Raw genomic sequence first — 144,179 nt, forward strand, 5'->3', positions numbered from 1 at the left:
GAGCATTCCAGGGCAAATGTCCCAGTGATTCAGAATGGCTGAGAACAAAGGATTGAAAAAAGGAAAGCGAACCCCGCTTTCCAGTGCATTTATGTATAGGGAAAATTTGCCCGGAAGGGTCGAATCAACCCTCTCATCAGGATTGGAAGCCCTAACGTGATAAGAAGAAGGAAAATCAAAACCCTAGATGGCCGAAAGAAGGTTTTCCTCCTTGTAATAGGAGGGAACAGAACTAGGTCCACCTTTAGACCTGGAGGTTTGTTTTGACTATCCAGAAGACTCGGCGGTTACCCTAGGAGTCTTGGAAGATCCAGACTTAGGAAAGGCATAAGGAGTTTCGGCCTTTCTTTCTAAACTTTTATAGGAAACTTCTGCGAATTCACGCCAGACGGCAGTTAGGGTTTTATTATCACTATTCGACTGCTCAGAAGGAAGGGAAGCAAAGGCTTCGTTACCACTACTATTACTAATGTTGGGTACCAGGGAAGAAGAAACCCTATTATCTTCCATTACTAGCTTCAGTAAGGTACAAAAAAAAATGGAGATAGGGAGTTTTTAACTTTGCAAAAGGATCAGTAAACTTACTGATTCAGTGAGGCAGAAGCTTGAGAACGAGAAGGCGCGAAGCAGACGACGAAGTTTCAAATCTAGACAAGAAGAACGAAACCTACGAAGACAACGAACCGCTTTTAAGCACCCGCACGAGTGTTTGAAGACGTGAACAATCGAGATTGATCCAGCGTCGATGATCGAGATTCAGAGTCGGTTTGAAAGTTTGAACTCACGAATCCAAAACAGGCGTTCGGAAACCGTCGCTTGGGTTACGTGAGCCACAATCATTCAACTGTAATGGGACACGTGGCATTGCCCTCACAACGCTTGAGGAAAAGTGACCACCGCATTAAATGTGATACGGCAATTAGTAGGATACGCAGAGACTATTGCCTAATGAAGAACCCAGTTCAAAACCAAGCCCTCGGGATCGACCGAACGCTTGGTCTGGGGGGCTCGTGATACGGAGGAAATATGATCGAACCTGGTTCGTACTCGGTTTGACTCTCGACCCCGATTGAGATGGAGGGAATCGACTCGCTTCCGAGCGAGCTGGGTCCAGGAGATAGCTTGCTGAGGAAGAAAACTAAATCAGCTACAGGCACGCCTTAATCCGACTTATGGATTAGGTTAATTACCCTAATGACGGCAAACACAACTTGGCGGCTGTCACTTATCATTATTGAAGGGATAATCATCGAATAACCGTGAGGTTATCTCAGGAGTCCTCTACTAGTTCAAACTAGTAGAAGTCTATCGCTCAACGGATCTAACTGTTAGAATCCAACGACTATCCGAAGAAGGCTCAAGTGCATCCAACGAAGAAGATTCGAAGGTACACTCTATATAAACCTTACTTAACTACAAGGTGAGGAGGACTCAGATCCATATACACACTGGTAGACATAAACTCTCATAAGCTTACGATCTAGATCACTTTCCCAGTTTTTCATTCCTTAGCTCTGTGCGTCTAGTAGAGCCGTTTGTGATTAAGTTCATCAACTGACTTAGTCTTCGGAGGTGGACTCCCGAGCCCAGTGGTCGGGCCACATCTGACGCTTTCGTTTTGCAGGTCATCACAAGGAGATCTAAGGGCTGAGCCGACTTTGGACGCATCAGTTTGTTTCTTTAAATTATTCTACAGGTTATGAGGACTCCATTCAAATGGAGGATCCGTCGCCAAGAGATTATCTTGAGGGAGCGATTGGAGAGGAAGTGGACGCGCATGAAGCTTCGTGCTTGTGCTAGGACTGCTCCTATGGAGTTGGGTTCCAGCAGAGACCTCGCCATGCTTAAGGATTCTATAGTGTCATTTATGGCACTATTTTATATTTATACTCTTATATCTTTTAAGAGAGGTGAAGGTATCTTCTATCACTACATTTAATTATTTCCGCTACAAACAACTATTCTCTTCTTCCAAACTTTGATATTCTTTTGATTAACAATAATTAACTTCTAACTATAACTAATGGATGGTTGTAAACTTAATATTTCAAAGTTTATGATTAGATATTTAAACTTTATTTATTATTGTCCTTGGATTATGCTATATCATATACTTGTATGGGTTTGTCACTGAATCTTGGTCATGTAGTGTATCACCCCACGGGTATTCGGGTATGACCGGATTTGATTGGGTGGGGTGTGACATATACTATTCTTAAAAATCATATAAGTGGGTAAAGGGTCCCTCCACTCTACTGGAAATCACCCATCATTGCCTCACCACCTCACTCCACCCCACCCCCAAAGTATTTAATAAAAATATATTTACTAAATTACCCACATAAACTATTCTTAAAAATCATATAGGTGGGTGAAGGGGTCCCATCACCTTGTCAAAAGTCACCCATCATTGCCCCGCCACACACACCCCCCCCCCCAAAAAAAAAAAGAAGGGAAAAATGAAGAAATAAAGAAAAAGACCCGCCATTCAACCCCAATTTTGTTTCTCAAATAAAAAATGCAATCTCACACGATTCCAACATTTAGGGTTTCAAATTGTAGTTGTGATGGGAGCATGGCTAAGGTTTTATTGTTAATATGGATACTACTATCTACTAGGGGGGAAAAATATGGATAGTGCTATCTGTTTCCAACCCCTCCTTTTTTCCTTCACTCGTTGCAAAATTGCCCGACTTTCCTCCATACTAGTTACCAACTCTTCTTTCATACCTCTTTCACAGCCTGCAACAGCAAAAAATTGCCCTCAATTTTCACAATAAAACACTTCTCCCACTCTCACGAGGGACTGATATTCAGCCAAAGAAATTGACCATCTATTTCCTTGTGCATAAATGGGATTTTTGTTGGCGGCTGCACGGATATCGTCCATGCAGCCCCAGATTTTCAACATTTGTTGAGGTATTCATCTAATGGCTTCAATTAATTACATTTTTTTTAACGTTTGAAACTTTTACAAATTTACACTCACGCACCCTTCATGCAAAGAAAATTTACAAAAAAACCAAGCAAGTTTTGGGATGGTAAAAAACGATTCAGATTCAACCAAACACTAACCCAACTATCCTCCTCTCTTCCGTCTTCAGTAATCTAATCCATCTTCTCCGTCAGGTGAAGCTCTAACCTACTCTGGTGACTAGTTATAACCCGAAGAACCTCTCTGCTTGAGCCTTTTTTGGGGCAGATTTATAGACAAATATTATTTCAAGTTACTTGTGTTATGCCAAAGTCAAATCGAAGGGCAACAACATAGTTCAAGTTCGAAACACAAGGAGCGAGCAGTTTCAATCCTAATGGTGAAATGGTACCCATAACCTGCAAGCTGCAACAGTTTCAGTATCGAAGACACGCGGATGCTTCTGTCTCCGCTCAATTATCTAATCCAACAAGGCAAGAATTCTCCTCGAATACTAGCAGGTGAAGTTTTGAAGATTTCAAAGCTTCGAAGCCGCTTTGGCTTTAGCTTCCTTATCGTTGTTCAACCTTAAAACCCCGCACAACTTCAGAAACAAAGCCTTCCTTATACAGGCATAAACCTGTCCATCCCAGTTCCTTCCACTCAATTGCTTTGCCGCACAACAGCCTCGACGGTCTCCTCCGGGCTATCGTGCGCTGAGTGAATCATCCCCATCTTCACCGCCTCATCCGCCTTCAACTTCGATGCTTTCAACACTAGATTTCGCCGAGCGATCGACAAAGGGATTTTCGACCTAATCAACACCATGAAGTACTCGGCGAAATCGAGTTGAGGGTTTTGTTTGTTTGGGAAAAAAAGGATTGATATTGTAAATTTTAAAACTTTCAGGGGTAGGTAATTGTAATATTTAAAACTTTTTAAATGTTAAATTCAATCAAGTAAATCGGAGTCGTTGGTTGTCTCCACAGCTATGTGTCCAAATCTAATGCCTGCGCGGGTGGATGCCCGCGCAGACGCCCACAAAAATCCGCATAAATGACTCGTCTCCTGACATCACATCAAAGGGTTGAAGGTCTATTTTAGCACTCACTAATAAAGGGTTTTACAATTAAAATGTTTTAATAATTAAGTTACTTTTTTTTTTTAAAGATAATTATTGTTGCTCCTTTGTACTATAGTTTAAATACTATTTTATTTTGTATACTTTTTGAAATATTAATCCAACCTTAAACTTTACCAGCAATTAATGTTGCCCCTAAATTTGCACTCCATTAGTTAAGTGACGACGTGACAACTTTTATTTATTTAAAAATCATTTAATAACCTTAAAGTTTTATTATACTTATTTACACTTTATATTAAATTATATTATTACCTTAATAATTGAAAAAAAAATTAACTCTAATTTGGTAGGTCCTTATTTTTTTATATTTATTTTTCAGTTTGATGTTATTTTTTAGTTATGTTATTTACTTTTTAATTTGATGTTATCAGTTTTAAAAAGTTCCTACTTCTATTAGGTTTTTATTTATTTACTATGTAATTTGACACTATCAGTTTTTGGAACTTCATTTTCTTAATGAAAAAATAAATTTTTTTTAGAATTCAGAATAAAACTCTATAATTGATATTTGATATGGTTTTTCCTAATGAGGATAATATTGTGTTTTGACTTGTTAATTATAGAAGGACAAAATAAATATTAAACCTGCAACTTTAGCATCTCTCTTTTTTTTCCGTCCAAATTTTAACATCTCTTAACTTTATTGGGGGTAACAATAATTTCATAAAAAGTAGAGTGTTTTTAGTAAATAAGTCACTATATAGGAGGCAATAATAATTAATTTTATTATAAATTTTATCAATTATTTTTTTTATAGAAAATTAAGTTATTTTTTTTGGAACCTAAATAATTAAGTTACGTGGACGTAAAAAATTAAACTAAAAAGGAATGCTAGCTTATTCCTACGAAGGAAAATGGAAAAATGGTTAACTACTTTACTGACGGCTATTTCCTGGAGAGGGGGCTCAGTTCTGACTTGTGGGATTTCCAAGTTACGGGAGAACGTTATGACTTATGACTAGCCGAACATTTCAGACTCAGACCAAGTGGCTAGCGTGGTAGGGGAAGCAGTTTTAAATCCAACGCGGCTTCTCCCTCAATTCCCTTTCGTTTTCTTGGCTCTCTCTTGGCTCTCCCTACCCCTTTATCCTTCTTTACCCCGACTTACGCAAGAAGCACCTGCGTTCCTTGTTGCCACACAGGGTTCCTTTACTTCGCTCTTACCTGGGTGTCAGTATAGACGAGAAGAGGAGGAATCCCTCATTTCCTGCGTCCTTATTCCCGCGACCATCGTTGCGTTGACCGGAGCACCAGCTTCCGATCTTCAGTGTCTCTCAAGATGGTGAAAGAAACGGAATTCTACGACGTCTTGGGCGTCAGCCCTACGGCTACGGAGGCGGAGATCAAGAAAGCTTACTACATCAAGGTATTAATTATGTTATGGTATACACAAATCCTTCTTCATATAGATTCAAATGTTCGTCTCTCTCAGTTGTTGGGTGTTTGGGACCCGTCGTCTCTCACTTGTATACTTTATCCTTTGATAGGGATCCGACCTAACGGGGGATTTTTGGTTCCGGGAATTAGAAATTGTTGAGGCTACTGCCCCAGAATTCATATGCTTCACCATCAATTCTTGTTCGGGGTGTGTGTGGATTGGAAAATAGTCCCAGATTTACATTAGCTACTGCGGGGGTTTTGTTTTGCAGGGGAATCTATTGGGCGTTAGGCCTTTGTGTAGGAAGCTCGTATTGCTTTAGAATTAGCCGGGTTATTATACTTCATGCTGGTATGTTCATCCGCCAAGCCACCCTCTCCAAAATTCTCTCCTATTCTTCCATCTGTTCGTGAGACGGTAATAGTGATGATCGCAAAAGTAGCTGGAGTTGCTAGAGCCTAGAAGAAAGCAGCCAATTGGTCCTGAAAATTTGTGGGTGGATAAATGAATTTATTAGCAGAGAAGGGAGAAGAAATTAGAGGAAGCTTCGAGAGCGGCAGTGTGTTAGGGGATGCCAATTTGTGTTAGGGGATGCCAATTCAACTTATAAGACCCTGCCTTACAAAAGGGGGCGCTTGGTGGGGGGCATGGGGTGGCTGAGAGGCTGAAAAATGCTAGAAACTAACAAAGAGGGGTGAGGGGGTAATACTCCAACCATCAATAACCAGCCTCTTTCTTGGGGTGTCTGAACATTAGCTAACTTAGCCTTAACATCAAAGATGATGGAGTGCAGATCTGATGAAAGAACAAAGACTTCTCAAACTGGATTGATGATTAACGGCTCCAAGAGCGAGCTTTTTAGGACCATGTTCTTGCAGGTTTTGGCTGCGAAAGTTATACACAACCAAGTCTGTTCTCTTACCAAGGGCAAGATTCATCTTTTGGACTAGAATGACCTTTGGAAGAGAACGGGCAATCAAAGAATGGGTGATCACCATATCTTTTGTGGCATTCTAGAAAAGGCAACACAAAGGGGACTGTATTCTGTCGCTGGGGCATTCTTTGGATCGTATTGGGACCTATAAAAGTTCATGCAGCTTTGTACAGTAGAAGAGCCACATCCCATGTCATAGCTTCACTGTCTGTGTGTGTTCTACGCTGCCTCCCTACTAATGCTTAGGGTGTTTGGGCATTTTCAGCCCTCTTTTATTGCTGGAATTAATTCCAGATTTAGTCCCAGAGCCCAATTTGGTTTTTACTTCTTATTTGAGTTGGTTAAGTGTGGATAAGATAAGACTCTTTTATAAGAAGGATTCCTATCTTTTTGGAGTTTGTTTTTAAAAAAATGGAAAAAAAATAGTGATACGAGATTTAGGGCTTTGGTTGGTAATTTAGGGTGGGGGTAGGGGTCGAAAGTTGGGTAGGTGAAGAGGATGGGGAATCCAAAAATTGGGGGGCAAGTCGAAGGGAGGGATTAGGAGATATGGAATTAGGGTTTGGGGAATGTACGTTGGAGAGTAGAAAAGAGAAAACCAAAACAACGAGAGGAAGAAGAAGAGAAGAAGTTTAGAGAATAGGCTAGGATGCCTTACTCATCATGTAAGCTTCCTATAGCTAATGTCTTTATTTATTATAGTCCCTCAATTACAACTAGTATAAGAAATCAAATGAAAAAGGAAACTACAAAAAAGGAACCTGGACTCTTGAATTTGAGTAGTGCTAGCTTGAGATCCTCCATCTTGCCCTATTCTAAAGATAATACCCTTTGAACACTCCACCTCAAGCTGGAGCATGGAGATTAAGCATGCCTAGCGTGTTAAAAATATAGTCAATCCTAGCAGCCCCTAAGGACCTTTCGAGTAAAACCCCCAACTGTTCTCTTGTATGAACATGTTTTGGAGAAATCAATCATTGTTGCAGCTTTTCATGAACAAAGTGATTGTCAACTTCAATATGTTTTGTATGTTCATGAAACACCATATTAGTAGCAATGTGAACAGTAGCCTGATTATCACACCATACTGTTATAGAAGAATCATCACCAAAGCTTAGCTCTTTCAACATGTGTTTGATCCACTTTAACTCATAAGTGACCTGTGCCATAGCTCTGTACTCAGACTCCGCGCTTAACCTAGCCACAACAGTCTACCTCTTACTGTTTCAAGATACAAGACTACCACCAATTAGAGTGTAGTAGCATGTGGTTGACCTCCTATCAATTGGTGGTCTTGCCCAATCTGCATCAGGAAACCCTTCAACTCTTTTATGACCATTATCTCTGCATAGTAGCCCACAACCCTGAGCCTTCTTAAGGTACCTCAATATTCGGAGAACTGCATCTTAGTTAGATATCCTAGGGGTAGGCAAAAATTGACTCACAACACTGACTGGAAAGCAATATCAGATCGAGTCATAGTAAGATAATTCAACTTTCCTACCAGCTTTTGATATCTTTTTGGATCATCAAGAACATCTCCATCTTTTGGAATAAGATTCACATTAGGATCCATAAGAGTATCTAGAGGCTTAGGGCTAAGCAACCAAGTCTTTGTCACCAAATCAAGTACATATTTTTGTTGTGACGACAAAATTCCATTTTGTGATTGAGCAACTTTTATAGCCAAAAATATTTCAATCTTCTCAAGTCCTTAGTCTGAAGTTGTTGTTGTAAATATAATTTTAATTTATCAATCCCAATCAAATCATCTCTAGTGATAATAATGTCATCAACATGAATGATGAGAAATAGACTTCTCGTGCTAGAGCAATGGTAAAGTATTGAATGGTCATTGTCACAAAGAGTTAGTCCAAAATCTAACACCATGGAAGTGAACTGACCAAACCGTTCCCGAGGTAATTGCTTCAACCCATACAATGACTTCTTAAGATGGCCACCTTACTACTCTTGCCCTGAGCAACAAACCCTAGAGGTTGCTACATATAAACTTCCTTGTGGAGAACACAGTTGAGGAAAACATTCATAACATCAAGCTAAAATAGAGGCCATTGACACCTGGCAGCCAAAGAGATCAAAATCCTAACCCATGTCATCTTGGCAACAACATAAAAGGTCTCCATGTATTCCACACCATACACTTGGGCATATCCTTTCGTGGTGATTGTAGCTCTCAAATGACCAAGGCTCTCATTAGGGTTAACTTCCATAGCAAACCCTATCGGCATTCAATGGCTTTCTTCTCAGGAGACAAAGGCACCAAACGTGAAGTATTATTGTCATGTAAGGCGGACAATTCTTCCATCATAGAAGCTGTCCATCCTAGACTAGACAACCCTCCATAACAGACTCAGGAAGAGGATAACTTTTAATGGTAGATAAACATGTGCAGAATTGGGGGATATGTTAGCATAAGAAACAAAATTAGAGCCTGCAAGTGCCTTTATGAAGGGCAATTGGAACATCAAGGTCAGGTAAAGGAGGGGGAGGACTTACCACCGAATCCAGAGGAGAAGACGGCTTGATGTAAACCCAGACCTAGGGCTAAGGGTATTTTAGTAATTTCCCTAGATACAAGGGTTGCCTAGAAAATCCGGCAAATAGGAAGGCATCAGGGGGTTTAGGATATCCTAAGGCTCTAAGACCCTGCTGTAATTGGTAATTCAGAGCTGAAAAACCAACTTAAAAGTCAAATTAGGGTTTTCTTGAAGTTCAAAATTCTGCAGAATTCCTTATAGGAAGAAGATGAAGTGCAGAATTTTTCTAGGTCAGGGAAAATAGGCTGAATTGGGAAAATAACTTAAGGAATACCTTCTACAGCCAAGGGCGATCCTAGGAAAGGAGGAAAGAGGTCTAAAAGGGCTGGGGAAAAGGACCTAGCAGGGGGGGTGCTGCTGCTATTTTGGTGAAGAAAGGGGATGGGCAGGGGCCTTCGAATGCAAGGTGGTGGGGTGGGGTTTGACTGTAACAGAGGGGGAAGGAAGAGAGAGAAGGTGCGATGGGGTTTCTAGGTGTAGGCAAGAGGGGAGAGGGCAGGAGAACCTACAGCGGAGGGCTGCGCAATAAAGTAGTAGGGTGGGGATGGGCTGCAGACAAGAGGGAAGGCAGGGGAGGGGTGAGGGATGCTGCTGAACTTACTTGGCTGTTGTGATTGAGTGCTTGAATGCTTGAAGAGTGCGTGTAAACTGCTGGATTGATTAAGAAGAAGCTGAAACTAGAATACTTTTACTCAACTAGGGCCCCCTCAACTAGGAACCCTGATCCTCAAATTCCATAACTTTATTAATCATTAAAACTGAAAAATTACATGGACTGTTTAACAATTTATAGCAAAATATTCTAACTTGGGGTGGGAATCCTTAATTGACAGGGTTTCCCACCTCTGACCAAAACACTTAAATGGGAGTCTAATTACTTAAAGACCTCAAGCCTAGATTTGGAATCTACTAATAGCACATGCTAATTAAACTTAGGTTAACTTAAAAAGCATATGCTAATTTAAGATAATTTAGGACTCATCCAAAACAATTTTGAATAAAAAAAAGACTTTCTGAAGCAACCAAACTCAACTTGACTGACTAATTTAAACTTAACTCTACTTCTGAAATATTCTGGAAATAATACTAGAATTAAAGAGGGGGCAAAATGCCCAAAATGCACCCCCAATAGGGGTTTGGCTTGGTTGGGATGGCTTCTTGGAGCCATCCTTGGGGCCCCACTTAGGGTTTCGGCTTCTTGTGTTCCCATCAGGCGTTGGTAGAGGAGGTGCGAGAGCAAGAGGGGCAGCATCCAGTTGGCGATGTCACTGGTACATTGTTGAGCCATCTATTTGATCAGTTGGAATTTTGCGGACACAATATCTAGTGACACAGTATTTTTAAGAATGGTGATCGGGACATCCTCATCAAGGGTGGAAATAGAAACATTAGGAGAATAAGGTGTTGACTCACAAAATGAAACATCAAATGAGACAAAATACCCTTTAAGTAAAACCAATAACACCGATACACTTTCTGAGTGCGAGAGTAACCAACAAACACACAATTCAGAGCTCGGGGATCCAATTTAGATTAACCTAGGACGAAGTTCATGAATGAAGCAGACACTCCCAAAGACCTAGGGCGGTAAGGCAAACAAAGTAATAGAAGGAAACAAAGTAGAAATTCGCCCTTTCAAAACAGAAGATGGCATACGATTAATAAGAAACAAGTTAATATTGCATCAGCCCAGAAAGGTATAGGAACCTTCATCTCAAACAATAAAGAACGTGCCACTTCTATGAGATGATGATTCTTGCTTTCTGCAACACCATTTTGTTGTAGGGTGTAGGCAACAAAGGAATGATGAAGGATGCCATTAGAATTCATAAAGGAGGTGAAAGGGTTTGAAAAGTACTCTTTTGCATTATCACTATGAAGAGTCTTAACCATAATGTCAAATTGAGTATGAATTTCCGTAATAAAATTACAAAATACATGAAATAAATTAGAAAGGTATTTCATTTAATAAAGCCAGACAACTCTTGAAAAGTCATCTACAAAAGTACCGAAATATCTAAAACCTATGGTAGAAACTGTAGGACATTGAACCTAGACATTAGAATGAACTAAACTAAAGGGTGGGAAGAGTGGTTCACAACTCGGGGTTGATAGCTTGCACGGTGAAGCTTAAACTGATACAACTTGCACTTTAACTTAGAAATATGCTGAAAACGACTATCTAGTAATTTTAAACTTTGCAGATGGCCCAACTGGCAATGAATTTGATGTTGTAAAGAGATGCTTGAACAGGCAATGACGTGTCAAATAGATACAACCTCTAGACTTATGACCGTTACTGTGCATCTTCTTGTAAGATCCTGAAAGAGATGAAAACCAGGAAAAACGAGGATAACAATTATATTTAGTGGTAAGGTTATAACAGATAATAAATTTAATGAAAATTCTAGTAAATAAAGGAAAGAGGTAAGGTTAGGGACGGGGTTAGATGAATAGTTCTAGTGCCTTTAGCTGTTGTGTGGGAACCATTCGCAAGGGTGACCATAGAAGTAGATGAACAGAAAGAAGAAAATATACTTGGGGTGCTACTCATGTGATCGGTGGCACCAGAATCAATGAACTAGGGCGTTGAAGTGGATGAGAGGCAGGCTGTTGCATTACCTATTTATACAAATGTAGCTGCACATGCTAGGGATTGGGCTTCCTGAAATTAGGTAAAGTTAATAAAGTCTTTTGCGGACATCCTTATGGTTTTGTCTTTAGACTTGGGTGGTGTAGATGGGGTCTTTGTAGCAATATCAGTGTTGGCAGCTTGAGGGGGTTTGCCATGGGATTTCCAACAAAATCTTTGAATGTGGCATGGCTGACCACAATGGTGACACGTCCTAATTGGTGTTTCTTTAGACTCCTGAGAGGTGGTGACACGTCCTAACTTGCTTGTATTCACTTGCCTGGTGTAATACTTTATATTGTAGATTTAAATTAGGCACTAGTCTTGCAACAACTTCATTGAAAGAAGTTTGGAGAGAACTAATCAACTCATAATCATCCACTACATTTAAATTGTAGAACTTCCCAGGATTAAAAATAAGGCTGCACCACATAGAGGTCTCTCCGTCTGACACTCGCATCGCCTATCAATTATTTGCTTGACTTTTTTCCAGATTTGTTCTTTGCCTCCAAAATTGTCCTTTATTCTTCTCTTAGCCTCTTACATGACTATAGATACTTCAGGTAATGCGGGTCTTTCATCAGCATCTACAATCCTCAATACAATCATAAGAGGTTGTCAGATGCTCTAATGCAATCCTCTACACCATGCCAAAATGCTGTAGCAAATGTTGTTTCAGCTACTCCCTTCCCTGCTTCTGTCTTGGACAAATTGGATTTTGTCCGCTCCTCAGAAATGAATAAGTGCCTTAAATCATCCTTGTGTTTCAATAAGCTTTGGAGTGTAAAAAATGAAGTGGCAAATCTAGTCATTGCAGCCCTCACCCTGCCATTTGTCTTCTATCTCAAGGCCTCCAACAATTTTGTGTGCCTATAAATGAAAGTGGTTATTCTCTTCGCTTGAAGTATCACCCTCTTATATTGTTTCAAATTCCCAATGTCTTCTAGCATTAGATCAAGACAATGGGCTGCATAGGGAGTCCAATATAATGTCCTCTTTTCCATTAATAATGCCCCTACTGCTTTGTAATTTGAGGCATTATCAATCATCACTTGAATTACATGTTCTTCCCCAATTTCTTCATCTTTACTATCCAATAATTCAAAAAGCATTTTTGCATCTTGCACATGGCTAGATGTATCCACAGAACCAAGGAAGAATGTTCCCTCTGGACAATTCACAAGGAAATTTATGAGGTGCCTACCCTTTTTATTAGTCCACCCATCAGACATAAGTGTGCATCCATACATCTTCCAATACCTTTCATAACTTTTCCTCATCTCCATCGTTCTTTCTTTAGCATTCTTCAATAAAGGCACCATGACTTCATAGTAAGTGTGGGGCTTATACCTTGAACCATATTGTGCAATAGACTCCACCATCACCTCAAAGCTTTTAGCTTTAACTGCATTGTGATAGGACCCTCTTTAAACCCTTGTTGATCCTTTACTTCTAATAAACTAATAGGAATTATCACTAGCAAGCTACTGAACTTAGAAGCATATAACAGCAAGCTACTAAACTCAGAAACATAAATCAGCAGGACAATATTGAATTAACAGTCATCTTCATTAAGCAACACCGATCGATTATAGCTCTAAATACAAACTGTAATTCTACTAATTGATAAGGACTGCTGAGATTAATAAAAACCAAATTGATAACTCAGATAAACAAGAACAACTTCACTTCCCTAATAATAAGAACAGCTCCACACCCAAAGCTTCCCCAAGAGGTCTTCCCTCTCCCACAAGCACAACTTGCTATTCTTTTTTTCTTCCCCCCCTTCCTCTCCTCCTCCTCCCTTACATACTCTCTGAATTCTAACAAACTCCTACGCATAACAAAGTCTTACACAATCAGCCACTTATCTGTTGCCACCTAGATTGTTCCTTCTACTCCTCTGTTTACAACAGGTTAGTGGCTGCTGTCCAATTGGATGCTGCCATTTGTCTTCTCCTCATTTGGATCCCCTGTAGCAGCTGTAGGTGATATTGCATACTCCCTCTAATTCCTTCCCTTGGTAATTAGGGGCTTATCACATTGAATGGAATGCCACACTGATACACCCACTTAACGATGTGGTTATTCACTCGCTTCTTTTCTTTCGCGGATCTCATTTTACTCAAGATTGTTGTTTGAGTAGTGCCCTTTGCCCTCTTGGCATCAACAACTTCTTCAGGGGTGCGTCTAACATGCATATCTGTAGGACCCCTTACTAGTGCCTTAATGAGGGCACTTTTCAATCTCTTTGATGCAATCCCAGAGCTTGGTTTCAGTAGAGGTAGGAGTAGGATGTTCTTCTCCAGTTACTTGTTGAACATCATCATACTCCTTATTATTCAAACTAGTAACAATTGCCCTCTTCTTATTTTTCAATAACGTTGCATTCATCTCTTGGGCAATTGCTGTAGCGGTCTTGGTGCACTTAACATCATCCTGTCCGCCCACTGGATGTAGCTTCAATCTTCTAATTCCTCCTTTTAGGTCTTTGTTGCAGAAAGTGCACCTGATTGTATTCCTATCAGCCACATCTGGCCAATACCCATACTTTCACCCTGGGTAATTTGACTTGGCCTTTCTCTTTGGGTCTTTTAAGGGATCATAACTAGCTTCACCCCCACTAGCAATAGCCGCCGGATTATCACTTGAGACCATCGTTAATAACAAGGAAATATCTACAAATAAAAAACGTGAAACGCATACATATAATCAGCTAAAATTAAAAACAATAATAATAATAATAATATAATTTTGCAACAAACATAGGCACCACAATAAAAATTATGGATTGTAAATGAACATGTATTATGGACAAGAAAAGATCATATTCTAGTCATCCTATATGGCGTATATTATGCAATTTCAGAATCACAGAGATGTGATAAATTGCACATAAAGGGAGGAAAAAAACCCTGACATTGTCACCTTACTGCCTGAGAAGACTATTGTTCAGTAGAAGTTGGTGGAGATAAAGAAGATAGAGAAGAATGAGAAGATAGAGGTGCTCCAGTTGCATTGCTGCTGGTGCTACAAAGAAAGAAAGAAAAAATAGGTGTTCTGTCGATTGGAACTCAGTCAACTCACTTACCGTCAGTGAAGAAGAAAAAAGAAACGGAAAAAAAGAGAGAAAAATACAAGAAAGAAAACCACTTGCTTCCAGCGATTGGAACTCTGTCAACTCTTTTTTTCAGAAATTTGAGGGGAGGGTCGTGATTAGGGTAAGGAATCTGAGATTTTGTTGTATGTCAGTGGATTGCATTGGAAGTTATCATGGCAGATTCGGTGAACTTGCTAACCCTCTACAATGGCCACAATTCTTTTGTGAATGGTTTGTACAAGTTTGGCAATGAAAAAAAGGAAATTTATTAGTGACAGTAAGGAAGAAGAATGGAAAAAGAAAGAAAGAAACACTTACCGCCGGCAATTGCAAAAGATTTTGAGAGGGAGCAAGAGCCAAGAGGATGACAATGGCCACAATGCTTTCGTGAATGGTTTGTACAAGTTCGGCGACGAAAAAAATGAGTTCCATTAGCATCAGTGAGGAAGAAAAAAGGGGGAAAAAAATAAAGAAACACTTATCGCCGGTGATTGCAGAAAGGGATGGTCACCGACGATTGCAGAAGATTTTGAGAGAGGGCGAGGTCCGAGAGGATGAGGAGCTCCGTTCGTTAGAGCGCTGGTTTTTTTTCAATTTTGAGGATTTTGGTTCTTTTAAGTTTGCATTTTGTTTTTCTCACCCATATTGCAATGGGTTTGATTCCATGTACAATGTACAAATCTGTTAATTGATGTGTAATCTAACCAATGAAGACCTTTATATTAGAATTATATGCATTTGTATTATATGCCACTAATTTGGTATCTTTTTTTATTTTTATAAAAAGATTTAAAAGACTAAAAGGCAGTAAGTCGGTTGCCATTGGGTCTGAGGCTCCTAAGGCGAAGCCTTAGACACCAAGGCGACCGCCTTATGGGATAACAATGAGGCGATTGTCACCGTACAGCCTCTGAGGGTGCCTAGACGCCTAGGTGATGCCTTAACAACTATGGATGTATCTTGGTGAAACTCTGCTTAAAGTAGATCCTTCACCAATAAACATTTGTTTTTAGAGATATGAAATACACCAGCTTAAAATAACTTGGAGAATAGGGATTAGTATTGATTCTTGTTGAAGTCAACCTGGTTCATGGTCTAGAGGCTAGGGTTGGGCCTGACTTGTGTTGGGCATATGAGACTTTGAGAAACCCAATCTGCCCATCTTGCGCCTCTTAGATGCCATTTTTTTCAATCCCCTTCCCCACTACATTTCCTCTTTCCTCTCTGTCTCTGAATGATTTTCTCTGTCAAAGTCATCATTTGTGCTTTCTTCTGGCTTTTTGAGCATGCAAGTGGGCCCATCAGTGAATGAAACCGTGCATCCTCTCTGTCAGTATGGGAGGCACCCATACTAGTGTGTATTTGTCAGTGGGTGTGTGATTCTGTCTCTTTCTAGCTTGCATGTCTCTCTGTTGTCTCTCTTTGCCTGTATATTTCCCAGCTTTATAATTTTGTGTGTGTGTGCATGTTCGTGATTGAAATAATTCGTCTCTTGTTCATTTCACAGTTTTTTTAAGGTCTCATATGCATATGTATATAAATGTTGTTGCTATCTTAATGAGTTTTCATTGAAACTTGGTAGTTAATGACTTTCTTATGTGGTTTGCAGGCACGGCAGGTCCATCCGGATAAAAATCCCAATGATCCTCTTGCAGCACATAATTTTCAGGCAAGTGCGACATCCTTATTTCTGTAGAAATATCCTCTCCTTCTATTAATTGAAATTATTAACTTTTCTTGATTTTGTAAGAATCTAAATGCCCCTCCACATTTTTTGAGTATGACTACAAATATTGTATTCTTTGCTTGTGCTCTTTCCCATTATGGATCTTGCGTTGGGACTTGGGATGAAGAGGTGGAAACAGATGCTTTAAGCTGGAAATCAGTGTCTAAAAATCCTCTATCCGTCCCTGTTAAACATGGATTGTTGTGATTTGCCGTTTGGAATTCATTGGGCTCAAAATCAGTGGAGTGGTAAAGCAGGTTTTGTATGGCCTCCATAAATTAGTAGGATTAAGGCTTAGTTAGATGGGTTGTGAAGTAAATTTTTTAATGAGTGCATTTTTTTTTATATCATAAAATCTTTGATGTGTTTCCATTGCATAAGGTGCACCTTTCTGTTTCTATATTTATTCGAGAAATGATGCTGTTTACCTAGAAAATGCTGCTGAGGTTCGTTAAATACTTGTTGAACATTTCATAGAAACAGCAACCTTGGCAACATATTTATGCTTTGAGAGGAGAACATCTTGTAACGGGAAACTCATATATCTAACTCAAGTGAACCCTCTTTGGAGAAACTTTCAGTTAAACCGAAAATAAGAAAAACCCTTCTGTTTTAATTGGAGTTTCTCACAGTTACTTCCTTTACAATTTTATGTTGCTTCTAGATATGAGTTCTATGTATATGGTATAATTTGGCTTTTAATCTAATTGCTGTGGATCATTGCTTCATGTACTATCATTCTATCTTGTCATTGAAGTGTTATTATTTGTGGATGGTTTAGGTTTTGGGGGAGGCTTATCAAGTACTAAGTGATCCAGCACAACGGCAAGCCTATGATGCTTATGGGAAATCTGGAATCTCAACGCAAGTTTTCTTTTCCTGTACCCATCTATTTGATAAAATAATTCCCCCTCTTTCTGATCTGATTTGCTAGAGAGAAGAGAAGAATTTATTATTTCTTTTCTTTCTGCGTTGGCAGGGGTGTGTGAGTGGGGTGGTGGGTTTGGGGTGGAAGAGCTGGAGCTTGCAAGAAAGCTTGAATCTAAGAACACTAAACCAGTTGCCTCAAACTAAAGTGTCCAACATAAAATGTCAACCAGTTATGAATATCTATCTCCATGAGGGCAGTGGGGACTTAATCTTTCTGTCAAACCCTTGCACAGTCTCATGACAAAGGAGCATTTTGATGGAGCAGAGATGTAATGGCCTGGGCTGAAGGGGAATTGTAACTCCTTTTGCATGGGTAGGGTTACTTGGCTGCAAATCTTTATCGGATCTTATAGAAGAAATCTAAATCTATATGGAAGTAGGAAGGAAATAAAATAGAAACAACTCAGCCTTGCGGACCCAGGTTACTGAATACCCTATTCAGTTTGCTTATGGGCCGACTCAATAACTGAAATTCCCAATATGTGAATATAATGTCTGATGTAGGACAGCCCTAGGTTAGGGTATTCTATGAGACAGAGGATCCTAAATCAAGAAGGGAGGGGTTTTGCACAGCACACAATGAATTTTCATACTCAGAGAACCATATTAAATTAAGATTCCAGCAAAGAAAATTATACCAGCATGCAAGAATCAAACTTAAGGGCTGTGGAAGTGTGCAAAGTCAGATTTAAGATTTAATCATCCAATCCATAAGACTAGGCTAGAGGGGTTGGGGCATTGCATTCAAGGAAATAAAGAAATTCAGACAAGACAACATAACAAACTTTTATTCAATATAGGAGTAAGTTACAACCAACGTAACATATTGACAACTCACATTCCCAACCCAAATCAACTAACATGTAACCAGCAGATATTCTAATGTTGAACAATAAGGCAGCACAGTAGAATTGCAATATGGATGTAGCAGAAATATAAATAGGTATAACTCAGCGAGGAAATGGGAACAGCGGCTTAAAACAGGGCTGCAGTACGAATATAGCCAGCAGGAAATAGCAAGGGGCAGAAAAGATTAATGCCCAAAAGGACAAGAGGAAAATAATGGCAGCAAGTGGAACTGCTGTAGGAACAAGAAGATATAAAGAAAGAAAAGAAACAAAGATACGGGAAGGGAGACTAACGACAGAAAAACAGAGGCTGTCGTAGGGTAGGGAAACAAGAGGAAATAAGAGAAAGTGGGAAGAAAAAAAAAGAAAGCAGATTTTTCTGCAGGAAAACAGAACAACCGTGGGGTTTGGGGAAGAAGAAAAAGGTTTCCAGGAAAAAAAATATGGCTTCTTTGGAGAAAATAAGAGTAGATCTTTATAGAGGAGAGAAAGGGGAATTTTTCTAGTGGGAATCAAGGGTGAAAGGAGGGAAGAACTTACCTGGAGAAGAGTAGGAAGAAGGCTCCATGTGAGAGAGAACCAGAATTACCGTCAAGAGAGAGAAAAGGCTGCAGTCGTGCTTTTCTTTTTTTTTTTCCTTCTTTTTTTGGCCCTTCCTCTAGTGGCTGGTTACATACTCAAAAGAAAGGAATAATTAAAACTACCACAAATACCCTCATTAATTCAAAGAAATAAAATAAAGCCTAATAACTCTAAACTGTGAGGAAAAGGTCTAAATTACCCTTACAAAACAAAATCCGAAAGAATACAAATACTAATATATATATATTAGTGCAACTGTTTATGGTGATAGAAACGAGTGGACCACGGTCTTAAGGGTCCACGGTCTTAAGAGTCCAGATGACGCTCTTAAGGGTCCAGATGACGCTCTCTAGTAGCTGAACCAAAGGGAAAGGTTCCGCCACCTCCGCCTTTGGTAGAAACGAGTGGTGGGTGGTCATGATGTGATGTCCCCAGCAATGTCAGTTCCATAATTAACTTGAACTTTTGAAATCGACAGTGAAATGGGGTGAGGACTTAGCTGATATCAGATTCTTTATTGAGAGGCAATATAGGAAAGTCACATAGAATGAGATGAAAGGATCAACCAGGTCTGGAGTGGTATCTTCATGATGTTGGAAAAAAGCTTTATTAACTATCAAAGAAGGGTTTATTTTCATCCTGTTGACTTGCATGGGCGGCGGCAGAACATTTGAGCTTCATCACAATCCATGTGGCCTTAATTTGCCAAGGAGATAAGAACTCCAATCCACGCCCACCTTAAAAACAGTCAATGCCAACAATCAGGTGATGAGTTTATATTTGGTGCACGTGCAACTGTTTATGGTGATAGACATGAAACCAGATACAAAGATGTGTTAGAACCTCACAATTTTTTGACCCCTGATCTCAAACTCAACGGAAAAGACTTCAAGGGTTCTTACTCTCACCCATTGAGATTGGCAGCCAGTTTTGCTTAGAGACTGAGACAACGAAATAATGAGAAAGTGCTTGCACAAAAAAGCCTCACATTCAGGGGAATCAGCCCTATGAATTGGTTTACAGGCATATTTATATAAACAAATTCAACTTTCCTAGTTGTAGTCTCATTCTGAAATAGAAATAAAAATCTTATCATCTGCTAATTATCTAACCCGATCTAAATAGAGTTAAATTCTAAAATAAAAAATGGAAACAAACTCTAGTCTAAGTAAAACAGTAGATGATCAGTCCAAATAAGCAAATGAAGTAGTATCCTACTAGACTGAAATTTTAATTTATCCCAGTTCTGGGGCTGTACAGGTTTAACCGAGCCCAAAGAACTGCTCCTGCATAATTGCATTCTGACTTAGCTGTTTGCAAAATTTAGAAATGAGATAACTTGTAGCAGCACCCATTTGTCCGTCACGTGGTCCCGTTAAATCTGCCACTGTTATCCTTTTCATAAGGCTGCTGATGGCTCCCCTTAATATTTGAATGGGTTTAAATTTAAATTTTAATCAACAAATTAACCACATACTTACCTGACTAGCCCCTTAAGATCTATTGTAGGGCTGGTTAAACACCTAAGTTGGTAAGCATAACTGTGGGTCTTGTTGTGAACGTTGTTCTTCCTTTTTATACTCCTGTAATTCCACATCATATTAAAATAATTTCATTTACATATGATCCCATCAGGTTGGAGCTTTCTAATTAACATAGGATGCCTATGAAACTTGTAAGGCCAGGTTTTATGCAGCAGAGAAAGCTGATCTAGATGTACCATTGAATCAGATTCATATGAGATGCCAAAATCAAGTCTCTCTGATGAGATGAGAGAGCCCCTGGGCCATAGACAAGTTAATTAGCCAGTATAGTGACGTCAGTCTCCACGGGGACAAACTGTTAGCAGATTTAACACCCTTAAATCACAGCAACCCATTTGTTTGATTTTCTGACTTAAAAGCACAAAATATCAGATTCTATTCTACCTCTATAATTAATTTTTGTAGATATAGCTCCACTAAAAATCAAAACTGAAATACGACCTTCCTCCATTGATCCTCTTTTGACAGCGTTCTTTTACTTCTTTACAGTGAAGCAATCATTGATCCAGCTGCGATCTTTGCCATGCTTTTTGGAAGTGAACTTTTTGAGGAATATGTGGGTCAGCTTGCAATGGCATCAATGGCTTCACTTGATATTTTCACGGAAGGGGAACAGTTTGATGCCAAAAAACTACAAGAGAAAATGAGGGTTAGTATTCTTAGCTATTTCAGGTTATTTCTTGTTTAATCTGCCTAATTGCAATGTTGATTGTGCCCTTTAACTGTTGTTGTTTTGTTTATCTTTACAAGTCTTGTGGTGTTGTTATGGTTGTAGTAAGTGGAAATGCCAGTTCTGCCAAGCCTAAAATGAATGGGGATCATTTGGCTCACCATGGGTAAATGGGAGGATTCGAAAATTTTTGTAATTGATCACTGCTAGAAATTATGGGTTGTGCTTTAGCCGCATGGAATAAATTTTGACCGAAACATGCAAAATTTCACTTGCGTATTTTCAAATGGAAAGACATTCTCAAATTTTGTTTTAGTACAATGTTTTGGCTGAAATTTCGTGGGTTTCAACTAGTTTCGATCCATTTCTTTTATGAAACTCACTGCTGACCATTTACGCCTCTATTTCCTCGTTAGGTTTTGGCACTCCAACTTGATTTTTACTTGGTTTTTGTTGATTTCTATCCCATTTTTACCTAATTTCCCCTACTCCTTTGCCTTCAAACACCTTTTTTGCTCCTCTGCCGTCAAACACCTCTTAAGCCACAAGAGCTATTCATGGGCCTAACCAAACTATAAAGGAAACTCCGAGGCCCAAGGTGATATAAGACCTCTACAGAATGTGAAGCTTGAGCCATACTCAACAGTTCCAAACTTCCATTTGTTTTTTTTTGGTTTTCTTCATGCTTTGAATGAGCCATCACTTAATCTAGTTGGTCATTGTATTTTGTTGACTTTTGTTGTATATGTAATCATCCTATCAAACAGTTCATATATGCTAATCTATGATGATTCTATGCCTGTACACAATACAGTTTGTACTTCTTGGAACCAACCATTTATCAATATACTTGAATGATAATTTTTCTGTGGTTTTTTGGCAAAATACCAGTTCCATGTTGTTTATTATGCTTTAAATGGGCTGGAGGCAAGAAATCAAATAAAATGGAGGTCATTTAAGGCCCAAGACCCAGGGGTTCAAAGTTTTTTTTTTAAAAAAAGTATCAGTCTTGGAGATTTCTGTTTTTGGCCATGTCAAAATCGGCCTCGAAACCAAAGCCTCAATCCATGTTTAGCAGTGCAAGAGTATGGGGCTGTCTTTTTGTAGAGTCCTGTTGTCCCAAGTGGAATGAAGAATCCTACAGCTCCTGAGTCTACAGGTTGCTTCTTTTTCTGTCAGTGTTGCAAATATTTTAGTGTTCCACTAAAAAGTTTGTTCTCTGTGGTTGCTTATTTTTCGTCTTACAATCACAAATTTTCTTTTGCATTCCATAAAAAAAATGAGTTTAATATTGGTGTTCTATGTCCACTGATAGTGTAACTTTATACTAAATTTGTTCAAATTTATAAATATGAAATTAAATGCAAACAATTTTGAATGATAAATGTAGAAAGTTTCAAAGTTCAAAATCCTGCCATTCTCTTTCATATAGAATACTTGAACTCAGTGTACGTTTGATTCCTTTTACAAGCCCAGGTGATTTGTTCCACAAAAAACATTAAATCCTCAAGGCTTTGTTTGAAGGACTCTCAAAGTGGCCTATGTTCTGGCAGTTAATTCCACTTAATAAATCTCATCTCTTCCTTTTCTTTATTGGGGAGATTATGAATGCCACCTCTGAGTTACCTCCCCCCTCTAATATTATGCCACCCCAAAACAAATCCAAATATCAGTTAGACCCCCCCACCAACGGTTTTTTTCCCTTCTTTTCAAAAGGACAAAAATACCCCTCTAAATGTGTGAAGCATCAATTATACCTTTTACTTTAGAGAACACATTCCTTGAACCAAGAAGAGAATACAAATGTCAATAGTATTAATCCTCTTAACCATGTGACATTATGGCAAAGATTCCTTGATCAATCACTCAGCAAGTTAATTTTGTAGTCGTTTGATATTAGATGGATATAATAGTCACTTCACATCATTAGAGGGGTATTTTGGTCTTTTCAAAAGAATAACTTATTGATAAGGAGTCTACCTGAGATTTTAATTTGTTTTAAGGATGGCTTAATATTAAGGAGTGGTGCTGATAATTCCCTTTTTATTATGTTGAATTAAACTAAAGGTATGGTTTGTTTCTTTAGATTTTTGTATTATTTTTTATTATTATTTTTTATGACTTACATTTGTTTCTTCTTCCTGGCTTGGTTAGCTTAGTGATGTCGGTTGGATAAGGAAGAAGAGAGGATGGTTCACCCAGCCAGCCAGCCCATGAAACCCAGCATTACAACTAACTGCCCAGGCTTTCAGGCCCATCATTTGGCCCACCATTATTGGTCGGCGTGAAGTACACCCATATTTTAACTTTTAGAACATCACCTTAGATGTTCTGGTTTCCCCCTTACTTAACCATAGGATTGGCTCTGGTCAATGAAGCTTGTCTTACTACTTCCCCTAATTCTTATTTGACCATATTCCTTGCCATCTTCTGATCTGACCCTACTCTCTTTGGCTCCTACACCCCTCAAATCTCTCAAACATTGGTCTTCTCATCGTCTGTTTCTCCCTTCTTCTCCTTGTTCTTGCAGAAGAACTTCATGGCTCTAAGGCTGCTCTCGAGGCTTGGCAGTCACCTCTGTAACGTCTCCTTTCGGATGCAAGTGACTTATTGTTGAAAGCATATATACTCAACTCCTTCATGATGGTGAAGGAGAAGGGCTAGCCTCTGGGCTTTCTTTCCTCTCCTCCCAAGAATAGAGTTTTCTCCTACCTCAAATGGCTTGACCTTAGAGATTCCAACTCGGCTAACGTCCATCACTTCTTAAAAATGGTGTGAACCACCAGGCACACCCTTGGAAAGGTCACAAGAAGACCAAAAGCTGCATGACACGGCCCAATTTGTTATGGGCCCAATGGTATAATATTAATGGGCCATACATGATCTAGCCCAACTTAGCTAAAGTTAGTAATGGGCTACACTTAGCCCACATTCTAAAAAGGAGGGGGATTCTAGAGGAATCTTATAACTAGAAAATATCTTGTCTCTAGAAATGTCCCTAGAAATATCTAGATCCACTAGAATGTTCCTATCCATTAGATTATAGACACTTGTACAAAATTATAACCATTCATGTTATCCTACCTCACCTATAAATAGGGGAGGGATTCATTTGTACAAAGCATCAAAGAAGTAAGCAATACAAGTTCTCTCAAGGTTCTCTTTGAAGCTCCAAGCTTTCTTCTACTCTCTCTAGTTGGGTTTTAGGCTGACTTAGTGCAAGTAAGTGCTAAGTGCCAGCATGGTTGGCTTAGTCAAGAACTAAGGCTGTGACATTTGTGGTATGAGAGCTTCGGTTGGGTGTGTCAAGCGTGTGGGAAGACACGATGACGAGCGAGTCCGAGACGTTCAATGGTGCACAAGAGGAGCTAAACTGTGGGAGGGAGACCCACACCACCAAGGATAGGCGCAAGGGCAAGGAGAAGTCTGTTGAAGTTGGTGCTACTATGGAGCCACGTCTAACACGAGTAGAGTTGGCGATGGCCAAGGCAAGGGAACGGCTCGACGTTGGGGAGCAAAGGACCGAGGAGCTCGACAGCCAGATGGACAAGCTCAAGGAGTTCCTATTGGGTGCTCTCAACACCATGGAGCACAAACAACAACAACAGTTTGAGACCCTTCAAGCCCAAGTGGTGGAAAGAATCACCACGGTGGAAGCTCGTGTGCATGAATTGGTTAGAGAGGTAGTAACGTGCAGGAGAACCACGACTTGTGGGAGTGTGTGGCGTGAAGCACCAAGGGTGGAGGTGCCAAAGCCCAAAGCATTCGAGGGAACAAGAGATGCTCGGGAGATTGACAACTTCCTATGGCACATGGAGTGGTATTTTGGGGCTACGTCGATGGAGGACGAGTTTACCAAGATCAAGACCGTGCAACTTTACCTCATCGAAATCGCAGCTCTATGGTGGAGACGAAGGTACAACAACATGCAAAGAGGCATGTGCACCATAGACAAATGGGAAGACTTCAAGAAGGAGCTTAAGAAGCAATTTTACCCGGAGAATGCTGCATTCTTGGCCTGAAAGAGCATCAAACGACTAAAGCACACGAGGTCGATTCAGGACTACGTGAAGGAGTTCTCGACGCTCATGTTGGAGGTCCCAAGTATGACTGAAGAAGAACTTCTCTTTGACTTCATGGATGGGCTCCAAAATTGGGCCTCGCAAGAGCTACAACGTCGGGGCGTGCAAGATCTTGCGACGGCTATAGCGGCAGCGGAGTCCTTGATAGAGTTTAGAAGAGACGAGTTCAAGGCCAAGAAGAGCAATAATGGCAAAGGTGGGAGAGAGAAGGGGTCGAAGACCAACCACACAAAGGAAGGCACAAATAAGTCCGCTCCGAACAAGGAAGGTGGCAAGCAAGAAAAGAAGAAGAAATTCCAACCCAAAGACTAGTGCTTCCTTTGTGATGGACCACATTGGGCTAGGGATTGTCCAAAACGGAAGGCCCTAAGTGCACTACTCGAAGACCAGGATGAAGAGGAGGCGCACGTGGGATCGTTGCGGCAGCTTGGTGCCATCAAGGCCAATGAGGACAAAGCTCCTACATCGCCAAAGGGGTTGATGTACGTGGAGGCGCGTATCAACGGCAAGGTGGCAAGGGCTATGGTTGATACGGGGGCAACACACAACTTTGTCTCAACGGAGGAGGCAAAGTGTTTGGGGCTCAAAACGAGCAAGGAAACAGGGAGCCTTAAAGCAGTCAACTCGAAGGCACACCCTATTGAGGGAGTTGCGAAGGGAGTCGAGATGACGATTGGGGCATGGAAAGGCTCCGTGGATTTGTCAGTCGTGACAATGGATGACTTCGAATTGGTGCTTGGCATGGAATTCATGAGACGGGTCAAGGCCGTACCCATGCCATTCATAAACAAGGTGTGCATCATGGAGGAAGGAGCACCATGTATGGTCCCGACGGTATAAGGGACTAAGGAGGGGCCGAAACTTCTTTCGGCCATGCAGCTGGAGAAGGGAGTCAAAAAGGGCAAGTCACCTATTTGGCAACACTCTTCGAAGGCAAGGAGGATGTCCCCAAGGCGGCCATACCAAGGGAGATCGAGAGAACTCTAGAAGAGTTCAAGGACGTGATGCTCCCGGAGCTACCTAAAAGACTATCACCAATGAGGGAGGTGGATCATGCAATCGAGTTGGAGCCGGGTGCCAAACCACTAGCAATGGCACCTTATAGGATGTCCCTGCCGGAGTTGGAGGAACTAAGGAAGCAACTCAAGGAGCTATTGGATGCAGGCTACATTCGACCGTCGAAGGCACCATATGGCGCACCAGTGTTGTTCCAACAAAAGCATGACGGTTCATCGACTATAGGGCACTCAACAAGGTAACTATCAAAAACAAATATCCCATTCCTTTGATTGATGATCTCTTTGATAGGCTTGGCGGTGCAAGATACTTCACCAAGCTAGACTTGTGGTCCGGGTATTACCAAGTCCGCATCGCGGAGGGTGAAGAACCGAAGACTACTTGTGTGACTCGATATGGGGCATACGAGTTCTTAGTAATGCCCTTTGGCCTCACCAATACACCCGCCACATTTTGCACCCTCATGAACAAGATATTTCACCCTTACCTCGACAAGTTCGTGGTCGTGTACTTGGATGACATCGTCATCTATAGTAACACATTGGAGGAACATGCACAACATCTAAGGTTGGTTCTTCAAACCCTAAAGGAGAACCAACTATATGTGAAGAAGGAGAAGTGCGAATTCGCACAAGCAGAGGTGATGTTCCTAGGTCATAAGGTAGGGGGCGGAACGTTGAGAATGGACGGGACCAAGGTGAAAGCAATTCGGGAATGGGAGGCACCTACTAAGGTTGGCGAGTTGAGGTCTTTTCTAGGCCTTATAAACTACTTGAGGTTCATTGCGGGATACTCTAAGAGGGCAGCTCCACTCACAGATCTACTAAAGAAGAACAAGGCGTGGGAGTGGTCCGACGCTTGTCAAGACGCCTTTGATGATTTAAAGAAGGCGGTGATGGAAGAACCGGTGCTTGCCTTGCCGGACTATGGCAAACCGTTCGAGGTACATACGGATGCGTTCGACTTTGCAATTGGAGGGGTGTTAATGCAAGAAAGACACCCTATTGCATATGAGAGTCGCAAGCTCAACGAGATGGAGCGGCGCTATACGGTGCACGAGAAGGAGATGACCGCTGTGGTGCATTGCCTAAGGACATGGCGACACTACTTGTTGGGATCGAGGTTCGTGGTAAAGACGGATAATGTGGCTATGAGTTACTTCCAAACCCAAAAGAAGTTGAGTTCGAAGCAAGCTAGGTGGCAAGATTTTCTAGCGGAATTTGACTTCACCTTTGAGTATAAACCCGAGAAAGCATACAAGGTGGCCGATGCGCTAAGTCGAAAGGCAGAGTTGGCATCTCTTAGCCAATCGGAAGGAGAATTGTTGAGCCTTATCAAGGGAGGGTACGAGCATGACCCAATGGCTAAGCCGCTAAGGGCTTGCTCACCATAGCCAAGGAAGGCAAAACAAGGTGGTTTTGGGAAGAGGATGGTGTTCTCTATGCCAAGAAGAAGAGGATCTTTGTTCCTAAGTGGAACAACCTTAGGAAGAACCTTATCCGTGAATGCCACGACACCAAGTGGGCCGGTCATCCAGGGCAAAGACGCACTCGTGCATTGTTGGAAGCGGCTTACTATTGGTCTCAGATGAGGGATGATGTTGAGGCTTATGTAAGGACTTGTCTTGTGTGCCAACAAGAGAAGATGGAACAACATCCACCACGGGGTTTGTTGGAACCATTGCTTACACCAAGTCGTGCTTGGGAGAGTCTCTATGGACTTCATCAGCGCTCTTCCTAAGTCCGAAGGATGTGGGTCAATCATGGTGGTGGTAGATCGGCTATCCAAAAATGGGACGTTTGTGGCAGCACCAAGGGATTGCACAGCAGAAGCAGCAGCTAGGCTATTCCTAAAGAATGTGGTCAAGTATTGGGGGGTGCCACAATTCATCATCAACGATCGTGAACCTCGCTTCATGGGGAGGTTTTGGGCGGAATTGTTCAAGTTGTTGGGCACATCATTGCGGTACTCGACTAGCTTCCATCCCCAAACGGATGGACAGACTGAACGTGTTAACAACTTACTTGAGCTATACTTGAGGCACTTTGTGAGTGCCAACCAGCGAGATTGGGCCAAGTTGCTTGATGTGGTTCAGTTTTCATACAATCTCCAAAGAAGCGAGGCCACCAACCAAAGCCCATTTGAGATTGCCACGGGGCAACAATCGTTAACACCACACACTATAGTGACGGGTTATACGGGAAAGAGCCTCTCAGCTTACAAGTTCGCCAGGAGTGGCAAGAAAGGTTGGATGTGGCTAAGTCCTACTTAGACAAAGCCACAAAGAAGATGAAGAAGTGGGCCGACAAAGATAGACAACCTGCAAACTTTGAAATAGGGGACATAGTCATGGTGAAGTTACTACCCCAACAATTCATTCCTTGCGAAAGGTGCACAAAGGACTGGTCCATCGGTATGAAGGCCCGTTCAAAATCGTGAAGAAGGTGGGTAAGGTTTTCTACCAACTAGACTTCCCACCAAAGCTCAAGATTGATCCTGTCTTCCACGCAAGTATGTTGAAGCCTTACCAAGGAGATGCAGATGATCCTAGTCGTGGGACTTCTACAAGGGCACCTACGAACATAACGGCATCCTATGACAAGGAGGTAGAACATATAATGGCGGATCGAGTAATGCGCAAACGTGGAGTGCCTCCGAGTCGAGAGTATTTGGTGAAGTGGAAGGGATTGCCCAAGAGCGAAGCAAGTTGGGAACCAGAAAATGCATTATGGTAGTTTCAAGAACATATAAGGAGGTTCCACGATGAAAACACGATGAGGACGTCGATGGAATAGGTGGGGGAGAATGACACATCCCAATTTGTTATGGGCCCAATGGTATAATATTAATGGGCCATACATGGTCTAGCCCAACTTAGCTAAAGTTAGTAATGGGCTACACTTAGCCCACATTTTAGAAAGGAGGGAGGTTCTAGAGGAATCATATAACTAGAAAATATCTTGTCTCTAGAAATGTCCCTAGAAATATCTAGACCCACCAGAATGTTCCTAACTATTAGATTATAGACACTTGTACAAAATCATAACCATTTATGTATCCTACCTCACCTATAAATAGGGGAGGGACTCTGATAAGCCCCTGATATCAAGAGTCTATATTCGACAAGGAAAGCACTCCCAAGGAAACGATTGACAGTTTGAAGAGTGAAGAGAGTCTTGTCGTTTTCAGCAGAGTCCTAGTGCATTCAGGCGACTGGCAAATTTGAAGCATGAAGAGTCCTTCTGCGTTAAGGTTATTAGAATTAGATTTAGAGAGTCAAGAGTCATAATACATCTAGGTTAGAGTTACATTACAGTTAGGTTTCTTTTGAAGAGTCCTACTCGAAGTAGGCTGATTTTGTTAATTAATTCGATAGGAATGTAATTGCTATAAATAGGGGGGAGGATGAGTAGAAAGGATATAGAGAGAGAAGTTTATGTGAGAGCCATTGCTCTTGGGTAGCCGTAGGATTCACCTACTGCTAGTAGTGTGTTTTGTTTCTCGTTCAACTTTTATTCAAAGTCCGTTATTGCTATTATCTTCTTGAGTTATTCCACCTTGTTAAGTAGCCTCATTCAGGTACCTAACAGACTCATTTATACAAAGCATCAAAGAAGTAAGCAATACAAGTTTTCTCAAGGTTCTCTTTGAAGCTCCAAGCTTTCTTCTACTCTCTCTAGTTGGGTTTTAGGCTGACTTAGTGCAAGTAAGTGCTAAGTGCCGGCACGGTTGGCTTAGTCAAGAACTAAGGCCATGACATACAGCCCTTCTTCCCATGGCCCTACTGAAGAACCAAACCCAACAGGGATAATTTGGTCATTTTTAGGCTCCATACACCATCCAGTCCAGCCTTAAGAGAAGCAGAAGCTCATCAGGACTCCAGTCCAGCCTCTGCTTTTTGTTCTGATAAGTAGGTGACACCCTAGTTTTTGTACTGCCCTGGTTGATTACTTCTGGTTTGACAGTATTCTTTTGATTTCTGATTTGTATTTAGCATGGCCACTGAGAGCATTACTGTCTCTTCAGAGAACCCTAATCTTTCCTCTGAGCATCTGTATATTCATGTCACCTCCATTAAGCTTCAGGGCAGTTCTAATTACCTGTTGTGGGCAGAAGTTGTCTGTGTGTATATGTTGGCCCAAGGGAAGTTGTCTTTTATTATGAATCTAACACCTTCTACAAAAGATAAAAATTATGATTGATGGTCCAAGGATAATATGATCACTATGATTTGGTTATGGAGCAGTATGAAACCTAGTATAGCGGCCAGTGTCATGTTTCATTCTACCACTAAAGAAATATGTGATGACTTGAAGGAAACATATTTCAGGAGAAAAGTATGAGTCGTGTCTATAACATCTACAAAAAACTATTTTAGTTCTAGCAAACCAGGAAATCCTTACAAGATAACTATAGTTTGTTTAAAGGAATGATGGAAGAATTGAACATGTTTCAGCCACTTACTACAGATATTGAGATTTGAGACACTTAAGACCCAACCCAATGAGTTTTTTGTCTTGAAGTTTCTTGTTAGATTGGACTCTGAAGTCCTGAACTTAAGCAAACTAAAGGGCATTTATTCCACTTTGAGTAAAGTCTTCTCTCGTCACAAATGCATTGTTTATGTCGGTGATTACACTCCGTCAGCTCAATGTAGAGGCAGTAGTTTAGCTTTTATGTCTCCCCATAGTAGAGGTTTGGCCATGGTCCAGAGCAAGGCCGTACATCTGGGGGCCATGGTAGTCAGCATATGAAACGTGCTTTCTGGCAGTGTACTTTCTGTGGTAAAATGGGACATTTGGTGGATACTTTTTGGGCTAAACATGGTAAACTGGAATGGGCTCAACAATTAATCTATCATGTGTGTGTGGTGGTGGTTCCAATAGCTTGCCCTTCTGGTAGCCACTAACTCTTTAGGAGACCAATCCAAGAGTCTGCTTGATGATGTGAGCTAACTTATGTGCCACTTACAAAACCTTGAGGCATTTGCTTCCACTTCCCATGGGGCTCATGTCCGTTGCCACACTATATCATGCAAGTACTTTTGCCTTCACTTCTACATCCTCACCTTTGATTATTGATTTTTGGGCTTCCGCTCACATGATAGGTTAGTCATCATTGTTTTATTCATTTTTTCCATCCATCATTTGTCATTATTGCTAATGGTTTGTCCACCCTCTAATTTGGGAACCGTAAAGTATCACCTACTACTCTTACTTTTTCATCCATTTTACATGAGCAGTTTCCATTTAATCTTCTATTTGTTAGCCAACTCATCAAGTCTTTAAGCTATGCTGTAACCATTACCCCTACATGTTGTACTCTTGAAGACCTTCACACGAAGAGGACAATGATAGAGGGCATGAGAAAGATGGTTTGTACTACTTGGACTACACTGCCCTTGCTTGCTTTGCTGTTTCTATTGTAACTGAGGAGTCTCCATTTTTCAATGACACTATAGGCTACGACACTCATCCCTTATCCGTTTACCACTTATTTCCTTCTTTTAAACCTTTTGTTTAGGCTGAATTGAAAGGCATGCGAGTTAGGAAATTACCAACGTGTTTCCTACCCTGCTTGATCTAAAAACTATAGTAGTTCATTGTTTGCATTTGCACATTCTGATATTTGAGAACCTTGTTAAGTTTCTAATAGTTTTCCATATTTTTGTTAGTTTCAGAACGAATAAGGTGAATAATGAGAGAGAGGAGAAGATGGAAGTAGCGACTTTGTTGTGGAGGTTCTAACTTCACTATATATAGGATAATTTACAAGTCTATTCTATATAGGAAACAAAGTGGAACCAAAATAGGAAAGCATCAACCAATTTCGATTGGTATAAAACACTTAATTACCGCCTCTTTTTCCTATCGAGAGTTAGCGCAAGGCACTAACTCTCGATGGATCTGTCCTTTCCCAAATTGCCCTTTCCTAACAGTTACATTTGTGGATGTTTTTTCATGTTTGACATGGTTGAACTTATTTAAAGATAAGATTGAATTTTTATCTATTTTTTATTATTTTGTCAGTGAAATTAAGACTCAATTCTCTTTACCTATTAGATTTTCAGGTTTGACAATTCTTTGGAATATGTTCAATGTGATGTATTTGTTTTCTATGAGCATAATAGAATTATTTACTTAACTACTTGTTCTCAAAGTCCACAACATAATAGCGTTGTCGAAAGAAAAACCCGCCACCTCCTTGAGGTAACCGATGCCCTTATGTACCGCATGCATGTCCTTGAAAACATTGGTGTGAATGGGTATTGACTGATCGCATCTCATTAATAGTATGTCTACCATTATGCCCTTCAACAAATCCCCTTGTTTGTTGAATTTCTTGGCTTATCCCTATTTCTTGTTCAACCTAGGGTGTTTGGGTGTGTTTTCTTTGCAAATAATCATCTGGCCACTAACAAATTTTCACCCACAAACAATTTGTCAGTTTCAATGCGACTTAATTTGAGGACTCTCTTACTTCCTGTTGTCTAGTGGCCCTCAGGAAGATCCTTTTCCTAAACTCCTCTACTTATCCCATCATTCATCCTTATCACCTCCCCCCCCCCCTTCTACAAGTGTATCAGCAGTGCCTAGTGATTGGTACCACTAGTTCGCAAACTACAGATGTTCCTCCACCACCTTCTTCTCCACCGTCCTCCTCGGTTGAAGCTTTGTCTCGAGATGACATACCTATTGCTCTCCGGAGAGGTAAACATTCTTGCACCTTGCGTTCTAATGTTGTTTACCTTTTTGATTGTTTTGTTTCTATCTCTTACTTGCCACCTAATACACACAACCTTGCTGTTTCTCTTTCCATTATTTCTATTCCTCATCTATCACTCCGTGGTTCTCTAGAACCCTGACTTGAATGCTGCTGTGGATGTGCCTTGACTTCTCGTAATACGTGGGCTTTTGCTGATTTGCCTCCTGATAAGGATGTCATTAAGTGTAGTTGGGTATTCACTATCAAGTATCAATTTGACAGCACCATTGAGCGTCTTGAAGCCCGATTGGTTGCCACATGTTACACTCAAGACTTTTGGGGTTGATAACTTCAAGACTTTTTCTCCTGTAGTTACAATTATATTCTATTCGTCACATTATATTTGTTGCAGTCAATTCTTATTGGCCTTTATTCCAGTTGGATGTTAAAAATGCCTTCCTTTATGGTGATCTTCTTGAGGAGGTGTGCATTGAGCAACCTCTGGGGTATTGTTGCTGAGGGGGAGAATCAACATTGGGTGTGCATATTGCATAAAGCTCTATATGGGCTCAAACAATCATCGATGGTATGGTTTGAGAAATTCAATACTGCTGTCATCACCCAATGGATTTCATTAGTGGTACTCAGATCATTCTATACTTGTTTGTGGTCAAGGGGATAAGGTTGTCATTAACTCATTATGGTTGTTTATGTAGATGATATAATCATATCTTGAAACAGTCAGGCTGGCATTGAAGAGGTAAAGGGTAAACTACAAACTGATTCCCAAACGAAGTGACCTAGGGGACCTTCACTATTTTCTTGTGATTGAGGTGGTTCACAGCATGAAAGAGTTTAGCTATCCCAACAGTAGTATGTATTGGACCTTTTAACTGATATTGGAATGCTTGCTTTAAGACCAGTAGATATCCCCTTTAACCCTCACTAGTAGTTTGTGTTTGATGATGGGGATTTATTGGATGATGTCCATCATTGTAGGAGTCTGATTGGGAAGTTGATTTATCTGATTGTCACAATACCTGATATTACCTTTGCAGTCGGAGTTCTCAGTCATTTTGTGCAGTGTCCAAGGAAAGCTCATTGGGATGCTGTGGTTTGTGTGCTTAGATATCTTAAGGGTTCTCCAGGCAAAGGGTTGATTTATCGTCCCAACATATACATGGAAGTGGTGGAATTTTCTGATGTGGATTGGGCATAATTTGTAGGTGATCAACGATCTACTACAGGATATTGCGCTTTTGTTGAACGTGACTTAGTTACATGGCAGAGTAAAAAGCAAAACACCATTTCAGGATCTTGTGCCAAAGTGAGTACAGAAGCATGGCCCATACTGTTGTTGAACTCATGTGGCTTAGGTTATTACTCCTTGAGTTAGGGTTCTCTATCTATTCTCCCATGAGGATGTTCTGTGATAATCCAGTTACCAACTATATTGCAAGTAATCCTATGTTCTAAAGCAAACCAAACGTTAGAGGTGGATTGCCACATTATCAAAGATGCAGTGGTGAAGCAGTTGATCATCACTCCCTTTGTGTTTTCTTCTGACCAGTTGGCGGATAGGTTTACCAGGGGGTTGTTTGCTTCTAGTTTTCATACAAATTGTACCAATCTAGGCATAGGAGAGTTGTATGTTCTAGCTTGAGGGTGAGTGTTGAAGTCCAGTGGTGATAGCGAGACTTCTAGCTACCCGCATGTAGGGTTTAATTCTTTTAGGGCCTGTTTGGTTACTTGAGTTTGGAGATTTCAAAAATCTAGAGATTTCAAATCTATGGAGTCATGGTTCATAAAATCACTGTTTGGTTAGCTTAAATCTTTGGAATGAAATCTATAGATTCACCATAAAAAAACATTTATGGAATCATGGTTCAAATGTTTAACGTTTTTATAGTAGAGACGAAATCTCTGGATTTCACCTCATACCCATAAATCTATAGATTTACGTTTTTAGTGTTAAAAGGTGAATCTCTAGATTTCATGAATCCAGGGATTCACACAACCAAACGGGTATAAATCTCCCATTTGTGAATCCAGAGACTTGAACTCTCTGGATTCATGTAACCAAACAGGCCCTTATGTGTCTTGTAATTCTATCGTCGGTTATTTATGGGCAGATCTGATATTTTATCTGCTTCATAGACATAATAAATAAACCCTGCGATTAGGAGTGAAATAAGTCCAATCGCAGGTGCTTTCTTTAGCTTGTGTTAGTGTCCTTCTCTCTTACCCCTCAATTTCTTCTTTGTTCTCAAGTGATTGGCTGGTTACAAAGTTCTAGGATCGTAACAGGATTGTTGAGGTGTTTCTCATCAGGTAAACAAAAACGCCACAGGAAGAGGTGGTGATCTTGAAGTAGGAGGGTAGTGGCAGAATACCGTGAAAATTCTAGTGCTCGTCAGCAGCAGCCCAACCCAACCCAACAGGTGGGCTAGGAAACATGCTGGCAGGCTAAGAAACATATGGCTCCGTTGTAAGAAATTATAAAGGGGGTATTTTTGGAAACCTGCTGTTCTTTCATCTTCTTCCTCCATGATCTCAGCCAAACCCTTGCACCAGAGTGCGCAAAAGCTGGAGGCAGAGACTGGTTGTTTGATGTGGGCTGAAGGAGCCATGTTTCCTCAATTTTATCTTAGGTCTAAGAGGCTGACTTCAATGAAACTTAAGTCCGAGCTCGACCATGGGCTGTGTTTCAGATTTGACATGCATTGTACACTAAACTATGGTATGCCATAAAGCAAATGCAGTGTTGCGTCATGCACATAGATGAATTGGAGGATGCAGCGGAGGAACCAAAGACTGAGGTGTCCGAGATGGAAGAAGAAATGGCCACACTTGTGGTAGAACTCTACAACAACGTGCTCGAGGGGCTGCATTCGCCAAAAACCCTGAAGATCAGAGGCAAAATTAAAGGGCAAGAGATGGTTATACTCGTTTGTAGTGGAGCAACTCACAACCTTATGACCTGTCCCCCCCCCCCCCCCCCCCCAAAAAAAAAAAAAAAAAAAAGGTGACCATGAGATGGTAGAAAAGCTGAGACTTCCAATTCAATGCGATTGCTTGAAGAGATGTTTGGCGACAATCAGTGCATTCAGACAGTAGAGGGCGAGCTATAAGGCGTCGTTTTTACCTAAAATCTGCTGTTGTTTAGACTGGGTAGCTTGGATGCTGCTTTTAGGTGCGGAATGGAGTTCGTTCTTGGGGGAGATCCGTAGCAACTGGTGTCATCACACTATTAACTTCGAGTTGCAGGGGTAGACAGTGAAGCTTATACAGGACCTGACATTGATGCCGATGGAGACCTTGTTAAATAGCCTATGGAAATTGCTTAGGTTTGGTGTAGAGGGATTTTTGTTAGCTGCATGTAATGCATTAAGAGATCTACCTACCATAGTAGTAGCCATACCTCTACTGTCCTACTTGAGAGATTGGTGAAGGAAATGCTATCTGTAGGTATCAGTTGCCCCAACATTAGTCCGTTTTCCAGTCTGGTGTTACTAGTAAAGAAGAAAGATGGAGGGTGGCACTTTTTGTTTGATTATCAGGCTGTGAACGAGCTGACTATACCCGACGAATTCCCTATACTTGCCATCTACAAACTATTTGATGGAGCAAAAGTGTTCAGCAAGCTTGATCTGAAATCAGGCTACCATCAAATTCATATTGAGGAACTTGACGTGGAGAAGACAGCTTTTCTGACTCACAATGGTCATTACGATTTCCTAGTAATGCCATTGGGCTTATCCAATGCACTAACATATTTTCAGTCACTCATGAATGAGGTATTTCGCTACCACTTGTGAAAATTTTATTTGACTTTTTTTGATGACATACTAGTTTGTAGTAAAAGCATGGTAGAGCACTTGCAATATCTGAGGCAGGGCCGCTTTCTTTTTTTTTGAATGAATAAATAATTAAATTTTAGAGACAAAAACCGAACTACAAGAAAGATCCAAAGGAGAGGATCAAGGAGGAGGATGGAATTGGGAGTTGAGCCCCCAGGATACAACAATGAGCTTGTTCCTTGGGGAATCAACAATCGGGGGATGGGGATAGCAGTAATCCTAGAATAGCATTCCGAATAGAATCAATAGTGGGATTTGGAAGTCCAGCGTCTGAGATTACACTCCCACCATAGATGGTGGATTGTGGCACCAAAGACAAGCCTACCAATCCGGTCACAAATAGAGGTATCTGAAAAGTTACTCAATATCCAGACCAATCACGGACAAACCCAAATAAGCGATGGGAGCGGGGCCAAATGTAGTTAAGGGCTTTTCTCCAAAAAGAACTATAGAAAGGGCAAGAAAAAGAACAAATGCTCAATGTCCTCAGTACCATTCTAGCAAAGGATGCAGTTGGAGTTCACAGGGATATGGCGGGTAATAAGGAATAATTGAGTGGGAAGGGCTGTGTTTAGGGCTCTCCAAAGGGTAAGGGAGTGATGGGGGATATATGACCTTTGAACCAAACCAAGGGGGGCCAAGGGCCGAGGGGAGGGGGAGCAAAACAGGTTCCAAACAAAAGATGTGGTGAAGGATTTGGTAGTGGAGGGGAGCCAAATAACTGTATCATGGGGGTGTGGAAAGGATGGGGAGAGGGAGTTTCAGACTTGTGTGAGACTATGGTGGGGGGAAGGGGACCCAAGAACCATTAGAGATAAAAGCTGAGAGATGGGTAGATTTGGGAATGCGGGTTTCATAGACAGTGCGGGGGGGGAAGAGTTAGGAGGATGCCCATCGAATGCTAGGGATCTAGCCAGAAGGAGGTAGAGGAACCAGAACAGATATGGGTGGTGATGGCAGGGAGAGCACGGGGTCTGAGAAGAAGAAGCTTCCTCCAGATCCAAGAAGGGTTTGGAGGGATAGGGATAGTCCAAAAAGAGTCAGATTTCAGAAGGTAAGAGTGGACCCAATTGACCCAGATGGAGTCATGTTTAGTGACAATTTTCCAGATGAGTTTGAGTAAAGCATCGGAATTGACTTCTTGGATCCAATGAATTCCTAAGCCCCCTTCAGATTTAGGTCTACAGATGTTGGACCAACTGATGGGGCGGAGGAATCGCATGGATTCCTGTCCCTTCCAAAGAAAGGCACAGAAGAGAGATTCCATTGCAGATGAGATGGCCTTGGGAATCGGGAATATGCCACACCAATATAGGTAGGAGGATTGGAGCATAGATCGAGGGCTGCTTTCTTATTACTTACAAAACACAATCTGGTTTTAACTGCAAGAAGTGGAGGATCAAAGAAAATGGGTTATACAAATGCTTGGGTTTGATTTTTACATCTTTTACAAAGCTGGGGGAGAGTGTTTGCTGCTGGTCCGAAGCTTGGGTAAAGGAGTAGAGTTGGTGTGTCAGGTTGGCAGTCATTATTGGAAAAAAAATCTAGCCAAACCCTTTTCATGTATTTGAGCTAGGGCGTTCCCCGACAAAAGAAGCGATGTGCTACACTATGGCCCAAATGTAGTGATAAGTGGGCAAGGGTTAGGTAGGGCATCCCCCGTAAGTGACGTGCTGCATTGGTGCCCATATGCGGTGATAAGTAGGCAAGGGTTCCCACTTTGTGGACAAATGCGAGTAAAAAAGCTAGTCCAGAAATGTTGGATTAGATTGGCATCTTGGAACATAACAGGTAAGAGCTTAAAATTGATAGATTTTATGAGAAAAAGAATAATTAATATAGTTTGCATTCAAAAGACTAAATGGAAGGGTAAAAATGCTAAAGAGTTTGATGACTTTAAACTTTTGTATACTGGGGATGAAACTAATAAAGGTGGAGTACTATAATAATGGATAAAGATTTTAAGAATGATGTAGTAGATGTTAAAAGAGTAGGTGATAGGTTTATTGCTATCAAGCTTGTAATGGAGAAAGAGATTGTATATATAATTAGTGCATATGCACCTTAAGTAGGATATGATGAAAGTCTAAAGTTAGCATTGTGGGAAAATATGGATGGATTAATGCAAGGAATTTGTCAAGGAGATTATCATAGGCATGGAACAAAATTCAACCGAAACTAATGAAATTTCGGTCGAAATGTCTGCACTTTTCCAAGTCGAAATGAAATACAAGGACAAAAATGAAAAGTGTCCAGTATCATATCGTATCGTATCGACCGAAATTTCGGTCAATACGATACGAAATATCGAGCCAATATTGTATTGAGTCGAAACGACTCATTCTTATGTTATAAAGTGTCCATTTTCGACCAAGTTTTTGACCTATCGCTGTTTTTACATGTTTTGAGCGACATGTCGGACCGTGGACAAAATCACCCTGGCGATATCGCTCGAAACATGTAAAAACAGCGATAGGTCAAAATACACAACTAATGTAAATATGTAAAGAGAACACAAATACAATAGATGTACTAAAGTTTACAATTCATTATACAATTATGTTGAGTATGGCTCATGCTTCACATATTGTTGCCGACAAACACAAAAAATCGGCGAAAAACAAATGAAATATTGTTATATATGGCGAATGTAACGATATATCACCTATTTTTCAGCGATATATCGCCGACATATAGTAAATATCGTGTCGCTGGGGGAGTCGTGTCACCCCCCCAACGACATGGCGATATATCGCCGACACAGTGTACCATGACTTTGACCCTCTTTTCAAATTTTTTTTTTAATTTCTCTTGATTTCGTCCCTCTTTTCACCTAATTTGTACAACTCCCTTTCATTCAAACACTAGATTTGCTCCTCCATTTGTGCATTTTCTCAAATCTTGCACGGTGAGTAACCAACTTCCTCATTTTTTTATTTTTGTTTTGTTTGTGCCTTAAATCTTCTTGGATTGCTTCCAAATTTAATCAAAATTTGTTGTGTTGATCGATGAATTTGTAGTGTCAAAATTAATTTTTATTCTTCCTACTATTTTTTTATTTTTCTGTTATTAAAAATTATTTAGTAAATTATGTGTATTGCTAAAAATGTATATGTATAGTAGATGTATGAGCTTCAAATTAATGTATGTGAGAGTTAAGATACCATATTACTGTGATGGTGTTGAATCAAAATTTTTTTTTCTTTCTGTTAATTCTGTAATTTTATTGTATTTAATATATATTTAAATAATTAAAAATTTTAAATATTAAAAAAATCATTAATTTTTGTTTCAAATTTAAAAATAGGAGAGTATTAATGGAAGCATGTTCCAATTTTTGGAGCATGTTGTGGAGCTTTTCAAGGTAGTGTGTATTTTATATATTTTTAAATTATTTATATATTAAAAAATACTTATATATATTTTTTAATTTAAAAATAGGAGGTTATTATTAGAAGCATGTATGTAATTTTTGGGGCATATTGTGGAGCTTTTCAAGATACTTAGTGTGTATTTCTTGTATCAGACACTCTCTTTCAAAGATGTCAGACACAGGTTGGCAACACGGGAGGCCACTTACAGCTGATAGGAGGAAGAGCGAGTGTAATTACTGCAAGAAACAAATAGGAGGAGGTGGGGCCACTAGACTAAAGGTGCATTTAGTTGGTGAAAACAGGGATGTAGTACGGTGCCAAAAGGTGCCCGTAAAGGTCAAAAAGGCAATGGCCTCATATATTAGTGGGGGAAAGCAAAAGAGGAAAGAGAAGAGAACACAAAGAGAGGAGTTTGAGGATGCATGCTTAGATGACCTTCCAAATTCCGAAGATTATGGTCTAGATGAGCCAAAAGAGTATGGATGTGACCCTGGACCAGAGGCCGAACATATCAGGAGGGCGATGATGATGAGTAGGGAGCAACAAAGGGTTGCTGACATGAGGAGGCAATAGGTCTTTGGGTTGTGGGTCCTGTAGAGAGCCAGCAGGTATGGGAGGCACATGCAGCTCTTAAGTCCCTATGAGGAGGAGTCAAAGTGTGAGGCAGGAGGTTCCTATGCCACGGGCCTCTACAAGGGGTCGAGTTTTGTCAACACATCCTATAGATCCGGATCTGGAGATTCTTCGCAATGATTTGGCCTTATTTGCGAGGCCTGAGCATAAGCAAAGAAAGTTGAAGCACTTATGGGGAGTGTGAAGGAAAAATTGGGGATGGCTTTCTCTAAATGGGCTTATTACCATAGTATTCCAGCACATACAGCCCAAGGGCCCTACTATAAGGATATGATTGAGTAGATAGGCAAGGCTGGGAGTGTATAGGGACCAATTCCATATGAGATATATAATGTCTATTTGCCTAAGCATAAAGAGGACTTAAATGAGTATATTAAGGGATTAAAGCCCATGTGGGCTCATTATGGAGTTACTGTGTTGGCTGATGGTTGGACTGGTCCCATTAAACAATCCATCATCAATTTCATGTTGAATTGTGATGGAAGGACAGTGTTCCTCAAGTCAGTAGATGCATCCGATGATAAGAAGGATGCAAAATATATTTATAAATCATTAAATCAAGTGGTGAAGGAGGTTGGAGTGGAAAATGTGATCCAAATTGGGACTGATAATGGATGAGCCCCACTAGACTACTACAACTGCTGCCCATTCCAGAGAGGATATGGGAAGATATCAGCATGGACTTCATTGGATGGCTGCCAAGACACGAGGAGGGACACAGTGGTGGTTGTAGTCAACTGAATCACCAAATATGGACACTTGATGGCTTTCACTCATCCATACATACCCAAGGAGGTAACACTAATTTTCAGCAGAGATATGGCTACACGGGTTTCCACGCTCCATCTTCTTACCCATGCTAGCTGACACCTTTTCAAAAGTTCTTCGTGTTGCAAGGGAGAGTACCAATAACTATACATAAAATTCAGCTTTGGCAACAGTTTATCGTGGCACTTCTGGAAGGCATACCCTTGGTGGACAGAATATGGGATGAACTTAAGGAAATAATACTAGAAAATATTTAGGTTCACACAACTCTACAGGACAAGTTAAGACTTCTCATCATTGTGGTCATCCAGGACATATTCAACGATATTGTTGGAAGCTTCATGGGAAGCCCCCACACATGGCTAATGCAGTCACCACCTTTGAATCAACCTCTACAACTACTAAAGTTCATCTTGAGGGTAAGAGTCGTAAGACTATAAAGATGGCCGAAGAAGATTATATTCGTTTCACTCAGTTTCAGGCCACTCAACCACAATCTGCCATTGCCACCCTTGTTCAGACAGGTAATGCTACTGCTTGCCTTTCAACCACATCTCGCCCTTGGATCATTGATTCAGGAACTTCTGATCCTATGATCGGGATAGCGTGTTCCTCAACAACCACTGTCTGAACTTTTCAAGCTATCTGGGACTGCATTAAAAGGTACAGCAGCGCCTATCATCCTCAAGCTGATGGACATATGGAAGTTGTTTCTTGAAACTTACCTCAGATGTTTTTCCGCTTGGCAACTTTAAGGATTGGCATAATTGGCTTACTTGGGCTGAGTTCTGGTATAATACCACCTTCCAAGGGGCAGCAAAGATGAATCCCTTCCAAGCAGTATATGGGCATGAACCACCATACCTTCTCTGATGGGATTCCAGCTGCTCCAAGGTAGATTAAGTTGATGAATACCTTAGAGAGCAAGATCGCATACTAGATGAGCTTAGGGTGGATTTGCTTGTTGCACAAGATTGTATGCATGCCACGGCTAATGCCCACCAGCCAGATATCCAGTTTTCAGTTGGGGATGCAGTGTTGTTATGCCTGCAGCCTTTTCGCTATCGGAAACTATCCAAACGACCCAATGAGAAACTCAGCCACACGTATTATGGGCCTTTCCTAGTGAATTTGCATGTTGGACAGGTAGCTTACTGGCTCCAACTGTCTTCCGACTGGTGGATTCATCCTGTATTCCATGTCTTCCAGCTGAAGAAGGTTGTAGGAAGTCATTTTAGCCACAGCCCCTTCGCACTTGCCTAGCTGAAGATTGTGAGCTCCACCTGGAACCAAAAGACTTGCTGCACTAGGGGTACTTGCCAGCAGGCTGCCTGGAAGTGCTGCTTAAATGGAAGTCACTGCTCTCATGTGGAAACACTCAGGAAGACTTGGGGGAAATCAACACTCAGTTTCCAGAATTCCACCTTGAGGATTAGGTGAAACTCAATGGCGGAAGTATTGATGGGCTCCTTAAGTCTATGCCAGGAAAACTTGAAACGGGGGCAGGGGGTCAGTTGGGCTGGAGTGGAGGTGAGAGTAGGAAAGTCAGTAGTGAGTAGAGTCAGTTGTGTTATGGAGTGAGGTATTAGTTATAGGAATTGTTTATTTTGTTGGAACGGAGAGAGGGGAAGGAGGCATCAGTGATCACAGTTTGGGTGTGGGGTAAGGAGACTTGCAGGGAAAGTACTGGCTTCTCATAGCTACATATTTTTATTCCTATTGTGGTTCTAAACTTGCGTGTATTGCTGAGTTGTTGCTGAATTAACTCTCATTCCAAAGCACTGCTGTAAATGGCAAAGTAATGGAGGGTGAGTGTGTGTAATGAAAGATATAATTCCCTATCAATGTGCCTAACAGAGTCATATCCAGGTTGTCTTGGTGTGCAATATTCAAGAGAGTGCTTCTCAGTGAGTTGTATCCTGGCTGCTGAGATCTGGTGAGTCATGTCTGGGTTTCGTCCTACCCATCTTCTTGCCCCTTCCTGTTTCCTTATGTTTCTTGTCTGCTGTTATGTACACCATTCAAACCTGACCATACATCCACTCTTCATATCTCCCATTTGCCTCTACAAGTCGTGTTTGCATGGTAGAACAACTAAAATATGCTTTTACCAAGTCACTTGGGAATGGAAGAATTGGTCTACTTGATTATATTTATACTGACCTAGGCATGATTTACCTCTTTGCTTCAGCTTGAGGGTGAGTGTTAGAAGTTATTGATTAAGGAGTTCACAACATGTTCATGTCAACTTTTGTCATGGGGAGTGCTCGTGGGTTCTATTTGTCTGAATGGTAACTCGTGAACAGTAATTTTACTATTTATGATGCATCTCCTACAATGCCCTTTGAAGGCTTGTCTTAAATGTAGTGGAGTCTCAACAAAAGACTTGTGAGTCCCAAGATTGCAGCCATCTCTGTTCTCTTCTTCTTTTTCCTTTTAATCATATATACAGAAAAAGGAAACAAAGTGGAGTAGTCACGTGACAAGTTTCAGTCTCTAATTGAGTTAAATCTCCCGTTGTAATAGCATGCATTATGTGTTTGTACAAGCATATTTTTATCATTAATCTGGACATTTACTTGCACTCTCCAAATCTTGCAAGGCATGAGTAGTTGATATAGGGAAAAACATGAAAGTAGATTTGTCTTATGACTTCTATGAATTTCACAAACAGACAGACAATTATGAATTGTGAGTTGTGACATCAATGACCACCCTTAAATTTCCATTACAGAATTTTAAAACCCTTGAGTGCTTCTCATATGCCTGAACTTCAGATTAGCCTGTGGCAGTTTCTTCCACTTTCCTCATTAACCTTGTTAGAAAACAAGCTTTAAATAATCAAAACAGCAGTTGAACTTGAACAGAGAAAAGAGAAGAAGAAGAAGAAGAAGAAGAAGAGAAGAGAGATGAAGAACCAATAGAAAAGGCCTGTGATTCTTGCTTAAAAGTCTAGAATCACAGAGCCCTTTTATTTATAGCTTCTAATGAATCTAATACAAATTGAGAGACAACTAATTGTCCTCTAGAAAAAGGAAACAAAAAAATTACAGCTTTAGTAACTTCCTATCTTCTAAAATAAAAAGTTCTGAAAATAGAAACTAACACCAAAATAGAAACTATGCTTTCTGAAAACTCCCAAACTTATGTAGCAAGACTCCTACATCAGAAATAGAAAGTACAGTAGCATCACTAGCATTATACTGTTCACGTGAACAGTACCGTGAACGGTAAATATCTCAAAGTGTGTATACTTCAACACTCCCCCTCAAGCTGGAGTGTACACAAAAAAAACTTCAGCTTGCACAATAAGGAATAAACTTGAAAGGTAGCACCAATCTTGAATCGTGTAGCAATGGCAGACTTCAATAAACACTGAGAAAACTTTACCCAGGAGATAATCAACACCAACTTAAAAAAAAACTTTAATTCTTCATGTCAATAGAACCATCCAATAATAAGAACAATCGAAGATGTTGAAGACGAACAAAGTCCATAAGTATAACAGGATCAAAGATACTATCCATATAATGCCGGTAGTAGGAGAAATATCCACACTAAATCTTCAAAATTGCAACTCCAATGTCCATAAGTATAACAGGATCAAAGACACCATCCACATAATGCCGGTAGTAGGGAAAAATATCCATACTAAATCTTCAAAATTACAACTCCAATGTCCATATAAATGCTTCGCAAGAAGGCAAGTGGTAGGTAAAGTATGGATAAGTAAAAGGCAGTATAGATTACTGTGGACCAAGTAGGTAGGTAAAAAAGCAATATAGGTTACTGTGGCCAAGGAGGTAAGGTATTATGGGTTACTACGGACCAAGTAGGTAGGTAAAAGATAGTATGGGTTACTAAAGACCAAATAGGTAAGGTAAAAGACAATATGAATTACTGCGGACCAAGTAGGTAAGGTAGAGGCAATATAGGTTACTGCAGACCAAGTAAGTAAGGTAGTATGGGTTACTGCGGACCAAGTAGGTAAGGTAGTATGGGTTACTACGGACCAAGTAGTTAGGTAAAGGACAATCTAGGTAAAGATAGGTAATCATATTGTTGTAGAATGCCATAAGTTGAGGACAAAGATCTTCACAAATAATATCCATCAGCACATCTTAAGTATATATAGAAAAAGGCACCATTCTCCCCCTCATGTGTAGCATTACATGTGGACAATTAATGATGACCAATGACAAGCATCTTAAAGTATGAGCACAAAAGAAACCCAAGAAGGAAAAGTAGTAGCCACAGACCAATGTATTATTCACCAATAAAGCTGATCAAGCAGCAGTAAATCGTTTAACAGGACAAAGTCGTGTTCACCAGGGGGAAAAAAACTCTGGACCACCGCTAACCCTCAAATAGGACAAAAGCAAATTAGATCAGAAGGAAATTACTGAACCAGCTTGGAATCTCAGAATTGCAGTTGTCGCTGCAGCAATCCACTCAGAAGAAGTGCAATTACAGTTGTTGCAGTAGTAGATATTATCAGATCTCGGACCATAGCAGCAAACTTCTACTCGATTTGAAACTCTAATAGATCTCGATATGAAGGAAAAGTAGTGCCCTAGGTCTTTGTAGAAGTATTAGATAAAAAGAAGGTTAAACTTGATTCTGAAATAAACAACGGAAGTAGCAGTAAAGCAAGACGGTAGCAGCAGAATTTTTCAGAAGAGAGAAACTCAATGAAACATGGGTTACTAGTATACGACTTGCAGTAGAACTTATAGCACAAACAGTGGAAGACAATTCTTAGGTCTTGCAATCCGAATTATGGGCATATCTTTGCAAGAATCAAGAGGAATCCCAGGACATCAGTGTAGTGTAGATCAAACTTCAGATTTGCACAAAAAAATAGGGTAGTAGCAGCCTCAGTTGAATCAAATAGGTAGACATATCCCCAGTAAGCTTGGGGCCTTTTGTAGTATCAATACATGGATACTTGGTGCTTCAAAAGTCAAAGAAGAAGGACAGCCATTCACAATTATTGCAGCGAAGGTTGGGGCTGCCCTAGATAAGAAAAAGGAGAAAAAAAAACTGGGCAGCCAAGAGAGAGAAAACAGTCCCTTGGTTGATTAAACTTGCTCTGATGCCATGTTAAAAAACAAGCTTTAAATAATCAAAATAGCAGTTGAATTTGAACAGAGAAAAGAGAGAAGAAGAAGAAGAAGAAGAAGAGAAGAGAGATGAAGAACCAGTAGAAAAGGCCTGTGATTCTTGCTTAAAAGTCTAGAATCACAGAGCGCTTTTATTTATAGCTTCTAATGAATCTAATACAAATTGAGAGACAACTAATTGTCCTCTAGAAAAAGGAAACAAAAAAATTACAACTTTAGTAACTTCCTAGCTCCTAAAATAGAAAGTTTTGAAAATAGAAAATAACATCAAAATAGAAACTATGCTTTCTAAAAACTCCCAAACTTATGTAGCAAGACTCCTACATAAAAAATAGAAAGTACGGTAGCATCACTAGCATTATACTGTTCACGTGAACAGTAAAAGCCATACTTTACTGTTCACGTGAACAGTATTGTGAACAGTAAATATCTCAAAGTGTGTATACTTCAACAAACCTATTTTAACTGTAGAAGAGAAACTTATGTAGCAAGACTCCTACATCAGAAATAGAAAGTATGGTAGCATCACTAGCATTATACTGTTCACGTGAACAGTGAAAGCCAGATTTTACTGTTCACGTGAACAGTAAAAACCATACTTTACTGTTCACATGAACGGTAAAAACCATACTTTACTGTTCACGTGAACAGTACCGTGAACAGTAAATATCTCAAAGTGTGTATACTTCAACAAACCTATTTTAACTGTAGAAGAGAAAACCTTTTTGTAGTTTCTAAGTAAGAGGTTCTGTTATTGGGTTTATTTCCCATCAAATGGCTCAAATACAAGATGCGAACCGTGAGCCGCTTGTATGAAAAGTCTATTGTTGATACATGTAAGTAAATTGCACTTGCCTACCTTGGCAATGATTTACATCCTGGCCTATTATGCATTCAAAATGTTATATCCAGTATTCCTATATGAGCTTTTAAATTAGCTTTTGTTTTTGTTCTTTCTTAGAGAAAAGTCTCCCTTGTTTTTAATTTGTGGTAAACTGTGTTTTTCTTGTAGTAGTAGATATTGAATATTGATTTGCCCTTTTGTATCACATACATTCTACTTTGTTGAAGGTTGTTCAAAAGGAAAGAGAAGAGAAGCTTGCAGAAATTCTGAAGGATCGACTTAATCAATATGTACAAGGAAATAAGGAGGGTTTTATTAGTCATGCAGAAGCTGAGTTATCAAGACTTTCTAATGCAGGTAGTGCCCTGACCAGCTTTTTGCTTTTCTGAATCTTATTTTACAATGTTGTGTGCATAATAAGTTTCTGCTTTTGTGCTGTGCTGATAAATTTCCTTAATTTAGAAGGTTCTGGGAAAAGGAGTGAAAGGTTTTTCCATTTCTTTTTTTAGTTTTGAGTGAAATGGGGGGGAGGGAAAGGGGAGTTGATCCATAGAAATTGTGAATTGCATTTAATATTCCCTGTTTATTATTTGGATAAGGTCACCTTTTATGCTGGGAGGACAGTCTTCATTAAATAAGTCCTCCAATCTTCCTGCACTACTTGAGGGTATCTTTGCTCCCTTAAACTATCGTCAAAACCATGGAATGTGTCTTTTGTGCTTTAGTTTGGAAAGGCAAAGAATTCTTTAGATTCCTCTCATTCATCAGTTGGTCTTCCATTTTCCTTCCAAAAGCCAAACGTGACCTTGTCATCTGAAGACTCCATGATTACAGTATCGTGAGGCTGCTCAAACTAATTTGAAAGTTCTCTTCCAAGCGAGACTCAATTTGGGTCAGCTAGGTCTACTCCTACCTGTTGAAAGATGGCTCTTTTTCGGATTGCCTCCAAGCTGGCTGACCAAGCTTGGGTTTGGACTTTGGAGATAACTTCTCCTTTGGCCCCTAGCCCCATCTGCCACCTCATCAATTTTCTTTGATGGATCATTTCCTTTTGGCTGGAACCCTGCACCCTATGGGTACCCTCTCTGATGTGAACCGGGATGTAGGGTTTGTTTGGCTGATGCAAGCGCTAGATCTAGGTCCACCCTCAGGATCCTCTTCAAGTGATCTGCAGTATTCTATGGATAGAAATATCCTTCGGGTAAGGGACTTGGGCTGGATATGGTTTCTGGAAATGGGGTGGGGTTAGGTTCAGTTAGGGCCAGGGACTAAGGTTGGTTGAAATTCAATCCTAAACCTTGCCGTAAATTAGTTTCAGATTTGAATTTTCCAAGTTTAGGGTTTGATAGGAATTAGGGTTTCTAGGGGGTCTCTATGGCTAGGGTTATAGTCATAGGTCAAGTAGGGTTGGGGAAGGTAATCCTAAAAGGAATTAGTTTTTGGATGAAGGCTTTCAAAGTTATGGTTGAAACTTGAAAGTATGGTTAGGATTTCTAGCGTTTTGGGAAACTAGGGCAGCAAAGGGACTAGCGTTTAGACTAGGGTTTTGTTTGTCTAATTGGGCTGAAACAGAGAGCGGAGGTCACAAGCGTTGGGGGGATGAGGTTCCAAACGTTTGGGACATATCTATTGGTTAGATTGCTGTAGAGACCTTGAAATTTGGGTGGTCTCTATAAAAATCCCAAAATTCCAGAAAAATAGAAAAGAGTGTGATATGGGAACTATGGTTATGGTTTTAGGGTTTGGGGATGGGAAGGGGCCTGTGGAGTGAGAAGAAGAAGAGGGAAGGGTAGGGGTTGGGGTTGGGCCTTGGTACTTGAGGAAGAGGATGTAGGCTTGAATGTCAAAATTCTGTACGAAATTCTCTCAATAGCAGCTGCAAGTTGCTTGATGGGAACCTGTGACTCCTGGCTTTTGATGCTTCAGTTCTCAAATTTATCCATAAACATGACCTGAATTTTACAACCTAGAGAGGCTTATTCATAACCTTTTAGAAGGAATTCACAATAGGACTCAACTTTTGAAAATAAATCAAATTTAAGATGCTTACTCAGACTGAAGACTCGTACTCATATGAGGACTCTATCATGTCTTACTCTAGAATGGTCCAAATTGAAAAATAAAACTAGATATAAAATTCTTTTAGGAAGTGGACTATAACTGGGGGAATATCCCTTACTACTTGGGAATCCAACCTAACTGGGACTCTTCAATATCTTGACCAAAACAAACCCAAAAACAGATGTAGATTTCGAATCCTACTAATGTGTTGGATCTAACTGAAGGGATCCTTCTCTAATTAGCCTAACTAGACTAGACTTTTTTATGACTTAACAAAGAAGGACTAAGGACAAGGATTACAAAGTAAAATAGACATGGATTCCTAACAAAATTCTGATTAGGGCTAGATCAAATTGGGTTGGATTAGGGGTACCCAAAATGCCTTATGTTGGCCAAAATTCCCTGGGTTACTGGAAGGATCTCAAGGTACTGGTAACCTCCCTGGGTCTTATTTTGGTGGTCTTGGATCCAATTCACATCACTTTCTAATTCCATGGGAGACTGTGCTGTCTATATGATGTAGCCTCAAATGAGTGATGGCCAATTCTTCCAAGATTTTTTTAATAGAACCAATTCAAATGGGACGAGGTTTTCTGGAAGTTCTGGGTATGGGTTATGGGGTATGACTTCAACTAGTTTGAACCTGTGACCCCGAAAACTGTAGATGTGATGGATAGGTTGTAATGGGTATGTATAGGATGGTTTGGGCTGAGTTCATATGATTAGGTTTCAAAGTGTATAGAGGATAGTTGGCCCATGAGAGATATGGGATAAATTCCTTGAGATAGGGAACCAGGGTCTGTTGGTGTTGGAATGGGCTGAAACTTGTGGGAATGTAGGTAGTTGCATAAGGATATGATCCTCAAGTTTGGTTGGGTTTAGATGCTAAATTGGAAGATATGGGGCTTCTTGTTTTGGGGTTATAGGGTGCTAGAAAATTCAAGAAAATATTTATATCTTGGAATTGGTTGTCTTGGCAAGTCCAAAAATTCAAGGGAAAAAAATGTTATGAAAAAGGCAATGGAGTCTAGGTTGCTAGATACTTGGAGGGTGCCTCGTAGATGCTTGGATATTATTGAGATGGAGTTACAAAAGTCTGTCTTGTCAACCATAGCAAGGAAATAGGCTTGATACTGATTTAGGCATTAGTGTTTCTTCAATCTTGGACCTGCCAAATTGAACACAACATTGTGCAACAACACCTACTCATAAAGGGGAATTCAAGTCTGGGAAATATTATTAATAATCTGAAATGTAGTCCATTGTAATCGATTGGGGGCTATTTATAGCCTTACAAAGTAGCTCTAGTGAAATTAGGATCCATTTAGCATTTGCTAGATTGGAATCTATAAGGATGCTTTTAGCATTTGCTTGTCGTAAAAATTTCAAGCTATACCAAATGGATGTTAAGAGTGGTTTCTTGAATGGACTAATCTCCAAGGAAGTCTTTGTAGCTCAGCCTCCAGGTTTCGAAATTTTAAACTTCCTAGTATATGTCTACAAATTCAAAAAAAGCCTTATATAGTTGTATGGTGTCAAGTAAGCACCAAGGGTATGGTACAGATACTAAGAAAATTCCTATGAAAGCAAGGTTTCAAAATGGGCTAGGTTGACACTACTCTTTTCATCAAGCACAAAGGTAATGACCTTATTGTTATTCAAATATATGTTGATTGCATTATCTTTTGTGCTAGAAACGGAGACCTATGCTCCGAATTTAGTATTTCTACGGGTAGCAAGTTTGAAATGAGTATGGTGGGGGGAATTGACTTTCTAACTTGGGTTGCAACTCAAGCAACATGACAATGAAGGAATTTCATAAGTTAGAGTGAGTATATCAAAGAATTGATCAAGAAATTTGACATATCCTTCTAGAAGTCCATTAACACACCAATGAGTACCTCTGTTAGGCTAACTAAGGATGAAGAAAGAACTCCTCTCGATCTCATAAAATGTCATGGTATGACCAGAAGTCTATTATATCTAACTGCTACTAGACCAAATACCATGTTCAAGATCTGTGCAGCTGCGCTTGTGCCAGATTTCAAGCTAAACCTAGACAGTCCCATGCCAGTGCAGTAAAAAGGATTCTTAAATATCTAAAAGGCACTTGGGGATACAACGAAAGAGTTGGTTTAGGAATATGAGAAAACCCAGTCAATCCAAACCCATTGTTAGCCCCAACAAGGTTGGATTAAGATTTTAGGTGAAGCCGGCCCAGCTGGGCTCGTTGATACCCTTAAAGGAATTCAGAATTTCGATATCCTTCCATGGCATCCTTCAGATGGTGGGAGATCTCGCTCTCGAGCGAGATCTCGCCACTCAAGAAAAGCGAGATCTCGACCGAGATGGCGAGATCTCGGTTGAGATCTACCAAAAAAATGGCGGTAGTCTCGGTGGCCCATCTCAGTGGGTTTTAGGGCTCTGGTTGGGCTGAAACTTGGTATTTAAGCCTATTTAAGGCCTTTTGAACACATTAGTGGCCTTAGATTTGTGAGAAAATAACCCTAACTATGTCTCCTAAGTTGACCCTATGTGTAAAACCGAAATTCTGTGAAATGCAAGGTTAGAGACTTAGAGTCTTAGTCTCTTAGAGTCTTAGAGAGTCAGATAGAGAGTCAGAGAGACAGAGACAACATGTAATATTGTAATGTAAAGATATCAAGTAATTGAAGTTAATGAGTTATCATTTATCAACTATCAAGTATCAAATACAATAACATTACACATCAAGTATTCAAGTCAACAAGTGACCAAAGTTCGAACTATCAAAGATTCAAAGTAATAAATTGTTAAATACTTAAATGTCTTCAAAATTTTACAACCATAAGAATTAAGAAGATTACAACTTTCAACTTACAAGACTAAGAGTCTAAGACTAAGAATGTCAAAACTCAAAATTACAACTTACAACTTAAAGACTAAGAGTATGAGTATCACTCAGCATTCTGCATCAATTGATTAGAACGGTGGCCACATTTGACTTGGGTCCCAAGTCAATCCATCACTGAAGTATGTCACATATCGGTTTATATGGAACTGATATGTCTCCATGTCAGAATACTGGAGGAATAGCACTTTGGGATAACCGTCAATCGTGGGTGGGTGAAAGAGCCATTGTTGTTGTTGTTGTTGTTGTTCATATTGTTGTTGAGTATCTGGGTAGGGGTTTCTAAACCACTCAATTAACAACCCACCTTCACTCCTATATGTGTACTCTCCAGGTGCAGGGTCTTGAGGAATAGTATGACCTCCATAAGAAGAATACCCATTGTAATCTGACCCGGTGGTGTGATCCCTGTATTGGTACCTCGATGACTGCCAACTGTCCAAACTTTGCTGTTGTGAATCACTCTGACCATGATCTAGGCTCATGCTTCCCATGTTGAATTCAAGATCATTCATGCTCGCATCATCATTTGGTTGTCCCTGCCCCTGGTTTGATCTGCTCTTCCTACTCCTAGCATAAGTCCGAGAGATAGGGGAACTGTGGGTCGCATGTGTCGGATGACTCGGACCTGGTGGAGGTGACTCCCTTTGTTGATGCTGACTTCCACTAGAAACACGACCAACCTGACTGCCTCCATGACTCGAACTCGATGGCTAACTTGGGCCACTTGGCCCTCTGGTATCATCGGCATCATCTGAATCCCAACTACTAGTTGTCACCTCAGTTGTTTCAAGTTGACCAGGTGGCTCCTCAAATGGTACAGTTGGTCGTCCTTCTGATGCTGCTGCAGCAGCCTGACCCTCATCAGAAGATACGTGCTCAACCATAGCATCTGGGCCCATAGCAGTAGCAATGGTAGGATCCGGCTGCCCTCTTGGCCCATCCTGCACTTGGCCACCTCGATCCCTAACCCACTGATATATGACATCATCTTCCTCATCTTCTGCGGGGGGCTCGTGGAATACATCAGTCAACTCAATCGGTTCACGATTGTCGTCATCTATATCATCTTGTATGTGCCCTACTCTTAATATCATGTTGTAATGCACATACACTAAGTCCTCGAGCCTCTTACTCCCCAATCTGTTCTGTACCTTACTATGGATGAGCGAGAAGGTGCTCCAGATCCTCTCGCAACCAGAGGATGAGCAAGTTTGTGAGAGTACTTTAATTGCTATGTCCCTGAGATTTGGCGCACTAGTTCCATATAGCACCCACCAGTCAGCTGCATAACCAAAAATAAGAATGCATTAGGCAAGTAAATCTTTATATTTATATAACTTATCAGTTATCATTTATAGAGTTATAGTCTATAGACTTATAGACTTAATAACTTATAAAGTAGTGGACTATTTACCAGGATCAGTGTTTTGCCTAGTTGCAACTGCAGAAGGCTTTCCAAAACTCCCAGAGGCATCCCTGAACTCCCTGATCTGTACGCCAATTCTTCAATTATTGTATTATGTATATGCTTAATGCACTAATGCAAGAAGTTGAAGAAACAATTGAATAAGTTGTCACCTCTCCATTAATTGTCCTTTGCATGACGGGATTTGACACAAGCTTTTCCACCACCTCTTGCACCGCAGTCATCAACTTTACATCAAGCCCCAGATCATTCTTATAATGGTACTTTGGGTTGAGGTAGTGCTTGCATTGTGGAAATAAAAAATTTGGTTAGTGACTTAGTGATTTGGTTGTTTACTTGTTTATAAATGATGAGTTATAGCAAATAAAGAATGTAAATTAAAGTATACAACAAAAACTTAAAGACTTAAAAGTGACTCACCAGCCAAGTGCAAAGGATGCATCAAGTGCGTCTCCCATCTATTATCGATGATCCCCTCGTAGGATTTGAAGGAGTTAGGGGCAGCAGCTCTAACAAACTCTTTCATTTGCTAAATAATAAAGAAATTCAAATAATTGATGAAAGAATCTATGATATCAGTTAGCATTCCATAACAATATAACAAGATACAACTAAGGAGACCTACCCATTAGGAAGAAAATTACACCACATAATACAAATACTCCTATCAGTACATGTTTAATTAACACTATCCTTCGCTAAGTCGTCCATACATTTTGTTTCCTTCTTTTGGGATTTCGACACTTCTTAACTAACCTCTTGTATTGGTTCCATCCCACGTGAAGGAGTGGGTGCACTTCTCCTATTGGTTCACACCATTGAAAGAAACTATATCCTCTCGTAAATTATGCACATCCTTGATATAACCTATTAGGATATCAGGCTGATGCTTAAATCCTGACTACTGCCAGGTTTCCATAGTTGCAATTTGTGTTGCAATACTTCAAGTAAGAACTTTTCACATCATTCACACTGGACGTTGACATTTTGATATGGAGGGACATAGTGGATATTCAAATTGCTTCATAAGTTATAATGCACAAATCCATCAATCCATAAATTATAAAGTGGGTTTGCAAAGTCAGTCTTGTAGATTATGGTCTAGCATTACAAGAGCAGCAAATGGTTTGATTAACATTGTTTGTAGGAAATTATGCAGTATATGACATTGAAGTTAGGGAGAAATGCTCAGCTCTTGTTGTTGAGATTTTATTCCTTTCTTCTCTCCTTTTCTGATAGGTAACATTTACTAACAGGCTTGAAAGATGAAAAGGAGAAAAGCAGATGGTCTTCCACCACAATACCTGCTGTACTAAAATAAATCACTTTGGCAGATCAACAATCAGCTACTCCCAACTATACCTTCCCGACCTTGGCAATCTCCCATGGCTTCCCCTGTTTTTTCCGATGACTCTCCTGTTGATATCCTCTCTCGCCCTCCCTCTCCCTCTAACCCTCCCGTCGACTCTTCCTCCGTCAAACCCTGAAGCTCTCTTTTTTCTCTCCACCATCATCACCCTACCAATTCTGACCTTGACCTTACTTATATTCCTTCCACCTCCAGCGATCCCATTCCTTTAGCTCATTGCCCTTCTGCCTCTACTGCTGTAGGTATCCAGCGATGGACCTCTGCAGTTCTTGGTCAATTCCTTGGTTCCCCTCCCTCCTTTGGTATTCTTAAAACTTCCCTTACCAAACAATGGAAAGCTCAGGGTCTTCTGGATATTCATCTTATTGACTCTGGTGTTTTCCTGTTCAAATTTGCCTCTCCTGACTGCCGATCTCGTGCCCTTGAAGGGTCTCCCTGGTTTGTGGGAAAATCCCCTATACTCCTAAAACCTTGGACCCCTTCTCTTCCCCTCAGCAGGGTCGATTTCGGCTCCCTTCCCCTTTGGATCAACTTACTTGGTCTCCCGCTAGAATTTTGGAACTCCGATTGTCTTAGCAGAATCGGATCTGCCCTTGGAAAGCCCCTTCGTATTGATGCAAAAACGTTGAATATGAATTGCCTGTCCTATGCGAGACTCTGTGTTGAATTCTCTGCCTCAAAAGATCTGCCTTCTAGTGTAACTATTGCTGATGATCTCGGCCTTAAGTATAATCAGATAATTGCATACGACTGGATACCCTTTCGTTGTGATCTTTGCTCGTCGTTTGGTCATGAATCATCTGGTTGCTCATTCGCTGCTCTCCATCAAGCAAAGCAAATAGCCCCTGCCTCTGCGGCTGCTGCTGGTTCAAGTGTTCCTCCAAGTTCTTTGCCCTCGGATGACCCAAGATTTTCTGCTGAAGCTCTCTTAAAGATGAAGACTATCGATGCTTTAGAGATAATCTCTGTTCCATCGTCTGCTGCAAATACAATTCCTTTTACAACTGCTGTAAATACTTCGTCCACTTCTGTTGCTGCTGATTTCCCGCTGCGTGCTGCCGGATTTTCGTCTCCGGTAACCAAATCGTACCGTAGAAGAAGAAGAAAAAATAAAGCTGCTGCTGGTCCAGATTTTCTGAATCCTGACTCTGATTCCGTCAACCCCTTTGATGTCGACCTTTCAAGAAAGTCTGCAATTTCTGCCAGTTACTCTGCGGATGAAGAAGCTTATGTTCCTGGGTTTCCTGCTCCTGCCGTCGATGCCGCTGATGCTGCCAGAGCCCCTATAAGGTCAGTAGAGGTATTTGAATCTCTCCCAGTAGACTCTTTGCCCTTGCCTTTCCCAAATGATGTTAGGTCGACTGTTGAAGACCCAAAAGTTTCTCCAAAAATCCCCTGCAATCTGCCAAACCTTCCACATTACGCTACCTCCCTTCCCCTTTTACCGACTCCCTCACACCTTAAGCTGGGACCCACTATGTTTAACCACTCCCATCGCCATTGTTCTTTATCCCTAAGTCTACCGCCTCCCTCTCTTGGGTCAAGACCCATTGTGAAATCAATTTCTTCCTCTCTTGGGCCTTCTAAGTCTAGTGGGCCTCGGCCCATCTGTTCTCTAAATGCTATTAACTTACCCACTTCCCCTAATATCATTGAGCCCATGATGTCCTCAGTGCTTTCTAGTTATAAAGATGCAAACCCATTTGATGCTTTATGTCCTATGGCCCAACCGAACCCCTCTCTTGCAGCCTCTCACCTTCAAAACTCACCTCCCTCTTCTCAGAACCTCTCCCCTTCAACTGAGCCTTCAATTCAAATTCGACCTCCTCCATTGACCCAAATATTTTCGAAACACCTTCCCCTTGGGATTCCACCTTGCGTGAGACTAATTCTCCTTGCTCGCCCCACCAATTAGATCCCCTTGACCCCAATTTTAGTTGCTAGCTCCCCCCCCCCTTTGTTATTATGTCTGAGTTTATTGTGTGGAATGTTCGTGGTCTTAATGCTGTCGCTAAGCAGAGTGAAATCAAAAAATTCCTTTTGGACTCCAAAGCCTCTTTTTGTGCCATCCTTGAGACTCATGTCCAAGCTGAAAATGCCCATCGGATTGCCCAATTCTTGGCCCCGTCTTGGTCTTTCCTTTCTAATTACTCTCATTGCTCTAATGGGCGGATTTGGATTCTTTGAGATCCTTCTTCCTTTTCTATTGCCCTCATCGATTCCTCTCCCCAATTCATGCATCTCTCCATCTCTCCTTCCAATGTTATCTCTTCCTTCTTCCTCACCATTGTATATTGGTTTAACTGGGCGGATGACCGTGCTCCTCTGTGGGATTCCATTCGTTCCTTGTCCTCCTCCTTTGGGAATCTTCCCTGGGGTATTGGAGGTGATTTTAATATTGTTCGATTTTCCCATGAGAGGGTGGGTGGTCGTCCCCCTAATCCGGTTGCGATTGATGATTTCAATTATTTTATTGATGATTCTAGTCTCACTGATCTTCGTTGGTCGGGCCACTCTCTCTTTTGCCATAATCGGCGTATTGGTGAAGATAGAATTGCCTCTAAACTTGATCGCTTTCTTGTTAACCATCACTGGCTCTCATCCTTCCCGGACTCCCATGCCTCTTTCTCTCCAGCTTGCCTTTCTGATCACTCTCCCTGCCTTCTCCCTGCCTTGTCCGTCTTTTCCCTCCTCCTCTTTTGGTCCTAAACCTTTCAAATTCTTTGATATGTGGACCTCCAACTAGTCCTTTCTCCCCACCGTCAAGGAAGCCTGGGAGAAGCCTCCACTGTCACTCTCTTCCCCTAATAGCTTTTGCCCGACGTCTTAGGAACACTAAGGAAGCGCTCTGTAGTTGGAACTCCTCTACTTTCAGAGATATCTCCTCTAGGGTTTCTACTTGCCGTTCAAATCTCCTAAGTACCCAATCCCTTCTCCAGATTGACCCTCTCAATCCTCTGCTAGCGGAGAATGAGTGGGTTCTCTCTTCTGAATTATCGTCTCTTGCTTCCCTTGAAGAAAGTTTCCTCCGGCAAAAGGCTAGAATTAATTGGCTCCAGCTTGGAGACTCTAATACTGCTTTCTTCCATCGCTCTCTTAAAGCCCGAAATAATTACAACTCCATTCCTGCCCTTCTTTCTAGTAATGGTTCTTGGATCTTTGACCCCTCAGGAATCAAAGCCGAGGTTGTGTCTTTTTTCTCTAATTTTCTCGCTCCTTCTTCTCTCCCGCTCCGCCCTCCTCTCCCCCCTGGTCTTATCAATAAATTTGTTGATCCCCTCTCTCTTCCCTCTCTTTTCTCAATTCCTTCCCATGATGAGATTACTCTGGCCATCCGTTCCCACAAATCAAACCGTGCCCCGGGCCCTGATGGATTTAGTATGGGGTTCTTCTCTTGTGCCTGGGATCTCATTGAGGTTGACCTTATTAGAGCTGTCCGCAGTTTCTTTCTCAATCCCTCTCAGCTCTCTTCCATCAACCAAACTTTCCTCTGTCTTATCCCCAAAAAAGCTGGAGCCTCTTCTGTTTCTGATTTTCGCCCCGTCTCCCTTTGTAATCTTCTCTACAAATTCATATCCAAAATCCTAGCGAATAGGCTCAAGAAGATTATGCCAACCTTGGTTAGTCCCAACCAATCAACTTTTATCTCAGGTCGTAGTATCGCGGATAATATTCTCCTTTGTGCCGAGGTTGTTAGGGGGTTCGAAAGATCCTCTCATTCCCCTACGGCCCTCCTCAAAGTTGACCTCCACAAAGCTTTTGATTCTATCCTCTGGGACTTTATCAGTGATGTTCTTTCCGCTATGGGTTTCCCTCCTTCCTTCATCCATTGGATTGAGGTTTGCATCTCTACTCCAAGATTCTCAGTTCTAACCAATGGCTCGCCGGCCGGATTCTTTCCCTCTCGGGTTGGAATTCGGCAAGGTTGTCCCCTTTCTCCCTTCCTTTTCTCTTTGGCTCTAGAGGTGCTCTCCCGTATTCTCCAAGCCAAGACTGATCAACTTCTTATTTCTCCCATACCAAAATGTAAAGCTATCAATCTCACCCATCTTGCTTTTGCTGATGATCTCATGATCTTCGCTAAAGCTGACCATACTTCCATATCTTCCATCATCTCCGCTCTCTCCTTCTTTGAATCTATCTCCAGCCTTAAGGTCAACCTCGATAAATCATCCCTCTTCCTTTCAGGTGTGTCTGAGCCTCTGCGTTCAAATCTCCTTAATCTTTCGGGGTTTAAGGCTGGCTCCTTCCCTGTGATTTACCTTGGTCTCCCTCTTATCCCGGGTAGGCTCTCCCGCCATCATTGCTTGCCCATGTTGGATCATATCCATAAATGCCTCCAACTCTGGAAAAGCCGACTACTCTCGTTTGCCGGTAGGGTTGAGCTCATTCGATCTGTGCTCCAATCTTCCTACCTCTATTGGTGTGGCATTTTCCCGATCCCCAAAGCCATCTCGTCTGCAATGGAATCTCTCTTCTGTGCTTTCCTTTGGAAAGGCCAGGAATTTGTGCGTTTCCTTCGCCCCATTAGCTGGGCCAACATTTGTAGACCCAAATCTGAAGGGGGTCTTGGAATCCGCAGAATCCAAGAAGTCAATTCTGCTGCGTTGCTCAAACTCATTTGGAAAATTGTCACTAACCATGACTCTATCTGGGTTAAATGGGTTCAATCTTATCTTCTCAAATCTGACTCTTTCTGGACTGCCCCTATTCCTCCTAATCCTTCCTGGTCATGGAGGAAATTGCTTCTCCTCAGACCTCATGCTCTCCCTGCCATCACCATCCAGATCTCCTCTGGTTCCTCTACTTCTTTCTGGCTAGATCCTTGGCATCCGATGGGTATTCTTCTCAATCTCTTTTCTCCCCGCACGGTCTATGAGACTCGCATTCCCAAAAATACCCGCCTTTCACATTTTATCTCTAGTGGTTCCTGGGTCCTTCCCCCTCAGCATAGTCTCACGCAAGTTTGGAACTCTCTCCCCCCTATCCTTTCCCTTCCCCACGATAGAGTTATTTGGATCCCCTCTTCTTCCAAAATATTCACCACTCAGTCCGCTTGGAATTTGTTTCGTTCCCCCTCCCCTTCCCCCCTATGGCCCCCATTGGTTTGGTTCAAAGGTCATATTCCTCGCCACTCTCTTACCCTTTGGAGAGCCCTAAACACTGCCTTACCATCCCAGTCATTCCTTGCTTCCTGCCACAACCCTGTGAACCTAAATTGCATTCTTTGCTGGAATAGCTCTGAGGACATCGAACATTTGTTTTTTTCTTGCCCTTTCTCCAGTGCTCTTTGGAGAAAAGCCCTTAACTTCATTTGGCCCCGCTGTCGTCGATCATTTGGGTTTATTAGGGACTGGCCTTGGGTTTTGAGTAACTTCTCAGGTACCTCTATCTGTGACCGAATAGGCAGGCTTGTTTTTGGGGCTTCAGTCCATCATCTGTGGTGGGAGCGAAACCTTCGGCGCTGGACTTCTAAATCCCGATCCATTGATGCTATTTGGAATGCTATTTATTTTGATGTATCCTCTAAAATTTCTGCTTTTCCCTCCCCCCCGGTTGTTGACTCCCCAAGGAACAGACTCATTGTTGTTGCCTGGGGCCTCAACTCCCAAATCCGTTCTCCCCCTTGATCCTTTGCCCGTGGATCTTTCTTTGTATTTGTTCTCGTCTTTTAATTGATTAATTATTCATCCAAAAAGAAAAAAAAAAAATTTTTTTTTTTTATAATATAAAAAAACCCCCACAACACAAAAAAAAAAAAAAAAAAAAAAAAAAAAAAAAGAAAAAAAAAAAAAAAAAAAAAAAAAAAAAAATTTTTTTTTTTTAATTCTTACTTATTTTTTTTTGGTACCAAAAAAAACAAAATTACAAAGGGGGGACCCCACACCCCCCCCCCCCATAAAACTTATACAGAACAGTAAATGTATTTCAGTTTTGGGACTTAATCTTGTTGTCATAATCTTGTTGTCACTCATTTGATGCATCAAAGATCCAATCTCAGAGAGCAACATTCAAATATTGTAATAATGAGAAATAAAATACCTTACCTTCCGAGAACCTTCCTGACTGGCATTTCCACTGGGCTTGTTCGCTTGACTGGTCCTTATGCTGCCACTTCAAAAAATCCATGTAAGAAATGAAATATCACTAATAAAATATCACTGAACATAATCCAGCTTAACAGACTGATATCATAACTCTGCCTACATCCAACTTAATTATACAATAAAAGGCAGGAAAGCAGTCCTTCCTAAAAACTTAAATTATAAATGCACAAGATAGGAAAATGAAATCCTATTCAAATAACAACCATCATAAACCTATTAATTTTGGCCTAGATGATAGACATCCAAACCATCTAATGATTTTTCTCAACAATCTGATGAGAAGCCATCACTGTGCAGAAAATTTAAACAGAGTTACAAAGCCAAAAAGAAGGTAAGACTAGATCAAACTTTACTACTGACAAGGGGAATATTTTTGCTTCTCTCCGTTGCTTGAAAGAAGATCAAACCCAGACAGAGAAGGCAAATCCGTTTAGTTAAGACAAGATCAAAATCTTGAAAATTCCTCTTCAGGACTTCCCAGGCTTTATGCCCTTCTGCAACTGCAGAAACTGTTTAAGCCAAAAACAGATAATCAGCAGGGAAAATTTTTAAATTAGAATTGAATACCCAAATTTTGATGGAGCTGGTGGCAGAGGTGAGAGTGGAGGAGATGGTTGAAGTCACATTGAAGCTGATGCTTCTTCATTTTAAACAGAATTATTATTTTCTCATCAAATTAACCATACGGTCGTGAAAGATCGTGAAAGGCCAGAAAGGGTGAGCAATTTCATTCTTCCATTACTATGTTTTATTTCCAGAAGAAAAACCTGACAGTTAAAGATTTATTTCTGCAACTTTGTAACTCTGTTTACTTGTATTTTCCTCTTCCTCTAAAATGCAAACAGATTGCAAAACCCTAGATACATGTAATATAGTAGAAAGAAGATTCAAAATCCTACCTTTGATAGAGGGTCCTGGGCGATCGATTGGGAGTAGGAGAGATTGCTGAACTCGCTGGTTGGACGACGACAGCGATGAGGAATAGAGTTTTCCATGATCGATTGGGAGTAGGAGAGATGGAGTAACGGTATCAACTGCTGAATTCGCTGGTTGGACGACGATGGCAATGAGGAAGAAGGTAGGGCTTGCAGCTAAACTCGCTGGAATGCAGAGAGATATGCAAGAGAGTGGAGGAGTTAATGGTTTTAGGGCTTTTCATGTTTATAAGGTGAAAATACACTGATGCCTTCCATCAACGCCTTGCAGTTTTTTGAACCCAAGTGTGCCCAGCATTTTTGCAAGAAGTGTGCATGTGCCCAAGAAGCTCCAATTTGGAGCTTCTTGGGCAAAACCAAATTGTGTGCCAAACACCAAGTTTAACATACTTTTGTTGAACCAACACATTTTATAAACTGGTTTGCCATACAAGATTTTGGCAACTTCTGTGCCAAAATGGGCAAATGGCACAGAATAAATGTGCTGGGAGTGTTAACATGCAACCCCTTAGTTTCCAATTTGGATTCCTCCAGGGTGAGATAGAGTCCTTGTATGAGTCAGTCTTTAGTCAAGTAAGTCTTTTAGGCTCTGTTTGGTACAGTTTAAATTTGTGTTTATTTGACCTATAAACATAGAGATGTATTTGGTTTGGTACCATTGGGCATTGGGTGAACAATATATTTATGTACCATCAGTTTGGTTTTGGGTTGGTTTTGGTTTATCTTATAAAATATATATCAGCTTTAGTTTTGGTATTGGTTAACTTTTATTGTCTTGGGCTAGTTTTGATATACCTAAATATTGTTAAAAAGGAGGCGGGAGCAATATGGAGGTTGGAGTGAGAAAAACTGTTTATCAATGATAAACTGTTATCATAATTGATTATTCATGAATATACGTAAACATAAATATAAATTATACTAAAGAGAGCTTTATTAGAATTGGATTGCACGTTAGAATCCTAGTGTGTTCTAGTGTGTTTTTCTTCTTAGAGGCTACAAATAAGCCTTTGTTTCCTTTGGGGAAGCCTGTGGCAGCTTTAAGAGTGTGATTTCCTCAATTTTCTTCAAGTCCCAGCAGGTAGCAACATCTTTCAACTCCAGTAGCACGAGTAGATCTCCAAGTATAGAACACCTCCAACCCCTTTCCATCCTCTTCTTCATCTTCCCTACCACCCGCAGCCCTCCCCCATCCCCTCCCATGTCCCATCTTCCCTAAGGTAGCAGTAGCGTCCATCCCCTCTTAATTCCTTGAAGTGCTACCCATTGCCTCCCTTCTCCTTCTAGTAGGATTGCACCTCACCCCTCACCCATCCCTGCTCTTAGTTTCTCTATCAAGGCTTTCTCCATTAGGTTTTGAAAATTCCTGCACTTCATCTTCAACCTCTAGAAACCCTAAACCCTCATTCTACTAAAACTTCTAACCCTTAACCCCTCAACTAAAGATCAAAACCTTTTAGAATTAGCTTCTCCTACACCCTCTCTACCTCCCCTTTCATTCCTAACCCTAGCCAACACCTCTAGTTTAGAATCCATTAAACCATAATTCCAGTTCTGAAATCTTAATTACAACCTGAAACTTCTTTAACCCTAACGTAACCTTAAGTCCACCCAAAACCCTTCAACTGAAGGCACTTACAGCCTTAGAAGACTGCTGATTCTTAGGAGAGAGGATCCTGGAGTGAGCTTGATCCTAGGGCAATATCCTAACAACTAAACCCTGGAATTTGATTCACATCATATTGTTGCTGATTCACGGTGCTGAGTGATATGAAGGGTTGAGAACCTTGCTGTCATGGCTAAACTTCTAGGGCTGAAGGAGTGTGTTGGGAACCCGCGTGTCGAACAGCAGAAAAACTAATAGGATTCAATTACTGGAACAGTATCTGAACTACTTGAATTAGACTTACAGCAGGAAACTAAAGATGGTGCCAGTCACCTCCTACAACATACAAGCAATGCTTCCCTGAGCCAATGGCTGCCCAAACCTCACATAGAATAGATCTTTCCTCCCTTTTATAACCCTCCAACTATGACAGCCACAGTCTCTCTTTCCTCCACATGTGATCCTTCTAGGGTCCAGACATTCCTGCCCCCCTGTCCTTAAGGTGAAGAGGAGAAGCCTGGTCTTCACATTTTTGTCGCACAGCCATGCCATTTCAGCAACGTTCGCGGAGGCCCTATAGCAGGCCCCTTTCCAATGACACAGCCGATGTCTATTGCTACCCTTGCAGTACCCAATACCATACTCATTGTGTTTGAACGAGCTTGTATATCGAAACCTCTGTTATTCAACCTTAAACTGGACGACTCCATAAACATCTGGCACCCTGAATGGAGTAAAACAAAGTCCCTTACCATCTAGATAAAGTTTTCAGTACACCGGGGTTCATCATGTAAAATTGCACTTGGACCTCATCGACTGTCCAATTGGGTCCAGACCACGCGTAGTCCTCCACGGAGAACTCCAGATCACCATCATTCCACTGCTTGTCTACTTCAGGTCTGTTCCAAACTTTACCAGCTATCCCAGGAAAAACAGCCTCCAATATTTGAAATACATGAGTTGCCATATCAATTTGTCAATAACTACTAAAACTGCTGTAGGTTTTGGTTTAGGTATACCTCTACTCTTACGCATTTCAGTTCCATTGCTATTGTCAGTGAATGGAGGAGACGGCCTCAAATCAGTTTCACCATCCAGAGCAGCAGTCCCTATCGAACAGACGCCTTGTGGATCTGATGTACTGAGTGAGACAAGATCCAAACCAAATCCAACTATTCGTTGTTTGCAAAAGGGAGTGTCAAAGACGCTGTTTTCGCCAAATCAATCGGCTAAGCTTGTAATACAACGAAAGACCATACCAATACTCACATATTTATCGTGTTGATGGTTGAAATCCCCATCATTTGAAGTTGCAGCTAGTTGCGCAGGCAAGAGATGCACCTCTCCAATGGTCATTGGCACCGTGAGGTGCGACTTGTGAGTGGCATGATTTCCATCGAAGCTCCGTCGATGAACCAGTCCTTTTCCAGCCAGCGTCAAGCAATGCTTTTCCTCCACCGTTGTTTGCCCTCTTTGGTGCGCAGATCAGATCATGAGAATGGAGGTAAAAGATAAGTGAACAGTGACTTCCCCATAAATGCCCCTGCTTATTTTGCATTACATGTAGGCCACATGGATTTTTAGTCAGCTATGTGTTTCCTAGCCCATCATTTGTGTTGGGCCTAAAATTATATTGTTTCAAGGGCCCATGATGCGTGACGTGATTATGCAGCATAACATGAGTAATTGGGTCAATGATTTTGAGTGAATTGGGCTTCCTAAGGCCTAATTCTTTGATTCAATTCCTTGGGTCAACTGCCTCGACCAGACCAGGTCAAGCGGTCCAACCACCACTTGGTCTAACATCTTCTTCTCCACTTCACTTCTCCTATGATAGTAACTCTAGCTGCTGATTCTGCAAATACCTCTTCCCCTTGGGTCGTGGCCAAATGGAAGTGGCTAGAACAAGTTATGGAGTCTCTCAGTAACCGCCTCCACATCGCAATGTGTTTCCCCCACTTCCAATGTTGCAACCGTCATTGTTTCTAACTTGTTGTCTCCGCACTCTGCCATGTTGGTTTTGCTGGAGATTGTGCCGCGCAACAGCTCTTCCCTCTAGTTTGACGTCACCTCTGCCTATCCCTACTTCTGATGTCCTCCTTTTCTTTTTTTGGTAAATCCTTTCCACCCTCTGTTCTTGTAAAGGTAGTGTGCCAATGTTCCTGTCGCCATCTATTACCATCAATCTCTTCAATAACCATTCTTAGTATTTTTCTCTCCTCTAAATCCGCCTCCCTAGATCCTGAAATTCCTCTCCATTCCCTTCCACCGACTTCATTACCAGACTTATATTCACTAGACTCTGGGTTTTTTTTTTAAAATCAATTGTCTTCTCGAATTTTAGCTCTTTTCCTTCTTCTCTAACCTCTGGTTCCCCACTGCCTTCTGTCTAATAGGTCTGGTGTCCAAATCCATTCTTTCCTGTTTCATCTTCCTATCACCAAAATCGTGTTGCAGCGCCTCCTTGAAGCTTGGCTAATCAAACCCCGGCCATTTTTCTGGTATACCCAATACAAGGCGTCCCCTTCTATGTGGTGGAGAGCCACTCCCAGTCGATATTCATACCCAATCTCCTCTTCCAAACAAAAGAGTACAACCTCCTTGAGCCATGCACTCACACTCCTCTCGCCGGAAAACAAGGACAATCTGGTCTTCATCTTCCTTCTGTCGGATTGAAACGCACTTTGATACCAATTTGTTAGGAATCCACATATCGAACAACAGATATACTAATAGGATTCAATTACTGGAACAATATTAGAACTACTTGAATAAGAATTACAGCAAGAAACTAAAGATAGTCCTGGTTTTGATGGTTCCAGTTGGCCCCCACAGCATACAAAAGATGCTGCCCTCAGCCAGTGGCTGCCCAAACTTCACATAGAATAACCGAACCTTCCCTCACATCTTTCCTCCCTTTTATAACCCTCCAACTATGACAACCACATTCTGTCTTTCCTCCAGCTGTGGTCCTCCTAGGGTCCTTCCCCCCCCCCCCCCTCTCTTGTTCAAAATTTGCTAAACTGAGAACTTGAGCCTGCTGCTGCTTTTGCTGGAATAGGTCATTATATTTACTGTTGCTCATTCCCAGACCACCAATTAAAGTGTTGTTGGTGCTGCTGGTTCCTTCATTCAAACTGGGCTGCTACCATATTTAGGCTTGCTGAAACCTTGTAATTTTTTACCCCTTCTTCCTTCCATCAAACCCTGCTGAGTTTACAAATTTCCATTTCATCTCACCTCCTTTTCCTTTGATCCATCCCTTTATCCATTGCTTATTTCCTCCATAAACACATACTTTCTAATATCAGTCCACCCTCTGATGCAGCCCCAAATTAATAAGGGTCACTCCTTCCATGATCTTCTAAGGGAACCAACTCCTATGGGGTGGATAGTTTGATTTTAGGGGGAAAAAGGTTAAGTTATGGCTTTTTGGTTAAAGATCATACATTCTCAAATGATATTTAGGACTCAGCCCATTCCTTGGGAGATATGGGATAAGTTGCTTAAGATTCGAAATTGGGATCTATAGGCATCAAATGGGTTGAAACTTGGAGCAAATGTAAGTAATGTATGGGATGATCTCCCAAGTTTGGCTGGCATTGGATGGTTAAATTAGAAGATAAGGGGTTTCTTGTTTTGGGGTTTGAGGGAAAACCAAAATTTAAGAAAACATTTATATCTTAAAATCAGATGGTCAAAATGGGTCAAACTGGACCTAAGGTCACTAGGGTTGGGAGATGATGTACCTAAAACAGATCTAATGGTTAGATTAGCTTAGATCTGACCTTCAATTTCGGGTTTCCTGGGAACTCAGAAAAAAAAAATTTAAAAAAAGAAGGGTGATATGACAAGGGTAATGTAGTGTAGGCTGCCAGATACCTTGACAGAGCCTTGAGGATAGAATACTCAAATGGAATGAAAGTGAAACTCTGAAATTCAACCAGTCACAAGTGTCTAGGCTTGATTTCACCTAAAACCATTGTAGGGTTTGGTTCTTCAAACTAAATGACAGAACCAGAATTCCTAATGCTTGGATCGTCAAATAATTGTCAGAACTAGAATAAAATACACAAAGTGCTTGAAGGGAAGTGTGTTATTCAATATTCAAATTTCAAATATGCTCTCTCTCTCTCTCCCCCCATGAAGTGGAGGGGTCTATTTATACACAATATACTGAAGTCCTAATTTGATTGATGAAGTGGAGAGGTGCTTCCGGGGTCTTGTATGATCGACATATTCATTGAAAGCTCCAAGGAAAATTCTATTGTACCACCCTGCGATCAGTTATGATGTGCGATGCGGAGTGTTGAGCTGGGATGTAGCGTCATATAGATAAACTCAATGTAGTAGAAATGAGGATGCTAAGATGGATGAGTGGCAAGACTAGGAAGGATAAGGAATGATCATATTCAAGCTTGGTCTAAGAGTAACTTGGGGCTGACCTAAGATAAACTTAATGGAAGTGGTGAGAAAGGATATGCATAGCTTAAGCCTTGTCTCTAGTAAGGCCTCAAAGAGAGCTGATTGTGAGGCAATAAGCTATGTAGTGACCCCATTTAGTTGGGACAAGGCTTGTTGTTGTTATACCGAAGTCCTAATTTGGCTCCAAGTTGCATCTTAACTCCAAACTAGAAATTAACCTATTAGACTGTTAAATTTTGAAATGAAACATAAGAAAAGATTTTTCTATCTTTATAACATCAATTAGGCATAATTTACATTAACTGAAGCAATTGGTTAAAATATTTTCTTACTTGGTGTAGGCACTACACCTTTGGGCCCATAAATTACGCCCATGGCTACATAAACCTATTAAATGAAGTCCCAACACCTATATTTATCAATCCTATGTTGATTTCAAAGGAAAATAGGCCAATGCAGTGTTGGATTTGCATCACCCTCATAACTTGATTGTAGTTCAACACTTCAACTTGAGTTGCAGAATCAGCTCATCATCAATGGTTCCACGCTCAGATCTCAATTTGGATCTGAACTGTTCAATGTTTTGGTCTGTGGCCACTTCGTTGCTATTTCGGTGTTTGAGACCATTTCCCAGTTCAGCTACTGAAATCAGTTCAAACTTTCATCATTGTTTTTATCATCATCATTATGTCATTCCGTTTAAGTTTTATCAAGTTCCACAGGCTGGTTTGGCAAGAAAACCTAATTTTCAATTTCTGCACTTTATTTTTAATTTGGTTTGTGAGTATTTTGGTGCCGAATAACTTAATTTAGCTCTAGATTACCCCCCCCCCCCAATGTAAACCATGCATGGAACCTCCACCCCAAATATTTATAAGTCTTGGGTGCTTCTTTGTTTCCATCCATCCCCTGATTGTGCATGGAAGCCTTCTGAAGGTTGGCATTTACATTCTTTTTTGTACTATCATTATCTATAGAAATTTTACTTGACTTTAGAAATGAAATTTTACATCAATACAAAGTCAACAATGCAATTTCTTAGGTTCCAATTGTACAAACACAAGGTTTACCACACCGAATGAAAGAAAGAAAGGCTATATAAATTTCAAACACTAGGTCTCCCGAAGTTATTTCATGTTGTCAACTTCAATTTTCACGATCTAGTCTAGCTGGTTCATATCTGCACCTTCAGGGTTTCCCAGTGGTTATGCTCTGAATTCCATCCCTGCAATTTGCCCCAAAAAAATTAATTTCCTTTTTGCTTTTTTTTTTTTTTTGGTTGATGGTAAATTTCAAGATTTTGTTCTTTTGTTGGTTGTTGCAGCTTATGGTGCTGATATGCTGAATACAATCGGTTATATTTATTCAAGGCAGGCAGCCAAGGAGCTTGGGAAGAAGGCAATGTATTTGGGAGTGCCATTCATAGCTGAATGGTTTAGAAACAAAGGCCACTTCATTAAATCCCAAGTAACAGCTGCAACAGGTAAAACAATCATACTAGCAATGGTATCATTGCATCTTTATCAATATTTCTGCTTTTAGTTTTATTCTAATTAGTTCTTATGATCCCTTTCTACTTGTATGTTGGAATGGATGTGATGTGCTCTTTGGGATATAAGATCAAGCTAATAGGGCATAATGGCAACATTACAGAAACACAAACAGTTCACAGAACGGCAGAATCAGATAGTGTTGAACAAAATAAGATCCACTAGAAGGATATGGTTGGTACTTGATACTTACATCAAATAGCCCTCAAAATATGACAAGAAGAAGGACGACTGATTCTAAGATTATGGATATATGATCTTTTGGAACCTCCAGGTGTTCTGGTTTTCCTGTCATCCATGGTTATTGATAGTTCTATCTCTCGTGCTTTTTTGAGTTCTATTAGGTACTTAACCAATGCACCAAAAGCTCTAAAGCTATGGAATAGGTTGAGTCAAGCTCTTTATCCTATCCCATACTAGCTTGCCAAATATAGTGCCCATACACCAAATTGTGCCCCATTAGGCGCACAACACAACACACCACCTCACTTTCATAGTCGCTGTACTCAACGGCTCTCACTATGGCAAATAGGTAGCCCTCTCTAAGAAGATGCACTTTGTTCCCTCAATTTTCGTTTTTAGGGGGGCAGGTAGCCCTTTCTTGGCAGCTTTCGCTCTGCTCCAAGTAGCCCTCTCTAGGTATCCTTTCCGAGATTCAAACGCTTGATGTGGTGCTAGCTATGATACTAAATGTTGGGTACTTGACCAGTGCACATAAAGCTCCAAAGCGGCCATTTAAACTATCCCACACTAGGCTTGACCAGTCCCTCTCTCTCTCTCTCGAATTCCTTTTTGGTCTCTGTGCCAACCTCCAAAAATCTCCTCTCTTCTTGGCGGGTTTGTCTACGGAAGCTAGAGCCACCCTGCTGCAGCTCACTGGCTTTTCTCTTGGCTCTTTCCCTATCCCCTATGTAAGCCCCCCCCCCCCCCCCCCCAAAAAAAAAATAAAAAATAAAAAATCTCAAGCCAACTCACCAAGCACCAATGCTCAACCAAATCTAGAAGAAACTCAAACTCTGGAAAGGCAGACTCGTCTCCTTTGTTGAAAGGTTGGTTCTGGTCCGCTTTGTCCTCTAATCCTCTTATCTTTACTGGTGCAGTATATTCTCCCTTGCCAAAGCGGCAATTCATGTCATGGAATCCCTTTTTTATGAATTCCTTTGGAAATGCCAAGAAACCTCTAGATTCCTCGACTCCATTAGTTGGTCTTCTGTTTGCCACACCAAATATGAGGGTGGTCTTGGATTCTGTAGAATTCGAGACATAACTATGCCAATCTGCTTAAGCTTATTTGGAAGATTGCAACTAAGCATGATTCCATTTGGGTTGACTGGTTGTACTCTTGCTGTGTATAAACTTCGTTTGGACGGCTTCTCTTCCTCCAACCATTCCTGGGTTGGAGGAATCTCCTCCTCAATCCCATTGCCCTCCCAGCCATCACCACCCATATTGCCAATGGGTATCCCCTATCGTCTCCTTAGCGCATGGCATCCTCTAGGTATCCCCTATCGTCTCCTTAGCCCATGGCATCCTCTAGGTATCCCCTATCGTCTCCTTAGCCCCTGCCAAGTCTATGCTACACGTATCCCCAAGCTCACTCTTCTCTCATACTTCATCTCCAGTTTCTTCTGGTCTTCCCCCACCCGCCTTCCAAGTCTCCCTCAGGTCTGGTCCAACCTCCCCTCTCTTCACCCACTTAACCGCTGCACCACCAAGCTCCCTCCCTCTTCAGGTATTTTCTCCACCTCCTTAGCTTGGAAACTTGTGCACTCTCCTTCCCCTTGATTGCTTGGTCCCTCCTAGCTTGGTTCAAAGGGCACATCCATCACAATGCCTTCATCTCTTACAAAACCTTATATCTTTTTGGTGAAAGCAGTGGAGGTGAAGGTTAAGATGGGATCAGGGGTGCAGGAGGATTGACCGTGAAGGAATTCCAAATGTGCCTTTTAAAAGCTGATGTACCCCAAATGTATTTTTATCGAACATTGAGTACCTGAGGTGAAAATTTACCCTAAAACCTTAAAATATAAGTTAACTGATAGAATAGCCCAGGTTACCTTGCTGGAATGGGAATCACTGAATCTGAAAGGAAAACAAATGGAGCAATAAAAGAGAGAAAATAGAGGAAGAGGGAGGATATGACTTCCTCCCGTCATCGCCCAGTCCTGCAGCTCCATTGAAGGAGACAACATATTCATGGGCTACTGCAGCCTATGTATTTATTAATAATAAAAGGCAATACAAGAGTAGAAGCGTCTATTGCATGGGGAATTACATGTCTGCTAAAAGCGAACCGACACCCCTGGCAAGCTGTTACATTGGAAAATTTGGAAACTGGAAATAGGAATTTCTAATTGCCTCGACATACAAATAGAAACTTTATATCATCTTGGCAATGTCTCTTCTATTCCATGCCACCTTGCTCTTGGGGCCCACAAAATCTATCAAAAGAATCCCCTTGACTGCTGCTTGGCAATGGCTACATGGGACAGAATTTGGGGTCAGGTTTTAATTGCAAAGATGGACCTAGTATGGGCTTAACTGCTTAATTGACTTAATACACACAACCCAAACAGAGTGAAAATAAGAAAACTCAAAAGGACAGATCATGGGGATGTTAGAACAGCTAGATGGGCTGGCACCTTCTCTGATGTTCCACTGCATCCGGTATTAATTCGATTACGGGTCAGGACTTTCGTCTATGTATTTTTTCTTGGCTATGAAGTACATATATTGTTGATTTTTTATGCAATATATCATGTCCTTATGGTTGGTGTAATTGTTTTGCCTTGATTACTGGCAGGTGCAATTGCTTTAATTCAATTGCAAGAGGACATGAAACGGCAGCTCAGTGCAGAGGGAAATTATACCGAGGAAGAGCTTGAGGAATACATGCAGTCACATAAAAAATTGATGATTGATTCTTTGTGGAAGCTTAATGTTGCTGATATTGAAGCTACTCTTTCACGTGTTTGTCAAATGGTTCAATTTCCTTCTTTCTTTGTGCTTGTGAAGTTTCTCTTGTGATGTTAGCTGGTTTCAATTCCCAAAATGCTTTTCCTATTATTAATATGGTTAATGGGGTGCAGGTACTCCAAGACAACTCTTTGAAGAGAGAGGAGCTCCGTGCACGTGCAAAGGGATTGAAAACTATGGGGAAAATATTTCAGGTACTATAATTGCATTCATTTCTTTAATGATTAATATTCTCTGGAAATAACTAAATTTCTTCTGTATGGAACCATACTCAGAGGGTTAAATTGGCCAATGTGAATGAGAATGAGGTTGCATTTAATACTTCAATCAATAAGCTTGATGGTGTTGAACGGAGTTATGATGCTAGTTCTCCTGATGCATCCCCAAAATTTCAGGGTCCTGAACAACCATGCTCTATGACTGGTGCAGTGAAGGTATTTTGTTTGTTGCTGATGTTGTTACAGGGTTAAGAATTTTTCTTGTGGTATTGTTTTAAATTTCAAAAAGTGGTTCCTTTTTCGATTATAAAAATTTCAGTGTCTTCACATTGATTGTCTTCCACGTCCCCTCCCTCGTGCAATTCTATCTCAGAGCCCATACGTGCAGACTCCTCAAATTGAAGGTCACCAGTATGATAGTAACTTTCCAATGCCAACAGCTCCTCCTGGTGCACAAAGATATCCTCCATCTACAGGCAGAGAATGAACTTATGGCGTTTATCACATGGTTGCTTGTAATATAACACCTGAAGTAAGTTTGCCTGGTGGAGGAAGCAGGGATCTCATTCATTTGATGCTTTTGTTGGTAAGTAGTAGAGTATTGGTGGATTCGTGCCTGCCTTTAGATGATGGGGCTAGTTCAGAAGCTTTAGATGTGTCTTCGTGGAACTGTGGAAGTCTTGTAAGCACCATTCGCCTAGAATGGAAAAAGAGTGGATGGAGATTTAAATGACTTCAACCTCGCAGGCTAGTGTCTTCATATTTTCTGCCTGCTTATTTTATTTTCCATTCATGCTCTGGCTTCAACCTTGTATATCGGAGTTTGTTAGTTTGGCTTGGTTTGAGTTTCAGCTCTTGATGCAGTTTTATGAGATTACATATTATATGACCACAATGAGACCTGAAGTATACTGTGTTCACCCATCAGTGATCTGTGGCATGGGAGTTCGTGTTTGCATATGTCAGATACATCTAGATGTAGTGATTGTACAACATCCAAGATGCAGCGAATTCAGTTTGTGAACGCACGTGTGACTTTGCCTCATCTAATGTTAATGTAGTTACATGTGGCAACAAGCTAGTGATGACTTAAAAGGAGAAAAATTACATGCTTATTAAATTGGTTTAAGCTGTATATGTTCGGAGGACCAATGGTAATTCTAGTTTCTCTTCTCTCTCTCTCTCTCTCTCTCTCTCTCTCCTGATAAGCATGGTAATGTAGTTACAAAGCCTAGAAGCCAGGATTTTTCCTATTTAGATAACTTAAACTCTTTAGGGACCAAGTATATTTTACTTTTTTTTTTTGGTAGAGACCAAGTATATTTTACAGGGTTTGAGGAATTTGTAGAAATGATTTATCATCATAGGTGGTCTACACGAAGATATTGGGAAAGCTCAAATAGGCTATGAGAATTACATAGAGATACGGTGTTGGAAAGAGAAATAAAGGAGGTATCTATAAAGTTCTTTAATAAACTAACAAGCACAAGGAAAATACAAGATGAATGAAGGATAAACATTATGGTCTTACTTTACAAAAATAAATGAGATATTTAAAGTTGTTCTCAGCTATAAAGTCATAAATCTTATGAGTCATCTTATGAAATAGTTTTGGCAAATATTAGAGAGCTAGAACTATTGAAAGTAAATATGTGGAAATGGTTAAAGATATATACGATGGTTTAGTGACGAATGTAAGAACAGTAGGGTATAAGATGGTGAATTTCATATTACAATTGGACTATATTAAGGATTTGTTGTTTTGGTAGATGAGACTCAAGTTGAGCTGCCAAGACTAACTTTAAAAGTAAAAGGTTATTTTTCTAGGATTAATTATCAAAAGGTTTTAAATTAAGTAGATAGAATATTGAGTATGTAACTTTAGTCATAGTCAGACACATGATGAGGTGGTGACACTTAATTAGGAGTAGATTTAACAAAGCCGATCATTCTAGGTACCTTGGTTCAATCATAATTCATAAATAAAGAATGTGATATTGGGGATGCTATTTCTTAAATAATTTTTTAAAAAAAGGTGGAAGAAGTCTTTTATGTTGATATTTAAAGTTCATAGAAAATTCTATAGGACCATTATACGACCAACTATGATGCATGGTGTAAAGTGTAAGGTTTTTAAGAAACATCATATAGATAAATTCATGGTGCATTTAGTAATATTCTTGGAGAACATTCTTAGCCCAAAAAAAAAAAAAAAAAAAAAAAACAGAACAAGGGATAGGTGTTTGTTACGCGGGTCCATTCATTTGTTTTTTAAGGACGAACCAATGATAAAAGGGGCATGTAGAATAGTTTTTGTAGAAACTTGACAAAATGGAGAAAGCTTTCCAAGAACACCCCCATCACCACCCCACCTCTACTTACAAATCCCTCTTTTCTTTAGCTTGCTCTGTTACAGGTTACCTGTGTCGTTGCTTGTAAAATATATATATTTTTTTCATATTGCAAGTGTCACAACACAGTGGGGCCCACAATAATGCAGTCTAACTTGATATACATTATCCTTAATATGCTAAAGCTTACGATGCCTAGGTTAACCATAAAATTTTTCTTTACTCATTATATATCCATTATTAGCTAAACATGCATTGCCTTATTCTAAAGATTATGTAATCAATAACGTTGTGCAATACAAACCCTACAAGGTACATATTGAGTAACACTGTCGGCGTCTAAACTTTACATTTCACTGAGGTTCATTCATTCTTATCTGCAATAGTGATCCGTTTCCCCTCTATACACTTTAATACCTCTATCTGGGGAAATTAGAGAATATCAATTAGCATTAAAGCTCAGTAAGTGAAGTCATCCCTAAGCTATGCATACAACAGCAAACACCACATCAAAGGCATTAGGTCATCAAAGATGTTCAATACATATAAGATACTTTGTCATACTGTAGCGTACATCTTTCCAATTTATTTATTTCCTTCTCGTCTACCTTATCCTTCCTTTATTCCTTGCTTCTCACAGGGGACGTTTTGTTTAACCATGTACCCCCATCAGAGCACATTAGTTAGAATGATTTCCACTTCCTACACTTTCTAGTCTGGCTTTACACAATCGTTAATCAATTCCACTTGTTTCTCCACCAGCGGCTACTGCCACTGCGATCTCCGAGGGTTCTCGAGGGGCCCAAAAATCTACCAAAAAGAAATGAGCTCATGGATGGTGTCTGCTCAAGGATTGTTCGATTAAAGCCAACTTGTCATTTGCTAGAGAATGGCTCAATCACATGACTCCACCTTGAGATTGGAGCATGCTCAATAAAATGTCTCTGCCAGTCTTTTTCAATCACTACTACCTGTAAATATTTCAACTTAGAGCCTTAATTTGAATCCACTTTGAGTCCACTTGATTCTTCTTTTTTATTACTTGGTTGTCTAATGTGATGGTATGCTGAATTCTAGGATTAGAAATGTCCAAAGGAGGCGAAAAATTACTGTTCTAATTAATTTTATAGTTTTTTTTTTTTTTTGTCTTTAGTAGAACATAAACTAATGTTGGTCTCCTTAGTGCAATATATTACATCTAGATCCCAACTAGACTAACATATTATTAAGTGTTCTTAAATTTCAAATTTGGAAGGACCAAAATATCCTTCAAATTGGTTAGTACAAAAATGCTATGACTAAAATACCCTTTGTTCATTTTTCAGGTGCCGATTCTCTTCTCCAATTAAACCCTTGACGACAAACCCTGACTCAAAATCTATTCAGACTATTCTGCTTGTAGAGCGCGACAAAGGCGAGCACAGTGGGCATAGGAGAAGTTGAAACTGAAAACGATAAAAGGGAACCTCAAAAGATGGGATGAATAGCACAAGCCGTCGATTTTGTCAAATCTCTTCAGATCCTCACCTTAGATTAATGTGTTTATTTTTTATTTTTAACCATAATCGCTGCTCAGAATTTCCTCCTTAAATTTACCTATAAAATGTGAAGGACCACTCGCGGTACTGCAGGTCTATGAAAGCGGAGTCCACAAAAAATGAGTTTTCCATCAGAGGGCAGGCTGACTGGAGAGATTTTGGGGGATTTTTATCTGCAACAACCTTGCTGGCTACTTGTTGCTGCCAATGGTACTGATGATGTGCCACACAATAAAAAATGATCTAATGGTTGGAATCAAAAGGTGGCGGTGTATTTGTAAATATATATATATATATATATATATATATATATATATATATATATATATATATTTATATATTTAATTTTTACATTTAAGATTTAATTTTTTATAAATTTACAAAATAAGTCATTAGATAGACCGCTTGTAAAACCCCTATTCCTCTTTTACCCAAAAAAAAAAAAAACCATATTCCTCGGCCGGGTAGTGATGGATGAAGAAAAGGAAGATTGATCTGACATATTGGCGATTGATCCGAAGGTGGATGACTGACAAGGCTTTTCAAGTAATTATAAACCTGTGATGGGGATCGAAGAAGAGTCATGTTATTCTGGAACTTTTCATCGTTCGAAGCTTTTTTCAGGGATTATTGATTGATAGCAAATTGTGCATGTGAGATACAGGTCATAAAATCTAGACTTGCAGGTGTCATATTTAAGTAATGATGCAAGCTTGGCATTCTTGTCAACAAGTGGGCTTAATGATTTCAAATTTCAAAATTCCTGGCATATCAGTTTCATAATGTTGAAGTGCCTGCACCAGCACCTGTGTCCAGCTACAGTTGCAACACCGGTTTGTCATCACCATCTCCAGTGCCGGTGAGGTCTCCCCCATCTCCTGTTCCCACATTGCCTCTTGTAGTGTCGGCATCGGCACCAACAATTTCACCTGAAGTTCCTCCACCACAACCTTTGTCAGCACCACTTGCGGAAGTGCCTACACTTGTGCCACCACCACGGAAGAAGAAGAAAACGAAGAAAAAGCACCACGCTCCGGCATCTTCTCCCCTCCCCGTGAGAAACAGGGGTTTAGGATCGGTAAATCCAATGACTTATTTTGTAAATTTATAAAAAATTAAATATTGAATGTAAAAATAATAGTTAAAAATTTATTTACAAATACACCCCACGTTTTGATTGTGTGTGTGGCACAATCAGTACCGCAGCTGCAAATAAAAATCCGTTTTTGGACGCTCGTCACGCCCCACGTCTCTACGATGGGTAGTATCGAGTTACAAAACCTGTTTTGGGCCTTCGGCCATTTTGTCATGCGACCCACGCCTTCTGCTCTCGTCTGGTGTTCTTCCTGTGGTGATGGTTGCTCTTACGTTATCATACACCGTCGGTTACCCGCCGTCGCCGTCGCCGTCGGTGTTGATGATTTCAGTGCCAAGAGGTTTATGTACGTGGAGAGCCAGAACCAAAGTCCTGCCACGCGCAGCACTGGTGGAGGCGGCACCCCTGCCCGCAGGAAGAGATAGAAACGGCAATTATGCCATACAGGTCGTGGATGTTGGCTCTCGTTCTGCCCTTTCCGGGAGGGACCGTACGAATGATATGCAAGCTGAGGCTAGGGCTATGGCTCGTGCAGCCAATGCCTCCATATATAGTCCTGAACTTCTTGCCCTCAAATACAGCTCTCGACCAATCAAGGTATCGTCTCTCAGGTTTTTGGTAGCTAGCCAACTATTTAGATTAGTCTCCCTCTATTATTAGCATTTATTATCTTCTTTAGTAGGTTTTGCGGCGGACCTTGGAGATCTTCTTAGGTTTGGGTTCGTTCGCTCTTAAATTATTGCTGGATGAAAGAAGCGGTAACCTTAATCAGAATAAGCGTGTACGAGCCGCTGAACTGAGGAGGATTTTTACGAGACTGGGTCCAACTTTTGTCAAAATCGGCCAAGGCTTGTCGACGAGGCCCGATATTTGCCCACCCGAGTACCTCGAGGAACTTTCCGAGTTACAGGTGTGTCTCTTCAATAATATAGTTGCTTATGTCTAGTAGTTATCTCTCGCCGTTCCTGTCTTGAGCTGGTGCAATTGTCGAATAGCCCATTAATGAATGACATATAGATCATAGATCCAAGGTCTCCCTAAGATGATATGGGCAACATCCATAGCCAGGACGTCACACCAAACTCTATCCTTATATTCTGCAAAATCTAAAGGGACTAAATATCTCAGCCTAACAGGAATGGTGGACTGGTCAACCCAAGCAACCCTGTGAGGCTTTGGGGGGCATCAGTTTAAGCTCCATGCGGGACAAAGCATGGTGTGCCACCACATTCATACAGCTCCCGCTGTCAATGGCAACATAATAGTTCTTTCCCTAATGGCAAGTATAGGAAATAAAATATTAGTCCGCCACTAGTTATCATCTCTGCTCTTGGGTTGCAATTACCATGCAACGCACAAACACCCAGATGAGAAATATCGATAACCTCAGGCTTATCGTCAGGTGGGGTTTTTGGGTCCATATACCTCAGAATTCCTAGTCTAAAGTATTAACTTCTCCATCAACCTCCTCATCATAGATATCCTTTTTGTGGACACCTCATATTCACCATTCTGATCATCCTCAGATCCCATGTAAAGGTTTGGGTTGGGGCACCTCTAGCAACGTGTCCAGCACCTTGACAGTTGACATTTAAAACACCTCACTGGACCGGCTCCCTAGACTCCCTTGTCCTTACGGTCAACTTGCTTGGGCAAGCTACTTTGTGGTTTTGGGCTGCTTGTGGGAGGTTGAGGTCTCCTAAAGCTAGCATCCCTGTTGAGGTGTTCCTCCTTTGGAAGGAGGGTTTCAAGGTCTTCTCAACCTCCAAGGCTATCCTAAAGGCTTGGGGAACATCATGCACCAGGTGGGGTGCTATGTGTAACTAGATCTCGTGTGGAGTCTAGTTAGGAACCTAGACAAATTCTACTCTCAATCTTCACGAGCATAGCTCCTTATTTTCAACTCATTGAACTTGGCCATGTACTTAGTGATTGATAGCCTTCACTGCATTAAGGCATTTATTTCATTCAAGAGTTGTAGCCTATAGGTGATATGTAGAACTTTCCTTTGAGCCTTTCTTGCATTTCAACTAGGACACGGGTTCTTGCCCTAGATCATATGCCTGAGATATGAAATCAGTTCAGAAGTCTTGTGTTGCCCCAGTTAGCTTCATCTTAGCAGAACTTGAAGTAGACCTCTTCTGACATATCATTGAAGTTAAAGACCCTTTTCATATACCTTATCCAATCAAGTAGGACTTCGGCGTCAATTATACCATCATGGGACGGCGCATCTATGTTAGTGAGGTAAACCCAATTTTAGGGTTGGGGCTTCTGAGAATTTCCCCTAAAACTAAGTGATGTAAACCCAGTTTAGGGTTAGGGGTAGTTGTGGAATTTCCCTAAAACTAAGGGTTGCCTAGGAATTCTAGCGAAGAGAAACATTGCTCTAGAGCTTATAGGGTATTCTACATTTCTAGACATCCAGATCCTCTAGAGGTGGAGCCTCTGGAATCATTTATGCTCATCGATCTCATAGAGCCCACAAAGCTCTTTATATCAGCTGGACAGTAAGACCCATATGATTACATGTCCTCTGTGCTATATTCGTGCTTTTTCCCCTTCCCATATGATGGCGTGTCCTCCGTCCTTCGTGCTATATTCATCAAAACATTGCGGCCTTGAGATGCAGCTCCACCGTGGTTCGAATCTTGTGTCACATGGGTGAACTGACTCTCACCCATGTATCTCGATGGTAGTCCTCCCCATCCCTGAGTCTCAAGTACTGGTGGTGGTGGTGGCGGCCTCTCCTTATGATCAGCTGAATCCTGATCATGAGGTCCAAAATCATCATCATCGTCATTGTTGTCGTCCTTGGGGGATGCCTGAGTTGCATAATCCTTGGTGTTAGACTAGACAAGTGGAAGCACTATGGGGGGGCACGAAGGGACAGCTGGGCCCCTGTATGTGCCCCCCCATTGTCCAAGAAGTCAGCCACATCAGCTCCCATTTAATCTGTGATATATCTATTGGGACAACCTCCCTCATCTAATAACGGCTCTCCACTGTCCATGATCCAGTCAACCACTGGGTTGTCATCATCATCTACCTCGAAGATGTTAGCTAATTCAATCATGTTACTCTCTTTGTCCATCCCTTGTCTAATATGATCCTCCCTTATTTTTATATTATAGTGTATGTAAACGAGGTCCTATACACGCTTCACACCCAATTGATTGCGCCTCTTTGAGTGGACGACGTCGAAGGTGCTCTAATTTCACTTACAACCAGTGGCAGAACATGTATGGGAGAGTACTTTGCATGCAATCATACTCAAGTGGGGTGAGTCACGACGAAATTGCAATCACCATTCAGCTGCAACAAACATAGACTTTAAGTCATTTCAATACTTAAGTAACTAACTGAAAGATAGAACATAACTAATTAAATATAGAATGAATTAACTTACCCCAGGGGTGGATTCTCGTCCTAATATGGCCACAGAATGACCAAAACTCCTAGTGGCATCCCTAAATGCCTACATCTAATATATAAAGTAAAAATCAATTATTGGGTTAATACTTAATAACTTAGTATAAAACTATGAATTGTGAATATAAAATCATAATCTCATGTCCATAAGGATGATTGCTTGTTTAGATGGATCCGGTTCCATCTTCTCCACTACAGTTTGTTTGGACGGCATCTATCAAATCTTGCCTCATCCCAAGCATGTCTTTGTAATGGTACTTGGGATTTATATATTATGTTGTGTAACAAAAAGCAAAAATAAGAGGGAATAGTGTGATAATATAATGAAAATTAAATTGATTACTAATTTTAGCAACTCACCAGCCTTATGTAGTGGATGTTTCAACTGCTTTTCCCATCTATTTTGGATGATGTCAAGGATTTTCTTTTTGCCTTGCGGGTAGACCTAAGCAACTTGCTACTTCATTTTATTTACTGCAGCCCTCATGTATGGTAGAGTAGGTCTTCTTTGCTGATCTACCATCCTCCCAGACTTAAACATCTTCACCACTATCCTCATATTATTCTAGAAGGTCTCATTGACTCATTAAGTATTTTCAATTGTGCTCTCCTTCCTCCTATAGATGAAGAATCCCCCACCCCTAGTTAAACCATTGCTTTGATGCAAACATGCTCCTAAGGCTAGTCTTCTTATTTTCAAAGCTCGCAATGCAATCCAATTGGTAGCAAATGTGATTATGCCTGGCCTCACTAAGTCACCCTGAAACCTGTCCCTCATCATCTTTAGTGCATAAGTGTGGTTATAGATGAAGGTGCTAACTTGTTGGGCTTGCTTCACGGTCTTCTTCACAATCTTGCCGTGACCTATGTCCTTTAGCATTAGGTCAATGCAATGAGCAGCACATGGAATCCAAAAGAACTTATATCTGTCTAGATAAGAATGTTCAAATTAGTAATGATTCACTGAACCATCAAGTCATCACCATAAAGTTATAACGTACATACGTAATATGTATTTAAAAATAAAATTAGTACCAGACGTGGAAGCATGTTTTGATACCTGGGGTTCTCTATCATCTTCAACCGAACTTTCTTGTAGCTGGAGCCATTATCAATCACAATTTGGACCACATTCTCCACTCCAACCTCTTTTACCACTTGCTTCAACAATTTTTAGATGTATTTTGCATCCTTCTTCTCACTGGATGCATTTACCGACTTGAGGAACACTGTCCTCCCATCACAGTTCAACATGAAATTGATGATGGACTATTTAGTGGGACTAGTCCAACCATTAGCCATCACAATCACTCCATAATGAGCCCACATAGACTTTAATCCATCAGTGTACTCATTGAAGTCCTATCTATGCCTAGGCAAATACACATTATATATCTCATGTGGGATGGGCCCTTGTACACCACTCCCAGCCTTGGCTCATTCAAGTCCTGTTTATGCCTAGGCAAATACATATTATATATCTCTTGTGGGATGGGCCCTTGTACACCACTCCCAGCCCTGACTATCTCCTCAATCATATCCCTGTTGTAGGGCCCTTGGGTTTATGTGCTGGAATACTATGGTACATAGCCCATTTAGAGAAAGCCATCCCCACTTTCTCCATCACACTCCCCCACAAGTGCTTCAACTTCCTTTGCTTTTTCTCTAGCTTCCTAAATAGGGCCGGATTATTACGAAGAATCTCAAGATCCAGATCTGTAGCATGTGCTGCTGAAGCTCAGTCCTGTTGGGGCCCGTGGGATAGGAATCTCCCCCTCACACTCTGACTCCTTGTAGGGACTTTGATGTATCCAGCCCCCAAGCAGCCCCAAGAGAGCCTAGAAGGGGTCCAAGCTCATCTGAAACAGGGGCCAAACAAAGGGGGCTGAAACTGACATAAGGGGCAAATGGGTCATTTTCACTCCTTAATTTGAGTAGGGTTAGGTCAGAATTATTTCTGAATTTTTTAATTCTGTTTTTAAATTTAATTTGGAGCCTTAGTAAGTTTGTCTTGTTTCGTTTTTAAGAATCATTGAGTCATAAATTAGGAAAGAACTATTTCCTAATAAGGAGTCCTAATTTTAGGCACTAGTCTAGTAGCTTGGATGCTTGGCAACCAAGTTTCCTTTTTTGAGTCTGGGTCTTTTGCTTAGGCTATAAATAGCCTCTTTTGCATTGTAATTTTCAGATTGGATTAATGAATGAATGAATAGAGTTTGAGAAAATTTGACTTGGGAAGTCATGGGATCCCTGGGAGGGTGACTTGCAGCTGGGTAGGAGGATCTCCTACAGTCAACTTTCTTTTTCTTCTTCAAACAAGCTTTCAGAAATTCCAGCAAGCAATAACCTTCAAGTACAGTTCCATCACTTCCACAAGAAAATCAGATCGTCCCCCCCCCCTTCTGTCCGCAGCCTCCCCCTTCCCTTTCCTTTGATCTGAAACCCTAGAATCCTTGCCCCCTGCAACCGTAGCTTCCCTGCCCTGATTCCCCTTTGTTTGACTTAGAGTACTACCCTAACCCCGTCGCAGACCCTTGCTGCTCCTTCCCCTATTAAATCCTCCTACTCAAGCCCCTTTCTAAGCCCTAGGAACCTTCTTCTTTCTTCCCCACGTCCTCAATCCTAACCCTAATAGGATTCACCTATTCTTTCATCAATTCAGCCCCATTCCACCCTCAATAGAGTCGCCCTAGCCTGTAGGATTGACTTCTAACTTCAGTTTACCCATTACGGCCCTAGTTCTGGAGTTAAGGAGACCTACACTTCATCTTCTTCCTTGGAAGAGTTGCAGAAAATTCAAAATTTCCAAAAATTCCAGAAATTTCTTGCTGCTTCCTATCCCCATCTTCTCAGACCTGTTCTGGACTCCTGGAAACACAATTGCAGCACCATACCACCTCTGAACCTGCATCCACAGCCCTCTCCTCCATCCTAGCCGAACCCTAAGTTTCCCTCCAAATTCAATTCTTGAGCTAGGGTTTCAAACCTTGTTATTTTCAGACCCTTTTCCTAGAGTACAGCAGCCTTCTAGGACCCTTTAAACCCTAGCCAAATCCTCTGAGACTCCCTATTTTCTGCTGCAACTTGAATTAGAAGATCTTGTATTAACCCTAAAATCTGGGTTTACATCAGACTTGGGACCTGCCTGTGCCTCCCATACCTGCTGGCTCTCTAAAGGACCCATGATCTATAGCCCTCTGCTGCCTCCTTATCTCATCAATCCTCACCCTACTCATCATCATCGCCCTCCTCATATGTGCAGACTCTGTCAGGCTCACATCCATACTCTTGTGGCTCCTCTAGATCAAAGTCTTGCTCTCCTAGATCTGGGAGGTTATCTAGACAAGCATCCTTGAACTCTTCCCTTTATGTTCTCTTCTCTTTCCTCTTTTGTTTTCCACTAGCCAAGTACTGTGCCATTGCTTTCTTCACCTTTGAGGGCACCTTGGTGCATCCTGTGACATTTTTATCTCCCCTAGCTATATGAACCTTTGGTATAGTGGCCCCACCTTCTCCTATTTGTTTCTTGCAGTAATTACATTCACTCTTCTTCCCATCAGTTGTCAGTGGCCTCTTGTGTTGCCAAGCTAGGTGTGACATCTTTGAAAGAGAGTACTGTTATAAGAAATACACATTAAGTGTCTTAAAAAGCTTGATAATATGCTCCTAAAATTACATACATGCTTCTAAGAATAATCTCATATTTTTAAATATAAAACAAAAATTAATTAGTATTTCTTAATATTTAAGTCATTTAAAAAAATATATACACCCTAAGTGTTTTAAATAGCTCCACAACGTGCTCCAAAATTTACGTACATGCTTCCACTAATACTCTCCTATTTTTAGATATAAAACATAAATTAATAATTTTTTTAATATTTAAATATTTTTTTAAAATGATTTTAATATCTGTCAAATAATATAAATAGATAATTAACAAAAAAAAATTTGATTCAAGTTGAATCACAGCAATATGATGTCTAAAATTAAAAAATAGAAAATGTTAGGAAGTGCCTAAAATTAATCACCCCACTAATTGATAGATCAACACTCTAGAATAAATATACTTAAATTTGGAAGCACTCTAAGTAGATTTAAAGCACAAACAAAACAAAAATAAAAAAATGAGAAAGTTGGTTACTCACCTTGCAAGGTTGGAGAAAACCCACCAATGGAGGACCAAATCTAGTGTTTGAATGAAATGGAGTTTTACAAATCAGATGAAATGAGGGATGAAATGAGGGATGAAAGCAAGAAAAACCAAAAAAAATTCAAAACTGGTCAAAATATAGAGGGGCAAAACGACCGAAACAGGTGAAAATTCAAAATTCTGGAGTTTCTGCTTGAAACCAGTGATTTTATAACATGTGAAAGTAATTTTTCGGCTGAAACTAATCGGTACCAAAATTTCGATACATTTTGGCCGAAACATTTCACTTTAGGGAAATATTGTGCATTTCGTTTCCTTTTCAAAATTTCAGGATATTTCTGTTGAAATTTCACCAATTTTGATGGAAATTTTTCCATGCCACTAACTCAACAATTAATAAAAACAAATTCCTAAAAGATAGGAACATTTCTTGTAAAAGAATCTTATCTTATCCACAACCTAAATAATGGAAACCTACACAAACACAATCAAATAAGAATTTAAAATGGATAGGGGCTCTTCTAAAATTCTGGAATTTGGATTTTAGCAAGGAGAGAAAGGGCAAAAAATGCCCAAAATACCTTGGGCTAGGGTTCGGCCAACTTGTTTGGGTGGGCTTTGGGGCCCACTTTATTGTTTGGCCAAGGGGGGTCAATCTGTGTTCACATCAATTAGCAAGTCTTTGGGCATCAAATCCTCTATCATGGGGCTCAAAGTCATCACAGTCTCTATATAGGAGATGATTCCGAAGGGCCTGGTGTCCACAGGGGTCATGATCTTTGCCCCCACCTTTGCTTGAGCCATTTCCAAAGAAAGGTTTCCCTACTATCACCACCCATAGAATGGGGATCTTCAAGGTCAGGATCGGGCAAGGGTGCTCTTTTTTTTTTGTGTGTGTGTGTGTGGGGGTGTGTGGTGGGGGGAAGTTGCCTAGGGTGTGGGTGAGTTGTCTCCATAATGGCAATCCTATTAGAAAGGACCTAGAGGGTTTTGCTCAATGACTTGGTGATGTGAATTATTCCAAGAGTTCCATAGGACCTAGGGTTGATTCTCAGGAGGCCCTAGGACCCCTAATTTGAACTTGGGGCATTTGGTAATTTTGGCAAAATCTTGGTGTCTTATATTTTGGTCCCAATGAGTCTTGTTTTTTATTTGGATCCTAGATCTATTGTTTTTTGTTATTTGGTAGTCCTAGTCTAGGTGAGATTCCTAGTTATGTTGGGACTTAATTTGAGTCCACTTTGATTCTCCTTTTTTTATTAGGACTTCATATCTACTCTTAAAATTTGGATTGGAGTCATAGTAAGTTATGGAGGTTCCTTGTACGAGTTAAAATCTTAGTCAATTAGTAATTCGAGTTAGCATTGGTTAGCTAGTTAGAGTTCCAATTGGTTTTCCACTTTTGGGTCCTTTTATGTTTTTTTATTTAAGGCTATAAATAAAGCCTCCTTACTCTATAATCATAAGTTGAATTAAATAAAATTTCGGAGTTTGAAGGAATTAAAGTCATGGCTTCCTTGAGAGGGCCACAGTGGAATTAAGAGTTCATCTTCTTCAAATTTCAGCATTCTTTTACAAGTGCAGCAGCCCTTAGCCAATCTCCAAGTAAGTGAACATCATCCCCAATCTCATCCCTAGCCTTCCCTCTTCTTCCGCCCCCCATTGCACCCTTCTTTTTTATTTTATTGAATTTTTGGACTTTTCTAAAGACCCAAATTTCTAGGTCAAATCTACACCAATCTAACAGTTAGATCAGTCCTGAACCTTAGGAACCGCATTTCCCAGCCCTAGTGACCTCAGATCCCAATTTGACCCCATTCTGACTGTCCAATTTCAAGATATAATTATCTTCATGAATTTTCGTACTTCTCCAAGACCCTAAAAACAAGAACCTTCACATATTTCAATTTAGCCATCCAAACCCCTCAAACTTGGGGAATCATGTCCTTATACTATTACCTGCATTCCCTCCAAGTTTATACCCATTCTGACATCTATAGACCCAAGCTTCCATCTCAAGGAATTTGTTCATATCTTCCACAGGATGGGTTTCGTATCTTTGAGATCCATAAAAATATATCTATCTAATTATAAAATACTCCACCTAACCTTACCCCTAGGAAATATTTTCTTCACAACCCATATCACGAAGGAACTCCATATCCCATGAATTCCCAAAACCCTAGAATCCCTAATTCCTCTCGAATTAAAAATTTCAAAACCCTAAGTGATAAAATTTACCCATAAAGGGTATTCTAAACCCTAATTGACTGTTGATTCTATTGAATAGGATCTAGAATGAACCTAAAATCTAGGGCAACATCTCTACAAGTTAAATCCTAGAGTTTGGTTCACATCACCTAGACCTTGAGGTTGTTGAGTGTTTTTCTTGGGCTTCAACTAGCCAGCAACTCAGCCTATGTCTTCCTGAGTACCGTCACTAAGTCCAGATCAGGATCCATGTTATGATAAGACTTAACACCACGAGTGGTCATGCACAAAATAACATGGATGGGGAAAGAGCTAAGGCAAATGGTGACCTAGGGTTTGCTTAGGATGTCTAGTTGGGCAAAGTAACTCGCCTTCTTGGCCCCGAGTTTAAGGATCTCTCTCTCAAGTTGTTGCTTCAGTGCTATTATGACCAGACAACCTAAGGAGGAAAGTGGTGTCCTCAGGATGATCTAGACACACTTATAAGTCTTGCTCTACTACTGATGAGTAGAACTGTAGAAATTGGGGCTGGGGTGAAAATAATGATAGCAGAGGCAAAGAAGAAGAAGAAGCCTGCTTGGAGCACTAGCAGGCTGTAGCATAGGAAAGTACAACAGATACGCTATTGTACTTACATTTCTGGAGCCAAAGTAGGCGGAGTAAGAATCTTTGGGAGAAAATAAGGTGCGTGGCGCTGGAATACAAGGCTAGTATCACCGCTGCAACTCCATGTTTCTATGGGATTCACTTTGGGTTCACTTGCTTGATTTCCCATTTTTGAGTTGTTCTCGAACTTTGATTTATTTAGTCAATTGAATCAAATTGACTTGTGAACTAGGTCTGAGAAGTATAAGATTGTTCAGATGTTTTTCACTGTACAAACTTCACATAAGTTTACCAATGAAAAGCTAATTAATAGAAAATTTAGAAATAAAAAAATAAAAAATAGATATTAAAACTAACAGGCAAATAAATTATACTGCTATGGCCCTAGGCATCACTAAGGACGCCAAGGCTATGATTTACTAAACAATGCGCGCACTTCTCTACTTAAAAAGGAAAAAAAGCATAACACTACTTTCCCCCCATATTTCTGCTTTGACAACTTTGGCTTTCATTTAGTGAAGTTTCTATCACCTTCCTGTACTCATTCTATGTTTACTCAGAACTCCTACCCCATTTTCCCTCCTTTCTAATTCTCCACACTAGCGAACTTCCACCTTTTTGTCTTCTCTGATAATTCAAAATCCCCAAATTGTCCTTGGACCTTCCTCCCCCTTCCAACAACACTCCTCTGGCAGCCCCCTACCACAGCGCTTTGTGTCTCCCCCTTCCTGCAGCCCTTGGCATCTTCCTCAGCCTACAGCCTGTGGCTTGTGACTTCCTATCATTCCAGCAAAGTAGAGAGGGAGAGTCATGGACGTGCAGGTGAAGGAGAAGGGTTTGGGTGCACAGGTAAAGCTTAAGGGTTCTCCAAACATTGAAGTTATGGCAGGGGTTTGGCCATTAAACGAGACGATGTTGGACTAGGTGACCTGGGTAATAGTTTTTAGTGAGAACCCCAGTAGAAGGGGTGCTCAAGAAGCCTGTGGGTAAAGGTAGCTAAGCAACCCTCTTCTGTGTTTTCATCCTTGTGTATTTCTATTTGTCCACATTGGATGATGTGCCATGTGATTTTGTATCAGTTGTATCCATTTTGTTCATTTTTTTCCGCATCGTGTTTGATCATTTCTCTCTTAGATCCTTTTATTGTTTCCCACAAGGTCTTGGTGTTTATTTTATAACTTAAAATTTTGTGAAATATTTCTTTCTGCTGGTTTTGGTTGAAGTTTTGCTATTTTATCCTTGGTCATCATTGTAGATTCTTTGCTGAAAGTTTTAGATTATTGAATTGTTCTTGACCACTTCCCATTATAATATTTGCCTTTTGTTGAGCAGGATGCTTTGCCAACCTTCCCGAGTGCAGAAGCTTTTTCATGCATTGAGAAAGAGTTGGGATTGCCACTTGACTCTATTTACTCATCTATATCTCCATCTCCTATTGCGGCAGCCAGCCTGGGCCAAGTTTATAAAGCTCAACTGCGGTGTTCTGGACAGGTTGTTGCTGTGAAGGTACAACGGCCTTGTATTGAAGAAGCCATAGGACTGGATTTTTACCTGATCAGAGGTGTGGGTTTTCTTATAAATAAATATGTTGACATAGTCTCCAGTGACGTTGTTGCTCTTATTGATGAATTTGCTCGTAGGGTATATCAAGAACTTAACTATGTCCAGGTATGTTTTTGTACGAAGTCTTCCCTTTTGTGGTTCATAGTTCAACTTTTTCTTCATTTCATATTTGAATGCTTTTGGTATAAAATATTCTTCTTCACCCTTCCTTTATTTCTTTTCTATCTCAGGCTTTAATTCTATTATACTTCATACCATGATGATATAGAATTCAGCAAAAAAATAATGGGTTTAGTATATACAAGGACTTCGACTTGTATTCAACATAACTGTGACAGGTCTATGCAGGAGGGGCAAAATGCACGGAGATTTAAGAAGTTATATGCTGACAAGGAAGATGTTCTTGTCCCAGAAATCTATTGGGATTATACCAGTGGAAAAGTATTGACAATGGAGTGGGTCAATGGTGTCAAGCTAAATGAGCAAGAAGCAATTGAGAAACAGGGGTTGAAGGTCCTAGATTTGGTAAATGCCGGAATACAATGCAGCCTTAGGCAGCTTCTTGAGTATGGTTATTTTCATGCAGACCCTCATCCAGGTAATCTCCTGGCGACACCGGAGGGGAAGCTTGCTTTTCTGGATTTTGGGATGATGAGTGAGACCCCAGAAGAAGCTAGGTTTGCTATTATTGGTCATGTTGTTCACATGGTTAATCGGGACTATGAAGCTATGGCCCGTGATTATTATGCTTTGGATTTCTTGTCTCCAGATGTGGATGTTTCTCCAATTGTCCCGGCACTTAGAAACTTCTTTGATGATGCACTTAATTCAACCGTCAGTGAACTCAACTTCAAAACAATTGTGGATGGCTTGGGTGCAGTTTTATATCAATATCCATTCAACGGTGAGTCTGTTTACATGGCTACAGTAAAACTTGCAACCTGGACCAATACTGAATATTTCTCACTTTGTCGTTGATTGAAAATTACATTTACACCTTCTGAGTTTGCAAACAATTATGTTACGTCTCTTGGAGTTTATTCTCTTACAAACGTCCGTGTGCTTTACACCGTTTGTTTTTACCCTAAATCTTAATGTGAAATTAAAAAATAATATAATATACCTAAAAGTTAGTCAATTTTTTGTGTGAATCTAACTTTTTTGGGAACTAGGAGAGCTAGGGGCAGACTTAAGATAACCCTAAGAGAAGTGGTGAGAAAGGATGTGCATAGCTTATGCCTTGTATCTAGTATGGCCTCAACAGAACTGGGAGGACAAGAATCCATGTAGCCAACCCCATTTAGTTGGGAAAGCCTTGTTGCTGTTGTTGTAACTTTTTCTAGGAGACTTTTTAGAAATTGCTTAGAATTTTTTTTAAGACATGATTATAATAAATTTTGACATGATTATAATAAATTTTATAAAATAATAGACAAATTAAGTTTTTTATTTTTTTAGCAGTTTGAAATAAAGAAGGATAATACGGAGACTTTTGAAAATATAATACATGCTGACTCATCACTTAATCTTATTATTCTAACGATAGGGGTACGATTGTTATATGGTTCCAAACATAAGGGGTGTAAACATAGAATAAATTATAGGGGTATAAACGTGATTGTATGTGAACACGGGGGGTGTAAATGTAATTTTCTCATTCTATGGTTTTATGTCAAATCTTTGGTTTTTCTGATCCCAGCTGACAATCATACAAATATACTGGATCTAGGTTCTCTCATAGTTCTTGTAGAGATTAACATTAGTGAGATATTCTTATTTTTTGCAGTCCCTGCATATTACGCACTGATATTGAGATCACTCACTGTATTGGAAGGTTTAGCTCTTTATGCTGATCCCAATTTTAAGGTTCTGGCTGCTTCATATCCATATTTTGCAAAGAGACTTCTTACCGATCCAAATCCCTATCTCAGGGATGCATTAATAGAGTTGCTGTTCAAAGATGGTAGATTCAGGCAAGCCAATTTGTTCTTGCTTCATTTTTTCCCAGTCAACAGTGGTATTATTTTCGACCTAGTCAAAATATATTGCTTTCTGCTTCGGACAGGTGGAATAGGCTTGAAAACCTACTTGTTCAAGGACGCAAGGATAGGGATTTTTCTGCTAAAGATGCTCTGCAACCAGTTTTGAAACTATTATTGGGTCCTGGTAGTGAGGAGTTAAGATCTTTAGTTATCAAAGAGGCTGTCCGTGTCACTGAAGCTATTGTTCTAGGCATGATGATTGATACATACAACACCATCCCTGACTCTGTGAGGACTCTAATCATCAATGTCAGCACAACTGGACCTTCTATAATGAGTGGAAGTGAACAGGAAAGCATGCTGGGACTTCGAAATCAAGTTTTTAGAGTATGGGGACTTCTACAAACTTCAGAGAATTTTGATCCGGCCCTTCTTCAACCTATTTTACAGGTAAGAAATGTGTGCGGATTTCTATATTTCATTTATTGTCTGCGTTGGATTGAATGTGGCTTTGAAAATTTTCACCATTTCACATGCTTATAGGTTACCTTGTAGAATGCTTGATAAATTGTAAATTATCTAATCAACTTTCACTCTGTAGAGTTTCCTGACTGATAAAAATAGACAATTCAAGTATCAGTTAGTTTCGGTTTATATACATCCTAACCTACCTACTACAGCTCCTTGTCCCTTGGAGGAAGGAAATTACCATAGGAAGTTTATGAGTATTAGGAAATGGGCAAGGGTTGGGTATGAATCCCCTAAAAGGGACTGATTGCAATCTCAGGGGCCAGAGCCAAGAAGAGGTGGTTATCTCAGAGGAATCAATTACAATTTCAGAAGGAGAAAAAGGTGATAGTCTCTGGGATATTTTTACATTTTTAATATCAGCTGCTGGTTGTAGTCAAAGCTTAAAATTTTGTCTCGTCAGGTCAAGACATCAGGATATCAAGATTTTGACCAAATTTTCAGCGACACATTGTACAATGGTGCACCATGTTTTGGTTAAATGTTTCAATGGGTTTATGGTCGTTTGGGTCTTATTTTTTATGTACAACCTAATTTGAGGCCAATAAATATAATGGCAATGTTATATTTGATTAAATTCTAACACAATGTTGTGTTCTTGGTTTGCACATGCTGACTATATGCAAACAAAATTGGATGATGTATTTTCACAAATGTAAACACTTTCATTAAAATTCAAGAATAAATGCAAGAACAAATATAAAAACAACTAGGATTCAAGGAGCAATAACTCAGTGTTCATTTACATGAATTAGTGAGACCTATGCTAATTAAACATGCTATATCGGCCTAGCTTGATACAGATGTCTGTCGGACCCGACGCTCACTCTATGACACATGCATCCCATGACATAGATACTAAGAAGTATCAAAGATAATCGGACACCACCTGCATGTATGTGGCATTATCAGAATGTTGAAGGTTGTTGCCGATTGATATAGGTTAAATGATGAGAGCTAACTTCCAGGATCAATTTATGAATCAATAGACAAAATTAGGGTTTCTCAAAACCCTGCAGCTAGGGTTTTGGGGGTTGTTTATGGGTTTTAGGGTTTGAAAAGAGGTAACTAGGATTCGGTTTTGGTGTTGAGGCTTAGGGTTGGTGAAAACCTAAATCTAAAAACCTTGAAGTTGTGGTTTTAGACTCAAGTTTCTGAAGTCTAGGGTTTAAGGAAATTAAGGTTTAATTTTTTTAGGGTTTTTAGGGGGTGGTTAGGGCTAGGGTTGGGATTGAGGCTAAGAGAGGGGAGGGGATGATGATTCCAAAAGGGTGTGACATTTGGTGTAGGGGATTGAAAGATGTAGAATTTAGGGTTTGGGGAGGAAGAGTAGGTGCCACAGGCCAGGAGAGAGGAAGGAGACTAGGGTGTGATGGGATTAGGAAGGGGGAAAGCGTAGAGGGTGAATACTTACTGCTTTATGTGAAGAGGGATGAGACTTGCTAAATGAAATACCAAACCCAATGCAATGGTAGGCTTTTCCTATGCTGGGGAATGCTAGAAACGCTGGCCAAACCTTCAATCCTCTACTATAACTCCTTTGCAATAATTTTATTCATAAAAAATGATTTGGCTACAAGCATATGCTACGTATTTATAGCCTTTATTAGACTAGTCCAGCTAGTATTCAAACTAAAAGAACTACTTTAAATAGGACACTAACTTTTTTTTTTTTTTTTTGGATGACTAAATAATTAAATTTAACGAAAGAGAAACAAGAACAAACGGTCTTTAAGAGGAAGACCGCAAGGAAGAGTTTAGACCCCAGGAGACAACAATAAGCATGTTTCTTGGGGTGTCATCAATCATTTGGGGGGGGGGGGGAGAAGCTACAAACCTAGAGGAAACATAAAAATAGATAGCGTTCCAAATCAAGTCTTTTGAACGGGATTTGGAAGTCCATCTACGAAGGTTACGCTCCCACCAAAGATGGTGTATAGTGGCACAGAACACGAGCTTGCCAACCCGATTACAGATGGAAGAACTAGAAAAATTTCTCAAAATCCAAGACCAAACATTAGCGAAGCCAAAAGAACGCCTCGGATGGGGCCAAATGGAAGATAGGGTTGTTTCCCAGATAGATCTGGAGAAAGGGCAAGAAAAGAAGAGGTGATCAATGTCTTCCAAACCATTCCAACAAAGGATGCAGCCAATGAGGAAGGATCGGGTGGGGAGGGCAAGGTTAAAACCCCTCCAAAGGGTAAGGGAATGGTGGGGGATGTGCCCTTCGAACCAAAACCGGGGGGGGGGGGGTTTGGGGTTGTGGTCATAGAGGAGCTTCCAAGCTGAAGAGGTGGAGAAGGTTTTGGTAGGCAAAGGAAGCCAAATGGTAATGTCACGGGGATGGCTGGAGAGAGTGGGGGGGGGGGGAGTCCCAAACCTGTGTGAGAATGGGGAGGGGAAGGCGGACATGGGGGTGGATTTGGGGATGTGGGTGTCATAAACAAAGCGAGGGCCAAAAAGGGAAAAGGAATACCCATCGGATGTCACAGGTCGAGCCAAAAGGATGTAGAGGAGCCATTGGAGACAGAGATTGAGATAGCGAAGAGAGTGTGGGGACGCAATAATGGAATTTTCTTCTAGACCCATGAAGGGTTTGGTAGGCAAAGGAAGCCAAATGGTAATGTCACGGGGATGGCTGGAGAGGTGGGGGGGGGGGAGAGTCCCAAACTTGTGTGAGAATGGGGAGGGGAAGGCGGACATGGGGGTGGATTTGGGGATGTGGGTGTCATAAACAAAGCGAGGGCCAAAAAGGGAAAAGGAATACCCATCGGATGCCACAGGTCGAGCCAAAAGGATGTAGAGGAGCCATTGGAGACAGAGATTAAGATAGCGGAGAGAGTGTGGGGACGCAATAATGGAATTTTGTTCCAAACCCATGAAGGGTTGGAGGGCATGGGGACCGTTCAGATGGAATCTGATCGGAGAAGGTGAGAGTAGACCCAGTTGACCTAGATGGAGTCTTGCTTTGAAGCAATTTTCAGATAAGCTTAAGAAGGCAGGCCATGTTAACATCATAGATCTGGCGAATGCCAAGGTCACCTTCAGAGGTAGGACAACAGATGGTCGACCAACCAACAGGGTGGATGAAGCGTGAGGCTTCATGCCCTTTGTAGAGGAAAGCAAAGAAAAGGGACTCCATAGCATGGACAATGGATTTCGGAATAGAAAAGATACCACACCAGTAGAGATAGAAGGATTGAAGGACTGATCAGATGAGCACCACTCTACCGGCAAAGGAGAGGAGCTTGCCTTTCCAAAGTTGAAGCTTCTTACGGATATGATCAAGCAAGGGGAGACAATGATGACAAGTGAGCCTACCAACAATGAGAGGAAGGCCAAGGTAGGTGATGGGAAAGGAGTCGGGCTTGAACCCCGAGAGCTACAGGAGGGAGGCTTGCAAATGGTCAGAGACACCCGAGAGAAAGAGGGTAGATTTATCGAGGTTAACTTGGAGCCCCGAGAGAGATTCGATAAGGGAGAGAGCGGAGAGGAGGGAAGAGATGGACAGGTGATCAGTTTTTGAGAATTGCCCCTATGTTAGGCCGACCTTTTGTGTTGCTAAGTTGTGCCATAGGGTTTTGGGCAGCAAAACTACGCCTTCTTCTGGTCAATATGGACCTTGCTGGCTCGAGTAGGACTGCCCAAAATCACCAGAATACCCCTGGTGCCGAAGATATACTTTGGTGCTGTTGGGTAGTGCCATGGGCTGCTGGTCCTGCAATACTCTCCATTTTGAAATTGTCCTTGAATTTTGTAGTGATGTGGGGGGAGTAACATGTGTGTAGCTGCTTGTACCATTCCTAGGCAAAACTCAGGCAATGTAGGACCACCAGGAATGAAGTCTTTAATTGTGGGAGCTTTCTCTTCAAAGAACCATGGGGGCATGACAAAGTCAGTATGCACATGTCCAAAATCAGCTGCAAGGGTCTTTAATCACATCTCCAGTTGGTGTTGTTGACATGACCATGCCATTGCAAGCTTTTCTATCACCATTTTCAGCTTTGGAGAACTTCTCATCAAGGGCTTGAGTCAACTCTTGGTCTTTTATTTTAGCCTTGTTGTCTTTATCGGTCTCTTCTGCCATCGCTTTGGCAGACATAGGCAGCAATTCTTTAGCTTCTACTGTTTCATTAAGGTCATGGTAATTGTCTAGGTCTTCCTCTTCATCGAAGAAGTCTTCTTGGGCTGCTTCTAGAGGTGGACGTATGACTTCATCTATATTGTGTTGGTGGCTGGTGTGAAGGATAGCAATTCCTTTTAGGAAAGTCTCTAGTATAGTGTCCTCTCTCATGGCAATAGAAGTGCTCATCTGGGCTGTTGCTGTTGATGTGGCCATTTTCTTTGTAGTTTGTCCTAGGATGATTAGTATTTCATGAAGAAATTGTGGAGGTGGAGGCAAATTTGAATAGTTTGGTGGGTGGTGGCTTCCTCTTGTAGTTAGAATCCTAATTGTTGTATCTCCTTTAGTCATGTCCCCAAAGTAGTAAGACTTGATGAGCTTTTCCAAGGTGGATGGTGAATGATGATGGGTCTTTCTCTATATGGCCCTTCTTCGCCGTCATACCTGTTATACAATTGATAGCTCATACTGCTTGATGTGAATCCAATTCTAAGGTTAGGATTTCTTGGAAAAATTTCCTAGAATTTAGAATTTGCCCAGAATATTCCAGCAGATAGTTCCAAAAATCTTATGGGATCCTATGGGTAGATGGAAATTGGAGGGAAAGACTAGGAAACAAGAATTGAGATCCTGAGGGTTGGTAGGATTTGGGTAGGGTTAATTGGGAAGAAATATAAAATTAGGGTTTTCAATCTTTACAGTTGTAACGGCTATGTAGGCATTAAATTGATGAATCATACTATGGAATTATGAGACAGTAATTGAAACTCATTTGAGACAAGTAACCACTATAATCAAGAACCAATTTGGATTTATGTTGGAAAAATCTGCAATAAAAGCTATTAACTTTACTAGGAGCCTTGTGGAAAGGTAAAAAGAGTATAGTGAAGATCTTCATGCGCTCTTTATTGACATAGAAAAAACTTATGATAGAGTCCCTAGATTGTTAATTTGACAAGTACTAGAGAAAAGAAATGTTGCAAATAAATATGTTGACGTAGTAAATGATATGTATGCTGGTTCAGTGACTAGTGGGAGTACGAGGTGGTGAATTCCCAGTTGTAGTTGGACTACATCAAGGATCAGCTTTAAGCCTGTATTTATTTGCACTTATAATGAATGAATTAACCAAAGATATTCAAGATGAGGTTGCTTGGTGTATGCATTTTGTTGATGATATTGTTGATACATAAGACATAAGTAGGGATTAATACCAAGTTAGAATCATGAAAGAAAAACTTTGCAATTAAAAGGCTTTAAACTAAGTGGAATATTTAGTTTGTGACTTTGGTTTGGATCAACAGATTATGAGGTGGTGAAACTTGATGCGAAGGAGATCCTTCAAAGTGATAGTTTTAGGTATCTTAACTGTATCGTCATAAATAAAAAAAGTGATATAGAGGATGATGTTTCCCAAAGAATTAAATAGAATGGATGAAGTGGAGAGGTGCGTTCGGGGTCTTGTGTAATTAACATATTCATTTGGAGCTCAAAGAAAAATTATATAGGACCACCGTTGTATGACTAGCTATGATATATGGTGTAGAGTTTTGGATTGTTAAGAAGCATCATATAGATAAACTTTTTTTGGATGAATAAATAAATATATTAAACAACAGGAAACAAGAGAATAAGGCCTTTAAGCATAAGATTGAAAAGAGGAACTAAGACCCCAAGAGACAGCAATAAGCCTGTTCCTTGGGGTATCGTCAACAGGGGAATGGGGCAAGGCTAACAGTCTAGAAGATACATCAAAATAGATGGCATTCCAAATCATGTCTATAGAGTGGGAATTGGAAGTTCATCTCTGCAGACTGTGCTCCCACTAAAGGTGATGAATCAAGGCACTGTACACTAGCTTACCAATCCGATCGCAATGGAAGAATCTGAAAAGTTTCTCAAAATCCAAGACCAATCTCGAAAAAACCCATATGATTGCCTCGAGCGGGGCCAAATGGAAGCAAGGGCTTTTCCCCAGATAGATCTAGAGAAGGGGCCAGAAAAGATAAGGTGCTCAAGGTTTTCTAGACCGTTCCAACAGAGGATGCAGTTGGGGTTAGCGGGGATGTGGCGGTCAATGAGGAAGGATTGGGTGGGAAGGGCATGGTTGAGGGCTCTCCAGAGGGTAAGGGAGTGATGGGGGATAAAGCCTTTGAACCAAACCAATGGGGGCCAGGGGGGCTTAGGGCTATGGGTTCTGAGGAGGTTCCAAGCTGATGAAGTGGTGAAGGTTCTGGAGGTGGAGGGGAGCCAAATGGTCAGGTCTCTAGTGGAGCTAGAGAGGGGAGGAAGAGATTCCCAAACCTCTGTGAGAATGGGGAGAGGGGATTGAGTCCATGACCCATTAGAGATGAAATTTGACGATAGATAAAGTTAATATAACTGAAATGAGGATGCTAAGATGGATGAGTGGCAAAACTAGGAAGGCTAAGATAATGAATGATCATATTAGAGCTGGTCTAGGAGTAGCTCTGATAAGTGATAAACTTTGAGAAAGTCATTTGAGGTGGCATGGTCACGTTCAACAGAGTATTGTAAATGCCCTTGTACAAAGAAGTGATTTAATCCAGATTGAAGGAATAAGAAGAGCTAGGGCCAGACCTAAGATGACCTTAAGAGAAGTTGTGAGAAAGGATATGCATAGCTTAGGCCTTATATTTAGTATGGCCTTAGACAGAGCTGATTGGAATGCAAGAATCTATGTAGCTACCCCATTTGGTTGGGACAAGGCTTGTTGTTGTAATAAAAATAATGGGAGAAAGGATAATAAAGACGAAGATATAAATATGGGATGGATCTTTGAAAACCATTCTTGAATCTTTCCTTCTTCCTTTTTTTTATTTTTCCTTTTCTTTTCTGCCTTTTCTTTTTCTGTTTCAGATCTGCTGCAAGGCAGAGAAGGGAGGGAAAGAGAGTCTGTGAGAGAGAGAGAGAGAGAGAGGGTGGGGGCTAGCAGGTGAGGGTGGGGGATGGGCTGGTAAGGGTCATAGGGGTAGGGTAGGGGCAGGGGCAGGGGCAGGGGTTAAGGGGGTGGGGAATGCTGCTGCTGTGACGCTGCAGTGGGGAGGGACCTAGGGTGTTGCTTAGGAGAAGCAAGGGGCAGGGGAGATCTTGCGGGGTCTAGGGGAGATGGGCAAGGGGCTGCCTAGGATGTGCGATGGGTTAGGGAGGTGAGGGAAGGGATGGGGATGTTGTACTTGTAGAAGTCGCCGTGGTTGTCAAAGTGTGCTGGAGTTTATTGAAGGCTGTAAAGAATCGAAAGGACTTGAAGAAGCTTGAAGAAGGATGCTGAATATTGAAGAAGAATTTTCTAAAATCCACCAGCAACTAGTTTGCTGAATATTGGAGTTTGGAATCGTATTCTTCCATACAAGTTGAATATTCCACTTGGTCGGCTTATAATTGTCTAAGTTGAGATTTAGGTGTCCATTAGTGGATTTGGGAGGCCGCCTAGTGAAGAAATTCTTTAGCAGCCTTTGAACTGAACCTGCTTTGTGAATGAGATTTCCCATTTGAGTTTCATGGTACGGCTGGTTCTACTTTCATTCTTGAAGCGAAGGTTGAAGACAACCTTCATTCATGGGTTGTTCAAACTTTGATTTACTTTTGTTTCCTGAGGTATCCTTGTGGGTCTTGTCAAGTCCAACTATGTCCTACCAATATATCTATCTCTTTTCAATTCTCATACTGAAAATGTGATAGACCTTGTCCTCTTCCAAAGTAGCCCTTAATAATCTTGGTTTATTGTGAGTTTTCCATTGCCAGCTTGTGGAGCTATTTGGTATTTGGGTTGGTCTATAAGTGAACATAAATGGGGAACTGGGACCCGAGTTTGGCATCAGAAGCAGTTAGCTGAGATGGGCAGCTGAATCTTCAAGCACATTGTTGTGTGTGCCAGAAAAGCATGAAGGCAGCATGGAAGAGGTGTAGACTGCCCTTGTCATAGAGATTGCTTATTGCTCCTCTGGTGTTTCTCAACAGCCAGCGCTCTTGTGCATGCTCTCCTGAGTAGCTCATGTTCCTTTGTCAAGTTGCACCCCCTCCATTTGGTTCACCTCCTCTGTGCCCTGTCTCTTTCTCACCCTCACTCCTCTGCTCCCCTCTTTCTTCCCTACAACTATGCTCAATTCCTAGGTCTAATCCAGCTAGGCAGTTTTTTGAGCGACTCCTCTATTTAGTTCAATGAAGACCTGCACAACTTTTGGATTCAACAATCAAAGCCATGGATCCAAAATGCTGCACCAGTCCCCTAGATTTTCCATTTGACTTTGGGAGTCAAGGGGGTTCTTGGTTCTGCCATTTAGTGGACCAAGAAGAAGATGGAAGATTTGCCATTCATTGTGATGTTCTCTTCTCCCTCTTACAACATACTGATCATCTTCGTTGGTGAAGGGGGTCACTCTCCTCCAGCCGCAGAACTTGGCCTTAAGTTTGTTGGGGGTGATCTAGGGATGTTTCTGCTAGTGGCAACTATGGGGCCACTGATGGTCCTATGGGCTGACTTCCATTTGGTTGTTGGAGTGTTGGGGAAGATGACATGCATTGGCTGCATGACGTTCTGTCACCATCACATGACACACAAAGAAAAAAGTACATGCAAACAGGATGCATTTTTAGATTTTAAATGCCTCAAACCTTGTGAATGCAATTCAAACTGCCAGAAAATTTCTTGCAAGCCAAACATACCATGTAGGGGTTTTTTGTTAGTAGGACTTCATTTTCCAGTCAGATGTTTATTGTTCAGTGATTATTTTCATTTTTATGACACAATTATTAAGTTGGAGCTGACACCTATTCGATGTTCAACAAATTAATGTGACTTACTTGACAACATGCAGGTCATACAAGAACCAGAAGCTCGTAATCTAGGGGGGCGTGTTGTTGGAGGGATTACCCAACGTCTTGCAGCACGATTGCTGCAACAACTTCTCCGAAATCCAACAAGAGTCCCCTATTCATAGAATCAAGCTGTAAATTACATTTGCAGGTTAACAAGCTCCTGCCGTTAGTTACCCATTAATTTTTTTGTTGCATCCCTGATGGTTGTAATAGCAATATAGAAGTGTAAAATCAACCGTTCAATTCATCCTGTTGCACCAAAATTTGTATGAAAATTGTATGGAGAGACCAAGTTTTCTTACTACAACTGCTCCCAAGTTCAACAGTCCCCTTAAAGCTGTGAAGTGCAAAATTAGGTTAACTTGGTCCTGCTGTGATCTGTCCAGCATTATTTGTTGCATCCTTTATGATTGCAACGGTACATTACTGTAAATTCATCATGTTGCACCAAAATTTGCAAAATAAAAACTTCTGGAGGAAGGAATGACTTTTAGGTGTGCTGTCATCATTATGAAGATTGTGCGGAAGATGGGGCTACCCAACAAAGTCACATTGGTTGATGATGGCAGTTCGGTGCTAGAGTGAACTTCATAAGAGCCAGGGTTCGAATGAAGATGGGAGAGCGTTCAGAGCTAATGTCAATATCAAGGGGTTTTTGGGAAGCCCAGATACAGTGGAGGTTAAATATGAAAACTTACCATTGTTTTGTTGTACACCTTATTAAGGGCAAAATTATCATTCAACTTTCAAAATTTGAAATCACTGATAATTTTTCGACTAGTTTTACTCCCACTTAAGGTGGCCACCTTGTTAAGGGTGTCGTTTGGGCGTTGCAGCGTTGGGTTAGTTTCCTTGGGCAAGAACGCCACCATTGGTTGGCAATAGGCGTCTCCTCATGTTGTACAGAGAAATATATACGAGCATAAAAAGGGTATTTGGGTCCGATGAGAAAACATACAATGACAGAATTGGGGTTTTCTTTTTATACAGTATAGTATGATAAAGGGTATTTTGGACATAAAGGACATTTTAAGCGATTTGGTCTTACAAGGTATTTTGGCGTTTTTAGTCATAAAGGGCAATTTGGTCATTAGGGTTTAGGGATTTTAGGGTCAAATACCTTAATTGTCTCTTGTGATGATAAACATACATGCTTAATTCTGATTTGGGAGTCAAAATCTAGTCCATGCTATCTTCTGTGATACTCCTTATTGATACTATTGCATTAATTGATAAAAAAAAATTTTGAAATTTTGTCTTTAGATTCTGGATTTTGATTAGGACCATTCACCCAATAAACAGCACATTGAAGTGGATATCTCACCCATTCAATTAATCAAACTCACCGACTACTCTCTCAATTTTGTCTTTATAGAACCGGAGCAGCAGCAGCAAATACCACTTGACATCGAGCCATGATAATGGCACTTGAAGCCAAGAGAAAACTTGGTTTCATCAATGTCTTCTGGATTTTGCGAATTCGACAATAGGTAAGTGATATTTACTCATTATTTATTATTATTATTATTTTATTATAAACTTCATCTGATTAGCTCTAAATAAAGCTAAATTTACATTCATACCCACGCATCTTTTATACTAACCGTTAGATCTGATTTTATAAATATGGTGAAATCTGGACTGTCAGCGGGGTTTTAGGGTTTCACATCCTCAGCATCACATGCATTTATAGGGTTAGGGTTTTAGTTGAATAATTGTCGCGACGGCACAACTGGTGTTGTTATCGCTGTTGCTCACTACCATGGCCGTCGATGTGCTCACTGCCATGGCCGTGCCTGTGGAGCTCACCGATCGCGATTCGCTTGTCACAACTCTTCTGCCATGGCCGTGCCTGTGGAGCTCACGCTGTTCTCTCCGTCGTGGACCCTGCGAAACCCGATCTCCGTGACGTCCAGATCGTGAAGAAGCTCGGCGGTACTGTTGATGACACAGAGGTTGTTAAAGGTTGTTGGCCTAACTCGTATCGAGAATGCTAAGCTTGGTGTATGAGTGCTCCTCTATCTTCAGATCCGAGGAACAAGTACAACGTGAGGTCGATTCAAAACCCATTCTGAGGAATAGAACGTTGCCGTTATCGTCTCGGGTAGCATTCTTCACCTCTCCGTCGAGTGTTCGTCCTCTATCTTCAGATCTGAGGAACAAGTACAAAGTGAGGTCGATTTCTGTGAGGAAGGACGACGAAGTGCAGGTGGTGAGAGGAACTTATAGGGGCAGAGAAGGTAAGGTAGTTCAGGTTTACCGTCGCAAATGGGTCATCCATGTAGAGCGCATCACCCGTGAGAAGGTTAATGGATCCACCGATCAAGGAGAGGTTTGCGATCGTTGTGTAGGTTGAGCTTTGTGCAACATGGGTTTAAATCTCTCCTTGTCTAGCTTGAGCTTTGTGATGGTGACTTTCGAGGGGTTGATGCCAACATGGGTTTTATGGTTTACGGGCAGGAAGGGAGAAAATGGGAGAGAACACAGTGACGTTTTATCACAATGCAAGCAGAAAGTTTGCTTCAGAAAATTGAAGGTACCTACCATTTTCTATACCTCCGTTTCCTTGAGTTTGCCAACAAATTTTGGGGAATCTAAGAGCATTCTATGGTCTTTTTTATTCGAGTTGATTTCTTTGAAGTGTTCAATAATTAGTTTGTGTATTTAGCTGTGCCTCCCTGTATTTGTGTTTGTTTCTGGAGTCCTGAATCTTCTATTTAATTGTATCTATGATTGAGATTCCGTTAGTGTGCTCTTCTGTTGGTGTTACTAGGTTCAGTTCTTAGCCTCAGATCCACCAATTCAATCGATCTGAAACTTTCAGCAAAGATTCCTTCCCATGAGACTTAGAACTCGACTTTCTTTTCAGGCCTTTCAATTAGCTCAATTCTGATCAAATGCTTTTCTCTTAAATCTGGGCTTTATTTCTGTTCTGGTACGTTTTGGCTTCTTTAACCAGTATTACATTAGCAGCCTTGGAGAAATGACTAAAGATGAAGACTTTAAGCTTCTCAAGATCCAGGTTTCTCTCTCTCTTCTGCCTGACTTTTGAAGCTCTCTGTTTTTTTAAGACCACAAAGGTGGGCGGTGGTTTTATCCTGACTGAAAATTTGCTTCTTGTTTGTGTTTGGGTATTTTTCAAGGTGAACATAGATTGTGATGGATGCAAGCAGAAAGTGAAGAAACTGCTTCAGAAAATTGAAGGTCCAAGCGTGTGAAGGAGTCTGAAGTGACCGAGGCAACTGGAGATGGAAATGAAACGATTGCTTTCGACCCAACTGATTTGCATGGCAGCTCTTCGATGCCAACGTTTGAACAGCCTGAGAGAATCCTCACCAGTTGCACTACCCTAATCTCTCACTACTTCATTCTGGCCAGCAAGCTTATCAGATCAATCAACACAAACCCAGTTACCTAATCAGGATTCGCCTCATGTCCAAAACTCGTTGTTGGATACTCCCCCCTCACTTCTTAATTCCACCCAGGAATCAGAGTTACTTTCTTGATGATACGGTGAAGATGGGTCTCTTGACTCCACCTGCTATGGAGAACAATGGGAGTTCTGGTAGCAACTGCAATGGGAGTTCTGGCAGCAACTGCAATGAAGGCTATCTTGATAATGAGTTTTTGGTGGATGCGAACACTTACTCTACTGCGTTGAAGGTGGTCTTGGGTGTTGGTTTTTGGGGTTTCCGGCGGCCGGATTTGGTTTTTGGGGTTTCCGGCGGCCGGATTTGGTTTTTGGGGTTTCCGGCTGCCGGCGGTGTTGGGGTTCCGGCGGCGAGGTAGGGGTGCCGCCGGAGGGTATGGGGTGCCGGCGGCGGGGTTGGGGTGCAGTCGGGTATGGGGTGCCGGCGGCGGGGTTGGGGTGCAGTCGGGTATGGGGTGCCGGCGGCGGGTTTGGGGTGGCATTAGGGTATGAGGTGGCGTTTAGGGTATGAGGTGGCGTTAGGGTATGAGGTGGTGTTTAGGGTATGAGGTGGTGTTAGGGTATGAGGTGGCGTTTAGGGTATGATGTGGCGTTAGGGTATGAGGTGGCGTATAGTCTCATAGTTTCATATGTATTATGTAATTGACTTACTATAAATACAATTATATGGTTTGAATATGAGATCATGGACTTCACTCAAGTTAACAGTTCATCATTTGAGGTAAAGACTTTTGGTAAATTTTCTGAGTACGTGGGTGAACAGTGGTGTTAAAATTGAAATTCCATTCTAAAACTTAAGAGGTTCTCTTTTATTTATTTATTTTTTTGGTAGGAAAACTTAAGAGGTTCTCATATGTATTATGTAATTGACTTACTATAAATACAATTATATGGTTTGAATATGAGATCATGGACTTCACTCAAGTTAACATTTCATCATTTGAGGTAAAGACTTTTGGTAAATCAGAAGTGACTAGTGTTAGAAAACAATGGAGGTAAGGCATGATTTCTTATTTACAGTTACATTACATAAAAAATGAGCTCTAAACCTATATTTATTTCTTTAACCAAATATAAATTATGTAAATATGTTTGAGTTCATAGCCTAGGATGCATGTTGTTTACCGGTAATAGTATTCAATGTATTCAAAAAGAATAAGAAATCTTCAATAGATTGGCATTTGTATTCATGCATGCATGCTGAAGCATGAGTTGCTGCAGCAACACAAGGATTTAAATTACAATATCAGCAGTTGGATAGGGCACTAGTGGGTACTCATAGGGATGTTTCAATCCGAAGAAACACGATCGAGATAACAGCTAGAACACGGACTAGTGGCAGCAACACAAGTTCGCAATACCCATCTGATTTCAATTCTTCAAAACTGGGGGGCAAGTTGTATATAATAGGCCAATGAAAAATGGACAAAAAACCTCTAGTACACATAACAGTATATGAGATGACAGCCTACAAAATTGGAAACCCAGAAAAGCAACCTGGAGGAACCTGTTGGCATCACAGTAATACCATGCTTTTCCAAGAATTGGCACAGCCTCTCTAGTGATATTTTTGAGCCCTCTGAAAAATAAAAAAATCTGACAAAAAAAGGAAAAAGAAAATGTCAAATCCCCATTATTATTGGACCAAGAGCGGCAGACACAAGAATTTACAGCATACTTTGGTAGAAGTCTAATAAATACGGTACAGCAAAATGCCAAGATTAAGATGAGAATTATAAGCTCTCTAAATATGAAAAACTAAAAATTGCATTAACTCAAAGAGGAAGCCCAACACAGATTGAGATCTATAACAAGAATAAATTTTGAATTTAAAAATTACAACCCACAGTGCAGTCTAAATAACTTACAGCCAAGTCAGCGAAGTTGCAGTTGCAATTGTTTCAAAACTCATAATGGCAAAAGACAAATCGACAACATCAATACAGTCTCAAACAATACATTTGTTTGCGAAAGGGAGGACTCACAATATTGGTCTCTACCGAATCTATATCCACTTTTATTGGTCTTTACTGAATCTATATCCACTTTTATCCGTTTGATTTGATTCAGTCCTTGTGCAGAAAATCAAAGCCAACAAATCTACCAAACCACATAATTCACCATTAAAAACATAAAGTCATCTTAATACACAGAATAGTTGTACGCAATAGTTGAAGACAAAACAAAGCATCCATTGGAGTTATGTTTAGCATATTACTTAGAATAAGATGTATACTGACTCACACGCACACAGAGACATCCCCACACTAATTATAGCCTAATTATAGATGATACGAGTGAAAACAGAGGTTTGGAGCAACTGTTCAGGAGTGCATACTGGAGTGGCAGCCAAAACATTTCTTCTGCCCCCTTTTCTTTGACATTTTCTATGTCATGCTCTTCCTAAGAAGATGATATGTGTCATTTCATATTGTTGTTAACCATCAAGATATGGCCCAGATGAAATTCAACCAAATAAAGCCACCTCATACCCTACCATCGGCCAAAGAGCCAGGATCTTAGCACCGCTACCCCCCCCCCCCGCCCCGCCCCCCCCCCCCGGCGCACCCCCACCCCCCTGAACACCTACAAAACCACCTTCAAGACCGCCGGAACCCAAAACCCAACACCACCTTCAAACTTAAACCACCAAATTTAACAAACCCCGTAGTCAATCACCTTCAAACTTAAACCACCAAAATTCGAAAAATACTCACTTCGAGTGACGATTTTAGCCGGCTTGAGCCCCGAAAACTGAAAAAACTCATCCCAAGCAAAGATGGAGCTTGGGAACACAAAGACAGATCCGTGGCATCCCTCAAAATACTCTTTTGAATCAGCAAAACATTACATAGCCTTGATTTTCTTGATCATCCCGAAATCCGATCATTCCGAGATCAAAAACCAAACCTTTAACAAGCTCGTGTCATCAACAGACTGTCGAGCTTCTTCATGATCTTGATGGAGAGAACGGCGTCAAACGACCGAGCTTCTTCACGATCTTGACGGAGAGAACAACCTCGACCGAGCTTCTTCACGATCTTGATTGGTGAGCTCCACCATGGACGGCCATGGCGATGAACAAATACCACTCAATACACATCACCTTATACACAAATACCCACCACTCAGTAGCCTAAAGAAAAGGGATATAATTCAAGAAAAAAACGATGGAAAGAGGAAGAAGAAAAAAACAGGTTTGCAAAGATTCTTACTCCTATCGATTCCAAGGAACAAATAAAATTCCTAATCCTAATATTTCTACTTCGGGTTTGTGTATTAAAGACCATAGAATGCTCTTAGATTCCCCAAAATTTGTTGGCAAACCCCCCCGTTCATAGATCGAGATCCAGGACACGTAGTAAACGGATCAATAGCTCCTAGCCGAAGTAGACAAACACGTATAACGGGTTCTCAAAGTTTCCGGCAAAACCCGGTAAATGGAGGGAAAAGGAGGTATAGAAAATGCGATTGAGTAGGTACCTTCAATTTTCTCTCGACAAATACCCAAACGGAACAACAAGCAAATTTTCAGATCGGGATAAAACAACAGCCCACCTTTGTGATCGTACAAAAACAGAGAGCTTCAAAACTCGAGAAGCGACCTGGATCTTGAGAAGCTTAAAGTCTTCATCTTTAGTCATTTCTTCGTTCTGCTTAGGATCTAACTATCACTCTGCCAAAAAGAGGGAAAAGAAGAGAAAACTACGGTGGTGAAAAGGGTTGGGTGGGAAGTTCTTGAACAGATTCTTCTTCCTCGATTGTTCACTTGTTCTTATCTACAAAAAACCAACCAAACCCACATGGGTTCTTTAGGTACAAATCAATTAAAAACTCTTAAATAAAAGAAAATTACAGTTCTCTGAACCGAGATACATCGAAATCGAAATTACAAAAAATGGTTGAAAAATCCCTCAAAATCGGCAAAAACTCAGGCCAAAATCGACACTAGAAGACTAAAAAAAAAAAGAAGAAGATGCAAAATATGCGTTCAAATCTGTTTCAATCATTCAATCTGTTTTGTCTGCCGCTTCTCCACTAACCGCGCGTGAAGGAACCAGGAACCACCGCCTAAACCCGATTTCACCGTAGAGGAACCAGGAACCACCGCTGAAACCCGATTATCCCAAACGCAAAGGAAGTGAAGAAGAAGAACCACCGTTTGAGGCCGTCGCTGCGTGGGGAGATGAGGGATGGGAATGGATTGTGCAAAATATCTCCGACATATCACGTTTTTTAAAGGAAAGAAGTAGCGTGAGATGGGTTGGAAACTTGGGATTTGGAGAGATTGCGTGTCATAGAAGTAAAGCGATTTTGCTTCCGTCGACGATCTTGTTAACCGTTGGATCAATAATCAACCGTCTCAGCGTTATTCTAATTTCAAGTGAAAAAAGTGGTTTTGCGTGAAACCGAGCGGTTTACTCGTATGAACCGCTGGACCGGTTACGAACCGCTCGGTTATACGTTTTCAAAATCATTTGAAAAACCAAAACGACGTTGTTCATTTCACAGAAGATTTTAGACTCCGAAACCGAAGAAGAAGAACAAGCTTGAAAAAGGAGAAGAACAAGAAGAGAAGAAGAAGCAAGAAGGAAGAAGAAGCTTGAAGGCATGCGAACGAGATTCGACATAATCAAAACCAAGCTCTCTAATCTCTGATCTCTCTTTTTCCCTAATCTTCCACGATTCTCTCCTCCGTTTGAACAGGGCGTCTTCTACTGAAATCGAAGCGCATGACGATTCTCCTCCACGATCAGCAAAAGAGACGTCCTCTTCTTCCCTTGTTTTCATTTTTTCCCCTTTTTAGGAGAGGATCTGCGGTTGTGAAAACAGATTTCTTTTTTGATCTATTCCTCTCTATATGTGTATCACCTGGGGGCGGCCGATTGGTTTCGGATTTTCTATAATATTTTAAACTCTTTCATCTTTGCTTTCTTTTTTCGTTATTAACCGATTCCCCCTTACCGTTCCGACGCTTGTGAAGAACAAGTGAAGGTATTAACCAACTCTTAAAACTCTTGTAACTTGCATCTATTATGCTATGTTGTTTTGGGTTTTGTTTCTGATGATCTGGTGTTAAGATTTGAGGTATTAAGATCGCTGTTGATCCGTAATTGTGAACCGCCTTCATATCTCTCTTTGTAAATCCATATGTTTGTTATTGTCATTAATTCAAGGGTATTTTCTGATCCCTTTATAAAAATTAAAAAAAAGGGTATTTTCTTTATCCTACCAAATGTTGCAGTTCTCTTAGAAATCAAAAGATCTATGCTTGACCTTCATGAGGCAATATTGTTTTAGAAGACTATTAGGATAGCTCGTGAACTAATGATCAGCTTGCTGTTCAACCTCAAATGAACTTCAGTTATAGTTTGAATTTTTAGTAACTCATTACTTTGCAATAAAATGTTTATGTTAATTATAATTATAGAAGTAAATAATAGAGTACAATTAATTGATTTTACCATTTATGTCAAACTGGTGTTCAGATGTGTATAGGGGTATCAATTTTCAACCAAAACCGTTAAAACCGGACCGAACCGATCCTTAATGGGCCGTAATTGGGCTGAGGATCCTCCAAACTTGGGCAAAGCCGTTGGTCCACACAGCCCAGTCCCACCCGTTAGTCTTTTACATAAATAAAATTAAAATATTAAATGTAATTAATGATCCATGAATTTCGGTGTTTGACACGTTGAGACTTGAGTTTGAGTAGTTGAGAGTTAAATAAAATTAAAATATTAAATGTAATTAATGATCCATGAATTTCGGTATTTGACACGTTGAGACTTGAGTTTGAGTAGTTGAGAGTTGAGTGTTAACACATTTAACGGTTTAAGTTTTAAGTTTTAACTTTTTAATTTTCAAATTTAATTCAGTTTTATTATTTTAAAATTTAAAAGTCTTAATTGATAACTCTTAACTCTTAAGTCTTAATCTTAATCGTTAACTTTTTAATTTTCAAATTTCATTCAGTTTTATTATTTTAAAATTTAAAAGTCTTAATTGATAATTATTAATTTCACTTTTTTGAAATCAGGCATCAGGGTTTCTAATGCCATCACTTATCGTTGGATCTACTTGGAGTATTCATCTTCTATCTTTTGTAGTTTTGTGTGTGAGAAACTAGGATTTGGAGTTGAGGAAAAAATTAAATAAATTTCAATATTGATTTTTAATTTAGTCCAAATCGAATCCAAATCATTAGGCCAAACTGTTAGTCAACCCAAACCCAAACCGCACCAAACCGAAACCACACCGAAACCATTATCTTTTAAATGGGCTGGAGGTTTTTCAGCCCAAAACCGTTAGGCCCGGCCCGAAACCGCTCCAAACCGCACCGTTGACACCCCTAGATGTGTATATATGCTTAAGACTTTATTAGTGATTGAAACTAGAATTCCCAACAACCCACTGTTTGAACCTAATAATCCGATATAGAAAATTAGAAACCCAATAATGTTGTTAACCTAATGGTAAAGAACAAAATATTTTGTTCGTATATATTGTGTGTGTGTGTGTGCGCGTGTGGCTAGTCTTCTTATTCATTTTTTATGATTCCATAGTTGTGCATAAACATTTTGATTTCGTGCATGATTTATAATCAATGCTATTTCATTGGTTTTTGCAAAATATGAAAGTTGATTGTGAACTTCAAGGCCTAGATGGTTTTTATTCGTACCCTCTAGTCCATATATTTAGGAAATGATTCTTAAATTTACTTTTTTGTCACCATCTTGAACTATCTAGCCTTCAATATTGGGATCTTGATTATATATACTCACTACAATGTCTCTTTGTTTTGATAATGTTTCTTCTTCAAGAAGCCCCGGTGAACGTTAATGTTTGTCCCCTCTCCTTCCATCATCCTCATATGTTTCTACTTTTTGTTAGGGTTTTGATCGTCTTTTTCGGAGATTAGAATCCTATCTGAAGCTCGTTGGACCGATATTTGCCATTTCGAGAGCTCTCGTTTAGTATATTTTTTATACTTAGTTTCATCCAAAGAATCCGTCAACTATGTGCTGATTTCCCCTTTCTCGTTTTGCCCTAGCAAATCGCTTTTTTCAAACCCAATTATCAGAATTGAGACCGAGTGCCATTGTTGGGTCTTATAAAGTAGACATGTTCTCTTGGTTATCTTGTAGAATCTCAATTTTGACTTTCTCATGCACTTTTGATAAACTATCTGCAAATGGTAAACCCTTTACCTGAATCTAGTAAATGAAATAACAGGCATTAACTCCTCTTTCTGTTGATAACATGTGCTTGTAAAGATGACTATGGCGGGGGGCTCCAGTTGAACAAATGAACAATGGTTTCCAACAAACATGGTCTCGGTGAAGAACTTCATCTGAAGATCGTGGTCTTTGGCTAGACAAATCTTGAATAGAGATAGCCAACGAGATCATAAGCTCTTGATCTCCTTTTCCTTGGGTAACACTTCTAAGACTTGAGGGAATTTCCAAAAAAATCAATGTCTAAGATCGTTACTTAATCCATGAAAAAAATCTTTACTTAAAAATATCCTTCAATAGGGTTTAGATCTTTACTTCCAAAATAACCTTAAAAAAAATTACCCATTTAGTTGAGATAAGACTGAATTAATAAAATCATCTGTTGCATCTTTCTTTTTTTCTTATTTTTGGGGTAGTAATTCATTGTTCTCGAGTCAATGAGAATATCAGTTTCTCTTGTATTTTCCATTATTATAGGCATCTTTTGGGTTTCTTTGGGAGGAAAAGAGTGCTTTATTGGATTGTATTGCTCCAAAATCTTTTCGACAATGTAAGTGAACCAACCTGAAAAATCATGCTCGACTAGTTTGATTGAGTAATTAACGACCATCAAGTCAATGAAGCTCACAATTTTAGAATACAAAAACAAAATTATAGATCTCAATGTTAAAGGGAATAACTCAATAATGCCTACCTGATAATGTTGAAGGTTATAACATAGGAAGTTACTTGTGTTGTGTGGTGATGGAGTTCAACTTAAATTCTATGATTGTTGCTAACTTAAAAGAGGAGAGAGTATTACTTGGGTTGGTTGTAATCAAGTAGTCTCATCTAAACTCTACTATTACCAAAAAAAAAAATCTAAACTCTACTAGCAATTCAAACTATTTCACTTGATCAGAATCATTCTGATCATTATCTCTATCATAAAAATGTTGATTATAATTCATATTGTATATATATTGCTTAGTGCCTTCGTTTCATATATTTATTTATAATGTGATTTGGTCATTCTAGTCCTCATTTGGTCGTTTATTGTGTATGGTGATGGCAAATTCTAATAAATTAAAGAAATTAAGTAAATAATGTCCATAAGATCATCGAAGCCGTTTTAAAATTCTAATACATATGATGAACTGTTAACTTGAGTGAAGTCCATGATTTCATATTGAAACAATATAACTGTATTTATAGTAAGTCAATTACATAATACATATGAAACCATGAGACTATACGCCACCTCATACCCTAACGCCACCTCATACCCTAAACGCCACCTCATACCCTAACACCACCTTTTTTAACAAAAAAAAAAACCCTAACACCACCTCATACCCTAAACGCCACCTAATACCCTAACACCACCTCATGCCCTAAACGCCACCTCATGCCCTAACGCCACCTCATGCCCTAATGCCACCTCATACCCTAACGCCACCTCATACCCTACGCCACCCCATACCCTCCGCCCCCAACCCCCGGCGGCACCCCATACCCTCCGGCGGCACCCCATTCCCGGGCACCCCAACTCCGCCGCACCCCACCCCCCCGCCGCCGGAACCCCAACACCGCCGGCAGCCGGAAACCCCAAAAAACCAAATCCGGCGCCGGAAACCCAAAAACCAAATCCGGCCGCCTGAAACCCCAAAAACCAACACCCAACACCACCTTCAACGCAGTAGAGTAGGTGTTCGCATCCACCAGAAACCCATTATCAAGATAGCCTTCATTGCATTGCTGCCAGAACTCCCATTGCAGTTGCTACCAGAAGTGACCCATCTTCACCGTATCATCAAGAAAGTAACTCTGATTCCTGGGTGGAATTAAGAAGTGAGGGGGGAGTATCCAACAACGAGTTTTGGACATGAGGCGAATCCCGATCGTAACTGGGTTTGCGTTGATTGATCCGATAAGCTTGCTGGCATCGAAGAGCTGCCATGCAAATCAGTTGGGTCGAAACCAATCGTTTCATTTCCATCTCCAGTTGCCTCGGCCACTTCAGACTCCTTCACACGCTTGGACCTTCAATTTTCTCGGCGTTTCTTCACTTTCTGCTTGCATCCATCACAATCTATGTTCACCTTTAGAACACAAGTCTGTACAAATACCCAAACACAAACAAGAAGGAAAATAGGTTAACGATGCCATCATATACAGCAAGTAAAAGATGAGAAAAATTCATCTTTCTCTTCTTTAAACTTTCTGAAAACCGAATAGAAACCTTCAACAGATGCAATCAGAACCCTATAATAAAAAAAACACAACAAGAAACAGAAAAACAAATTTACAAAACACAAACGATGCTAGACACAGCAAGAAATAGAAAAAGAAAAAACAAAACAAAAGCAAAGTTAGAAGAACTTACTGTTGAAGGAAAAGGAGGGACTCAGGTTTGAATTTGTCGTCACCGTGATAGCGAGAGTCAGAAATCTAAGACCCTAAAACCCAGTGACATAAATGAAGAAAAAGCAATATCTAATGGACTTTGTTGACCAAGTTTGCTTCTGAGGTCCCTCCATAGAATAGAGCAGTGCAGTGTCTCCTCTGACAAATGCAATATCCCCCAACTCCTCGTCCAGGCACCGGAAAGATCCACAATCACCCGAATACAAACTGTTGGTGTGACACGAGCCATTTTCACTTCCACATCCACTACATATTCCTGTCCCTGAAATTCTGATGGTGCACAAACCGCAGAGAAGTCATTGACCATCTGATCAGCATCCTTTCCTTTTGGACCAACCACTTTCTTCAGATGATTAATGGGGTAGTTCCAGCCTATAACTTCCTGGTAGAACTTGTGAGGCAAACCCTTATGAATGACTCCATTAACCTTGATATCAAGGTGATTGGAGTGAAAGCGATGTAACCCTTCTTCCTTGAAGGGACGAGCAAACAAATCTCTTGTCCTCTTCTCTTCCCTCCGCACCAGGAACACCAAGAAGTCGGCTAAGAAAGGGTTTCGATTCTAATCCGCTCCAAAGGACGAACAAGTATAGAACGAGGAAGTGCGGAACCTATCTCCGTCCTCCGATTCTTCGAAGCGACGAGGTGAGATGAGTTTCGGCTAAGAAAGGGTTCGGATGAGTATGAGACGTGCCCTTGCTGGAGCCGAAGCCAAGGAGAGACGGGGCCCTTGCCGGGAGGCGAAGCCAAGGAGAGACGGTGCCCTTGCCGAAGCCGAAGCCAAGGAGAGACGGGGCCCTTGCTAGAGGCGGAAGCCAAGGAGAGACGGTGCCTTTACCGGAGCCGAAGCCAAGAACAATGGAAGTTAGGTTTTGAACTTTTGAGACGGTGGGTTAAACGGTTTATGCTTAAATGAGAAATTAAAAAATATATATTATAATAGATGATAAATTATTGACCATTAGATTAGTATTGAGGACATCAGAACCGGATAAAAATCCATTCTTTCTCTAGTCAGACAGATATTTGGCTACTATAATAGTATTATATTGCATGAATGAAATTGCCAACCAATTGAAAAGAATCCTTAACTCTTAAGGGTTGAAAAAAACAACACAACAACAAGGTTCAGATGTAATTATGTAACTGCAGCAGGTTCAGCTCCCAAGGTAATTTCTATCACTTAAATATTTGAAATGTGAAATGTTCGTTTACCAAGGTGTTTTATCTATTAAATATTAAATTTTAAAAACTAACACGTAAACTACAAAACAAAACAAGGGATGAGATTTCATTTAATAGGTTAGAGAAAATGGAAATTGAAAAGACACCTTGCATGTGAAGTTCACAGAAACGAGTTTTTCATCTATTAAATATTAAATATTAAATTTAAAAAAGTAAAACGTAAACTACAAAACAAAACAAGGGATAAGATTGCATTTAATAGGTTAGAGAAAATGAAAACTAAAAAGAAACCTTGCGTGTGATTGTAACATACATGAATGAAAACATATTTAAGAACCTTGTTCAAAATGTCACTGATCATATACCACCGATAATCTAACATACACTAGTGGCTATAGTATTAACCTGTTGCAGTGGAAGCCCATGATCTCCAGGTAACATACGGATTGAGATATCGAGTAGTGAACTAATGGCAGAATTCATTTTTCTTTTTATATTTTAATATTAATTAATTTTTACATTTTAAAGAATTAATTTTTACATTTTATTGCCCAATTGGAAATTTGACCCCACACTGATGGAGTTTCATATCTGATCCAACACACGAAAAAAAAGTCTGGTAAAATTGTTAGACCAAGACGAGATTTTAGTATAGCGGTTATAATTCAATTATATATACCATAAAGATTTAGGTTTATATTTTATCATTGTAGGGTTAGTCGGTTGTTGATCTCACAGTGGAGATATTATGGGTTGGATTCTGTTTGATAGTATATTATGTAATATTTCTATTCCGAATATAAAAAATCGTATATTTTGAAAATAAAAAAATAAATAAAATAAGAAAATTTCAGTAAAAATTTTCCCTAAGCCACCTCATACCCTACGCCACCTCATACCCTACGCCACCTCATACCCTAAGCCACCTCATACCCTAAGCCACCTCATACCCTACGCCACCTCATACCCTACGCCACACACACTAAAACACTCTATCCATAGATAAATTGTGGATCCTCTACTGAGAGAATCTGTCTGTTGTCCTCTTATTAGGCCGCTTATTCAGCTAGGGGTTCGGACACCGGGCCGCATGTGGCGCAACCTTCCTTTGGGGTCCCCCGCTTTTTTTATTAATTAAAAAAACCCCATTTTTTGTGGCCTTTGAAGTTTTTGTTGGTTTTTTTTCGCATATGGTATTGCAACTTTCCTCCACCTGTTTGCCCATTTTCTTGGTGGGTGTACCTTTTTTTGGTGGTGCATCTGGTAGTTGTTACCTACTAATTATGACATTTTATTCACAATACAAATCAATAACAAAAATTCGTAGACATGTATAATCATTAAAAGGAATAACAAAAAAAGAGCAAAAGAAGAACAATGAATAAATTGAGAGATTTTGTGGGTGTTTTTTAATTTTCTAAGCCACGCTTATGATAGGGGGAATAATGGAGTGGGGGGGTAAGAGAATAAATGGGATTGAAGGTTGTTTTTAATTAGAATAACATTTTGATTTTTGAATACCTAATAAGATATTTTTTAAAAATTTCTTAACACGTTTATAGAAACATAAGAGAATAAATATGAATGAAAGATGAGAGGAAGAGAGGGAGAATAAATAGGTTGATGGTTAGTTTTTTATTATGATGACATTTATACCCATCATTTTACTTTTATTGTTACAATATTGGGGGCCAAATAGTGACATTTCCAGTGGGAGAAAACCGTTAAAGGAATTAGGGATATGGATAAATTTTTCCGGGCCTGCCCCCTCGCCGCCGCCGGACACTTTAGCCTTTTGATGCAGTTCCATGTTCTACCATTGAGGAATACTTCTGCCCAATTTTTATTTATACTTTCTTAGTTTTTTTTGTCATTACCTACTTAAAAGGGACCAGCCAAACATTCGCCTAATCTGTTATTTTGCATTACGAGTGGCATCTCTGGCTTTAAAAAGTTCAATGGACTGGAGATACCCAGGGGCTATATTATCTTAAAATAAGCACTTGAGGTGGAATTGGCATCATCTCCTATACAGAGGTCTTCTTATTCCTTTGGCATTTTATATTATGTGTTGCTTCAAGTTATTCTATTTGGAGTCCCCATACATGCCTAATTCCCCCCTCCCCCAGTTATCACGCATAAAAGTATTTCTGGAAGAAAGCGAGGTAATGTTCGACTTACTGCAGGTCAACAAGGAATCAAATGTAGTAGGATAACCGTTACCTCCGAGGTCGCTGATTAGTTTACCGTCTACAAAAATCACCATTCTCGAGCAATGAATTATTTACTATGACAAAAATATTTCCACAAGATGATTTGTCTTCATCTTGTCTTCTTTGATTACTCACTAAATTGCTAAATATGATTCTTGAAGGTAGTAGATATAATTAATGGCTCACAAGAAGATGCCCGGGATGAAATTGGAGACGATTCTCTCAGACTGGGGGATGTAGTCGAAGACGATTGTGGAGGATTGACAGAGGAGAAGAGATTGAAGGGATCAATAACAAAGGAAGAAAGAGAAATCAATATGAGGAGAGAAAGAAGGTTGCGGATCAAACAGAGGAGACTCGGTTCAGATCGGAAGCCAATAACTTAAAAAAAAACATGATTTTCTTGAGGATCTTCAGCATCTTTTTCTCCACTTAGTCTTGTTGGTCGGGAAGAACCCTTCGACTTGTGTTTTGCCTTCTCCCATTTGAAACCTAGCAGATCAAAACTTGAACAAGTAAAGATAGGGTAGGTGTTTCGGTCACTACATTTTTTTTTTCCAGTTTCAACCAAGAAGAAAAAGAGTGACAAAGCTTATATTCGGGTAGCGTGAAAAGTACTGAAGCACCACCATTTCCATGCTTCGCAGCTCTCGGCTTTGTGATGATGCTGTGAGAAGAAAATGAGAGAGAGAGAGAGGGTTTTTGGGTACCAGTGAAGGAGGGACTTTGTTTTGTAAATTAATAAAAGTTAATTCTTTAAAATGTAAAAAAATATATATATTTACACGTAAATCCCCGTATTTGAATCCCAACCATTAATTCAAATGTTGATGACGTGGCTAAATTCAAGCCGCAAATAAAAATCCAACATACTACACCTCATAAGTCATAAATCGGAGGTGAGATGCAAATGAAATGAAATTAAATTAAATTAAGTGGAAGAATCATTTCCACCACGAGAGGACCTGGCTGACAGGCTTCCCTGTACCTTAACCTTTCGATTCGTCCCTTTTACGGGACCTCAACCGTCCGATCTAACTTTCGGTCCCTGGTGACCGTTGCCGCATCAATTGGGCGGTTAGAACGGGGGCGTGCCGCACGTGCGTTTGGTGTGCTCGCATCTACTAGCTGCCGGCGAGCTAGGATATAGTTTCCCACGCCTCTGCTCGGCGCGGCTCTCCTTCATTATTGTACAAAAAGTGAAAAGTCATTGCACATCCATCCCCAAGCCACTTTGCCAGCCAAACACAGGATTCTGACAGCAAAATTTTGTGGATAAAGATTATTTAATGTTGGCGTGCATGTCGGAATCTTTCAGAAGGAAGGGAGAAAAAAAAAAAAGGTGGATACTTGGGGCGTTGGAAACCGTCGGATTTGAAATCGATGTGGATACTGGCAGAATCAAACATCAAAGATGGGGTCCACAAACGGGATGGACGATTAGAGAATGAGTGGTTGTGATTCATTGATGATTGAATTCCTTTTCTTTTTTTTTTTTTTGATAAATTCTAGGATAGATAATTCATGAAGCATCTTATTTCCCTATGTAAAAAACACATTAGTATATTTAGACTTTCCCTTTTTCCAGTAACCGCTCAATCAAGATCTAGAGATGAACGTAATAAATGGATGCCACATTGACGATGACAGTTGGGAAGCAGTTGTTCAACAGTGAGTGAGTGACGACTCGCTGCTACTACACGTCTATGCCTACTTTTGGTGTTTGAGGTTCATGCGGACTAGCTTACGCGCATCTCGAATACAATTATACAAATACAAGATCAATGCCTTCAATTTGTTTTAAGGTTCAGCATTAGATCTAATTAATTCCTAATAAAAAGTATCAAACATGCTCAATCATATCGCAATACACCACAAGTGACAATAAACCGATATTTCCAATGAGCATTTAACTTCATGGAATATTATGCATAAATCATCTTTTATTTTAATGATATTTTACTTTTTTTCTTAAATTAAGGTTCGCGTAAGTAGCTAACAGGCATGCATCCTAAGTATACCCTCCGAAGATAGGTTTTACATCTAATTAAAATATAATATGGGATTTCACCCTTGCCCCAAGGGATTTCGGAGTCTAATAATCCTAAACCCTAAAACCCATTCAACCCATGAAATATTATGCATGGAATATTTATGCATAATATTCCATGGGTTTTTAGGGTTTTAGGGTTTTGGGTTTTGGGTTTTGGCCATTTAGGTGGCTTTTAGGAAAAGACCCAACCTTTAGAAAAACAAATTCTCAAATATATTACGAAAATTACAACATGGAATGCACTCTCTCCGTCAAACCTCACAACTAGTGACTTCGCCATGGATTCTGGTCATTAGGAAGCATTCTACGCTTTTATAAATGCAAGTTTTTGCTCCCATTTTCTACGCCATTTTCTTAGATATTGAACTCAAAGCGTCCCTATCTTAGCTATTAAATTTATGACACCTGGAGGATTTCTCATAGGGATATTGCTTTATGAAGAATTACCCTCTTTGTAGTGGTCTATAATTTGAGAATTGTTAACCTTCAAATTTTGGTTCGTTATATTGCTCAGTTATTGACTCATGAAAGCGGAAATCAGCAAGGCCTTTCGGCCTTGCACTGGAGTTCTTGGCCTACGACGACGGAGAAGATGGAGAGAACAGTGAGTAAATACTAGAGGGTCTCACCTCGTGGTATCTAATTTTTTTCACCGTCAAAATGAGATTTTTACAATTATTCTTTGAATAAAAGAAAAAAATTATTAAAAAGAAAAAAATTAAAACAAAAAAATCGAATAAACAAAAGGATATTTTAGTCACAAAGATTATTAAACTAAACAGTTTCTGTTAAACTTGTCTTTATTTAATCATTTCTTGCTCTTGATTACCCTATCGATTAAATGTTTATTTCTTGCTCTTGATTATGAGATTGTGTGCCTTATTTATTATTGCTAACGTAACCTAGTTTTGAAACTATGGATCACACCACTTGTTGTTGGTTGCGGATCCAATACCAACGAGTGGGGTGTGATAGTTTGCCTTCCTAGTTGATTCTTCAGACCACTTTTATCACTGCCTTTAATTCTGTAAATCTTTTATTATATTATAATAGAATACTGATAACACACATTAGAGGAACTTGCAAAAACGGTGAACTCCAGCTCTTTAGAAGCTTTGTTATCAAGTAGCTGGTGCAATCAAAGATGGGTTTGGATTAAGACGCTGGCAAAGGAGTGAATCCACCAAATCCAGAGTCGTTGACTCAAAATTGTAGCAGAATCTAAAAGAAAACAAATGTCAAATCATATTTATCTCCCTCACAAGGATCTTTTGCCCAAAATCACGGACCAGGATGTACGAAGGTTTTGAACCCATTCAATTTACCAAAAAAAAGGCGCACGCTAGAATTGACTATTTTTGAATGTGTCACAATCCTGAGCCTAAAATGCCTGAAATTTATGGATGGGCGAAACTGCCAACAATTATTTTAAACAAAATTCCTGCATAAGATTATGCCAATTCAGTTCAACTCACAGGTAATGTAAAATTATAAAAATAAAATTACAAGCCCTGCCTCCATCTCCTTTTTTAAATTGCCTATCCAATCTAGAATGGATAAATTGAATTACCAACAATTTTTGCTGATGCTTTGATCAGAAACCCACTTCCACTGCCAATAATCTGAGAAATGCAGCCTGTTAGTTGATCCGATTGAGAGGGAAAGCCAAAAAATAAAAAATTTGCTTGTGTCAATATTGAGTACAAGAGTTTCTAATCTCCAGCCATGAATGGATCCAACTCCCCAAGATCAGCCAATAAAGGCTCCAACTCTGAAACATCCTCGTCTTGTGCAGCAAAATAAGTTGGAAATGGAAGCAAAGAAATATCTGGTTTTTTGTAAAAAGCATCTCTAATAAACACAAAGTTCCCTTCTGCACCTGGAACCTGTGACAGTAGAGCAGAACTATCAAAGAAAAAGCAATAGTAAGATACTGATTCTCATGTAAGTACCTGTCTTCCCCCCCCCCCCCCCCCCCCCAACACCTACCCACACCTCCTAAAACTAAAATTTTCCTTCTTTGAGAAGACACAAAAGGTAAAAGTCTATCCAGGATGTAAGCCTTAGAGTAGTGGGTAGGAAGTAGACAGACCCAGACAAAAGCATACCTGGCCTCTGACCCACATCAAGTTCCTTGTTGGATCTATCTTATAGACCCACACATTTTTAACTGTGCACTGCTTCCCACCCATGCGTCCAGGCATTTTCTTGCCTTTGAAAACCTATATGGACAAAACTCAAATTGTCAGTTTTGGTACAGTAACCACAACCTGCAATTGCATAAATATCATACTTTGAGAACCCACCCCATAGTACACATCCAAGATGCAAAAAGAAGGCAGTAAGAATGGAATTTACACAAATCCACACACGAAGGACGACCTCTAAACCCCAGAAGAGGAACCGGCATTCAAGGTTCAAGACTTGAGGGCTCAACATGCCTCGTACAAATGAGGTCCCGAAAATCCGTACCATATCCTGGTGATGGGGCAAGTAACCTCCATGGTGATCATTGAAAAGCAATTCGATCAGACGATTCAAACATGCTCCCAATTCACAGGCAGACAGGAGATTGAAAAATATGATCAGCTAAGCCACACTAACATCAGAACCTAAAAGCAGTCAACCAGAGGAGCTAATATATTGGTCACAGAGACACTGAACTTTTGGTTATGTAGATATTGCTGCTATGGGAAGGGAGCGCCCACAAATATGCGGTTGTAGAAAACCAGCCTGATTTGAAATTTCCGACAGAAAACTAGGACTTAATCAAATTGAATAAAACAACATGACTTAGTCCCATATGCCAGCTTTTAGACAATGCTATAGAAAAACCAGCCTCTGAGGAAGTTTTCAAGAAAACAAAGACCCATACAAGAATTACCCCTCTACTAATCTCACAAGGAATTGTACAAAAGTGGGTGCAACCGTGCAACACATAACTCTAGGGGTAAAGGAGGAACTGTATCTGCTAGACCCTGGAATATTTAAGATTAATAAACAAATTCTAGATAGAGTTAACTACTATGTTCTATAATTGACTAAACTGATATGAAAAACCCATAGCATAGATTCCATGCCTGGACTGGTATTTAACTTAATCAACAATCTCCAAAGATTTCAAACCCATTTCTCTGAGTCACGACATCCATTTTATGATTGTCTCGTTTTCATCTGCACATGGTGGAAATAAATGAGATGCAGATACAATACATAATATATGTTAGAAATCATAACCTTGCAACCAGTTTGAGCACAAGAGTTGAAGAAGAAGAGAAAGGAAAGGTGATGTATCGCAAGATCTGTGCAGACTGTATCCTTTGATTAGGCTTCCATCCTCCCTAATCTCATCTCCTTTATTTATAATAAAGTAAATACAATAAAATCCTTCTTAAGACAGGAGTTACTAATTATGATTTATAACAAGGACACTGGTGCCCTGGATACTTGAGGTAGATTAACAAGAATAAAAGCTTAATTAAGATCTCCCTAAAACAGAAAATATAACCTACAACATTGCTGCACTTCAATACTCCCCCTCAAGCTAGAGTGCAACAAAACAAGGGCTCCAACTTGGAATAACAAGAACCTATATCAAAAAACTTCATGAATCTTGAGCAAAAGTAGCAACAGCAGACACAGATAATCACTGAAACATCACCAAGAAGATAATGAACAGCAACTTAAATAAATAATCTTCATGTTGCACAGACCATCCAATAATGAGATCAGTAGGCGGTAGTGAGATTAACCATATCCATAATTATCACAGCAACAGTAACATCAAAGACACTATCCAAATAATGCCAAATAGTAGGGAGGAATCTCCACAAAAGAAGATAAAATATGCAGCCCCAATGTCCACACAAGTATGTAAAAAGTGTAGCTCCAACGTCCGCCAAACTAGGTAAAAAGTGTAGCTACAATGTCCGCACAAGTAGGTAAAAAGTGCAGCTCCAACGGCCGCACAAGTGCTCTTCGCAAGAAGACGAGTAGTGGTAATAGGTAATAATTCATCAAATAAAATTCTTGAGTACATAGAGAATAAATACTAAATCTCCCCCTCACGTGTAGCAGTACACGTGGACTAGATAAGAACAAAATTTCAACAGGAAAGACCCATATATCTTCAATCAACCCCTCACACTAAAAAATAAGATCCCACACTGAAGCAGTCCATGGTTTACCAAAATAAAATAACGACAAATTAGTAATTAATCCATCACTCCCAACTCAATCCATCGTTGAGTCCAAGTATATTATATCTTGGGTTCCAAACACATTTTGATAACTCCTCTGCTTACAAAATCAGCAAATTGGCCCCACTCGAGAGAAGTAATGGCAAATTGGCAATACTTCTAATACACCAGATTTTTTCAAGGGGCTGTTAAAGAAAAGAATGTCAAATATGTAAATATTCCAAAACTGAAATAAGAATGGCATGAATGTAATTAGAAGAAATCTCAAAAGAATACACAAACCAACTCTAAAGGGTAAAGTTGGGAGGAAAATCCTTTTAATGACCAATATGTAAATAGCACACAAAGGTATGTGTACCAATTAAGGTAGCAAACAATCATTAAATATGTTATCCTAAATAGGATGAAATAAAGCCTAAATTTACGGAAACACCTGATAGAGCAAATCTATATTACCCAAAAATCAATAGAGCAATTCTAAGAAGTGAAAAAAATAGGAAGTTAGGAATCAAAAAGAAAAAGGAAGCTAGGAATCTCCAACAACCCCCCCCCCCCCAAAAAAAAAAAAAGATAAAAAATAAAAGAAGAAGAGAGAGAGAGAGAGAGGAAAAGAGTAACCATGAAAATAGGGACATCAAAGGACATTAGAGTCCTAGTAGGAAAAAAGTAGTTTTGGTAACCAAATAAAAAGGAATCACAAACACATAGAAAGATATCTTTATTAGTTGGTTGATGCAAGGCCCAGATCTAGGTCCACCCTAAAGATCCTCTTCAAGTGCATCAGCAGCAAACAAGGGTTTGTAATACCCAATGGTTGAGAGAATTGGGTTGATTTCTTCTTCTTTTTTTTTTTGGGGGGGGGGGGTCTAGGGTTGGGTTAGGGGGTAGGGTTAGATTAGGCTAAGGTTTAGAAGTTAAGTTATGAAATCCAAGTCTGAATCCTTGCTTTCTTATTGAATTCATAATTGAATATTTTAGTTTAGGGTTTAATAGAAATTAGGGTTTCTAGGGTTATGGTTGAAGGTCAAGGAGGGTTCAGGAAGGATGATGACAATAGGGTTCATGATTTGGATGAGTGGTTTGAGAATTATGGTCCAAAGTAGGGCTGGGTTTCTAGGGTTTTGGAAATCTAGGGCAGCAAAGGAATTAGAGCTAGACTAGCACTTGGGTTGGTCTGAGTGGGCTGAAATTCAGAGGGAAGGTCACTAGGGTTAGGGGAATTATGTTCCTAAAGTTTGGGACAGATCTAACAGTTAGATTACTGTAGATTTGACCTTGAATTTTAGGTCTAACAAAAGGTACGAAAACTCCAGAAAAAATTTTAAAAATGAAGAAAAGGATATGGGAAGGTGAGGGGATGGTGTCACAGGATTAGGGGAAGGGGGAGGGATGACTTGCAACGGGGAAGGGGCTGTAACTTACTAGTTTTAGGGTCTGGGGATGGGAAAGACCAACGGATGGGAGAAGAAGAGGGAAGCTTAGGGCTGGGGTGGAGTTTATTATACTCATGAAAGAAGATGGACGCTTGACTACCGTAAGTTCTATAGAAATTCTCTCAAAGAATAGCCGTAAGTGAAGTAAACTGTTTCTGGCGGTTGCATAGGGGTTACTTCCCCAAACCCTACAGCCCCTAATTGATCGAAGGATATTTTGGTTATATTTGCAAATTCCCTGGAGTCATAGGCAAGGTCCCATTGAGTCCAACTAGTTGTCAGAACCCTAGATCTATTTTTATTTTCTCATTTGAGTCATTATTTTGTGATTTATTGAAGAGTCCTTGTCTGGGAGTATTTCATGGTCTGTGTTGGAACCCCCTATTCTCAGTCTACTACTTGTTAGGACTCCATATTTTTTCCAAGTTCAGCTATTGTTCTTCTATTCCAGTAGCCTACCTTCATCTCCAAGTAAGTAAACTACAACCCAGCCCCTTCCTAACCCTCTCCCCCTTCTCCTAACCAACCTGCAAGCTCCCCCACCCCTTCTTCTTCGTGCACCAGCACCGTACCCCTCTCCTACTACCCTAGATCCCCCTAATCACCTCAATCATCCCTTCCCCCATAGGATTGCACCCTACCTTTCCCCTTATCTCTACTTTTAGTTTCATCACAGGCCTTTGTCCATTAGGTTTTCAAAATTTCAGCAATTCATCTTCAACTTCGAAAACCAGAACCCTAGTTTTATCGGAAATCCTATAACTCCAAAATTGCCCGGCCAAACTTCAAACCCCTTTAGGATTGCCATCTCCCACTCCTATTCTACCTCTACCTAACCCTAATTGACTTTCCTAAGAGTCCTAACCTAAGTAGGATACTTCAAAGTAACCCTTAACCTATTAGGATTACCCTACAAAACACCAATAACAGTCCCTTCTCTAGCCTAAGCAAAACCCTAAGACTCAATTTCCTAAACTGTAACTTTAAATTTTCAACTCCAGAATTACATTACAGCAGCAGCCAAAACCCTAAGACTACTCAACTTAAACCCAAAAACCTTTAAACCTAACCGTGCCCCTAATCCCCAGACCCGAAAACTAAGTTACAGCAAGGTTTTAAGTTTCAAAACCTAAAGTTCAGTAAGCCTAAGCCTGGCCAAACTCTTCTAGGCCTATATTTAACCTCTGAAAACCCTAGTTCCTTCAAGAATCTGTCAACTGAAGGCACCTACGGCTCTAGAAGGCTGCTGGTTCCCTAAGAGAGGTCCTGGAGTGAGCGCAATTCTAGGGTAATATTCCTACAAGCTAAGCCCTAAGATTTGGTTCACATCAGCAAGGCCCTCCAAGGGAACCCATGACTCCTAAGCTCTTGCTCCTTCAATCTCAAACTTTATTCATAAACATAATCTGATTTCTTAAAAAGTAATGGGCTATACTTATAGCATTTACAAAGGAGCATACACCAAGACTCCTACTTGGGCCAAATAGCATTTACGAAGGAACTTACACCAAGACTCCTACTTGGGCCAAATAGCATTTACGAAGGAACTTACACCAAGACTCCTACTTGGGCTAAAGACTCACATTCATACAAGGACTCTATCATAACTCATTTAGAATGATCCAAATTACAAAATAAAGGTACACCTAGGTTCCTTGTAAGAAGTGGGCTCTATTAAGGGAACCCCTCTTTACTTGCGACTTCTACCCTAACTAGAACTCATCAATAACTTGACCAAAACAAAACCAAATTCAAAAACAAAAGTAGTTTCGGGATCCTACCAACATACTAGATCCAACTAAAGGAATCCTTCTCTAATTACGACTCCTAGCTGGACTAAGACTCTTTCAAATCTTAAGAACCAAGGACTCAAATTCAAAAATAAAGTTAGATCTGAACTCCTAATAGGACTCTGAACCAAACTAGGTCAGATTTAGTTTGACTAGGAGACCCAAAATGACCAAAATACCCCTATGCTAGCGGAAATTCCATGGTTTGCTATTGGTAACGTCCCCGGGACCTCTTTGGGTGGTCCTGGATCCGGTTCATGTCACTCTTCTTGACAATCACACAATAGAAAAAGACTACCGTTGTCTTCAACCTGAAGATGGGAAAGATGGCCTTCAACCAAGGAAAAACAGCAGCAATATCCACCTCAAAGGCCACCATAGCAAGACCATGAAGCAAATCGCAACAACAAATCAAATAAGTTTTGAATCCCAAAAATCAAGATCATTAAGATGTAAATCTGAAAACTCTCAAACGGCAACTATTTAAAGCTCTGATACCATGTTAGAAATCAATACCTTATAACCAATTTGAGGAGAAGAGTTGACAAAGAAGAAGAAGAAGAAGAAGAAGAAGAGAGAGGAAAGGTGATGTATTGCAAGACTTGTGGATAATGTATCCTGCGATTAGGCTTCTATCCTCCCTAAATTGCAGCTCCTCCTTTATTTATAATAAAGTACTTACAATCCTTCTTCAAACAGGACTTACTAATTATGATTTAATTCAGATAAGGACACTACCGTCTTTAGCTACTTCTGACAGATTTACAAGACTAGAAGCTTAATTAGAAACTTCCTAGAACAGAAAAAATGACCTACGACATCGCTGGACTTCAAAGGTACATCCCTTCCTGCTATTCAAACTATAGTAGAAAAATTTTAATGACAAATTGAGAAACCACATTTATAATTAATGATGACCGAATGCTCTCATAACTAGGACTAAAGGTAATGTAATTGAAGTAACTGCAATATAATTAAACAAAATAAAAGATACAGCAATACCACTCCAGTTATACATTAATTCAAACTAAGCAATTAATACCTTGAAGTATGACCCCAAAAAGGACCGGTCAAAAAGCTTTGGTGCAACAAGAGTTGGACTTAAATTAAAAAACTAGATCAGTTTATTCTTTTATTTGTTTAAGTAGTCCTAAATAAGAATGAGTGAGATGTTGGTTTGAACTCTGGTTTTAATTTCAACTAGGTTTTACGTTTCATTTCCTCTAAATAGCTTATATTAGGATGCGATAAGAGGCTGAATAGAACGAATTCAGTGATGAGCCGATCGAGTGTGGAGATTTCCTTCCCCTGTCTCCACTTCACCTTCTTCCTCTTCCTATTCTTCTATCTCCCCATGAAAGCTCACAATAGCCATTCACAGGCATGCATCAACATGAATACATTAGGTGACATCAAAAATAGTTTTTTCCCTAGGCAAAGGCAAGATACGATTTATGCAACCCAGGTTGGCATTTTGATATCAAATCCTAAAATTGGGTTTATTCTAGGATCCTCTCTCTGAGAACCAGCAATCTTAAGGTATTCCCTTGGAAAGATTGCCTCAATTATTGTACACATAGCAGTAATCATACGGTTTTGGGGTTGAGACTTGAGAGAAGGGAAAATCCCAAGCAATACCCAAGATGGGATGGAATAGTGGGAAGGTTTGGGTCAGAATTAGGGTTTCTAGGGTTTAGGGTTTCAGGGGATATGAGGTTCCTTCATGATAAGGGTTGTAAGAAAAAAATTTCCTAGAGGAAAGGTTATTAATGTTTTATGGTCATAACCCCCACCCCATGGGAGATCTGGGATAAATTCCTTGAGATGGGAAACTAGGGTCTAAAGATGTCGAATTGGGTTGAAACTTGGAGAAATATAGGTAACAATACAAGGATATGATTTCCCAAGTTTCGTGGGGATTTGGATGGCTAAATTGAAAGATATTAAGGTTCTGGTTTTAGGGTCTGAGGAAGTATGGATATTCAAGAAAATAATTATATCTTGAAGTTAGAGGTTCAGAATGAGGTCAAATTGGGATCTAAGGTAACTAGGGTTGGGTGAAGAGGCTCATAGAGTTTGGGACAGATCTAACAGTTGGATTGGTGTAGATCTAACCGTAGAATTTGAGTCTCAAGAAAAGTCCAAAAATTCAAGAAAATAAAAAAGGGTGCAATGGATGGGGGAAGAAGGGAGAAGGCTAAAGATGAGGCTGGGAATGCAATACTTGTAGATGGTCAAAGATTGCTGGTATTGTTGAATGTTGTCTGAATTGAAGACTTGCTGAAATTGAAGAAGACAACACTCTAATCCCGTTGCGGCCCTTCGACGAAGACCACGACTAAGATTTCTTCCAAACTCAAATTTGTATTAATCAATTCAACTTGAAAATTATATAGCTGGAGGACTTTATTTATAGCCTCAAATAAGATCTAGAAAAGGACTCTAAGTTCGAAAGCCAACTAGAACACTAATTGGCTTATCCAATAAACTCAATTACTACTCAACTACTTTGACATCAAAGAACTCTAAAACTAACTCTAGAGAAGTCCAATCCAAATTCTAAGAGTAGATATGTGGTCCTAAAAATAAGGAGATTAAAGTGGACTCAAATTGTATGAGTCCACCCTAGCTAGGAATCTCACCCAAACTAGGACTCTCAAATATCTTGCAAAATAATAATCCAAATACTAAAATTAAATTAGATACAGGATCCAGACAACACACTGGGCTTAATGGGACCCAGACCTATGACACCCAAATTTTGTTAAAATGACCAAAGTTCCCTTGGGAAGGTTTAGCCAGCCCTTTGGAGCTTGGCTCCTGGCCAACTTTTGCTGGTTCTTTGAGGGGGCTAGCCTGGTCATATCATTTTTACAAGACTAATAAGGTCAGCTGAGCAACTCACTGTTAATAAAGGGGAGAGAAAAAAGACAGAAACCAATAATGAATATCTGCTAAACACTCACTCTACGTATGTGAACATTGGCAAGTCACTTTGTACATGTTTTCTTGAACAAGGAGCACACTATATGATTTATTCGTTTACTGGAATCAGAAAGGAAGATTTTGGTGGATAGGAATTAATAAAGGCTTCTTACAGGGAATAAGCCCAATAGTTGTTATTACCATCATACATGTTGATACCCATGAAAAAGATCTCAAGAACATGTCCCATTAAGTCAAGCACATGGAGTTCATCATGCCACCATAGTTCTTTGAAGATTACATCCCTAACATCCATGAGCTGCATGAGTACTTTTATGGTTTGAAAATGGATGTTCACCACACAAGTCCTTCGTTCAAAGCAAAATCTGAGGTCGAATATTTTTCAAGCAGTGAAGAGTTGGTTCAGATTAGTCACTTAATGGATTATTTTATTAAAAATTAGCTATTGTGGTGAGTTATGTAGGTGTTGGGCTTTTGATTCCATGGTTTGCCTTGTAATTGGCCACTTTAAAGCCTAAAACATGAGTAGAAAGAGAGAAACAGGAATACTTAGTTTAGTTATAGTTAAAGACTTAGTTTGACTTTTTGAGTTCTCTTATTATTTATTTATTATTTATAACCATTTCACTTTTTCTAGTTAAATGTAGATTACCTTAGAAGTCAAGGACCGTGTTAGGCCTTTCTATTTTGCATTTTGAGCTTGTTTTGAAGTCTTCAATATAAAGTTTATAAGAGGGCTACAGCCATTGTAAAGAAATTATCAAAACCCTAACATAAAGCAGAAACAAATGAGGACGATGGAAGAACAGAGAGGAGAGCGAGAGAGAGACAAACGTTCAGAGTTGAGAGATCAAAGTGGAAGACAAATCTATGTATACCTTATTCAGAGCTTCTTCTTCTTCTTCAGATCTTCTTCTATTGAAATCAGGGTAGAATACGAAATCAGGGTAGAAGACGAAATCAGGTAGGAGCATCCTTCACCACCTTCCGCTGGTTCTTCACAAGCAGGGATTATACTACTTCCGTAAGTTTCCCTTCAACGATATTCAAAAAAAGAGTTGGGAGATTAGGAAGAAGAGGAATCGACCGCATATCTTTAGAGACGAAATCACGTTAACAAAAAAAAAAAAAAATATTTTAAAAATTCCCCCCCCCCTTCTTCTCCTTCTCCTTCCTCCTCCTCTCCCCCCGAGAGCCCCAACCATCCGTTTTTCCCCCTCCTTTAGGTTTTGTGAATTTCAAACGATTTTGATTTACTAGGGCTTCTTCGTCAAGCTTCTTCATCTTCTACTTCAAGATTATGTTTTCTCCGTAGCTTCCTCTGAAATCAGGGTGGAAGAAGAAACGATCGATTATGTTTCATTGCTTTTGGTTATGTGAATTTCAAATGATTTTGAAAACCGTATATTTTGAAAACGATTTAAAAAACGTATAAACCGTGGTTGGTGCGAATAAACCGCTCGGTTTGCTGCCCAAACTACATTTAACCTCTTAAAAGTGAAGAAACGGTTGAGATCGTTTGGATTTTGATCCAACGGCCCGCTGGACTGAAGCAAAATCGGTAAACTGAACTCTCTCACAACCCTAAATGCTAATACCCAAATCGAACCCTTTAACCCTAAATTCATCTCACCTCGCGCCGCTTCAAACCCTTTCTCGTTCTTTACTTGTTCGTTAACTCCTGCACCAAAGAGTTGATGGAGGCCTTCAGGGTGGCGCTGATGCGAGCATGATCGGTGAGTATGGTGTCGGTTTTTACTCGGCTTACCTAGTTGCGGAGAAAGTCATCTGCACCAAAGGGTTTGTGGCTCGTTTCGGGTGCTTCGAGTCATTCATACGGGTGGTCGTGGTCACACCGTACCTGCTGAGGTACTGTATCAATCCATCTTTGGAGAACCCGAAAACCGGATCTACCAGCATTTCTCTGAGGAACGAGTCCTGTGTACTCAGCCCAATCAGCAGTTACATCTTTGCGCCATGTTCGCATGTTACAGAACCGTCGAATCATCCCTGGTGAGGCAGAGATACCTCAGCAAGGAACCCCATGGCGGTTACAGCCTTCGAGTCTGGAAGCCTGCACCATCACAATTCCACGCCGTCTCGGTCTACACGGCAATCAGGACGGCTCCATCAGTATCCAGTTTGGACACTATCATCAGCAACGCTCTGCGCACCAAGCCCTGCAAGACGATGATGACCAAGCTCCGGAAGAAGAGCACCATGTACTCATGGCGTTTCCATCCCATGATCCAGACACCCCGGACAATGAAGACACTATCCCATTCGGATATGTACGCCTATGGTGCCGGAATTCGGTTATCCATTGTCGAACATCCCGATGGGACGAGGAGTTGGGGGATATTGCATTTGTCAGAGGAGACACTGCATTGCTCTATTCTATGGAGGGACCTCAGAAGCAAACTTGGTGAACAAAGTCCATTAGATATTGCTTTTTCTTCATTTATGTCACTGGGTTTTAGGGTCTTAGATTTCTGACTCTCGCTATCACGGTGACGACAAATTCAAACCTGAGTCCCTCCTTTTCCTTCAATAAGTTCTTCTAACTTTGCTTTTGTTTTGTTTTTTCTTTTTCTGTTTCTTGCTGTGTCTAGCATCGTTTGTGTTTTGTAAATTTGTTTTTCTGTTTCTTGTTGTGTTTTCTTTATTATAGGGTTCTGATTGCATCTGTTGAAGGTTTGTATTCGGATTTCAGAAAGTTTAAAGAAGAGAAAGATGAATTTTTCTCATCTTTTACTTGCTGTATATGATGGCATCGTTAACCTATTTTCCTTCTTGTTTGTGTTTGGGTATTTGTACAGACTTGTGTTCTAAAGGTGAACATAGATTGTGATGGATGCAAGCAGAAAGTGAAGAAACTGTTTCAGAAAATTGAAGGTCCAAGCGTGTGAAGGAATCTGAAGTGACCGAGGCAACTGGAGATGGAAATGAAACGATTGGTTTCGACCCAACTGATTTGCATGGCAGCTCTTCGATGCCAACGTTTGAACAGCCTGAGAGAATCGTCACCAGTTGCACTATCCTAATCTCTCACTACTTCATTCTGGCCAGCAAGCTTATCAGATCAATCAACGCAAACCCAGTTACCTGATCAGGATTCGCCTCATGTCCAAAACTCGTTGTTGGATACTCCCCCCTCACTTCTTAATTCCACCCAGGAATCAGAGTTACTTTCTTGATGATACGGTGAAGACTCCACCTGCTATGGAGAACAATGAGAGTTCTGGTAGCAACTGCAATGGGAGTTCTGGCAGCAATGCAATGAAGGCTATCTTGATAATGGGTTTTCAGGGGATGCGAACACCTACTCTACTGCGTTGAAGGTGGTGTTGGGTGTTGGTTTTTGGGGTTTCCGGCGCGGATTTGATTTTTGGGTTTCCGCGGCGGATTTGGTTTTTTGGGTTTCCGGCCCCGGATTTGGTTTTTGGGGTTTCGGCTGGGGCGGCGGGTAGAGGTGGTTCGGGCATGGGGTGGGTATGGGGTGCCGGCGGCGGTGTTGGGGTGCCGGCGGGTATGAGGTGCGCATTAGGGTATGTGGTGGCGTTTAGGGTATGAGGTGGCGTTTAGGGCATGAGGTGGCGTTTAGGGCATGAGGTGGCGTTAGGGCATGAGGTGGCGTTAGGGCATGAGGTGGCGTTAGGGTATGAGGTGGCGTATAGTCTCATGGTTTCATATGTATTATGTAATTGACTTACTATAAATACAATTATATTGTTTCAATATGAGATCATGGACTTCACTCAAGTTAACAGTTCATCATATGTATTAAAATTTTAATACGGCTATTTTCGGTGATCTTATGGACATTATTCACTTAATTTCTTTAATTTGTTAGAATTTGCCATCACTATACACAATAAACGACCAAATGAGGACTCGAATGACCAAATCACATTATAAATAAATATATGAAACGAAGGCACTAAGCAATATATATACAATATGAATTATAATCAACATTTTTATGATAGAGATAATGATCAGAATGATTCTGATCAAGTGAAATAGTTTGAATTGCTAGTAGAGTTTAGATTTTTTTTTTGGTAATAGTAGAGTTTAGATGAGACTACTTGATTACAACCAACCCAAGTAATACTCTCTCCTCTTTTAAGTTAGTCATAGAATTTAAGTTGAACTCCATCACCACACAACACAAGTAACTTCCTATGTTATAACCTTCAACATTATCAGGTACGCATTATTGAGTTATTCCCTTTAACATTGAGATCTATAATTTTGTTTTTGTATTCTAAAATTGTGAGCTTCATTGACTTGATGGTCGTTAATTACTCATTCAAACTAGTCGAGCATGATTTTTCATGTTGGTTCACTTACATTGTCGAAAAGATTTTGGAGCAATACAATCCAATAAAGCACTATTTTCCTCCCAAACGAAAGATGAGAGGTTTCACCCGCAGAAACCCAAAAGATGCCTATAATAATGGAAAATACAAGAGAAACTGATATTCTCATTGACTCGAGAACAATGAATTACTACCCCAAAAATAAGAAAAAAAAGAAAGATGCAACAGATGATTTTATTAATTCAGTCTTATCTCAACTAAATGGGTAATTTTTTTTAAGGTTATTTTGGAAGTAAAGATCTAAACCCTATTGAAGGATATTTTTAAGTAAAGATTTTTTTCATGGATTAAGTAAAAAAAATTAGAGGGGGGGGGGGGGGGGGGGGGGGGATTTTTTTTTGGGGGGGGACATTTTTCGGCCTTATTTTGGAATGGTTTTAAAGTGAAAAACCCTGCATTGGTAAACCTATTTTCCTATTTAGTTAGTACTTCTTCTTCAAATGAAGAAGTTAATGTATGTTTTCAGCATTCAAACATGTGGATGTTTGAGGGCAAATTCTGCCTCAAAATTTTAGAAACTTGTGCTATATTCTCAAACACAAGATTGTGGAGTTGTTTCCATGTTTGACATCATCTGTGTAATGCAGAAGAATACAAACAGACAGGATTAAAATTGATAATTTCAATGATTTAAATGCAAATATTTAAAAATACAGATGAAAGTATGCAGTGTGGGATAATATGGTAAAATATATGGGTGGAAGTTGATTTCTTACATGGAGTGGTGTAGTTTTCTGTATTTTGGCATGCTTTATTTTTCCTGGTTTTACATTGATCAGTAATTGTGTTCAATAGTTCTAAAAAGTGAGCCTATAGAACTGTGTTTGCACTTTCCTTAGATGGTTAAATACTGGCTTTACTTTCTTCTTTGGTTAAAAGAAGTATTAAAATAATTCACATTAACTTTTTGGTTTTTATTGTAGGTGAAGAATTAGGGAGGGGAGTCCATCCTACAAGAGTAGTCTTGATTCCTTCGTTGAGACTTCGAAAATAAATAAATAAATATATTGCAGGTTTCTACCTCAACTGTGGCTCATCGAATGATGCCAGTGTGGGTAGTTTCAGATGGATCACAGACGAAGGATTTGTCTCCGGCAGTAGCAAAGCCACCATGGACCAGCCGAATTTGGTACCAGTTTTGACTACAATGAGGTTCTTCCCCGACATATCTGAAAAGAAGCATTGCTACACGATTCCTGTGATCGAAGAAGCGAAATATCTGGTTCAGACGACATATTACTATGGAGGTTTCCTGACAAATCTAAAAAGAAGCATTGCTACATGATTCCTGTGATCAAAGGAGCAAGATAGCTAGTTCAGACGATGTATTACTACGGAGGTATCGATGACTACTATTGGAAAGACATTGAGGGTTTGTATTGCAAGGAACGAGCACACTGTGTCAAGCCCTTTTATCTCCGCCCTTGAATTGCGAAACCTTGAAGATTCCATGTATAATTCTACAAATTTCCACATATATTACCCCGTCACTTCTGGCCTTCTAGTTTTTCCCAATGTTTTTCCCAATGTTATAGATCATGGAATACAAGATTCTTCTTGGTAAAACTTATAAATTAACTGAAATAAACAAAATAATTAGTGATCTTCCCTCCGGAACCTCCCCTATAAGTTGAGTGAAATAATGGATTGATCTATTTATTGAAGAAAATTTTTGTTTGGCCCATGGGATTTGATTATTCATAGGCAGTTTTAATGTATTATGGTCCAAGTTCAAGACTTAATAAAAAAACCATAATTTAACTTGAAATGGGTGGAAATATTCTCAAAGTTGATCCAACTCATAGCTAAATTGTTAGCTCAACCTGAACCCAACCCAAAACTTTGGGTGTAATTTGGGGTTGAGTGTTTTCAATTTGAACTTGAAGAGCCCAAAACTGATACCGACTTAACACCGTTTTTTCATGATCTTTTCACTAAGAAGTATGACAATGGAAAAAGCAAAAAGACAAGAAGTGCAAAAGAGAAATCTTTTATTTAAGTGGTACTTCATTTTCAATTTATAATTACTTTAAGAAGTTTCTAAAAATAATTACTCGACAATCATCCTTTCTAAAAGATTTTGAGAAGCAATTTCGATCCTAGCTAGTATATTTTTGCTTCAAGATCCATATAATACTTCGCCAGCCATTATTCTTATCTCTGTCTTCCTTTGTTCTACTAACCACTCTGGTCTTCTGGCGAAGAATTTACTATGTCCAAGCAATGAGATGCTGCACAAAGATTTTCGTAAATAAATATCTTAAGGATGAACTCATGATTTTTCATTATGAGGTGTTCTTCTTTGCCAACTGATATAACTTCCTACTCGCTTTTAAAATGCCAAAGAAAAATAAGAAGTAGAAGACAAACCATTTTTTGTGCGGACCGCAACAAGGCTAGGAGATATGCTTTCCAATACCCTAGTGATTAGAACAGGCAAAGTCAGATTGCTAAACAAACAGATAATAGATTGATACATAGAGACTTAAAACACATTGTAAGTTACTAACCCCCCAATGCTATATGGGTCTCTTAGTCCATTGGAGAATATGACGTTGCTTCCAAAACGTTCAAGAACACGCTTAACATCCTGCAGTTTTAATCCATTAATCTCAGGAATGAAGTTGTAAGAAGAAGAAGAAGAAGAAGGAAGTTTTGTTAGTCATGCTAAGTAATTAAGACTTACGTGACCACCAAACTGAGCTGTGATCCAATGAGGCCGAGGACTCGCACCATATGAATTCTTGCAGTTTTGTACGTAGGCAGTGAAATTGAATGGTGCAGCTGGGAACATGGTGTCGTTGCTACCTCGGCCGATGGGCATTACCATCTCACTACATGTCTAGATGAAGATAAGCCATCAATAGTTAAGATAATAATATTAGGGTTTGTGATTTAAACGCATGATTGCCTAATACATTATATTCTGAATATCTAATTTAGAGTATCCGAACCATTGCTTCTACCTAGTAGATTTATAAATAACGCTAAGAGTTCACAGTTAATATGAACTCTCCTACAAGCTAGGCTCATGCACCCTTAAATCACAACGAACTTAATGGCATATGTTAGAACAGAAACTTGACATGTCTCACATCAATAAATAAATAGTAAAGGGGGAAAAAAATTAAACAATGGAGAAAACGACGGAAATTACAGGCAACAAGCACACAGTCATGCTTAAATTTATGTCAAATTTGTTAGAGCTAGGGCCAGGTCAGGTAGGACAAGGCAATCATAAAGACCCAACCCAATCAAGACAATCAGTGCAAGATTTGGGTTTGGCTGGTTCGTCAGGTTTCAGGATTCATGGTCAGTGACAGGAATTTAAAGACTTCTAAACATTAGGGTTAGAATAGGCTAAGTTAAGAGCAAGGGCGAAACCATGATTCAACACTGGGGAGGGGGGCCGAAGAATGAAAGTCCAGATAACTTTCCCTTGGGGAAGCACTAACGCTTTTTCGCAATGTGGGCCGTTATATGAACCATTAGGAGTCCCACTTCTCAATTATATACTCAAAAAAAACAAAACTTTCTCTCTCCCTCTCTCTCTCCCTCTCCCCTCTCTCTCCTCTCTTTGCTCGCAGCACAAACACCCATATACTTGAAATGATGTCTTCTCACCAGGATTTTTATTTGCGGCTAACGGTGCAGATTCCACAAAACTGAAAAAGAAAGATCCAACGGCTAGGATTAAAAGTGCGGGGGCATCAATGTAAATACAATTTTATTTTTTTACCTTGAATGGTTTTGTAGTTTAGAAATTTACAAAATCAAACCCTATTCCTTTCTATCCGACGGACTGCCTCACCGTTGATAATCCCTGAATTTGAACTCCGTTTATTCGAGCTTTTGACAAGCGAATCAGAGACACAATCAATTGACACTACAATCGCTTGCAAGCAAAACAGAACTCAAAAACCTCAAGCGTAGATTAAAAGTTACTGGATATTGACCTAGCAAGAGCACCGTATCCTTGCATGATGGGGCCATCTAAACTCTCTACGACCTTCAAAGCATCTCCTTCTTGAGCACCCATGTAAGAGAAGGTCTCACGGAAGAAAATCATTTTGGCGCCCGTAGCAGTTGCATCCTTAGGGAGGATAAGAAACCAGGGAAACCCATAAATCATACTTTCTTTTCCCCATTTGTCTGTAGATTTTATTCTGTTCACTCTTTCAAGAGGTTTGCATTGAGGGTATTTTGGTCATTTTGGGATAATTTGGTCATTTTGGCAAAAAGGGTATTATGGTCATCTAGGGTAGTTTGCTCCAATGAGACAGTTTGGAATTTTACTTGGGTCATTTCAGTCATAAACAACATTTTGGGTCATTTGGTCCTAGATGGTATTTTCATCATTTAGGACATTTTAGGTGATTTGGTCTTACAAGGTATTTTGGCATTTTTAGTCATAAAGGGCAATTTGGTCAATAGGATGAAGGGCATTATGTTCATTTTGAATGTTCTGGGCAAGAAGGTAATTTAGGTCATTAGGGCATAAGTACATTTTTGTCATTTTGGCATAAGGGTATTTTGGTCATTTTAAATGTTATAGACAGGAAGGTTATTTTGGTCATTAGGGCATAAGCAAGTTTTGGTCATTTAGGGATAATTTGGTCATTTTGGCATAAAGGGTATTTTGGTCATTCAGGGATAATTTAGTCATTTTGGCATAAAGAGTATTTTGGTCATGTAAGGTAGTTTGCTCGTATGAGACAGTTTGGAATTTTACTTGGGTCATTTCCGTCATAAACAACATTTTGGGTCAGGTCCTAGATGGTATTTTCATCATTTAGGACATTTAGGTGATTTGATCCGAAAGGGGATTTTGCTCATGAGTTACAATTTGTTTTTTTTTTTTAGTATAAAGGGTATTTTGGACATAAAGGACATTTTAGGTGATTTGGCCTTACAAGGTATTTTGGCCTTTTTAGTCATAAAGGGCAATTTGGTCATTAGGGTTTTGGGTTTAGGGTTTTGAGTTTAGGGTTTTGAATTTTGGGGTTTAGGGTTTGGGAGTCTATTAGACGTACAATTCAATTTTCATTGTTCCACACGTTAAGTAATTTTTTAATAATTTTTTACAATTTGATGGTTTTAACATTGCCACTTGTATAATTGTATGGCTAGATATACTTAGCGTAACATGTAAGTCACTCGTGTTTAGGGTTTTGGCTCTAGGGGGTATTCCCGTAATTAAGGGGCAGGACCTATTCAAGCCAGTGAAGCCTAAATATGGTCAGTAATTTTCTAGCAGTCCTATATTTTAAATTGAAGTTATATTTAGAATTGAAGTCCTCTTTAGATTTTGTTTTGAAGATATGTCCTAGTAGGAGTCATCCAATAAAAGGCTATGAGTACACAATAATAAAGGAGTTATTGATGAAGAAAATATTGCAGAGAGAGTTACAAAGAGAGGTAGAGCTTCTTGGATTCTCTAGCAGAGGAGGGTCCTGCGACAGCTTGGTTTGGTGTTTTTCTTCAGCAACTCTTCATCCCTAACCTCCTAAATTTAGTAAGTGCCCATCCTTAATATTTCCCCATCACACCCTACTATTTCCCCTCTATTTCCTGCGGCATATTGTCTTCTTCCCCAAAACCCTAGAATCCCATATCTCCTAATTCCCTCCACCAAATCCCTTTGCTTTCTAGAAACACAACCTCTCCTCTCCCATCTAGTACTTGACCTCAACCCTAGCATGGTTACCCTGTAGAAACCCTAGAAATTGAAACCATAATTTCCCATAACCTTAGACTTTTGGAACTTGAATCTAAAACCAAAACAGCAAGGTTCAGATTTAGGTATTCAACAATTCTGGGCTTATGAACGCAGTTGGAACTCCCATCAAATTGGGTGCAAATTAAGTAAAGATGGCGATGCAGCTGAAGTTAACCGAACTCGTTACAGGTCCATGTTTGGAAGCCTTTTGGTACTTTACAACATCTTTGATGTGAAGTTGCAGGACCACCTCAAGAGAAGTCCCAAGAGCTGAAAGAAAGTATAGGGTCTTTGTCCAACATGGAAGATGTTTGAATCGCCATCTTTATAAATATGGTGAAATCCGGACCGTCGGCGGGGGTCCAGTTAGACGTTGTTCCGGCTGCCGGCTTCTTGGGTTGGGGTTCCGGCGCCCTGAAGGTGGTTTTGGGTTCCGGTTGCTGGCGGCCGGCTTCTTGGGTTGGGCTTCCGGCGCCATGAAGGTGGTTTTGGGGTTCCGGTTGCTGGCGGCTGGGTTCTTGGGTTGGGCTTCCGGCGCCATGAATGTGGTTTTGGGGTTCCGGTTGTTGGCGGCCGGCTTCTTGGGTTGGGCTTCCGGCGCCATGAAGGTGGTTTTGGGGTGCCGGCGGTGTTGGGCTGCCGGCGGTGTTGGGGATGCCGGCGGTTTGTAGGGTGCTCGAGGGTATGAGGTGGCGTAGGGCTTAGGGTATGAGGTGGCTTAGGGTATGAGGTGGTGTAGGGTATGAGGTGGCTTAGGGTATGAGGTGGTGTAGGGTATGAGGTGGCGTAGGGTATGAGGTGGCTTAGGGTATGAAGTGGCGTTAGGGTATGTGGTGGCGTTAGGGTATGAGGTGGCGTAGGGTATGAGGTGGCGTAGGGTATGTGGTGGCGTAGGGTATGAGGTGGCGTTAGGGTCTGAGGTGGCATATAGTATCATAGTTTCATATGTATTATGTAATTGACTTACTGTAAATACAATTATATGGTTTGAATATGAGATCATGGACTTCACTCAAGTTAATAGTTCATCATTTGAGGTAAAGACTTTTGGTAAATTTTCTGAGTACGTGGGTGAACAGTGGTGTTAAAATTGAAATTCCATTCTAAAACTTAAGAGGTTCTCATATGTATTATGTAATTGACTTACTATAAATACAATTATATGGTTTGAATATGAGATCATAGACTTCACTCAAGTTAACAGTTCATCATTTGAGGTAAAGATTTTTGGTCAATTTTTGATCTGTATTACTTCACATATATTATTAATGGAAGTAATCACGTACTGTATATCTTCAGCATTAATAGGTACCAAATTGTATCTTCAAAACTACACAATTTAAAAGCACCATCCATAAATTGTATCTCTCAAAGTAGTGAAATTTTATGACTGACAGAGAAAAGAAGTCGTAGACAATAGAGGGAGACAGAGAAATGAGTCGAAAGTAGGGTTTTTGTTCAATGTTATTTTTATTATTTAAAATATTTAACATACTTAGATCAGCACTTAAATGATTTACTAGCTTCAAGGGTGTAGTCGGTGTTTTCTCGCTTATAGAGATCTAATTGACAAACTGCATAAGTGAGGGGGAGGCATTATTTTTAAAGGGTAATTAATGGTGTGACAATGAAAATCTCCCAACCTTTAATTATTGGACATATTACTAGTAGTTGTGAAAATTAATTTAAAATCAAGTATTTATTAGTTAGTAGATAATGTATACATTTATAGAATTGCCACTTGTATTTTGTCATGCCAACCCTTGAAGTTCTCACGAGGTATAATTTGATTTTTTTAGTATAAAGGGTATGTTGGACATACAGGACATTTTAGGTGATTTGGTCTTACAAGGTATTTTAGCGTTTTTAGTCATAAAGGACAATTTGGTCATTTGGATGAAGGGCATTCTGTTCATTTTGAATGTTCTGGGCAAGAAGGTAATTTAGGTCATTAGGGCATAAGTACATTTTTGTCATTTTGGCATAAAGGGTATTTTGGTCATTTTGAATGTTATAGGCAGGAAGGTTATTTTGGTCATTAGGGCATAAGCACGTTTTGGTCATTTAGGGATAATTTGGTCATTTTGGCATAAAGGGTATTTTGGTCATTCAGGGTATTTTGGTCAGGGATAATTTGGTCATTTTGGCATAAAGGGTATTTTGGTCATTCAGGGATAATTTAGTCATTTTGGCATAAAGAGTATTTTGGTCATGTAGGGTAGTTTGCTCGTATGAGACAGTTTGGAATTTTACTTGGGTCATTTCCGTCATAAACAATATTTTGGGTCAGGTCCGAGATGGGATTTTCATCATTTAGGACATTTAGGTGATTTGATCCGAAAGGGGATTTTGCTCATGAGTTACAATTTGATTTTTTTTTAGTATAAAGGGTATTTTGGACATAAAGGACATTTTAGGTGATTTGGTCTTCCAAGGTATTTTGGCATTTTTAGTCATAAAGGGCAATTTGGTCATTAGGGTTTTGAATTTTGGGGTTTAGGGTTTGGGAGTCTATTAGTCGTACCATTTTCATTGTTCCACACGTTAAGTAATTTTTGAATAAGTTTTTACAATTTTTTTTTTGGTGAAACAAGTTTTTACAATTTAATGGTTTTAACATTGCCACTTGTATGGCTAGATATGCTTAGCGTAACATGTAAGTCACTCGTGTTTAGGGTTTTGGCTCTAGGGGTATTCGGTAATTAAGGGGCAGACCCTATTCAAGCCAGCGAAGCCTAAATATGGTCAGTAATTTTCTAGCAGTCCTATATTTTAAATTGAAGTTATATTTAGAATTGAAGTCCTCTTTAGATTTTGTTTTGAAGATATGTCCTAGTAGGAGTCATCCAATAAAAGGCTATGAGTACACAATAATAAAGGAGTTATTGATGAAGAAAATATTGCAGAGAGAGTTACAGCCGGAGAGGTAGAGCTTCTTGGATTCTCTAGCAGAGGAGGGTCTGCGACAGCTTGGTTTGGTGTTTTTCTTCAGCAACTCTTCATCCCTAACCTCCTAAATTTAGTAAGTGCCCATCCTTAATATTTCCCCATCACACCCTACTATTTCCCCTCTATTTCTGCGGCATATTGTCTTCTTCCCCAAAACCCTAGAATCCCATATCTCCTAATTCCCTCCACCAAATCCCTTTGCTTTCTAGAAACACAACCTCTCCTCTCCCATCTAGTACTTGACCTCAACCCTAGCATGGTTACCCTGTAGAAACCCTAGAAATTGAAACCATAATTTCCCATAACCTTAGACTTTTGGAACTTGAATCTAAAACCAAAACAGACAAGGTTCGGATTTAGGTATTCAACAATTCGGGCTTCATGAACGCAGTTGGAACTCCCATCAAATTGGGTGCAAATTAAGTAAAGATGGCGATGCAGCTGAAGTTAACCGAACTCAGTTACGGTCCATGTTTGGAAGCCTTTTGGTACTTTACAACATCTTTGATGTGAAGTTGCAGGACCACCTCAAGAGAAGTCCCAAGAGCTGAAAGAAAGTATAGGGCTGCTGTCCAACATGGAAGATGCTGAATCGCCATCTTTATAAATATGGTGAAATCTGGACCGTCGGCGGGGGTCCAGATTAGACGTTGTTCCGGCTGCCGGCTTCTTGGGTTGGGGTTCCGGCGCCCTGAAGGTGGTTTTGGGTTCCGGTTGCTGGTGGCCGGCTTCTTGGGTTGGGCTTCCGGCGCCATGAAGGTGGTTTTGGGGTTCCGGTTGCTGGCGGCTGGGTTCTTGGGTTGGGCTTCCGGCGCCATGAATGTGGTTTTGGGGTTCCGGTTGTTGGCGGCCGGCTTCTTGGGTTGGGCTTCCGGCGCCATG

General features: G+C 40.2%; 4 protein-coding genes across 6 annotated transcripts; 3 read left to right on the forward strand and 1 right to left on the reverse strand.

The window, feature by feature from the left end:
• Positions 1–5,000: 5,000 nt before the first annotated feature.
• On the forward strand, positions 5,001–73,890 carry LOC149014443 (DNAJ heat shock N-terminal domain-containing protein). The gene is made up of 10 exons (XM_089155067.1): positions 5,001–5,424; positions 16,270–16,329; positions 17,168–17,250; positions 20,780–20,939; positions 47,594–47,723; positions 69,513–69,671; positions 72,542–72,720; positions 72,828–72,908; positions 72,990–73,148; positions 73,306–73,890. The coding sequence occupies exons 1-10, from the start codon at positions 5,338–5,340 to the stop codon at positions 73,417–73,419; spliced, it is 1,212 nt and encodes a 403-aa protein (XP_089011193.1). The 5' UTR covers positions 5,001–5,337; the 3' UTR covers positions 73,420–73,890.
• A 4,227-nt stretch (positions 73,891–78,117) lies between these two features.
• On the forward strand, positions 78,118–102,231 carry LOC149014444 (Protein kinase superfamily protein). The gene is made up of 7 exons (XM_089155068.1): positions 78,118–78,514; positions 78,600–78,827; positions 89,652–89,987; positions 90,231–90,786; positions 91,669–91,855; positions 91,948–92,314; positions 101,354–102,231. Exons 1-7 carry the CDS (start codon positions 78,176–78,178, stop codon positions 101,474–101,476), a joined length of 2,136 nt encoding a protein of 711 aa, XP_089011194.1. The 5' UTR covers positions 78,118–78,175; the 3' UTR covers positions 101,477–102,231.
• A 1,067-nt stretch (positions 102,232–103,298) lies between these two features.
• On the forward strand, positions 103,299–105,143 carry LOC149014445 (uncharacterized). Of its 3 annotated transcripts, XM_089155070.1 has the most exons (4): positions 103,299–103,823; positions 103,854–103,890; positions 104,314–104,376; positions 104,498–105,143. In XM_089155070.1, the coding sequence occupies exons 1-4, from the start codon at positions 103,723–103,725 to the stop codon at positions 104,570–104,572; spliced, it is 276 nt and encodes a 91-aa protein (XP_089011196.1). In that variant the 5' UTR covers positions 103,299–103,722; the 3' UTR covers positions 104,573–105,143. The 3 variants fall into 3 exon arrangements, 2 of the variants coding, with proteins under 2 accessions (XP_089011196.1, XP_089011195.1); XR_016173404.1 differs by having other exon boundaries at positions 103,299–103,890; positions 104,328–104,376; XM_089155069.1 differs by having other exon boundaries at positions 103,299–103,890.
• Positions 105,144–120,877: 15,734 nt separating this feature from the next.
• Positions 120,878–124,196, reverse strand: LOC149014446 (large ribosomal subunit protein uL3m-like). Its single transcript, XM_089157230.1, has 3 exons — positions 122,960–124,196; positions 121,988–122,101; positions 120,878–121,765 (listed from the first exon to the last, which is right to left on the reverse strand). The coding sequence occupies exons 2-3, from the start codon at positions 122,081–122,083 to the stop codon at positions 121,592–121,594; spliced, it is 270 nt and encodes an 89-aa protein (XP_089013356.1). The 5' UTR covers positions 122,084–122,101; positions 122,960–124,196; the 3' UTR covers positions 120,878–121,591.
• Positions 124,197–144,179: the final 19,983 nt, after the last annotated feature.

This window comes from Hakea prostrata, chromosome 5, assembly GCF_041222555.1.
Source record: "Hakea prostrata isolate BN-2017 chromosome 5, UWA_Hpros_2, whole genome shotgun sequence".
Classification (NCBI taxonomy): Eukaryota; Viridiplantae; Streptophyta; class Magnoliopsida; order Proteales; family Proteaceae; genus Hakea; species Hakea prostrata.

Bases quoted from the DNA above. Each gene is read 5' to 3' on its own strand.
- LOC149014443 (XM_089155067.1), top strand. From the start codon at position 5,338: ATGGTGAAAGAAACGGAATTCTACGACGTCTTGGGCGTCAGCCCTACG. The intron at 5,425-16,269 runs GTATTAATTATG...TGTGGTTTGCAG, and splicing joins AGAAAGCTTACTACATCAAG to GCACGGCAGGTCCATCCGGA. The intron at 72,909-72,989 runs GTACTATAATTG...AACCATACTCAG, and splicing joins CTATGGGGAAAATATTTCAG to AGGGTTAAATTGGCCAATGT.
- LOC149014446 (XM_089157230.1), bottom strand. From the start codon at position 122,083: ATGCCTGGACGCATGGGTGGGAAGCAGTGCACAGTTAAAAATGTGTGG. The intron at 121,766-121,987 runs GTATGCTTTTGT...CTACTGTCACAG, and splicing joins TGATGTGGGTCAGAGGCCAG to GTTCCAGGTGCAGAAGGGAA.
- LOC149014444 (XM_089155068.1), top strand. From the start codon at position 78,176: ATGGTTGCTCTTACGTTATCATACACCGTCGGTTACCCGCCGTCGCCG. The intron at 78,515-78,599 runs GTATCGTCTCTC...CTTCTTTAGTAG, and splicing joins ACAGCTCTCGACCAATCAAG to GTTTTGCGGCGGACCTTGGA. The intron at 91,856-91,947 runs GCAAGCCAATTT...TGCTTCGGACAG, and splicing joins TTCAAAGATGGTAGATTCAG to GTGGAATAGGCTTGAAAACC.
- LOC149014445 (XM_089155069.1), top strand. From the start codon at position 103,723: ATGGGTTTAAATCTCTCCTTGTCTAGCTTGAGCTTTGTGATGGTGACT. The intron at 103,891-104,313 runs GTACCTACCATT...TTCTTTAACCAG, and splicing joins TTTGCTTCAGAAAATTGAAG to TATTACATTAGCAGCCTTGG. The intron at 104,377-104,497 runs GTTTCTCTCTCT...GTATTTTTCAAG, and splicing joins TTAAGCTTCTCAAGATCCAG to GTGAACATAGATTGTGATGG.